General features: G+C 40.3%; 1 protein-coding gene across 1 annotated transcript; it reads right to left on the bottom strand.

The window, feature by feature from the left end:
* Positions 1-35,548: 35,548 nt before the first annotated feature.
* Positions 35,549-93,266, bottom strand: CNKSR3 (CNKSR family member 3). The gene is made up of 13 exons (XM_005518415.3): positions 93,113-93,266; positions 66,185-66,348; positions 58,961-59,163; positions 57,681-57,768; positions 55,111-55,152; positions 53,152-53,271; positions 51,362-51,421; positions 48,601-48,669; positions 47,795-47,941; positions 46,143-46,267; positions 43,514-43,722; positions 42,962-43,051; positions 35,549-41,483 (listed from the first exon to the last, which is right to left on the bottom strand). The coding sequence occupies exons 1-13, from the start codon at positions 93,162-93,164 to the stop codon at positions 41,185-41,187; spliced, it is 1,668 nt and encodes a 555-aa protein (XP_005518472.1). The 5' UTR covers positions 93,165-93,266; the 3' UTR covers positions 35,549-41,184.
* Positions 93,267-128,556: the final 35,290 nt, after the last annotated feature.

Genomic DNA, 128,556 nt, shown 5'->3' with positions numbered 1-128,556 from the left:
TGATACTTTGCCTCAGGGCAATGACAAATAGACACTAAGGTAATTTTCACAAAAGTTCATGGACCCATCCCATCCTGGATAAGGTTGCTCCACCCACCTTGGTCCCCATGACTTCATGTTTCCAATTGCAGATGAAACTACAGATTCACCATTGGCATCAGAAAGAGCAAGTCTATGAAAATATAGTCATAAGACATAATTGTCAGGGTATACCTTTAGCTTTGGCCACAATAGATAACTTTAACCTTTTAAATAAGCATTACACTTTGAAAAGACCAAGGGGCTCTTTCCACAGGCTTAGCAGCAAGAAACTGCATTTTTCATATCTAATACATTTATATTTTATAAAACGATTGGTTATAACATTGTTTTCAAATGCATTTGGAATTACTCAATCCCCTCATGTGAAAGCAATTTAAAAAGATGGCTTCTGACTCTGTTTGGGAGAGGGCCAGGAAAAACTGGAACAAAGTTCACTGCTCCTGTGTTGGAGACAGAAAGGGTCTGGAGACATCGCCCTGCTTGGATCATGGCCAGGTCCTGTCAGCCCAGCTGGGAAGCCCAAGGGCAGCAGGTTATATGTGCTGACAGCTCTGAGCAAGCAGTTGCAGGAGTCAGTGCTCTCTGCCTTCAGAAGGAGAGGGGCTGGAAAGAAAGAGGAGGTTCAACAAAAGGAAGACATGCTCCAGCTGCCTCTATGGCCTCAGACTAAAATGAGGAAGCAAAATGGCATGATTAGTGAAGTGCATCTGCCCCAAATTCCTTGTAGTGTTGAATTGACTCCTAGTGCTGCAATGCCTGAAGGCCAAGGAAGAGTTTGCAGAAACATTGAGTGCAGTGCTTCAATTCCTACTGCCTCCTAGCTGGCTTTTTGGTTTTGCTGTGGCAGGCAATGAAAGCAGGCAAAGTTAAGCTGGCTGCAAAAACGGATGAAGAGTTAGTGTGCTGAAGGGGTAAGGAAACACTCCAGGGATAAAGAAGCACTTCCCTGATGTGCTGCTCTCTTCCAAAGATGCACAGGTTTTTTGCTAGTCCAGAAGATGAAACACAGAAGGGAGGAAGGGGAAAACAAAAGTAAAAAGCCTATAGACCCTCCTGAGACGACAATCTAAGGTGTTTCTCTTGAAGCAAGTCCCTTGTGAAAAGATACAGATGAGGAGAGAGGACCATCATTCCCTCCTCTATTTTTTCAGATCAGTTGTTCAGCAAAGACAGTTTTGAGGGAGCACTGCAAGGTCCAGTGCATAAAGAGGTAACAAGGACATGATTCACCCCAGCACAGAGGTACAGAACTGCTGCTCTATTGTAAATTTGGATTATTACAGTGAGAAGAACCTGAGATATCCTCACTGGAAGGCAGTTCTGAATAACCTTTGCTGTCATAGCATTGCAGGAGGTTTGTGCATCCAATGGAAGGTAAAAATTGCAGGGGCATGCTTTCAACTCCTGCATTTGAGAACTACAGGCCAGCAAAAATTGTTACTGTTTGCACCCTCTGAAGCTTAGATGTAAGTCTTCTCTCTTCCACTAAGGGAACATTCATTGTATCAATAACACTATACAAAAGGCCAGCATTCACACTTCCAGGGAAATCTCAAGAGAACAGATTTTTAAAAAATAGAGTAGAATCATTATGTTAATGATTATGAGGATGAAATAGGTAAAAAATATCTGGGGGACTTGCTGCTTCTACTATCAAAGAATTCCACTCCACATTCTCAAGAAACTGAAGTCTCGAGAATCCTGTCTGGCTCTTCATTAAAAGACCAGGAGCAATGAAGAGTTTATCTTCCACCCACACATCAGAGCACAGCAAATACATGTGCTGCACTCAAACATCACCTCTGCAACAGGGCAATCCCAGTGGGGAGAGGCATAGCAAGGATAAACTGCCCTGGCAAGTTTCACCAGAGGAGGGTGGAACTCCTTCTGCTCACAATATCATCTGCTGAGCCATACAGATTTGCAAGTGGCCTCTTTTTTGCCGTGGCTGAAAGGCATATCCCCAGGAACAAGAGAATGGAAAAAACTGGACTGCTGACACTACAGCTTCTCCAGAGAAATTTAGCCAGAACCTATTCCTCAGTTCAACATCCATGTGTTAATATATAACATAGAATTTCCCCAAGGTCTAGGACAGGCAGGCCAGTGAGCTGGGCAGGCAACTGGGAGCCAAATGCTGTTCTCAGTGTGTCTGAGTTAGACCAGATATGGACTGTGGAGAGGCAGAAAAAATCATCTCTAGGATGAAAACTCAATGATGAGAAGGGACTCTTAGAAACATTTTGCCCTGAAATCCAGTTTAATTATCAAGTATCTTGCCTGCCTCTGGACTGTTTTGGCAGTAGATTTGTGTTTCTTTTAAACAGGTTGATTCTTGTCTTCAGTTGCTACCAGCCATATTTACTTTGACTTACATTTGCAATAAGCAAGAAAAAAAAGCCCCTTCACCACACAAGAAGATAACAGTAAGTGACATCTGCTACAATACAGACCCTCACCAGTGTGAAAAGGGGGTCTTGTCTAAGGTGGGTAGCATAACAAGCTGGTTGGCCCTGAGAGTTGCAATAAAATTTAAAAAAACCCCTATGACTGGTTGCAAATGATGTCTGCATGCAAATGATTCCTGCAGTATTTTCTTTAGCCTTCGGAGCCTGTAGGCATTTGGGATTTATTTACTGATTCTTGTTTCTTAAATACCATAGCCTTTGCCAGAACATCTGCACAAAGAAATAAATCATTAGAGATAACTATTTGCTGCTCCTGCAAATGAAGATCTGACTACATCAGGCACTTGCTTCTTGAATCTTACAGAAATTAACACTTTTCTGTACTCCTTTTCTGCAGTGTTTCCCTCACTGTAGTAAAATATGAAATTAAAGCAGTGAGCCTTTTTCTAAAGGAGAAACACATATGTTAAAATTATTTACATAGAAACAAAAACTGAACTTTTTCATTCACAGGAACAATTTCAAGGTTTTCCCAGATCATCTGGATTTCCTTTTATGCCATAAGCTGTGTTTTACCAAACTTTTGTACTTATATTCCACCATCCTATGGTTCTCACAACATTCTACAGAAAGTTAATTTGTGTGTCTTATTTCTCTTCTAAAGAGAGGCTTCCTCTCTTCTCTTTTTTTCTCCTAAAACGTTCCCAGCTCTTTATGTCCTTTTATATTTGAGAGTGTTTTTCAATATAGAGCACCTCCATTTTTTCATAATACTTACACATGTATTTTGAAGCTTTATAATAGAAAAACAAATAATCAAAATAAATTCTTGACTTCTCAGTCATAAAAAATAATAATCAAGACAATAAAAAATTATTATTATTACCTATTCGTATATCTCACAGTAATTGAAGCCTTAATAGTTATTCTTATTTCTGTGATCATTTTTAAATAAATTCTTTTAACTTGTTACTTCAGTTTTTCCCCTCATTGGCAACAGAACCCAATATGGTATTAAAATTAATAAATGAGAGGTAAATGCTTGAAGAAAAGCAACCCCACAGTTGGTATTTCCCATTGCAGCAGAGCAATTTATAATATATAATTTATACCAATAACAATATAATTTCTAAAGTTAAACATGTTGTGATTGAAAATGTTTATTTTTCAAATTATATTACAGTCCTTAAATTTAATTTTATAACTTATATACAATTAAGTACTAATATAATATTCATCCAAATTCATAAGAAGGTTGGCACAAGAAACCTATTTCACATAAATTGGACAGACTTTTGACCATCAGTCTGTGATGTATTGAGATCAATGAGGATGAAAAAAAATTCAAGCTATTCCAAACCACTTCAGAGGACTCACTTTCAACATGCTTGTGTTGTTTTTTTATTAAATGTCTGCCACTCCAGAGTTTAAGCCCCAGTTCTTAGCAGGAAAAGAAGATCAGACCACAGGGATAGGATGAAAGTATGCTGAAAATGTTGTATTCAAGGTAGCCAAGGCTAAAACTCTATAGAGTCAGGTCAGAAGGCTGAACAGCTGTTCAAACTGGATGTCAGTCAAATCTTCAGCACATTTCATAATGTGTTGCATGTGCAACCAGTATGATCCTACTTTGTCATGTCCAGAAAAGGGAAGCAGCAGCAGAGGAAAGCTATGGACTCCAACTGAGCACCCACTGTCCTTGCACATCCAGGCAGCAGTATAGAACCCAAACAGAATATCATCTGACATAGCATAAAGTTATATTATGGCCCAAAAGTAGGAGTGACATGTCTCCACATGCTGAGCAGCTGTCTCTGATGCTGTGCCAAGGTTACCACCAGGAGACAGACCAGAGCAGAACCACCACCTGAAAGTCCATCTGATCAGAAATCACTGAAGTGGAGAAAAAGCCCTATGGACTCAGCAATTAACCAGTACAAGACCAAGACTTTTCTGTGGGTTTAGGAACCCAAGACTAGAGTTAAATTGTTGTGATTCACTGTGTTTCTAGGGTTTTATTTTCACAATGCATCTTTGCATTTCATTTGCACTTCATTTGGAAATGAAGTGTATGCCAGGCACAGACAGCACATCCAGAACACAGAAAACTGCAGGAGGGTCTTCCTTACCCCTGCAATGGTGTGTACTCCATGGCAATTTAGAATACAGATTCAACCTTCATCTCAGCATTGCTTTAAGTGTGCTGGTAGCACTTGGGCAAAACCCACAAGACCACAGGCAGAGACACAATACAAAAACTACAACTGAAAAAAAAAAATCCAGTGCACTAAATTCCTAGTAAATAAATAAAAAATAGTGATACTTTCTGGTTCTCCATTGCAGCTCTCTTCCCTTCCCTCCCAAAATTCCCTATTGTGCTCTTATCTGTAGAGATGTTAAACAACCAATTTGGGAAATGCCGCATCTTACTAAATACAAACATCTTCACTCTGCTGCTTTCTGAGAAAATTTGACGATTTCACATCATCTCCTTTCTCCTTGCATTTTGTGAGATCCACACAAATCATTTAAAGACTCTATTAAGGAGCTGCAGAAAGCTCAGACAATAAGCAAATTACTGTGTATTAGCTGAGACACATTAACTACGAGAGAGCTTTAAAGCAAACTGAATTGCCTGGTAGTTGTTTTTGCTTTAGATTAAGAGAAAATAAACACAATTAATATGACTCAGCTGGTACAGCATTTTGATGGTGCTTGTACCCAGAAGCTGCTCCTAGAAGAACCTGGTAGACTTGGATGCACCAGAAAATAAGAGCATGAGCTCTCTTGAGACCTTGCAAGAGGGAACAAGGATAACAAAGCAGCTACACAATGTAACAATGCAGGGAAATATATAAAGTGATTCACAGCATCACCACACAAAATTTTTTTTGAAGAAACTCCTCTGAAATATTAGCAACAGGGATTGCAGTATGCTTGCTTCCATTACAATGGACCATGTGTACTGTAGGAACAGGGGAGAAAAGACAAGTGCTCTTGACAGGTTCAAGACAAGATACAGCAAGAGGATGTAGGCAGGAATCAGACACTCCAAGATAACAGCAGGACAATATTTTGGGTCTCAGTAAGCCTGAGGTCAGGCACTGTTGGAGGTTTGTGTTAGCACCAGGGCTTTGAAAAATAATGAGATAGAATACATTCTGATGCTTGTAAAACTAAGAGAGGGATCCCAGGGAGTGAGGGATCCCAGGGAGTGAGGGATCCCAGGGAGTTCAAAATGAGAGTTCAGGCTCAGTATGTTTATTGCTGCTCAGAAGTATAAATAAATAAGATAGATTAATCAAGGAATGAGAGTAGGAAAACTATCCTTGCAGTGAATTTCTGAACTGATGTGAGTTGATGAAATTACTTTTGTCAAGGCCAGACAATAGGAGATACCAGTAAAAGTGACATTAGATAGTGACACTTGGATAACAGTATATTTCTGTGTATGGAGAGTGAAGTAATTCGAAAGTTTATGTGAAATTTAACCAATAGCTTGGAAATAAGGATAAAGAACTAAAGACAGTGCTTAGACTGTGATAGCATTATCAGTATGATCTCATTGTCAGTAATGAGCAAGTATGACTTAGGAAAGGTAGAAGTTGATCATGCCGGCTGGATTCAACTAGAGGCTGAGCCATGACATACCAGAGAAACGGGCCACATTACATTTGGTTTAAAAAAAAAAAAAGAAGAGAAAATTCTGTGTTTAGGATTAAATCTGTCCTTCATAGGAAGATGTTTGTGAATAAAATCATTTGGGTAAAACGTGCAGAGGAATGGATCAGAGTACAGTACCATTTATTAGATCATAAATAGCATGTTGAGGTGTACCAGGACCTTCTGAAAGACATTTTGCACATGTTTTCAGAAAACAGATGGAGAACCATTGGCAGGTAGAATCACAGATGGAAGGTTTTAAGAAGAGATTTTCAGATGAAACTGAAGGTAAATGCCAGGATAAAATGAAGGCAGAGTGGACAGGATTTTGTTTTCTGATTGTAGTCAATAGAAGAAATAAGAACATGCTTGCTGAGAAAGAAAGACTAGAGGAGGTTTTGGAGAAAAGCAAGATAGAGAAGTCAAAGGAAGATGAACTCTGGCCTGATGAGGAAGCCATATCTGCAGAAGAAGCAGTTAAAGTAGTAGTCTTTAGTGAGTCAAGGCCATGTCATTATGTAGATTTTTTTTTTCTTCCCCCCTAGAAGCAACCCACAAGAGCTGTTTGGAGGGAAAGGACACAAGAATATGGGGACAACTGAAAGCATAAGCACAGAGAAAGCATGACTCAGCTAAGCCAGAGGCAGGGGATAGAGCTGGAGGAGGACAGACGCAGTCTATTCACAAGATTTATGCCAGAGATGCCCCATAGCAAAAGCAAAAGAAACAGACACTGGAGGACAGCCAGACTGTAACTTGATGATAGGAAAGAGAAGTGAGCAATTAAAGAGTAGAGGAGGCTGCAAAAGGGAAATATTTTTAGAAACACATGTCGCTAAGGCATAAACGCAGCACACACGCTTTGATGAGCTGTGTCTCTGCATATACTGCTTTCCAGAGAAATTCTTAAGAGAAAAAAACGTGGCTCTCCTTCGGGCAAGAAGGAACTGAGATGCAGAAAGGGGTAATAGAAATAGTTTCACATGCAACATTACCTCTGTGCCCATCTCCCTGTCTAGTGATTGTGCAACACTCAGATTTTATCAGCATTAAGTGAGGCATCAGGGAGGACACCTTCTCCAGACATGAAACCAGTACTAGTTACACTGGCCTGTAAACAGCACTCCTGAGTTAACAGGGGCTGAGTGGCTCCTTGAAGAGAGTTCTGTGCACAAAAGAGTGAAACTGTTCAGCATGTTATTTAGTGACAGCCCTTTCCTTGGTTACTGCTCCTACCACAGGATCCAACAGCAACTGAGAATCTCCTAGGATCTCCCCATGACAGCCTGGTGAGCAGCAGGCTGCAAATCCATGCCATTTAATCAAGCGAGTGCACAATACTGCTGTCTGCACAGTGCCCTGCAGCTGTGTTTTATCCACAGCAGACCTTGTCCCACTAACCCGCAACCAAGGCACTATTACTCTAGAGAGACCACGGGGGAGGGTGGAAGGGATGGATTTGTGGGGCAAGGGGGAACATCTGGAATCAACAAGAACAAAACAGAGCATCTTAAAAGATGAGGAAGCCTGTATTGGTTTGATGCCTTCCCTCATCACCTTGCAGGGCTGGTGGGGAGCCTGCCATGCTGAGCACCTACAAAGAAATACACTCAAAGAGGTGAGAAGCAAATGTTGTGTTTTGGCAGCTAGACAGCCCTGCAAGAAATCAGGTCTCTCAGGATGCATGGGGACAAGTAGCAAACAACTAGAACCCTAAATTCACTCAAACATTAGCAACCTGGCATTAATAGCTCTTGCCATTTATAAAGTGAAACAGAGCTTTCCACCACCCTATGATGGAAAAGGGGCAGCAGCGAGGCAGCCTGCTGGGCAAGCTGAAGGTGATGCAGCATTTGAAAGCAGACAGCTTCAGCATGCCTGACCCGAGGCACACAGCCTCCATGTGCCACAGGATTTACACCTGGTCACCCTGTGTGCAGCTCTGCCACCAGAGCCAACACCAAGAGAGGGGCACTGTGGGAATCTCCTTTCTTTGCATCTAGAAAGTTTCACCACAGGGGGAGGTACATTCCATAAGAAGTCACAAAACAATTTCTCTCTCCTTTTTGAATTGTCTCAATCCATTGAACATTGGCATCACTGGCATGATGGGAAAACCCTGCCAAACTGAACTGCAAGTCCTGCACAGGGATAATAGACCTTCCAAGAAACCCAATGAATACTACTGAAACCTACACTTCAAAAAGAACTTGTTGAAAGTAAGTAGGTAAGTAAATAATTAAACTAGATGCTAATCTCCACTTTCTCCAGAGGCACATTTTGTTGAGGAAAACTCGAATCCAGAGATAAAGACAGGGTTTTGGGTTTTCTGCTTTAGCACAAAGGACAGGAGATTCTAATTCCAGCTGTCCTTTTGTATGGGTAAGCCCATTCACACAGTATTTTAGCCATGTCTTTACTAATTCAATTTAATGTGTATGAGAGAAACATTAAAATTAATGGACTCAAAAATTCTTTTCACATTGAAAACAGAAATAATTCTGCTCAGTGCTGTCAACAGAGCACAATAAAATCTACTCCCATATTGTGCCCTAAATTCTCCTCACACAATGCACTATACTTGCATGTTTTTCTCCAGGAACCCAAAATCAATAAAGGAATTGCTTCAATTTCCATATTACACATTTGTCTTCAAAAATATCAGCTTTACATGAAACAGTCATGAATAGATTGTCACCGTGTCCCTTGATGGATCTTAAAACATAACTGAATTAAACTTGTCCAGAAGAGAATAATTCCATATACATGTTGTCCCTTGTCCCCACTGAATAAATTTTTTTTTCTAATTATTTCATTACTTTTTAGTGATCCTTTTGCATTTTTAACCAAAATGGAGAGGGGGAGGGGACAACATGAGATCTTTTACACAGGCCTTTAAAATCAGGTAGCTACTTGCCCCTGTGAACTTCCTTTATTGTACCAAGTAAACATTGTTCCTAATCAGCTGAAACTACGCTGTCTTTTAAAAAGAAAAAGAAAATGGATGTGACTAGACAGAAAAAACTAGCATTTGTCACTTAAGCAAAAAAAAATAAGCCACAGCCTTACCAGCAAGGAATTCTGATGAATAGCCACGCTTGTCCCGTCAGCTCCATCCACCTTGCAAAGCAGAGAGGAAACTCTTACAGAGATCAGTTGCAATGATGAAATTGCCCAAGAGGAAACTCATGTCTCCTTTACAAGCCGTGACTACACAAACCGCCAGTCAGGCATCAAAGCAAGTTCTAAAAGCCTTGCCTACCAGAAGTGTTAATGCTAGAACCCAGACATGTGGAAATGGGGTAGATGTGAATAAAATACTACAAATATTCCCAGATAGCTAGTTTTTAATATTTTTAGTTTGTTTCCCAAATGGAAGTTTGTTTTCAAATTGTGCTGTCATACATTCCTGAGCAGAGGCTTGTGGGAGGCAGAAGAAAGTATACAAGTCTCTGTGACAAAGGGCACTCTCCAAGCCCAGCACAGCCTCTCTTGCTAACACATTCCTCAGAGCACCTCTCCAGTCCCCGTCTCCTGAGGGCCCCAGCGTTCACTCCTGAACCCCAAGGTGTGGTAGAGCCTGAACCCAGCCACACCAAGGCCAGGGAGCCCTTGGGACAAAAGGAAAGACGGGACATGAAGCACTGTCTGTTTGGTTTTTCTGGGTCACCTGCAAGGTGTGTCCCAGGAAACCCCATCCAAGCAGGGATGACAACAAGATCTGCAGACAAGCACATGGATCTAATAGTTTCAAACCAACCATCTATAGTTACCACATTTCCTTTTCAACTAACAGACAGAGTGGAACATATATTAAAAATTTGAGGGAGATGCCTCTGTAAGTTACATATTCACTAGGTTTGTGGAAAAAAGGAAATGAAAATTCAGGATTTTCATTGTATTTTTGGGTACTTTTCTGCCTTATGTATTCAACAGTTTTAGCCAAAGGTATGTGGACTTCAAGCATGAATATATATCTAGCACAAATTTCCAAGTAATTTTTCATTGCTCTGTCTATTCTTGACTTATTTCACATATCACATTAGTCTATAAAGACAGAGAATGTACTCTTAAATTTTATCTTTCTTCAAAGCAATAGGTATTGCTAAAAATAAGTCAGGCCATCACATACTTTGAAATTATTTTTTCCTTTTTTACTCACTGGAATATTACAGACCAGTTTCCTCAAAGCAGGATGGAGGGATACTGCTGCTTAGGGATTCTCCTGCATTTTCTCAGATCTCTTTCTCTGTCACAGCAAAATTCCAGGGTCCAGAGTCAGGTAAAGGAGATATACAGAGATCTCCATGCTTTACTATTCATGACACTGAAATTACAGTGCCACCTGTAGGACATCCATAAAAAAAATTAATTTGGGCCTTGCTGGTGCCACAAACGTCAGTTATAATTATAGGGCTTTCTAGTAGTCTTGGCAGAAGTGTAGGAACATAAAAAACAGATGACTCATGTCAGTCTAAAGGGAGTTACTTGAAAGCTTTGTTCACATAGAGCAACATGCATCAGCACATCCAGAAGAGGATACTTTGCTACAAAGATGAATCTTTTGTGGAAGGAGGATGCGCCAGCACAATGCATTCACAGTCCATCCACTTCAGAGCTTGTGCCAGCGGAGGCAGGAGAGATCTGCCACATCCTCAACCACTTCCAGCCAAGAGACACATCACCCTTGAATCTAAGGAAAGTTTCCATTGTGGTTTGTTTGTTTGTTTTTAACTTTTCCACTCTCAATTTAGTTTTTAACTATGGACCATGTTAACCCAGTGCATCACATCTCATTGACCGGTGTTTACATTGCATTCATATGTTACTTTGCACCAGCATTGAAAAGCACTCATATATCCTCCAAAATATATTAATAAACTTATTTTATGTTGCTTTCCCTTTTCTTTTTTCCCTCTTTACCAAGAGAATAATTTTCCATTTTCTAACCCATAGCTAAGGCAATGTCTGTAAAGTCTTCTCTCCAATGTATCATTTCAAGACATAAGGTAAGAGTAAGTAGATGCATCGTTGTAGCTAAATTTCCATTAATAACATTTGAAGAGGACAGTACTCAACCAATTTACTTAATAGCTCTGTTGTTGCAAATGAACTTTAAAAGAGGAGGTGTACAACATATTCAAGGGCATGCTTAATGTTCAGCTGTGGTCAGAAAACAGAACAAAATAATTTGACAGATGAGGAAGGGAACAGTGAATAATGTGATGGATTTAGAAATGCTTTTGTTTGGATCAATGGCAGTTTTGTGTGGAATATTACATAACACAGCCATCACCAGCAAACAATAGAAGGAATCTGTAAGACTAAAGAGAAAAGAGTGAAAAGAATGGTCAAGAACTGTGAGGGGGAAAAAAAAAAGCTCTTGTAGGAAGATGGATTTTAATACAAACATGGATTTTAATACAAACAATGCTTTGTAGTGGGGCTTTACTGATAAGGGATTCAACATAAATAGTTTAGATGATGATTTATATAGGGAAAACACATCTCTTTCTCTGTCATGTAAAACAAAAAGGGAAGGAACAAACAATGGAAGCTGACAAAATTAAGAGAAGGAAGACGATTCAAGCACAGTGTTCAGAGCTTTGGTACAGAACTGAAAATATTACTCTGTGAAACAGGGCAAATAGTGATTCAATATGTGTAGAATTAAGTAATTTCCAGGAATATTAGGTCAAAACATTCATGGCAAATTTCAGAGCATAAAAACATTATTCTCTTAATTTTACTAGCTTCTTATGGCCACAGCAGTGGCAAAGAGTCAGAGACTGGCACTAATTTTGAGGTAGATACACAACACAGAAATAAAAATTGCAGTAGGGTAAGTGATGCAGAGAGTTAAAAGAAATTATTTACATAGTTGTGCAAATACAGGCTGTAGAAATCACTAGGTTTCCACACAGGTAGTTATGGAAGGCTGAAGTAGAAAAAGTACTTCTGAAGGGACTTCCTGCCAACATGGCTACAAGGACATGGGAAAACTTGCAGCGGGGAACCAAAAATATTTAGGAATTTCCAATTCCTGTTTCTCTGACAAGCTGCCTGTGAGGAAATAAAGGATCGTTGTAAGCAGAAAAATCGGAATCATATGTACCCAGGCACATATGGACACGAGGGCAGCTCACAGAGATGAGTGACACTTGGTGAAAGCAGGCAGGTCAAACTACTTTTCCATTGTTCTCCTACAGCAGATTTCATTGGAGTTGGGAATTGCACAGTAGAAAACACATCTGTCTGGTTAAAAATTCAAGACATACTATCTGTTTTTTTTTTCCTTGAGCTGAATAGCAGTTGTCACAGAAAAAATGAAAAAAATAAAAACCTCCCCCAATTTGCAGTTTATTTGCAATAAAATCCCATTACACACTGTATTTTTTTTATTCAAAATGCTCTCTGAGTGCTTGTTTCTCACCAGACAGTAGAGCAAGGTATCATCTGAACTTTCCTTTGCCTACTCAGATGTCTAAGTAACCAATGAACGTACCCAAAGGTATGGGAAAGCTGCTGAAACATATCACTTACCAACAAACTTATTGGTTGCATGACTACTGTCACAGGCTGTAGAGACCACAAGTGGGATGAGATGAGACTCTGTCAACCAATACGATTCATATTTGCCAAACGCACCTGCTGCAGGCAAACCAGGTGCTATCAGCACTTAACATTTTTGACTTCAAGATACTGACTAGCACAACCATAAAGTTTTCCTTCTAAGCAGCAAAGATGTTCCAGCTTCTTTTCTATTCTTTTCTATTTTAACTTGTTTCAGTTAATGAAGTGAATCTGAAGCAGAGAGCATTAACCAGCCATTGAATGCTCCAAGTGTTGAGAGAACAGTGGGGGTTTACACGCATCGCCTCAGTTTTGTATTTCTCTTTACTCCAGATCAAGTCACCCTTGTGGGAAAGTTATTGGCAAAATCAAAGGGGAGGAAATCAGCTGTATGCTTGCCTTTACCACTTGGCTAAATCCCAGTGTGAGATTCTGAAAATAAAGTGCCGAGAGACAACATGAGACTGAAAGCCTTTGAGCAGGGAATCAGTTCTCAGAGGCTCCAGGCCTGATTCTGGCACTGGCTTACCACTTGACTTTGAACCCACTTCTCCCACAGCTTTTACCTCCATGCTTTTAAAGCATTATTATTAACACAATAACTACCTACACTGGAGGAATTTTATGAAAATTCAGTAATCAATTCCTCTAAAGTGTTTGTAGCTCCCCAGATAAACTGCTTCACAGGCAGGAAGCATATGAGCTGACTTTGTAAGGACAGCACTATCAGAAAAGAAAAACATCTTTAAGTGGACAGAAAATTGCTTAAACATCTTGAAAACAAACAGTTGCCAAAGTTAAGCATTAGACACTGGTTTTATTGTGGCACTATACTAAACAAAGACTTCAGTATCTGTACAGAATCCTAAATCCCACTCTTTGCTTCAAAGTCGTTTCTTGCACAGCCTTATGCCACCGCTATCCTTTCATCTTTGATAAAAAGCCCTCAGCAGCTGTAGTCATGTTAGTGCTCCTGCTACTTGCTGTGGCTGTATATGCTTGAAGTGACTGCCAGAGAGCATGCAACACTGTAAATGTTGGTATGGATACTTTTATCACTAACCCAATGACAGAAACTGGGTATTCCAGATGCACTGGGAATGTGGTGGGTTTGCAAGCTGGCCAGCAGGCCATAGGGATGGAAGCACAGCCAGGAGATTGAGGGACATGATTATATCCCTCTGCTTGGTTTGAACCACATCTAAATGCTGTGTCCAGTTTGAGGCACACACCCCCGTACAGGAGAGATGGTGACACAATGAAACAAGCTCAGAGGGGACACCGAGATGGTTGGAGCTGAATGGTTGGTTCTGTGCGAAGCTGAGGGACCATAACACCTCCAGCTTGGAGCAGGGACAGCTTCAGGGGCCCTCTCACAGCAGCCCTCCACCACCTATGAGGTCATCAGCAAGACTATGGAGGTGGCTCTTAGTGGTGGCACACAGCAAAAGGCTGAGACACAAGAAGCAGAAGTTGAAACAGGAAAGGTACAGACAGAATAAAAAGAAAACCTCCTCCCCTATGAAGACAGTGGGACACAGTGGGTCACCCAGAGAAGTTGTGCAGGCTCTGTCCTTGGAAGTTTTCAAGCCCTGATAGGATAAAGCCCTGTGGGAGCTGGTGGTTTGAGCTCATAGCTGAGTCTGCTGGGAGCTGCAGGTTGGAGTGAGGCTGCCTGTCTGGGTGGTGCAGTGAGCCTGTCATTCCTTGTTAGCTCCAAACCTTCATCTGATCAGCAAATCACCCAAAAACCTCTAGAAAAAACACTAAAATGTCTGCCCAGAAGAAGATGGACACATATATTTTCAAAAAGCAGGATATGTATGAACACAAACACAAGTTTAGGACAATCTGAGACTTGTACATGTGTTAAAATCTCTGCTAAAATCCAGCCATAAAATATCACTATTAGGTATATGATAATGAACTAAGACTATGCAATTTCAAAAAATATGCTCCCTTAGAAGTTATCTTTTCTCACCATGGCAAACATCCTTCTTCTTCATTCATATACTTCAGCTGTTCTGCCAAGTCATCCAAAGTTTTTAAAGTGTATTTTCACACACACAAAAAAAAAAAGGAATAAGGCCTTTATCAAACTATTTGGTACTTAAAAAATTATTCAGGGAAAGAGGAGAATTGTTGGATGTAACACTTTACTTGAGAAGAAAAAAATTAAAAAGGAAAACTTATGAACAACATGCACAGTTTTTGCATTCTCGCTCAACTGTTTTGGTTCCAATTGCAAGGTCATTTAGCAAAAGCAAAAATTAAAAGGAAAAAAGGAAAAAAACTGATATTATTTCCTGAAAAAGAAAATATCTTAAAGTGCTTAAAAGTTTTCTAAAAACACCCCATATTATTTTCACATATCTTAAATCTATTTTTTCAAATAGCTCTAGGTTGTGCTCTAAGATTACTAAAGTTAGCCCACCTGCTTTCTTGTAAAGAACCCAAAAGAAGAATGTCCCATTCCAGTTGCAAGATAAATAGATAAAAAGCCAATGCAGCCATTGACTTATGTTGTTAAAGTCAACAATTCATCAGCAATTCATCAATAAACTTTAATTACTTCATATATAAGTCATTTGGAGTACGTTGGATTCAATTATACTATAGGGTCACACGAGTTACACTTAAATTCAAATACTGCCAGGATATAGTCATCTGAAATTCAGAATTTTCAAAAATTTATAACATGCAAAAGGTCAGGTTTTGAGACATTTTAAGAAAAGCCTGTCATACATTTTGGCTGTTCGGGGTTTTTTGCTGTTCGCACATCTATTTATCAAATAATGTTTTTTCAAATTATACTATCATTAGGCATATGCACATCATTAAAATTCATTTGGGTTAAATGAATTTGCCCAGACAAATTCTGTCCCTCATTTTCCCTGCGGGCATTCCCTCTGGGCTGAGCTGACTGCTGAACTCTCACACCTCTGCGGGACAAAAGAGGTCACACAGCAACGCCAGCACCTTCTCCAGGAAGAGCAACAACCTCAGCTGCTTTTGCTATTTCTCATCAGTATTTTCTGCTGAGGTTGCAAAGCATTCACAATTGCTGCTTCCTCTTTCTGTCTCTTCCTCCCCCACAGCATTTGTCCCAGGCCCAGCAACAAACTTAGCAGGTGAGGACAGTGAAGGCTGCTCTCCAGTCATCCTTTCTGCCCAGCTATCATTTTCACCCTTGCTCCACTCTCCCAGGTTATTTGCATTTTTCATGCTCAGCAGTCATAATAATAAGGCAAGAGAAGGGAATAAAAGCATTTTGAAATACATCTTAGTAAACGTTTGAGCCACTGTGGTCCAGTGGTTAAAATCGCCCTCTATTTTGAACAGGCTCCTATGTTAACACTTAAGCTCAAGGCTTAAAGAAATGCATTTGGGACTCGCTGATCCTTTTTTACCAAGCCATTTTTCTTTCAAGTTCCTTAACAGGGAATTTCACCTTGGTAAAAACTCAAGCTTTAAAAGCTCCAAATAGCATAAGGAAAACAGCTCAGTGTTAAGCCCATGGCATACGTGAGGAACGTAAAATTGTTAGGACTAGATTGCACCCTGACTAAACAAAACCATAAAAGCCTGAGAACTTGTGACCCATCTACCAAGACTTCTACATTGCTAATGACAGCAATTCTGTGCAAAGGTGCTGAAGCCTCCCATGCAGGCACGGCTGAGGATATCCCACCTGGTTCTCCTTCGTAGTAAGAGTGATTGCTTAACCAGCTCTCAGAAAGTCTTCCAAACAATCCTTGATTATGAAGACAATATTATCTACGATATTGTCAACTCTAATTGTCAAACTCTTCATCACAAGCAATTATTTATTTTCCTTTCATATCAGAACTGAGCAGTGTTCAGCAGCCCTGAAAGCACCTCGGCTAAATAGGGAGCACTTGGAGGAACTCAGGGTAAAAAGAGAGTTATTGACCTTTGGAAGAAGGGGTAGGCAACTCAGGAAGAATACAAGGCTGTTGTTAGGTCATGTAGAGAGAAAGGAGGAAGCTCAGCTAGAACTCAGTCTGGCCACTGCTGTGAAAGATAATAAAAAAGGGGTTTTAGAAAAACATGAACAACAAAAGGAGGGTCAAGGAAAACGTCCATCCTTCATTGTACGCAGGGGGGAACATTGTCAGCAAGGATAACGAAAGGCCTGAGGTACTTAATGCCTCTTTGCCTCAGCCTTTAACAGAAAGACCAGTTATCCTCAGGGCAACCAGGCCCCCAGGCTGTGGTAGACAGACACAGGGAACACAGATAAAAGCCTGCAATCCAGGAGGAAGTCGTTAATGACCAGCTGAGCCACACAGACACAAGTCTACAGGGCTGGAGAGGATTCACCCAAGGACACTGGCTGGTGGAAGGACTCGCCCAGCCACTCTCCAACATTCATCCTCAGTCCTGGTTAACCAGGGAGGTCCCAGATGACTAGATATCAGCAAATGTGTTGCTCATCTGCAAGAAGCATTTGAAGGAGGATCCAAGGAACTACAGGCTTGTCAGCCTGACCTTGGTGCAAAGGCAGGTCATGGGGCAGATAAACTTGAGTGAAAAAACATAGAAAGTACAAGACAACCAGGGGATCAGGCCCAGCCAGAAGGGGTTTAGGAAAGGCATGTTCTGCTTGAATAATCTGATCTCCTTTTATAACCAAGTGACCCATGTCTGCTGGAAAAGGGAAAGGCTCCAGATTTAGCCCACCTGGACTTAAGCCTTTGATACTGTCTCTCACAGAATTCTCCTGGAAGAACTGCCAGCCCATGGCTTGGACAAGTGCACTCTTCACTGGGTTAAAAACTGGCTGGATGGCTGGGTCCAGAGAGCCCAGTGGTGAATGGAGTTCATCCAGCTATAGGTCAGTCACGGGTGACATTTCTCTGGGCTCAGTGCTGGGGCCTGTCCTGTTTAATACCTTTATTGATAATCTGGATGAGGGGATCAAGTGCACCCTCAGTCAGTTCATAGGCGACACTCAGGCAGGAGTGTTCATCTGCTGGAGAGCAGGAAGGTCACCAGAGAGATCTGGACAGGCTGGATCAATGGTCTGAGGCCAGTGGTATGAGGTTCAACAAAGCCAAGTGCCAGGCTCTGCAACAACCCCAGGCAGTGCCACAGGCTTGGGGAAGAGCAGCTGGGAAGTGGCCTGGCAGAAAAGGACCTGGGGGTGCTGGTCAACAGCAGCTGAACATGAGCCAGCTGTGCCCAGGTGGCCAAGAAGGCCAATGGCATCCTGGCCTGGATCAGCAATAGTGTGGCCAGCAGGAGCAGGGCAGGGATTGTGCCCCTGAACTCAGCACTCAACACCTTGAGTGTGTCCAGTTCTAGCCCCTCACTACAGGAAGGACATTGAGGGGCCAGAGCACATCCAGAGGAGGGCAGTGAAGCTGGTAAAGGGTTTTGAGCACAAATCTTGAGAAGAGCAGCTAAGAGAGCTGGGGGTGTATAGCCTGGAGAAAGGGAGGCTCAGAGCAAACCTCTACAACTCCCTGAAGGGAGGCTATAGCCAGATGAGGATTGGTTTCCTCTCCCAGGGAATCAGCAACAGAACAAGAGGAAAATCCTCAAGCTGCACTGGGGATGTTCAGGTTCAACATTGGAAAGAATTATTTCAGTGAAAGGTTGGTTAAGCATTGGAATGGGCTGCCCACAGAGGTGGTGGTGTCACTACCACTGGAGATGTTCAAGAAACTACTGTACATGGCATTTAGTGCTGTGGTTGAGTTGACAAGGTGTTGTTTGGTCAAAGGTTAGATTCAACAATCTTGGAGGTCTTTTCCGACCTTAATAATTTTATTTGGTGAAAGTACCAAGGTTCAAGCCCTTGGCAATGAAGCAGATAAAGAGCCCTTCCACTGTCCTCCAGCCCTGTGGCCAACATGACTCAGTGACATCACCACACGTGTCCTTTGGCACTTCAAGAAGGGCTTGGAGCTCCCCAACCCCACTGCTACTCCTACGTGTTTGTTCCACCACTATAAACACTTCTGAAACCCAAAAAACTTGTTATGTGAGGCTTTGGGCACACAGCAGTGCAACAAGCTCTTCACACTCGTGTATTAAAAGTTCCAACAACTCCCGTTATAGAGGAATTCCCTGTCTGCCCAAAAAAAAAAAAAAATGGAGGGGAGCAAAGGTGTATGGTTACAGAAAGAGTGAAAAATAACAAGTGAGAAGGCAGGACAGAAGATGTGATTAGATAAGCCAGTGCTACAGATTCCCACTTTGCTACACATGTTTCTTCCAAGAGCCTACACCAGCTCTGGGCTGCAAAGTTCAAAGAACCTTTGAAACTCAGGAAAGCACCGTATCTCTTGAGGAGCCCTCCACAGATTCCCAGGCAGTCTCTGCTTACTAAGACACCCATCCACCTGGCCTTATAATTTCAGTTCTCTAAGAAACTACACATTTTCTCCAATGTCACCACTTAAAAGAAGTTCTCTTGCTGTACTACAGCCTGCTACAACATCTGTAACCACATCTATAACTTCCCTGGTGCTTCTCAGAGTCAGAAACTACCAAATGCCCTTTGGGTGTTCTCGCTTGTCTTAGTCCTTGGCACAGCAGCCCTCCACCCTCCCTGTGCCACCTCCCTGCCACCGCTGTGCTTTGTCTCCCATATCAACATTGCTCCCAAGGCTGACACAGAAACAGTACGTGCAAGCCACTTCCCAAAGCTGGAAACTACAGCAGGACTCTGCAAATGAGGTCACAGGTGGTGCACAAGGCTGTGAGGCCCCACGAAAGCCTTCACAGCACCAGCAGCATCTCCAGAATTAAAGCAATCTCCCTTTGGCATTGCAAGACAATGCAATATTGTTAGAGAGAAAGGTACATGTGCCAATTTCATCCTCACCTCCTTCTAGAGAGCTCAACCCAAGACTGCTACATAAAAAGAAGTATGGATAATCTGGGTGTCCCAAGGTGCAGAGAGGAAGTATTTGTGGCTTCAATAACAAGCTGAAGATATTTGATCTAGTGGATTATTGCATTTTCTTATTTACTTAATTATACACCAGACTTTGAGAGGAAATAAAAGTGGCATTTTTATTTAGTGTTCAAGCTTTCAATATAAAGGTAAAGTGGAAATCAACAAAACAAAGGAAAAGAGTCAAGAACAGAGATAATATCACTGAGGTCTCCATGAGGAATTCTGCCATTCCACAGTTTGGGCACATCCTGAAGAAAGATTTGCAGAGCTTCATTGTATGGAGAGCTTTATTTCTCAACAGCTTGTCCTTCCATAAACTTTTCTCTTTGGTTTTTGAACCCATTTATGCATTCACCAAAACGAAATCTATACTAACTCCCACAATTTAATTTTGCTGTGTGTGAAAAAGTAGTTATTTTTTCTTTAAATTCACTGCCAGTTTTGTTGGGATTTTTTGCTTGCTGAGTTTTTTTTTTTTTTTTTTGAGGTACTGGTTGTGTCTTTGTTTGCTTGTATTGTTTTAATAAATGGCGCATGCCAGTTTTCCTGTGGAAAAATGGACATTCACTGCCACTTTGTAACCACCTCTGTGGCAGTCATAACTGACAGACCTCTCACATTACCTCTCAATCCTCTTTTTCAAGCTGAGGAGCCCCAGTGCACTGAAACCAAAGTTCCCCTTTTCCACACCTTGTTTCCAGCCCTCACTTAGCTGTTAGCCCACAAAAGAGTTGTAGCTGCCTAGCTGTCATGGGCCTTTGGCTATAGCCCTGCCAAAAGGTGTCTGGAAATCCAAGTCTGCTGCAGTGATACACACAGAGGCAAGCAGTGCAATCACCTACCAACAATGAATCTATTGAGCAAAGTCTGCAGTGCCAAGGATCTGCCATGCAGACAAATAAATGAGTCCTGTCTCATGGACTCATTATCAGTGCACTCCTGGAGCACATCTGGTTAATTTTATTCAAAGGATTTTGTATCATCATCATTTTGCATGATGCAAGATCTGTCTGCCATGTGAACTACAGCAAGGGGATTATCTGGAGATTTGCTTCAGAAGTGCTCTCCTTATCTGAATTAACACACCTGCGTCAAAACATCCTATCAGCTGGATGCACCTTCAATTCAGGTTAGCTCATCAAGCCAAAGAATGCTGGATTTATGAAGAGCATCATCTTTACCCAAATAAAGCCCAAAACCAGTATGTGTCGATACATGTGAATCCACTTGTCTATTAATTTGCCTCTTCGTACTCCTTTAGTACTAATTCAACTAATAAATTACATGTCACAGTGTCTATTTTAGCAATTCCTTTTCCCAGCTGCTCAAGAATTCTCCATGAATACTGATGGGTGCTCATGATCTACAAGCTTATTTTACTTATTTGTTTTAAAATTAATTCTTGTAGTAGTACACTTTGGGATTGCTCCATACATTTCCTCCACCAAAAAAAAAAAAAAAAAGCTTTTCTCTAGAAACATCTACTACAAGCTCATATAATGCTATTTCTTAGTCTTATCTTTTCCTACTTCTTTTACAATTCAAACAGTATCAAAATCTTTCTCTGGTTTCTGTTTCTAATGATGTGAAAGAATTTTGCTATGACTTCCTCCCCAGTCCACTTCTTCTGACTTCAGCAATCAAACAAAAAAGACTAAATATCTACCAGAACTTATGGTCTTTTCCATTTTTATTCTATTGGATATGACTCACAATTTTTGAAAAAAACACCTTATTTCTAACAGACTGCTGTAATTTGCTTTTTGTGCATACCATTTTTGTCATGTTATTATTGGCATTTTTTAAGTCTTCCTTGACATGGATACATATTTACTCTCAGTTTCTACTAATTGCACAACTAAAGAGCCTTGATGCCATTTCAAACAGCTTGTCCTTTTAGCTGATTCTCTTATTTTTCTCTCAACACACACTGTCACATCATTTAGGTCCACTTTTTAAAGTTACTTTACTTGATTTCTTAACTACCAGATTGATACTGAATTTTAAGTTAATGTGTTTCTAACATTTGTTTAACTTAATAAAGATGAGATATACAATGCTTTCTTTGGCATTCCCCTTAACCTCTCCCGTATGGAATACAAATTTTATCCAGGGTGTTGGTTTTGTTTTGGTTTTTTTTGATAAGCAATTCCTAGTAAACAATCTTGATAACAGAAGAGTTTTTGTCCATCATCAAAAATAAAGTTCCCTACATATTAGGTGTTGTTGTCAGTTTTCTCAGGAATCCCGAGTTGGAAGACTAACAGTTATAATAAAAGCCACAATAACAGCTTCACCCCAGTGCCAAGGCAGGGATGAGGAAAGCTGCAGGAGGCAGCAGGACACTGCTGCCCCACACTCTGGTGCTGGTGATGCCTGGCAGGAGAGGACAGTGGTCAGGCTCTGCTGGGAAGCATCACCATGCCCCAGCCATATGCAGAACCATCTGCTCATCTCTCCTGCTAGGAAAACCTGCTTGTTTAACAAATATAAGGTTGCATGCACATATTAAGCATACATTTGTACAACAGTGAATTTGCAAAAGCCTTTCTTTCGCACCCCTTAGGCTGTCTGGGAGGAACAATCAGCTGTAGGTTTCTCTGCAGACTAACCCCACATTAAAAATCTGAACCAGCATGACCCAGCCTTCTTAGGCCATGGAGTGATTAACCATTAACTACTTGTTGGACCACAGCAGATTTCTATCAGCAGCACTTTTCCTGGTCCAGCCACTGCATTAAGGTTGGATGAAGCACTGGTTTAAAGAGCAGAATGTGACAGCTGGTGGAGTACCCTGCTCCAGCAGAGCTAAGCAAGAATCTAGGCTTGCCTACAAGACTCAGGATTCAGTGGGATGCTCCTTGGGACTTCTTATCCTCTGAAAGGAGATAATGAGGGTCTAAAAAGATATCTAGTTGCTGTGCATGACTCCAGGAATTCCACTTAACAAAAGCATGGTAGAAGTTGGTAATGTGGAACTGCATTAATTTGTGTAAACTGTTAGAGAGTACAGATTTACAAGATATTAAAAAAAAATCATTAGTTATAACCATTTTTAATCCCAAAAATAGTAGTCAAATTAAATATTTAATTTAATCCTTTTTCAATCCTGCCTTATCACATATTTCTCTTTTTTTGGAGGAACTCTAAGGGACCAAACATTGTCCATAGCTAAAAAGTTTTTAGGAACCAGGTGTGAAGATATTTTAGAAGAAATGCCACATATAAATCAGACTGTACCAAAATCTATAAGAGATAACAGGTTCATTTAAATGATTATACCCATGAGAGGGTCCCCCTCCCACAGGTGTCTGCTCAACCTCCTGCTGTAGAAGGTGACAGCAGTATGGGCATCTTGTCCCCAAAGACACGGTGCTCTGTACATACACAATGGACTGGGCAGTGGTAACACCACAAAACACAAATCCTAAGCTGCTCTTTACACAACTTTTCCATACCACAGCTCAAACCATCTCCTTCCCTCTTCTCTAGTAAGGAAAACTGTGCATTCTAATCCACAATAATTCAATATAGATTCAAATTCAAATAAGATTTAGACACTGACAATTTCTGTTACCACACAAAAAAACAAAAAGTGGAATCACTCCAAACAGATCAAAGTAGAGACTAAAAATCTTGAAAGAAAATTTAAAGTCATCCTGGACAGACCAATATCCAACTGTATTTTTTTTCTTAGGGATAATCTGCAGACTTAATTTTTTCAAGTTCTTCACTAAATACAGTTCAGCTGAATCCTTTGCAGGCACAGAAACCCCATCAAGCACAGGTCATTTCAAAGACTGAATAATGGGTGGTGACCACTGCCATGCATTACTGAGTTATCCACAGTAACAGAATAGTTAGGAGATTGACAGCAGGGAAGATAGTCCAGCTGCAGAAGAGCACTGGTTTACAGTTCAAGGCCTTTCCATTCCCCCATTTGCTTTGCTGCTCTGAGCAAGCTCAGTTTACCTCTGTCTCAGACCCACTAATCATCCAAGGAAAGCAATGGCTCTTCTCTCCTGCAGATGGAAGTGTTGTGAAGGGCAGATGTAAATCCACAAAACACTAGGGGAACTTCGCTCCCCAGATGTGGGGATTGCAGTCCCCAGCCAGCACCCAAAACAAGTACTTGTTATTAAATGCTGGCTGAGACCTATCCACCTCATTAACAGCAGCAATTAGCCTTTCAACACAGGAAATAAAAATATGCAAAGAGGCAAAATTGCTGACCAAACTGTCATGAGCTTAAGTTAATGAAGCTGATGGCAATGCCATAGCTACAATGACAAAGAAGTCAGCTCTCAGAACAAGAACAGGAGGTACTCTCCCACAGAAACAGCTCTGAGGCTACCAGTGCTCCATTCCCCACATAACAGCATTAGTGCCCATGCATTCTTGACAGTCATTTTTCTTAGGGTTATGGGCAACATCTGCTTATGATGTCTGACAGCAGAGCCTAAGGAAAAAAACTAAATTTTTTAAACCTACCCATCCTTCTCCTATAGAAAGCGTCCAGCTTCCAGGCACCTACAGAAGAAACTCCTCCTTTTTTTTTTTTTCTTTTTTTTTTTTTTTTTGGCAGGGAAGTCAGATGATAGAGCTGAACCTGTGTGTTCAATTCTAGCTTCATAACATTCAATCTCGAGAAAACTCTTCCTTTTACCCCACCATTTAAAAATTTCAGACATTGCTAGATAGTAAGGAAGTTTCCTCAACTTACATAATGCTTTGCCTTCTCTTCCTCTTCCCTTACATCCTCCAAGTGGATGAAGCAGAGGACCTGGGCAGAGCTCCACGAAGACTGCAGTAGGAAGAGCAGTGATTCTTGCTACCTTCTCACCAGTTGTGCTACAGACCTCCCAGGCATAAGCAGGAGATGAAGTGAGCACCAGACTTTCTCAACCATGTGGGGATGCTCCACGTCAGCCCTTTGCTTTCTTTCTTCAGATCTACTGGCACCCCCTTTTCTTACTCTTCAGTTCCAAGAATTGTTTTACCTGCCGAGCTCACTTCAGTTCCAGGAACATCTGGGGCTGAGAAGCGACCAATGGTTCAGAGCAGCTACTTTTCCCAAGCTTCCATCAGCCCAGCTGCAGCAGGATCCAAGTTGCAAGTGTGACAACTGAGAGGGGAGAGAAGCTCTGGGAGTTTGCTCTGGCACAGGCTAAGGCTGGGAGGACTGGAAGAGGACTGACGTAATGAGACCTATATAAGGCTTTGTGACAACTAGCAGTTGTCTCAGTCGTTTTACAAGTATCAGTTGTATTTACTCCAGCTGAAGTGTTGCTGTCTGCAATAGAAATTCAGCTTTCCTATGGCTGCTTCTCAATTCAACATTCATGAAACAGCCAACACCCTTGGTCAGGATCAAGGGCTCATCATGGCAGATACTAGCTAGATAAAGAAGATGACATCATCCCATACCAGACTTGGCAGAGATAAAGAGGGAATAAGATGATGACAAAGTACCTGGAAAGGGAAAAAACAAATCCAACCATGTTCCCTCTTGGCCTCTATCAAAATAATGATTATGTGTAAAGCCCTGATTGTATGCATATACGTAAATAAAAATCAAGACTCATACTCAGCACCGGGAAGTTGTTTAGCTAAAGTCTGCAAGCTCTTGCCTGTAATAATCTTTCTGCATTCTGACTGGAGCCAAGAAAAGGGTTCAGCAATTTTTCTTTTCTCTAACCTAATACTATTTGTAAATGTGTTTTTCTTCTCTCCTATCTTTCCTGTTGGTTTTATTTATGTAGACATGCCAGTGTGGTAAATTTCAGACCTATAATTTGTGGCTTCCTGACTTGGGGATGATTCTGAAGTAGTTCTTATGTGGCTGTTCCTCCAGCTGAATGTTTACACACACATACACTGTGCATAGCTTTTACTTATGTGCATGACCAAGGGTTCTGCATGCTTCACATAACTTTTCAGAGTCTACATGTGTTTCTGATCATGACAACACATTGAAAATATGTGCCTACAAAACACATTTTAAATGCATTTATACAACACAGTATGTGCTTACCCTTGAGGTGTTTTCTATATATAGAAAAGCTGAAGATTAGGCTTCCTGCTCTCATTCTTTCCCTTTAAGTTCTTCTCTTGCTATTTATTGTATCCATGTTTCCATTACCACTCAGCTATAGGTTATTTTTCATTGGCATAAAATCAATCAAACCTGAATTCTGATAACACACATGCACATGATAAAGCATGAGATATCCCCTAAGGAGATATCTGGACTTTCACATTTGAGTCAATTCAACAACAGTTGCAGTGTGGGAATCAGCTCAATGTCTGCTGAGACCACACCTCATAAGCTTCAAGGTATCAAAAAGTATAGTTACAAAATACTATCAGTGCTCATTGTCACCATATTGAACATATATGTGCTTTAAATCTCTTTTCTTAAAAAAAAAAATAAGTAAATCAATAAATTCAGTCTTGTTTTTAATGGTTTTAAACAGAATGGTTTTAAACAATGATTTAGCTCCAAAGTCCTTTTTTTCATTTGGCTGTTTTAGCTTGTGGATGAGTCCCAACAAGCCATTCTAAGTTTCCCTCCAGATACCAAACTTGGAGGCATTTATAAGAACTTTCACACCTGAATCTTGCAATACGCCACATGTAGTATAAAAACTCAGTCACCCTATCAGCCCCAAGTAGGAAACACAAAGAGCCATGGCTAGGTCTTGATTGGCCCACACTTCTGAAAGCATTCACTCTTCTAAGACTTTACAGTATGAGAGTTAAATATTTCTTTCTCCACCATGATCTTCCTTTTCCTAAGGCCGAGATGCAAGAAGGGGAGGCAGGCAGGCTGCAGCCTCCAGCCCTGGGAGCTGCACTCACAACTTGCCAGTCCCCAGTTAACAGCTCCGGCCACCTCTGGGGCAGCCTTCCCCCAGTCAGAAAATACATATGGCCACATACATATCACCACAGCCTGAAGACACTAACACTTTAAACTAGATAAGTTTAACAAAATCACTAGGTGTGTTCCAGAACCTTTGGATTAATCTTAAAAACTCAAGCACTCCTAAAAGTTAACAGGTCTACATAAATGTATTCACATGCTGATAAATGCCTGCAGGACCAAGACCTAAGTTAAGCAGATTCTACAAACCTCACTATTGTCTGTATTTACAGAATATGATCTATCTGACATATGTATGTTCCCTTTTGGTCATCATTATCTTGAATGGATTTTTTTATTTATGTGCATGACTAGACAGGCTGTGTTTTGTATGAATGCCAGCATTCATCCACAGAGAACAATAAAACATCTTTCTCCCACTGCAAAAGTTTGTCTGGGAGCAGAGACCCACAGAGCTCAGCCAAGCAGCCAAATGCCACAAAAAAATCCACATAGGAAATCATGTAAGCAAACGATTTCCAAAGTACTTGTACACCAGGCTGTGATACATAATCTGCTTCTTGCACTGTTATGGACAAGTCAATTTTTACCGTTCAGATTTTACCATTCAAATTTTACCATCTATTTGAGCAAAGAGAGGGCTGAGAGGACTAGAAAATCCAGCCAGGGTTAGTCACCACTGACAAGCCCGCAGCAACTCCACCAGCTGAGTAGTTCCTGTGGTGCTCTCCTACAGCAAAGTCACACAGATAAAAGCCTAATGGCTGCAGTCAGACAGCAAGTGCCAGCTGCTCACACAATGATATTTGAAAAAAATGGTTAAATAGTACAGCAGCAAAACATCGTCCAGAAATTCCAGATGAGGGCTAGCCTTCTGCACAGATCCATGGTACAGCTTTACCCTGGCAAGAAGGAGGCATCATTCCACCTCCTCCTCCTCCTCCATCCCTGTGAGCAGCGCCTGGAGCTGCTGCTGCCCTTTCCTGCGGTGGGAGATGTCCAGTGGAGAAGACAAACAATGGGAAGAGAAACAGCTCAGTCTGGATCTCTCTCATAGCATGTTGGTCCCAAACGCACTCTGGACTACATTACGTCTCACCCATTAACTTTCTCTTCCTAAAGAGAATGCTGGACCTGCTGATAGGATCATTGGGAAGAGTAAAGTACTGACAAGGAGCTGTTTTGGATAGCGAGGAAGCTGAAGGACATACGATGGCAAGTGTGAGAGAGAAAGGCTCAAGCATGTCCTGAAAGCACAAGTGTTCCCAACAGGTGTGCCTGTGCTGGTTCTGTGTATCCTAGAGCCAGTCAGGTATCCAAGAGGCAGAGACTGATACTAAAAATAAATAATTAACCTACAGTCTCAAGCCAAAAGCCATTGGGAATAATTTTGTTCCCCAAAACATTTACTATGCTTGGGCCTTCTTTAAAGCCTGGAATGGAATTTCAGACCACTGTATGACCCAAATCTTATCTAAATCCGTAATTTTCGGGAGAAAAAAATACAACAGGAATTTTAAGTCAAATTATCTTCTAATCAAATTAAGAACCACTTTATCTAGTTTCTTCCATTCTGTTAAACCCAGACTCTCTTATATTATAAATTAAATTCAGAATAATCCACTTTTTCTGTTCATTCTGATGATGGTTTTTCGGGAGAATAAATAGATATTTATCAGAAAGGGAATAGAAATAAACCTTTTTTTTTTAAGAAGGTTAAGTGGTGCCTGATAGTCTACAATCTGACAAGTTAAGCAAACAAGGAGAAGGGGAAACCCTACCTTGTAAATAAGGCAATTATAAATCTAGTTTTAACACTTTGGAATAAAGCCAAAATCTAAGTGTGAAGGACTAAGAGAAAAATCTGTTGTAAATTCCTTCAAGTGAAAGTCCCTATTTAAAAGGCAGAGAACATATTTTAGCAAAGTCATGAAGTCACATGAGTTGTTTGGGTTTTTTTCAAAGCACAAATCTAGATGAAATTTGACTTCTTTTTAAACAGGCAGAGATACACACAGCTGCACTTGTGAGTGTAACTCTTACACTAGAATGAGAATAGCAACGATTAAAAATAGGTTTTGCACTGAACTTTTGTAGGTACTTCAAATACCTACAGAGTAGGAACTGCAGCCTCAATGATTGTGAAAATGTCTGACATATTCTCAGTTGAAAGAAAAAAATAGAAATATACCTCTCATATAGGAATATAGTGAGAAATTACACATAAGCTGTTTCACTAAACTTTCACCTGAGCCTGGTTTTATCCTCTTTCTAGTTAAGGAGGCTGTGTGGGCAGGGAATATGACAACAGCAGACTCATGTTCCTTGACTATAGATTGTAAGTCTAAGCTCTTTGTCAGCTCTGTCTTTCCAAACCTTCCAAGTCATGCCATTCCATCTCCAATATTATGGTCGAGTAGTTTAAACAGAATTCAGTACATGGGTATTTACATTCACCCACAGGCATACACACACGTAAATACTTTTTATACTTCTATAAAGCTCAGGCAAATTCCACTGAAACTAGGAAACTAGACTGGAAAATCCACTTACATTACACCTTTGCATTTTAGTCATAAATTAAAAAGACTGTGGGTGTTGTGACTAACTGACAGAGAGTAAATTGAGCCACTGCGTGGTGTTTACCATCGGGTAAGCTGTTGCCTCTCCTGATTTTTAATTGGAGGTTAACTTTGGCACACTCCACTATAAACAAGGCCTGGCACTAAAAACAAAGAGACAAGGAATCGTTTCATGGATGTATTCCCATAGTTCATCAAATATTCATCACTTACATTGCCCAGATATATTGTCAAAGGTGATAAACACACACATATCAATAACAATAGTCTGATATTCTGCTCCATTCCTCATCACAGAGGTACCCACTCCTGATTCCAAGAAAAGGAACAGCACAGTGCACAACCATATCAAGAACATGAAAGGTCTGGCTCCAACTCACAGAAGCCCTCCTGAGCAAGTGTAGCTAAACAGTACCTGGATCCTGGCCCCAGTTTCTATTCACCTTACCTATAATTGCACACATGTACAAAAGTGACTCTGAAGGAGATATAGAATGACCCAGCAACACTTCACACACCTCCCACACAACACCAGAGGGCCTGGTGGCAAACACACCAGTCACTTGCTGTCACTCCTGATCAGTTATGATGCTGATCACACAAAAAGTTACTGCAAGAAAGGGTCCTGGCAGAAAAGTGATGGCAAATCCCAGAACAAAGCTACTGTAACACCACAGGAGTCTCAGACTGACCAGCTGGCAAGACTGCCACATTTCAGGCAGTACATACTTGAACATGCCCATCTTACTTGGAGCTGTACTGTGGCTCAAGCAGACATGAAGAGACACAAATATCTCATAAATTTATGAATAATTAAAAAAAACAGAGGTTGTTTTTGTTTTTCTTAGCTTATCAGGATGTTACGCTCTTGTATTGTTACACTGCAAAGTATATTATTCCCCCTCAAAAATTAAAACACAACACCCTTAATCACAGGTTGTTCCCACTAATAAATTACCTATTTAATATGTTTACATAGGCTCTTTTCCACAGTACAAGTCATGTTGAAATTGCCCTAATTAAAATATCTCCATTTATTTGCATGACTAATCAGTACTTATCTGTAACATGGCACTTTTTATCTTCAAAGCACTTCAACTGCACATAAATGGATTATCTGAAAACTTGCCCAAAAATGTATCTTGAAATCTGATGCAGAGACTCAGCCATTGTTTCCTAAAATAACTACTGGCTTTATGTGCACTCTGAATCGTAGTGAGGGCAATACTGACAGGTCTGCAGAAGCACGTGTGTTGCTTATGGAAAGAGTAAATATGCCACAGAAGAGATAAAGGCAGCAGACCAGAGAGTGTTCCTTGATGACATGAAAAAGCAGATGGCTCTGTCCTTTGAGTGGTAGTAAAGACAAAGTCTATCCCACTTCCCACCATGCATTTTGCTGAAAAGAGCTGTCGCACTCATGTGCAAATGAAGTCCCACATCCCTAAAATTGCTTGCAAGAGACTTGCCACCATTCTTTCACTTCCTCCTCTTTGGAACTTTCTACAGACTTGAATGTCAAAATATTCAGGACATCTGGTGCTGCTTTCTGGAAACTCTGGCCACTGACGATTTGCACTGCATGAGAAATAAATTTCTTGGTATCATGCCACCCATGTGTCTCCCATAAAGCTCATACCCCTGGGCCACCCACTGGCTGCAAGAAGATGAAGGTGGGTATTTTTTGCTTCACAGCTTGTTTTAACAAGGAACTTATATACAGAAACAAGCTACTTCCATAAGCACAAAGCTGCCTTACCTGTCTGCAAGTTATTTTCCTTTTTAAAAATTAAAAATTACATTAGAAATGGCGGGGATGTGTCTTTCAACTCAGGAAGTAGTATAAAAGAGAAGATTCTGTAGGTCTAGCATCTTGATTTTAAAAGGCCAAACTATATTTTAGAGCTATCCATATACCTTCTCTTGCCAGAATGTAGCACCATTCCAAATACTTTCCTTCAATTAAGAGGAAAACCCCCATAGTTCCTCAAAACAAAAAGTGGTGTTTTTGAAATGTTCTGCAAGTGCCTTAACTGAAGGAACGACAATGTTAGTTTTTGATGATGATTTTACTCTAGGTAAGTACAAAACTGCAAAATTACTGATTCTGAATGTTACTGCTCCCTGTCCCTCTTTCCTGTGTGGTGGCCTTGAAGTGCACCTTCTCACACATTCATTTGATTGCTTCAGGGTCCTCTAAACCTCCACATGTCACTATTATGGTTATGGTGAAGCGTGCATGGTGGCTTTTATCCAGAAGGGCCTGAAAGCACTTGATGAACTCTACCAGGATGCAATCACATACAGCCTATTCACATCTCTGCAAATTCATAAGGTTGTAGAAACATCAAGAGATCATTAAGTCCGTCCCTCCCAGCAGGATCAATTATACTCAGGCTAATTCTGACAGAGGCTGCCTAACCCGTTCTTTAAGACATCAAATAATGGAGGTTCCACAGCTCCCTTCAGCATCTTACACCACTGCTTAGCTCTCCTCGACATCAGGTTTCTCAACCAAATTCAACCTCTGTGCTGTAATTTAAGCTTATTGTCTCTTGTCCTATAAATTTCATACATAATTCTTTAATATTTGTTCTTGCGACACCAATGCAGTCATCTTTTCTTAAGACTATGCAACATAGCTTGATTTAATATTTTCTCAAAGGCCAATGTTTTCTAAGCAAGAGGGGCTGTTGCCCCTCTCTGAAACTACCTGCTGTGGTAAGTACTTCATGTTATTGCAGGCACTGACAGCCCTAAATTGACAGTCACCAAAAGGAATGGAAGTGCCCCCCTTGCACAGTAAATGAGAGGCTCTCTTGAAGAATCTGCTGAGAACCAGAGGCTCAGCCCCTTTTTTCCTGTTCTGTGTTGGTTAGAAATACAAGTAATTTGCCATCAATTCCCAGGCAGTTCATTAATCACACTGACAGTCATACAGTTTAGTTTAGTCTCAAAAGAAGATTTGAATGCCTGCTGGTTGCATCCCTCTTCAGCTTTGGGAAAAAAGAAAAAACCAAAGAAAAGTCAGACAAACAAGATCTGAGCAAAGCCTCTCTGTATTGATTTTTCCATTCTGCTGCTCTTTAGACCCTTTCAAATGTACTAATAAGTACAATAGAGAACAATTAAATCCCCAATCCAGCACACTCAGGAAGTTAAAACTACAAGACAAGGCTTGCTAAAAAAAAAATCTGACCATCTAAATAAGTAAAACAGAGAGTAATAAAGAGATAGATCACTAAAAAAGAAGAAAAAGACTTCTTCGCCAATGTCAATATAAACAAAATATCCACAAAAAAATAGATACATCCTAAATGTAAAAAACTAAGGATGCGGCTTCAGAGAGTACATGTGGGGTTTTCTGCAAGACTACTGCTCCCCCCAACCCTGTCACATGTCTGTCCCACTCCTGACCTGGGAGTTTTTTTCAGCACTAAACAGCCCTTCACTACCACTGAGCTTCAGCAGACAAACATGTAAATTGGGTGTTACCTTTACAACATGAGCAGCACATGAGAAATTGAGTTACCATTTTTTGGTGGGTGACTGAGGCAACGAATCTCGCAGTTTACCTCCTTACTTCAAGAGGGGAGCAGGAGACACAGAAGCTACCAAGGCTGAAGGACCCCCATCCCTAGCACATATCCCATGTCTCCCACCATGAAGAACTGCTAGAAATATAAAGAACAAATCATGCCTAAAATGCTCATAAAGCATTATTACTTTAAAATAAAAACTCTTTATAACCTAGTTGCAATATCTATTGCCTCTTCAATCCTCCTAATATAGCTTTAACTTACCACCAATTTAGAGAGATCTCAGGAAAACCATTAAGTTTGCACACATGAAGCAATAGCTTTTGCCCCCACCCCGGAGACTCCTTTCTGTCTTCCTTTTCCTCCCCCACCCAAGCCCTGAATACAGGAAGAGAGATCACCAGCTGCCTGCTGAAGAAAACAACTACCAAATAGTGTGCATCATTCAGATGGCTTGAGTGATTCAGCTTTTCCATGTGAACTTTAAGTGGCACAAATGGTGCTTTGTGCATTTCTGAATCAAACATGTATTTAATAGTCCAAGTACATAACACAATTTCTACTTGAAGAACAACTTTTCATCTTAAATACAGCAGTGTATCTGTTGTCTTACAATGGCTCCAGTTCTCAAACCAAACAATAATTACATCTACCTGTGTTTATGTATTCCAGCATCTTCAGCCTTTAAAAATGCATTTCATATTGTTCTCAAAAGGTGAACTGAGTAGGACAGTGAAAAGAGGATCTAGTGATGAGATTATAATTTTGAAAGCCACCTGATGTGATGTGCATTGGTTTTAGAGTGGGAGGGCTGGGAAGGAACAGAAAATCCAGGTGTAGCAAGCAGTCTGCTCTCCCAAAATACAACAGCAGCTTGATCATAAGCATCCCACAGTTATGTGCAACTCACTGTCAAGAAACTTGTAGGAGAATAGTATCAAAAGTTTCCAGACAGTAGGCTGAGATATGAAACCCCACACAAATGCAAAACACATACACGTTTACTTTGTGGTTTTTTTGTTTAGCACTGCTCAGATAAAGAATTAGTGCCTGGTTATACTTCTCTTGTTTCTTTGGCCTTAATTAATTTGTGCAAATGTTCATTTGAGTCTTCTCTTCATCAACAAGATCCTATTTTCATTTCACCCTTTCAATCATAAATCAAAAACAGCTCTAAGTAACCAATCAGATTTGACACAAAAAGTAGAAGGGACAGTCAGACCTAGTGCTGAGGACAGAACCTCTTGCCTGACAAGCCCTGTTTACTTAGCAGGAGAATTTCTTATTTATGCTCAAGTACAAAACCAGCACAAGCATGTCGAACACAACACTGCCTTCTGCAGGCATCCAAGTGTGACAATGCCAAAACTGCCTGAGGTGCTCAGCAAGGGCACCTTGAGCAAAGGGAGAAGGTGGCAACAAACTGAATAGACTAATCATCACTGGAAATCATTCAAGACCTAGAGAAAAACAACAGAAATGTTGCTTGGCCTGTGCTTTGAAAAATGGAAATGAGCCTCTGGGATCACATAGTGTGCCACCTTCCACTAGAGCAGCACCTGGAATTTTGTCTTAAGGGTGCAAACTAGGCAAGAGTGTTGGAAAGCAACCAGATGTTTTTGCAGCATCTCTTCTCCCACTAATGGCTTTTATACACTTTTTGTGATTTTATAACTGACTTCCACTTCATTATAAATGTAGGCATGTTACGCACATCCATCCCAAAAAGCTGTATCAAACTTGTCAGGGTGATGCAACTATCACCTTACAGCTCCTGCCCTGAGACAACACTGCCAAAGTCAGCCTCATCAGCCAAGATGTCTCTCTTCACAGCCAGATACATGAACAGTAAATGCTGTGTGAGACCAGGTTTCCAAAATCTTCTGCATTTTGAAAACACACCAAATACTGCATTGCAAACTAGATGAAAAAGCCACGTTTGCAGGAGTGATCTGTGGGAGACGTCATGAGCTTTGGTTACCATGCTTCATTCAGGTTTTTTGAACTTCAGACTTTTGGTGATGTTTGTTTTCACTCCCTGACATTTCTTGATAGGGAGAAAGAGAGCAGGAGTACTTCTCATCACAGCTTCCCATCACACATCCCCCCGCATTGGTCAACCACTGGGAAAATGAGTCATGATGCTGAAACCTGAGCCTCTTCCACATCCTTCTAAAAGCCTTATTTCCCACACAGACCCCATCCATTCCAAGCACAGCAGCCAGCCACGGTCAGCAGCAGGTCAAACACATTACTTGTGGCCAGATTCACCCATGTGTGAGCACCCCGGGGTCTCTGCCTCGCTGCCTCTCCCAAGCAGCCCCAGTTCGCTTGTCCCCTTTGCTTCAATAAAGGCCTCTCTGTGCAGCACTAGGTGAAACATGCCTGTGCCATGCCAGGTGCTCAAATGCTGCCAAACCTTTTTGGTTTTTAGATGACAGCTCACTCACATCACCTCTGCGCTAACACTGTGTGACACATCATCCCTCCACAATGTTCCCACACTTCCACAGGAAAACAAACTCTGCAAATCATGGATCTTGTCCCACTAGCCTTTTATTCGGAGGCCTGTCACTCGTATCTTGAGCATGAGGGAGGGAAGAGAGGGGCTGCTGCTTTAGCTGATGGGTTTCCCCTCACCTTCTTGTCCCTCCCACCCCACACAGTCACTGCACAGACAGCAGGGGAGGGCAGGCAGGGAAGGGCAGGAGGTCCACACCCATCTCTCCAATGTAACTTATGAATCCGGCATTACAAAACTCTGAAAGAGGAGAATAAACAGACATTTATTCCTATCCAGTGATAAGAAGCTGATGTCTCTGGACCTAAAGGACCAAGGACTACTTGGGGTGGTCTAAGCAACTTCAAAGAGTCTAAGCCAACAGCTTACTAAGCAGAGAGGAATTCACATACAAATCAAGAACTTGGAGATGCTGTCTTGTGGGCAGCACTATTTTTATTGGAAGGCACTGATCAAAACTGTCACGGACATCAAAACAAACTGATTATGCTATAAAGACTTTTTAGCTGTTTGTTTGAGAAATAAATTCTAACTTGGACTTGGAGAGTCCCTTAGCTTTAATGTAGGAAGGAAAAGGTCAAAGAGGAAGGACATAGGAAAAGGGAAATAATTAATTTAGGACATAATTTATTTTGGTCTCATCACACCCACTTATAGGAACTTATACCAACTTCCACCTAGAAACCAGTGGTCAAGAACTATGCCAGACAATATTAAGACTTCTGCATGTTCAATGGGACGTTCAGTGACATGGGAAAGAATTTCAGCTAAAACTGTGTTACACCTAAGAAAGCCCTTGGTCATGTTCTGTGGAGACACATTTAAACACCACAGTTGCTCTGCAAGAATCTACAATACCTGAATTACAGCCTGCACTTTCTACTGTCATGTAATAAAATCAAACAAATCACCCAAGGTGCAGCCACTCAAGTCTGGCTGATCCTTTGCCTGGATGAAAATCCTTAGTTTCATTATTATTCATTATCATTCACAAAGCTGTTACTAACAAGGTATAAAAAGAGTTTTTTTCTTTTGTTTTGCTAATGGAGTTTTGTTTGGTTGGGGTTCTTTTATGGTTTACAGATTAAAATTTTATGGCTCATTTGTGACTACTTGGCATTATGAACATTTTCACTGGAAATATGGGAGGAATTCATTAGAAACATTGGTACTGAAAACAGATAATGGGGGATGAAAGAGGAAAACATACATAAGTAGCACTGAGAAGCATGCAATTACTTGGGAAAAAAAAATTAAATACATGGTCAAAACATTAAACATCAGTTTAGACTATGGCATATTTTATGCCTCTCAGTAAATATTGCCCAGACAGAAAAGCCTCTAAGAAAAGATCACAAGGGTCTGAGGCTCATCACCTGCAAAGGCACTCCCAGAACACATCTAAACAAGTGGTGGCTGAGCACCATCAGCGAGCACAGCCCAGTGGTCCATCAGGATCTTGTCAGGTTTGCTCCACAGGTACATTTCAACAGCTCCTACTCTGGCCGCACTGAAAAAGGGCTACACTGACCAAGGAGGATGTGGGGTGTCAGAAACAACCAACCAACAAACCAAAAAAGCCCAAGCAAGTACCCCTCTCAGATGAAGATGGCACAGCAAATTGGACTTCTTGTCCTCCAATTCTTTGGCAGCTGTCTGGCATAGAGAACATTCACCCTCACCAGAGAACAAACAGAAACCACAATCATAAACTGACCCCAAGGATTCTCCCTACAACTTGGCACTCTCTGGCACTTATTTTATGCTTAATTATTCTGCCTCCATACCCTGTTAATCAATCATGTAATTTCCTAAGATATCTTTCCCCACTCCCAAAAAAATATATTAAGTAACTCCATAACCACTTAAGGGAGAAAGTCAGTGGCTTACATCATCCTGAATAACTGAGGTGGCCACACAGGGAGGTTTAAAAAGAAATGTTTACATCTATTCTATGTCATGCTAAAACAAACACATTTCTCCCGCTGGCAGGAACTGGAGGACACCCAAAGGTCTAGGGTTTTTTCCTCCACTGAGTATGTAATCCTCATTTTTTCTTCCAGTAGCAAAGTATGTGCAACAGACAACTCCTGCCTGTTTCTTATTTAGTATGTATAAAAAAATCCCAACTCTAAATGATGTTGGAACAGTAATACTGTTTTTAAATTTGACTTTCCACTTTCGGACAAAGTCCAGAATAACCCAAACTAACTAAGCTTTTAGACCACTGCACAAGGACCTGTGGAAATGACACAATCTTACCAGCAGTTGCTAATTATCACAAAGGAAGACAAAATTGATGGTTAGGGACTTGCATTGTGCAGGCAACAGGATAAAGAGAGGTTACTATTTTAAACTGAGACGGCAGCAGCACAGGCAGCAGAATTTGATGAAATTACACACTGACAGAAGCTCTTGACTGCTTTCGTCATACATCTTACAGCCCAAGTGTGGTGTGTGGAACTGTATATAACTGCTTTGAAAGACTGCCCTTGTTTCATATTATTCTAGCAAATATACTACAAATGTAGGGGTAAAAACAAATGTGCATGCTACAGTGGTGTGGGGTGTCTTCTTTGCAGAGTTACTGCCACACTACTGAAGCAGCATTCAACTCAACACAGACCCATACATTTACCTTAGCCTGATCCCTTTTTTCATTCTCCAAACAGAGGTTTCTTGGAGCGCTCTTTCCACATTTTAAGTGAATCACAGAATATGCTGAGTTAATCAGTGGCTTCTTCAAGAGCTCTTATCCACTATAAAAACCTTAAAGCATGCAAGGAGACAAAAGCATTCCTGTGACAGCCATAAAGAGCACATGCTCCATAACCACAGCATGTGCAAAGTAAAGCTCAGGCTACAGAGAAGAAAGAAGCCACAGCTGTACAGCAGGACAAAGGTTACTCCAAAGGACATACTTCTTTCCAATTGACCATGAGCATTTCTATCTCAACACTTTGAGATTGTGCACTAGGATGTATGGTGGAAATTGGGGAATGAATATTTTAGTGCAGAAAACACAAGCAGAAGCCAACATTCACACTCCTCCAAGATACCAATCCTGCTGGCAAAGGCATTTCTGAGAATGCATGTGCAGGAAAGCCTTTCTGCCTGGATCATGTGTAAAATATTCCAAAAACTGAATGATGAACGCAGGAAAGCTCCTAGGGAAGTAAAACCTGCAATAAAAAGGTTTGAGCTGAATTCATCAAGATCTAAGTTCAAGCCTGATGAGGGTTTAAATTGGTCTATTCAGGATGTGATTGTGGGAATAGAGCAGTTTGTGAAGACTACCTGGTGGCAGTGTAATAAAACAGGACGCAAGATTTGGACTAAAACATTCATGCAAGAAGAAAATTCTTTTTCCTCTCCAACTGCAAAGCTAGTTTTCACTATCTGTTTCCTGGTTTGGTTAAGTTTTGGATTTTTACTTTCTCTCCTTTCTGTTCAGTGAGCACCAAGAGTATGGAGCATGTTGTTTTCAAAAGAAGCCCTGCTTATGAGGACAGAAAAGTTATCGGCTCATTAGCACAAAATTATTGTAATACTCTCAGTACTGTGTCCACCTCTGTTGGTCATCCAGAATTCAAAGTGATTAATTTAATTGTCCATAATACTAGAGGAAACACATGGCTTGGAGAATTGCCCTGCACTCTGTCTCTACAAGCCATCAGTGTTCATTTTTATGTCTTATTTCCTCTCCCACATTACCATCCAAAATCGGACTTTTTTTTTTTGCAATAGTTATGTAAGAGAAAGCAAAGGTATTGGTTTTTACATATTCTACAGACTACAACAGAAGCCTGCTCAATATTTCAAAAGTGCATGAACCTCACAATACATATATGCATGAGTACTAAATATTATTTTCCATTTTTGTGGGGTTAATGATCTTTACTAATGAACTGCACTGTTTTGCCACCCTGACAGTGTATTGAGTATTGCGGAGTACTGCACCATGGCAGGGTATCTGGAAACACACATGGTACTCATTACAAAGGCAGCCTAGATAGTTTTTCATCTGATAGATACACGTACCTTCAACATTAAGAGATGAGCCAAGTTTTTGCATAATAGCAGAATTTTTTGCAGGTTAAGCCAGAAAGATATCAGCTGTGATTTACTCCTAGATCTGTGGGACTTTTTTTACCCCTAAGCTGTAGAGCATCCTCTATATTCATTATATACAATAAGAGGTTAAGTATGATGGTCTCCATTCATTTTTAAAGTACAGAAAACACGATACTGAAGATGAGCAGAATTTCCATTTTAAAAGCCTTGTTTAGACAACACCTTTAGAACAGTTCAGCCCTTTGGAGGCTGCACTATATTACACCACAGAGCCTTCAACACAGCAGTTTCAGCCCTTCTCTTGGAGGCAGGACCAAACTGTTGTTTGGGTTGAACTGCACAGCAGCAGTCCATGTCTCTTGTACAGACTGCCATCTCAGAGAGTGGAGGAGAGTGGCAGAAGACAGACATATCTGCTTTGATCAGAAAGGTCCAAACCAGCCTCTCCAGTCATTAGTGAGTCTCAGTCAAATTTAATTAATTGAGAAGTGAATGAAGTACCCTGTCAGTCTCTGCTGGGCTGTAGCACAACTTCATCAGATCGTTGCAGTAGAATAGTGACATCTTCACAGACAGAATTAGTGTGTTTTTTAACATCCTGTTATCACATGTGATTACTGCCCCTAAGTGCAAACTGGCATTTAACTTCCCTCTTTCCCCACCAATTACTTTGGTTTTTCAGCAAAACCAAAGGAGTAGAGGCTGTTGGCAATGTATCATCTACAAAAATAGTTAGTCTTACCATTAGAAGGTAATACAAAATCTTATTTTCTTTTCATTTGACTAAGCTGTGCCAAATACCTCAATACAGGAAGGTACAAACTCTATCCGTTTAAATGTAAAAATATATACAACTATATTTAACATTTAAATAACTTTAAACACAACTGTTTGCACACTAACAATCTTATGTACATTCCATCTTAAACAATACCTCTTTAATATCCTCCTCTTTCGTTAAGCAAGTTTTATTTTCCTCCCAAAATACCCAGTGCTATTTTAAAATTCTGAAGGGGTAAAAATTAGAGCTATATAGAAAATAGCAAGACGTCTTACAATTGTAGTGTATGATAGCACATATTTTTCATAAAAACAACACATCATTCAAAAACTGAACCACTGTAAAAGTTCTCATGAGTCCAACAGGACTGTCTTTAACAGGTTACTTTGGTTAACAGCAAGTCATTCTTAAACAATTAAGGAAAAACTATATATTCTTTCACCACCTCTTACAGATGCATTTCCTTGGCATGTTGTAGCAATCCATATACCTTTACAGATGAGCACTGCAGCTGTTCAGTGCTCCATATTTGTGCTGTGATTTCAATAAAATAGATTATATATATAAGGTTGGATTGGTTTATAATTAAATTAGTCCAACTTCCTAAAATCTCTGAATAAGAGAACTCTCTTCCTAAGACTTCATAGGAACTCTGGATATCAGAGAAAGAACGGTAACACTTCTTCCTCACAAGGCTGATCTCATGCAATACTTGAAATAGCATCATCAAGTGGCACGAAACTGCTGTTTCCCTCCTTATTTTTCCACTCAGGAGAGTGACAGCTTCTGTGAGCTCTGCATACTCTAACACCCTGCCAGTTGCACCAGCCTCTGAACATTCAGACAACTAAAGTGCCACGGGACTTCACAGTAACGCAATGCTTTCCTCTGAGTCATTAAGCATTTTCCAGGTCATGTGTGGCCTCTACCTCACTGAAATTTTACTCATTTCCACAGGAATAAATGCCTTCAGTTTTTGGCCAGGAAGAGGAACCTGATCTTTATCTTTCTTCCCTCCTTGCACTATGAAACCACCCCGATCCATCAAAAATGACACCAAAAGGCAAAAGGGTAAGATTCTCCAGGAAAAGACTAATGCATTAGTCACTGTGTATCAGTCCAGCTGCAAGGTAAAGCAGTCTGACCAACGAGCAAAGGCACTTGGGAACAGCGCTGTGGACAAGTCAATGAGTCAACAATTTCAGTCTCGTGATCCAATTGACCAGCAGCGAGGGCTCTGCCGAGGAGGATTTTGTGGATGATGTAACCGATGGTTTTTTAGCACCTTCCTCTTGAAATGGAATTGTTGCACTGTTGTGGAGGTCTGTATTCATAAAACACCTGCTGCCTCGAATATAATCTGTTCCCCTCACTAAGTGCTTGTCAGACACTGGCCTGGAGAGCGGGTGCTGCGTGGAAGGGCTTTCCTCAATGATTGGGGGTATCCTTTCATTACTGAAGTACCTGCAGAGGACATCTTCACCTGTACAAACAGCAGGAGGAAAACATTATTGCTGACTTCAAAACCCTCCATTGACATTTTCTATTTTTATAAAAGCATTCTGGTTACACTTCAAATACCTAGATGTGGGGTTTTGTTCATAAAAGACCTGGACATAAGCAGCTATCAATAGATCCACAGATTTTTGCATCTAATGTTTAAGTAACAGAAATAATGAAATAAATCCATACACAGAAGAGATACCATTTGACTGTTATATTCCAGATTCACACACACCAAAAATGCTAATACACTACCTTCATGCAAATCATTACCATAGGTGAGATGTAACAAACCTTCCTCTAATAATTTGTTATTCAAAATGCTGAAGAGACCAGAGTTGAATCCATGAACTTCTCAATATAACTCAGGAGTAACTTAAAAGCTACTAATATTACTCTGGCCAAGAGAAATTAATTTTACAAGTGAAGATGTAAGTACTTCCCTCACTGGTTTTGGCTAGTGATTCATGACATTCTCTGTTTTAACTCTTCCCTAGACACCTGACCAAATCATCTGCTGCTAAAGACATCCTACTGGACTAGGCAGGCCTTTGGTTCTGATCCAACACAGCTTAAATACAAGTCTGCAGTACTTAGGTATATTTCAAGCATTAAAAAAAGTCAACACAAAACCAAAGGTAAAAGCAAACAAAAAAACATACACACAAAAACCAGCCCTGCCACCTGGTGATCGCTCTGTAAGTATCCCTCCAGGTTGATGCCTCTCATTATCAAGTTCAACCTTTACATGAAAATAATAGAATTCGGCTTTCATTTTACCTAGAATTAGACATCAGCTTTCAGAACTGATTCCAAGAATAAACTAGTCATCCTTATTTCCCACTTTAACAGAACTCAAATAGTCTTTCAGATTCAAAAGAGAGTGGGAAGAGGACAGTGTGGGAAGTAAAAAAAAGCCATCCAACTGAACACAGAATGTTGTGAGCTTCTGTCTCTCCCCCACTCAGTGATGCCTGCAGAATATGTTCCCTTCTAACAGCAGTAGCAGTAATAAGCAGCTCCTAAAAGGCCCTACATTTTACGTTTTGTGAACAAACTTGCTTCTTCAACCTCCACAGTGAGCTAAACAAAGACTTAGCAAAAAAGTAGCTTTGTGATCAATTTTAAATGCAGTAGAAAGGGAAAGGGCCGTGTGCAAGAGCAAAATGCTGGACCTGTGCCATAAAGTCACAAATACAGATCTGCCCTAGTCATTCTAGCTTACTTTTAATGCTCACTACAAGTCTAAGGCAGAAGATTTGAGTCCCATCACTAAACAGCCTCAGAAATTTCAGTTACCATGTAGCATTTCCTGCTAAACCCAACAATGGTCACCTTGCATCAGTTCAACAATATGCAAATCATAATCCTCCATAATTCCTAATTTGAACACTTTCCTTAGTTCACCACCTCTCCTTTGGAGAGGAAGAGAGTGAAGGATAAAACCTAAAACCTTGCCTTTTCTCCCTGATCCTCGTGGCCTAGAGAAGGGCTCTGCAGCTCCTATCCAGCTTCCATCAGCAGGCATTGACAAAGGACGAGGTTTTCCTAGAGACAACATAGAATGTTATGAAAAATTACATAAAGTTAAGGAAACCAATTTTTAAATTTTTGCTTTTCCCAGTTAAACAAAGGGAGAGTTCAAATTGTAGTAAAAAGAATATTTGAAGATACTTCCACTGGTGATGTATAAGAAATCAGTGTGCTGAGATTAAACACCCACTCTCTTGCTCATTTAGAGAAGGAGTGGAGATAATGTTATAACCAAAACACACGTAGAGATGTCTTTCTGTAGCAGCAGACCCCAACTGAATTATATTTATTACAGAAATAACAGCATTTAAGAGAAATTATTTCAGATGTGGAATTTCAGATGTAGAATTTCACGCTCAGAATTTGTACAAATGACCTCAATATCAATCAAGTCTGAGAAGCAGTTTTTCAGGAGAGATCATTTGAGACTGATCAAAGCCCTTATCACAACACTGATAAAAAGAGGAATGAACTCACCATAGGACTGTGTTTTTTCTCTCATCTTGGCTGGTAGGATGTTTACTTCCACAGGATACCCAGGCAGCTGATCTGAATCAGCAATGGTAAACCTTCGCCTTCGGCTCTCCTGATCCAGAAAAGAATTGGGAGACTCGGCGCCCTTGGACCCAGGTAGTGGCTGGCTGCGTTTGTTGCCTCCTCCATACACAGAGCTCCCCTTTTCATCTCTGAAAGGACATGTCACTTAGTCAGTGGCTTGAAAGAGTTTAAAGCTACAGACATGAGTAGGTTTGAAAGATATTTCTAGCAGCAAGCCATGCTCGTGACAACTGGCATTGTGCTGCAAAACAAGCTGGAAAAAAAACCCCAAGTAAGTCAAGTGACAGAAGCCTTCATTATATTTAACTAGGAGAAAAGAAAGCTACCCCCCTCATGCTAATTCACTCTTAACAAGCCCATAATTTAACACACTGAGAAATGTAGAGGTTCCACTCCTGCAAAAGACTGATAAACGAGACCTTTCTGTCCTCAGGGCATCAAAGCCCCTGATTCACTGCCTGCCCAGTACGTAGTTGTGACTCGGAAGTGCTTCATAAATTTATCCATCTCTATCTGTGTAATGGTAACACCTATTACCTCCATCTGAGGGACTCTGCCTTTCAGTCATTGTAGGAGTCCAATAGCTGTCACTGAATATTTACCACCTTCTCTCTCACTCCTTGAGAGTTTCAGTAACAGATTCATAGTGTGTATGGGTGTGTATATATATATATACACACACACACATATATGATTTTGATTAAATTCTGCAAGAACTTTTGCAAGAGAAATACCCTTCAAGATAAGATTTGCCTGGGTTTTTTTCCACCTTCCTACATGTTACAGTCTTATTGCTTGAAGTAATTATTAGCCAAGTCGGGCATAAAAACATATAGCTGACTGTCTACACACACATACACATTCATAGCAGTCCCTGGACAGCACATCCCACTTGTCCAGCTCTCCAGCAACAACAATGCTAACAGCTCAGTGAATAGGAAGGAGCTATTTATGAAGATGCAGAGACCAAAATTGCACACAGGTGTTACAGCAGAAATGTATGTATGTACATGGAGAGCTCTCCTACACCACCACCATGTGGAGACTGTGCCATGGGGAAGGAAACCAAACACTGCTCTCTGACTCCCAGTGTGGAGCAGATGAGATCCCTACCAGGAAGGTAAGAAAACAGGATGATGGGGTGGGGAGGGAAGCAACTATCACAAAAATGCACCACAATTTCAAGAGAAAAGCAAAACATGCAGAGGTCTAAATAAATGGCCAAACAGAAGGCAAAAGAATTGTCCTTTCTCCACTTCCTGCCTGCCATAGCTTCTCACATTTGCTTTCTTTAAAACTCAAAGTCAAGATGCCTTTCTCTTTCATCATCCAAGTGACAAGTTTTACAGCTCATATTGCCATTTGCATCCTTTTCAACAGGGATTCAGGTCTAAAGGCATTTGAAGCTAAATATAATTTTGTGTCTCTTTAGGAAAGATAAACAAATTGAGCACATGGACATAATTCACCAACATGCTTGAAATGTAATAATTTGAAGAAAAAACTAAGGCATTCATCTGCTAAATCTGTATGCTTGTTATTATGCCAAAAGATTTAAATAATTGGGTTCTTTCATAAGACCTGAACATGTGTAACCATAAAAGCAAGGCAAGAGCACGTCAACGTGGGTCCAACTTCAGTAAAGAGACCCTACCTAAGCAAGCCCCACCTTCCAGTCCTGACCTGAAAACTGCAGTAATACCACCTCTGTCTCTGGATCAGCCCTTACATGGCAGGATGCAAGTGCTCTCCCACCCACAAGGCCTGCAGCAAAAGGTCACACTTTCTGTGTTGGGCTATCTACACGTAACCCAAAATGTCAGGGAAGGCCAGGAAGCACACCTGTCTTTCACATCTTGCCTGAAATCTCTTTTTTCCATCACATTCCCAGAGCAGCTGGCAGGGTTTTGGCATGAGTCAATATGGACTTGAGAACAAACAACAGCCAGCCTTACCATATACACCACTCCCCCTCCTGCTGTGTACACAGGTCTGCATTTTTACAGCTTACACCACAGGATAAAAAAATAAAAGTTGATGTATTGCCTCTCCCTTCCCTTTAGTGGGAACACATTTGTTTTAAACAATTTGCAAGTTTCAAGATTTAACGGGATAGGCATCATTTAACATGACATTCTTTTCTGTCCTAACTCCCACAACAGTTACTCAACTTGCTAAAAATGAAAAAAATCCAACAGTGAAAAATGTTAGGGACAAAAATTACTTCTTGCTGTGTGGAGCTGGATTTAAACCATGTCAGAAACATAACTCCACAACAAAATCAGAGATGGCATTGGTTTATGTTTTGGGAACAGCTCTGCTCTCTGTGGCACTAAATGATCTTCCAGCAGTAAAACCTGTTACAAACCTGGTAGTGTACACATTTACAGATAAGTAGAAGTAACCCAGCTCATTTAGGAAGCTAGAAGAAAGTTTGAGATCTGCAGCTTCCTCAAGCTAATCTGCACAGAGCTCTAATGGCAAGCCAGCTCAGACACAAGAGCAATGAAGGAGGTTTCTGTTCAGGGGTGCACGTTTGTTTGCATACCGAGGAGAGTACGGTACAGCTGGTGGAGGGGGTATGTACAGATCCAAAATGGCTGGCTTCTCTTTCTTCAGTGAGGTATCCACCGTGCCTTCTGGTGACTGAGCTGAAGCTGGTGGAGGGCTGGTCTGAAATGTTAAACAGTTATCAAACATCTGAACGTTCATTTATCATTCACAAAAAGGTAATTTAATAATCAACAGCATCATTTTCATCTCCTAGTGAACTACTATCTTTGTGATGTACAAACACTTTAAAAACTTAGAATCCACATTTTCCTCCACCCCCAGTCTTGGCTAGCTTTTCAGGGCCTCCCACAGAAGTCCTATCATGGGTAATGCATTGCTCAAGAATATTTTGCTCTTTCCAGTTCTATTTTTCCTGTAAATTCCACAGCCAAAAAAAGCAACTGAGACAAAACCACCTCTTCTATTTTTAGATGCATTAAAAGAATGCAATTTGTTAAGTACAGATACGATTAGCAAGCCTTGTGAAGCTGGCATATGCTACCTTTATTCCATACAATCCAACGCCTGGGGCATAGACAGGAATATAGTAAAGTTCACCACAGACTGGATCAATGGATGTAACTACGGCCAGGGAACCAAATTAAAAATAGATTTGGCATTGCTAATCTTTGCAGCTCACTTCTATATATTCTCAGCATCCTTCCAGGTTCCTGGCTGCCTAAAGGAGAGAAAAGGTGACAAAGACCCTTCTTCTCCAATCACTCCCTCCCCCAAGGAAATACTGCTGGGCACAGCCTATAAGCCAGCCCACCTCAGCTCCTCCCACTGGTAGTGCACGTCAGGCATGATGCCACAAAAACAGGACACACATAACAGGTAAAAGGAAGGAGAAACAAGTTGTCAACTATACATCTTCTACCCATTTTGAGAAAAATCTGCTTTCATGGAGACTTCTGATAGCCACCAGCACTTCACAAGTTTAAATTAACCCCACAGCCATAGGGAGACCTGTATCAGAACAGGAAGATGAGGGGGAACTCTCCCTGGCTTTATTAATTTCAGATAATTAGTTTAAATTCAGCTAGGTTGTCTGCAAGCATTAAGCCCTAAGTTTCCTAACACAACAAGCCATTCCTCAACATGGTTATTTAAGAATTACTAACATCACCTTCCTTGTCTGCCTTTTGCGTTTGCCCAACAACCAAATCTTATTTAAACTAGTAGTTTAAATAATTTCTTGAAAAAAACCCACTTTCTCACCCTTCACTGGACTAAAAAGAGGGCAAATATATGGAACAATCTTAAGTTATTTCAGCAAAAACGTATTACTGTGATAAATACAGAAAGCATTTATTTATTGCTCCATGCTGATGATGAATATCAGCAGTTTTGCCTCAGGTAAGTTCTCCCAGTGGCACACAGACTGATTAAATTATTCAGCACACCTAGTCCCTTTGTGTACCAAGAAGGCATTATCTGGTTGCAAGGAAAAAAAAAAAAAAAAGAAAAAGAGAAGAACATTTTCCCTTTTATCTAGGAACCATAGGAGGACAGCCATTTCACCTAACCTGCCTGAACCTATACTCAAACACGAGTACTTTGGGGCATTTCTGGGGTTTCTCTTTTTTCTAGCTTCAACCAAGGCATTCCCATCCCGAGGTCAGAGTGGAGCTGGCAGGCTCTCACCTGCACCAAGGGTGGTTTCCAGCGCAGGTTCTTCAGCGGAGCCGGAGTGAAATGAAAAGAGCCAGTAGGACGTTTCTTAAGCAGCAGCCTAACTCCAGCAGGATTCTCTCGCAGCTTGGCCACCAGATTTTTTAGTTGCCATCCAACCTGGAAGAGAATAAAGACATCTTTCATTCAGCATTTCTTTTCTGAAAGCAAACAAACAAGAAAAACCAAAATCCCCCAAGTCTGACTGTTTGTTTTGACATGAACCTAGAAGAGATAAGGGATTCAAAAAAGCTGTCTTAAGAATTAAAAAAAAAAATGGAAAGCTCTTTTTTTGAAAGGTTCTTTATTTTCTTTCCAAGTTCTCTGCTTCAGCTGTGAACTAAATACTGAGATATCGAGCAATGCTCTTTATACCTCAGTTCCAGTCCTAGAAGAATGCATGGATATACTCAAATTGACTAACACAGGGATTCACAGTGAGCCACTTTTGTCATGTTTCTTTCTCAAATTGAAAGGCATTGCTTAATGGGCAAAAACGTAATCATTACATCCAGGTTCCCAGATATTTGCAAATTATTGAGATGGGGGTGGGGGGGTTGTTTTTTAAAGCTCTTTATCTGGCATATAAACATGAAATACTGTATATTTATTTTATCAAAATATTGCAAAGAATAAAATTTGTCTTGAAAATAAGACGTTAAAAAGGGTCAGGCATTTCACCAGGAAAACACCAGAACTGCCTCCTGACTCCATCCATCCAGCCCCTGTGGTGCAGAGCAAGCATGAGGGAAGGTCTGTAATGCTGCCAGTTAACTCACCACAGTTTGCCGATTAACCTGGATCACTTCATCACCAGCGTGAATCTTCTGGGAGCGATCAGCAGGGGACTACAAAGATGAAAACAAGAGTCATGGGCTGCAGCAGGTCTCCCTCCCTCCCCTAACCACATCCACAACCTAAGTCAAAGGTTGCATCAGCAATGCTCTTCACTATATATCATTTTCACATCTGCTAATGACTTGAGAAATGCAAATTAATTAATCGAATTACTTATTTTTATACTGGGGGAACTAAAAGGGAAGAGAGAAGGCATAGCCTCCATCTGTTACAGGCCTAATTGTACTTAAGTCATGGGACAGTCTCCACTCTCCTTTTCCCTCCAGTTTGTACTATAGTTTGAGACAGTAATGGAAGAGGATTGACAAGGATTTGCATCCTACCACAACAACCATCTTAAACAGCTTTTAAATAAATGTGTATTTATTTTTAAAACTATATTAAGACTTTGAATGTACAGAACAAAGGACCAAAACCCCTCCAATCCACAAGACAGATCCTTTCCACTTTCCTTTTTTGTTTTCCAAAGTAAATAAAAGCTTCTGACTTTAATGTGAAACAGCTTGCCTGAATCACCAAAGTCAGCAGATAAAAATACTTGCATAGATAGGTATTTTTCAAATACCTATCTAATAATAATAATACACTTGAAAATTCAATTTCCTTGAAACAAAACCTAAACTCTGGGGAGCCGTTAGCAAGAAATGGATAAGTAAGTCAGTATTTAGATTTATCAACAGCTGGTGCAATGCACCAGCCTTTGCTGCAGTTATTTAAAACACTCTCACTGCTACAACACCCCAACTCCTACCAGCCTTGACAGCACACAGACACGCTACCTTGGTACATGCTGCACCCTGGTCACAGGACAGCAACTCCTCCCATTCCCCCCACCCCATGGGTAACCACCAGGCAGCAGGCCAGCTCTTCTTAGTGACTCCAGAACTAAGCACCGGGATTAAGGACTCCCTTCTCCACCTCATCACACCTTTAGACCTCAAGTAACTTTGTTATGAGAAAGAACTATAGAAATAAACAGTGCAACAAAGGAAGAAAGCATGGGGAATTTGTGGGAGGCTCCAGCTATCATGAGTAACCCCGTTTCTTCATTGTCGTCTTGCTTCCTCTGAGAGGAAATGCCTCTGTGGAAAGCTGCATACAGAGGAGTCAACCAAGATCATGAAAAAATGCTGGGACAGAGTCAAGTTTGTGAAAAACAAAGCTCATTTCAAGCTGTCCTTTGGGTGACCAACTGCTCATCTGAGGGAGGGTGGGGGACCCTTGCACAGAGAACTCCCGCAGCAAGTGACAAGTCACAGCACTGGGATCACATCGTGAGAACAGAGGAAAGAGCAAAGTTTAGCTCTAGGCAAACATGACATGCAAGGTCACATGTAGCATGGCACAACTTGGGAATCCTCGTGGCTGACTCACACCAAATGGACATCCCCAGTTCTTCCACTGGTCAGTACTGTCAATTCAGGGGTGCAGTTCCATTGCATTCCCATACACCAGCTCCTGGGGATAGCTATTAAAGTACCATTCCAAATCTAGCAAGAAAATTGAGCTAAGATCCAGCCTGGGTCCTCTAAATGGTACCACACTACCATAAGGTAATCAGTTGTTTGCAGATTTCTCACTTATCAAGTTCTGTTGCTCCAAAGGAAGGAGTTTCCCCAAAGGAAGAACCAGTGTTGATAACAAAAAACAGACACTTAGGTCAACACTCAAAGCTACAGAAGGAATACAGACACCAATTAAGACCTACATGCAGAAGCAGCTTGTCAGCAGTCAACATTGCATTCTTTTGCATTTATCAGATGTTAAAATTGCTGCACAACTGGACACAGTCTCTGTGGCAGATCCTACACAGAGTTATGTCAGGACAGTAGTATCAAAGCTATAGAAGTTTTCACTCTGCACTGCAAGCACAGATTTCTGCCCTTTCCTGACAGGTCCCTGGACCTGGCAGGGGAAAAATTAGAAACACTGGTTCTTTCCTATTCACAAAAAAGCATTGCTGGAAAAGCCAAGTTTCTCTGGTTTCTCTGCTCTTTTTTTTTTTTTTCCACTCATTCCTCCTGGACAGTAATAGCCTGTTTGAAAACACCACAGCGTCACCTGCCAGCCTCAGCTGCTGGCTAGAGGTCCACGCCTTCAAGGGCTGCCCAGAAGCCCTCAATAAACTCTGAGCTACAAAGAACTCAGTGTACAAATAAAACAAGGAACCACCTGCAGTAAAAATTAGTTGCCTCTCTTGCCAACTCCTTCCTTCCAGCTGACCACCCTTAAAGTCTTACTTGTTCATAGTCTTTTTACTCTGCAAGGTAATTTTGTCATGGGACAGCTCATTGATTTCATTACTCATTACTGAATTTAGCACACTACCACCTAAATGCTCCCATTAGGGGAGATTGCCTTTGCCAGTGGAAAGCAAATACATCCAAGACTTTGTTAAGCAAGATGCCATAAGAACTCAGAACAGCAGATACAGTAACCTATTAAAGCAATTACTTTAATGCCAAGCATTTGAACTAATTTGTGTACTTGCAGAAACTGGTTTCATCGGACTAACAGTAAAACATACAGGCACAAAATATTTACAAACTGTGGATAAACAAACTATGGATCACACAGTGCTTAAAGCAATAATGCCATGCAAGTCATGTCTAAAACAACAAAAAGTAGTAAGTCTAACTCAATCAAAGCTGCTGTCTGAGAATCTACATTTGCCTCACTTACGTTTTCTGTAGTTCCAGTAATTACATGCAATCCATCATAAGTTGATTTGATGTACATTCCCTAAACATTAGGAAAAAATGAAAAACAAGTTTAAAGGCAAATCAAACCACAACTTATCTGATTAAAACACCGTTGGCAACACACTCAAAACATTATTAAAACCAGTTAACAATTTGTATATTCTCCCTGGAAAAGTATGTAGTCTAATATTACAACACTCTAAACTTCTTCACAGATCACTTTTAGTGTATTTATTATAACATTTATGATGACTTAAAACACCTAGTGTATGGAATGAGACTTAGAAATGCTCTCTGATTGGTAATATCAAACACTGCTAGTTTTGCTGCCTTGTCAGTCCTTGGCCTTGAAAAGAGCTTTATTTCCTTACTACCCAGACTGCTCTAGAAAATTACAGGTTTTACTAGGTAGCCACCAGTTGTCTCCAAACAGAGCAGACACAGGTCTGACACACAGGTGGGCTACAAGTATTGCTGACATGTTCTTTTACAGTTTCTCTAGGTAAGTCAATACACAGACAGCCTCATAACCACAAGGCTTACATAAGCACTAAAAGTTCCAGCAGAGTATTTGTGGCTCTGTATTTTAATGCTGCGTGTGAACACAAGGACAAACTTGATGAAGTGGGTGTTGACTGTAAGACCACCAAATTAAAAATCATGAACAGGCTATTAACTAATAATTACAGATTTCCCACAGGAAGTGACCAGTACATTGATTTCATCATTTATGAACAAGTACATAACTACTTTTCCTTTCTGTATCTGTTGTTAGAAACACTCACACTGAGAAGTACTCAGGAGCTGAAAGCAGCTTAGCTGCCTGAAGTTACCACACTTGCTTTAAAAGTGGAAAAGTAGATGATCTTTTTGGCCCTTCCTCTCCAGCCAATTTTTCCCGTCAGTATCCAATGGGGTGCACCCACCTTTTTTCTTACTTCAGCCAAGCTAGACTGACTCTGCTTCAGTGTAGCTTGTGCATTAACAAAGAGGCTCCCATAATTTCAAGAATGCATGACTGATTCAGTCAAATCCACTGGTCTAGATAAAACTATACAGCACAGTAAGACTGTGCGGCTTTCTCTAAAAACATTAATTTCTCCTGCCTCCAGGGCTAGTGGTGAATACAAATACACCTAACTATTTAAATTCCCTCCAACTCATTCTAACACATCTGTTCCCTTGGCAGAAAAGCCACCAAGATTTCAAATTAAGTTCCTTATAACTAGCACTCATCTAAGCAGAATCCATTGAATGAACAGGAGTCAGTAATGACACATGGCCTCCAAACAGTTAAAATATTCTTGTTTTCCTGCTAACTGCAAACCTCCAAAATCTTCACATTCATCTCAATCTTGCTATAAACACACATAAAAAGGCATCTTTCAAAACACAAACATAATTTCTTCTTGTCTTCTCTCTCTCCCAGTCCCCCCTAGGAAAAAAGCGGTTGTGGTAACCTGAAAAAATACAGCTACTACCTTGCTTCACAAGCATTTATAAATTCTTCAGTATTCTGGTTAGCCCAGAAATCTTCAATAATTTAGAATCAGAAATTATATTTGGGATCAAGCCTTTTAATATGCACATCTGTCCCTGGCAGCCACTCCAACACATTGCCTGACAACTGACCTTTAGGGTTCCTTCTGGTGTCTCTTTCTTTTCCCCACAGGTTATCATTGGTTTTGAAATACCTTATTATAAATACACACTTGCACTGGCTCACAGGGATAGCTATAAAATACAGGACACTCCAGAATTGCTTCTTACCAGGCCCTCCCCAGGTTTAATGTTGGTTAAATGGACCTCCTCCAGACACGCACACTGGCTCATCAGGGGGTCTGTAGTTGATCGGATGGCTTTATCACAAATGCCATTTAAAGTCTTGGCCTGCAATGAGAACATACAAAAAAGAGTTAGGAAAATTCCCTCCTGACTTCCTCCTCTTCCAGTTTTCAAAAGATGTAAAGGAAATTAGTTCTAAAATCACTGAAATAAAAGAAACATTTGTACACATCTACTCTACAGCATGTTTACATCCTTACTGTAACACAGAAACAACCTGTTTCCATGAGTGCCACCCTACCATCACTAACCAATGCTGACAATCCTCTGTCTGAAAAAATAGACACAAAATATAGCAAAAAATTTTCTTTGGGGTTTGTTTGTTTTAACCAAAATTGAACTCATTAAAGTATGGAAACATTTTGATGATTCCTTGTGGAAACAATTGACAGTTTTTCATGTTCTGTATTTCTGCTATAAGAATACAACTGACCATGTGTCACAAAAAATGATGTGCTGGCCATTGACATATCTGCACAAAACCTTACAGCATAAGTTAGGACCATCCAGCACTTAAGTGCTTCTGCAGTACTTCTCCCCACTGTGCCTCTGAACTGACCTCCTCTGGAATGCTTACGCAGGCAAGGTTCATATTTCCTTTTGACCAAGACATAGCTGATCCTAAGCCAACATTATAACTAAAGCCTAATTCTGACCTTGGTGTGTATGTCAGTAAAGTTGAAAGCAGAATGGCTTTGCCTTGTACAACACGTAACTATCAGAAAGTCTAATTAAACATGAAAAAAAAAAAAGAAGAAAAAAGATGACAAAAAAATCTGAGCCCTCTCTACACTCACAAATTTCATTATGTCCCACTGTGTTTTCTGTCTTGACATCAGCTGTAGCAAGGCTGACACACAAAGTAGGTTACAAAATCCTAAAGGAGAGGGGAGAGAAGATAAGTACACAGTAAAGTAGTTAGGTAGTTAGGGAAACTGCAAAGTAAGTCACCTTCCACAAGGGGCTTGAATGCTTCAAAGCAGACACATGTAATTACAGAATGCGGGGGGAGCTATGTCATAGGAAGACATTGGTTTGGATTACAATGGTCTCTGGAAACAATAGCTCCAACGTCTTCTGTTTTGTTTTACGTCAGATTTATAGAGCAGCAATAAAATAAATCAAAACAATGCTTAAGTGTGAATGCGAGGAACTGCTCAAACAAGGGAATTCCAAACAACAATACCTACTTCCAGTGTGGGTGTGTGCAAATGGAAAAAGAAAGATGCAGAAAACTCCCTTTTACATGGTCTCTTTATTTATGAACAAAATTATTTTTAGTTATTGTGCTACTAAATTCCTAAGCATTTATGAGCTACCGGAAGGCCTTATCAAAGAGCACAGCCTGGTTCATGTCAAAAGCAGGAAGCGATGATTAACTGTTACAAAATATAAAAAGCATTCCATTACACTCTGCATTTGGTCACAAGGCTGCTTCAAACAGCCCTAGAAACTCAAGCTCAAGTACAGAGCCAGAGCTTCAGTTCTGTGGCAGGGCAGTTCTTTTACATGAAGAAGGATAGTAAGGCAGAGCGTCTGCTTATTAAGGCGCTAAATGCACTTCACAGGCATAACTGGTTTCTTTGGCCTGTGATCATTCTGCAGTGCTAGTCCTCCCTTGAAAATCTGAGGTTAAATTCTCTCAGAAATATAGCTGTGTAATGAATCTTTAAGGAATACTTGCTACCAACGCATACTATCCATCTGTTGCAATTTCAATGATTCCCTCTACAGTAAGGAATATTCACAAAACAAGTCATAGTAATGTTTACTTGCATGATATGCTTGTGCATTTGGGACTGAAAGCTGTTGTCAATACAGCCAGAAGCAAACGAAATGAATGTGAATGCGAACAGCTGAGTTTCAACAGAAACATAAACTTACCACAGTCTGGACTTTATCTTCCATGTCAGCCACAGTGCAATCCTAAAAATAAAACAAGAACAAAACCCCTAAATTAACCAATAAACATGGCAACAAATCATCTCTGAAAACTCTGCAAAACTTCCATTTTAACCTCAAACAGAAACAGAGTTATTCATGCTGCAGGGATTAGTCAGATTAGTTTCACTCAGTAGGGCTCAAAAGGACTGTTAAGCAACTATTTTCTGGCCCTGGTAGAAAGCAATAATAAACCTTGAAAACTAAGAGAATGTGGGATTCAATTACAGCAGCTGACTTTTCCAGAAGAGCAGAACCCGGCACAATTAAATCAGATTTTCAGAAGGCCAGACAGATGTGCTTGCCTTACACTGATAAACCCCAGCTCAGGTACTCCTCTGCCCCAGGCATCAAAATGGATCTAAAGCGTACTGTTAAAAATAGAAGGGAAAGTGATTTGTTTGTTTGGTTTTTTTTAAATATGCTATCAATGACATTCCTGAAGGGCAGAGGACTGGCACACAAGGCATTATTTACACAGCCCAGGTATAAAAGTCTTTGAACTGAAACAAACTCTTGTAAAAATCTACAGAAGTCATCACTGTTTTCTGCAAGAAGTGCTGAACTGGAGAATGGTATTATATTCTCAGACAAAAAGTTAAAACAGCACATAAATAATAAAACAAGGTTTACAATATCTACAAGGAGAAAACTCCCAAGCATTTTAACAAGCTTAAGAAGGAGTCATGTTGGAGAAGTTTTTGGAGGACTTTCCCCTGCTTTTCTCTGCTAAATACATCTGCACAAATCAATAGAAAATTCCATCTATCATCATGCAGCCAAAATGCTCAATATTGCAAAGTCCTTCTGCTCTCACTCTGTTCTGCTTATACTGCTTATTATTTCAGCCCTAAAGTTTGACATGGAACTTGAAGTGGAGTAAAATCCTGACCTTGAATCTATATAGCTATCATCAAAGGTAAACTAGAATCTTATTGCATTCTTGCCTTGCTTTATTATGATATGCTTTTATGCATCAGTTATGATTATGCAGAGCAGTATTGGTTCCATGAGAGCCACTCTGGCCTCTTCTTCACCATTAGAACCAACCACTTGTTTCTATAGCCTATCCCTTAATAAGAAATACTTTTGAAGTCTAAAAACCCTCCTAAAGATTTTTACTGCATCTCTTTTACACATCAGCGAACACCTTCAGACTATTCTAGCATATGTGCCCTGTCCCAGGGTAAAAACCGTGTTGGTTGGTTCTTCCCCCATTAATGCTCTTCTCTAAGCACCAAAACCATCTTTTATTATAGCTCATATCAAACTGGCAGAGAAGTAGTCTGACATTTTTTTTACAGGGTAGTATTCACAACTTCCATTCCCCTGCCATCAAAGGCTGATCTAACAGAAAGATTAGACACCATTTTTAGCAGTTTTATTAATACATTCAGCAATCTCCTATCTCAGTTCCTGTAGCACTCTTGGGTGAACACCAGCTGCTGCTAGAAACACGTTCTGTTCCACTGCAGAGTCTGCACATCTGTAGCTGTAAATCACTGAGCTCGTGCAATTGCACATGGTGCTCCCCAGCAAGAAGGGCATTGAGCAGCAGGCATGTGAACCCTGGGGTATCCAGACACCAGCCCTTCACAATGACACAACTGACACAATTAGGTGGCATCACAGCTTGACAGCTCAGGATGTTTCTGTCCTTTGACATCATCCCTTCAAGCATGGGGACAGAATCACCCATGTCACAGGGCATGGTCCTCCACAGAGCTCAAACATTATATGGGCACAGAATAATGGTCATGGCCAAGTCACTGAGGTGTGCACACAGTGCTTCACAGCCACAGCAGTGCCATGCTCTCAGAACAGGCTCAAAAACAGGCAGCATTATTCAGAGAGCAAAATTATGTCAACTGCCAAGATTAACACAGTTGTCCTTTTAGCTATTATGTGTACAAGCACTCATCATACAGCTGGTAAATTAAAGTTTTGAAAAATATTCTGGTCTTGCAGTAGTGGCAGATGCAGCCTGGTTAGTGGGATCTGTATTATAAAGGTGGCAGCTCCTTCCATTACATGCATTTCCCATTTGATGGCTAAAACATCCTGCATGGGACAACATTTATGGAGTCTGCAAACATAGGTATAAAAACCAATGGAGCCATATTTTTGTTTAGAGTTAGCACTGATAACTGTTTTTCAATGTGCTGCTTGGAATGTGAAAATCTTCAAATGCAGATCAACTATTTCAAAGACTAACCCTCTTTCCAGTAAAGCTCAAGAAAATAAGAGTAGACTTTAAGCTGTAGTCACTTAAGATACAGACAGCAATACCAAAATTGGTAATTAAATTGAAGGGCAGGGGGAACAACAGAAAAACCCCACAACTCAAACACAGGCAACTGAAATTCACTTTAATGGATGTTGAAAGTTAGAAGTAAGCTCTCATTCCCAGAACTGCCTTTCATTAGCACTCAGCACAAAGCAAGCACATTACTTCCCCAAACACCCCCTTTCCTTCCCTTTTGGAAAGCAGAGAGGAAAAGAAATCAGCTGACCTTTTGAACAGTAGTAGTGAGGTCCAAGCAGAGCTGAATGATTCTGTTCTTCATTGACGAAAAGTCAGCAATACCTGTAAATGGGGTCCTACAACAAGAGAAAATTCCCCTTAGATTGGAGGGACATCCTTCTCCCATCCTACCTTACCAGTAAGGAAGAGCATATGAGAGTAAGTGCTGCAACTCTGACATTGACACAGGTGTGAGGATAGTTTTACAATGTAAATATTCCTGACTCCACTCTTGCAACAAAAGTGGGAATTTTCTAGCCCTGTCCTTGTGTTTACCAGTGAGTAGATCTCCAACTTCCTGATTGGAGAAGGAAAAAACAATTCTCCAAAAGAAGAAAAATAGATTTTCACATTTTACACACAGAGGTACAGTGAGACTTAGAGAAGAATCATTACAGGTCACCTTTAGGGCCTGTAGAGACCTACCTCTGACCTTTCAGACAGCTGCAAAGGCTAGGAGAGGAGTTGAGAAATCAGCATAACAGGCTTGGAAAAGGACAAGCCAGCAATTTTGATGACTGTGAGTTACAGAAAAAAAATCAGGGTGAGCTGCCAGCAACCGAGAGGAGTGGACCAGGTGAGAGGCACAAAATGTTAGCATCACTGCCTGGACACAGATCACCTCCTTGCATGAGAGGAGGATAAAGGATAAAAGTGCTCCTTGATGCTGGTCCCTGTGCAGTTATTCTCCTAACTTTCCTTCTCAGGAAAGACAGCAAGGGTTTTGAGAATTTTTGTTCATCTGTTATCATGGACTGCACCTGTGCCAGCACCTGACCTACTGCAGCTGTAACAAAATAACTCTGGCTCTTTTTGGACACAAAAACAACTAAATAAGACCAAAAAAAAAAAAGAGAAAATGAAACAGCAGAATGATAATCTCTCCCACTGCTCAGTTTTCAAATCACACAGCTAATGTCATGATTTCAGCAGAACATTAAAAAATCTTTCAGGAAGGGACCTGCCAATGACAAGTAATTTAGAAGCTGGGAAAACAGTTTGTATGAGAAACTGATCTAAAAGGGAACACCCATACTTTAATAAATACCAGTTCAAGTGAAATATTAACAGTTTTATTGGTTTTAGCAAGAGCAGAAGTGCAAGAATAGATACCCTAGGTTAAATTTTTCCACTAGAGGTCTTCTAGCAACACCAAAAAAAAGGAGTCAGTGACATCAAGATCTTTTCACCCAAGCATCTAGGAAAGGCCCCACAAAGAGAAGCAATTCATTTGAGCAGCAAATTAAAATATAACCATTTTATTCTTACCTGTCCAACCAGGCAAGCAAGGCTTTAGCAGCACCAATAAGCTCTACAACAGAAGTAAGGAATTCATTGGGGGGCTTGCGAGAGGTATTTCCATCATAATTTGAACTTTTCCTACGGCTGCTGATGTAGTTTTGCAGATTGTTGGATGACCCTCGCAGCTTGAGAACCAGATTCTTCATATTGTCTGTTTCAAGGCCATAGTTCTGCAAGGAACATTATTAAGCTTGATAAATATCCTTGTTGAGTTCTCCTATTTATTATAAAACAAGTTAAAAGCTCACATGGGATGAAAAGTCTTGACAATTTGCACAACTTTCTCATGGTTTTTGGCAAAAATGCCTTCAAGTATTTGTTCTACTCTATAGCCAGTAAAGAATACTTTTTTGGGTGCCAAACCTCAGTTTCTGTCATTAATGAGATTTAAGGACACTTTTTAATGAGAATAAGGTCCTAATGTCCTAATAGATATAATTTACTTGTAAATAACTGGATTGTGTTGTTTGTGTTAAAGAAGAGCAAGCATTTTGTTTTTCTTAAAACATATTCTATCCTGTGGTAAATAAACACTGAAGTAACATTTCATTCACAACTCAAGAGAAGTTAAATCTGGTAAGAGATGAAAACATCAACAGGAAGCAAATGCAATTTTGCAATCAAAAGTTTGAGTAAATATTTAGATCACCAGTTTTCAGTAACTGCACTCCTTGGCTACAATAGTGCAATTATTTGCAAGTTTGAGAACAGTGGTACATCACAACACATCATGCATGGTGATTAAACTAATTTTTAGACATCATATTTTTCATTCATTTACAAAGCCTAAAAATAAGAAAAGTCTTGTTTATAACTTCAGCTTTATAAATTCAAATTCATACTTTTTTTGAGGAAAAAAAAACAAACCCCAAAACAAGAAAAAAAATCACTCCCACCAAAACAAAACAAACACACAAAAATACAAGAGAGTCCTGCCCTTTACTATTCTTTTGCTGTTACAGATTCCTGCAAGTAACCTTCAGGTTCCATAGTTCAGTCTGATATACTCCCTACTCTTTCTGCCTTCCTACTCGAAAACCTAAACCAATTAAGGCAAATTTTAATTCCGTTTGATTCCTAGTTTCCAGGAGTTCCTAATACCTCCACTCAGGATCACCATTCAGGCTGAAGGGAAGCTTCAGAGGTCTCAGACCAACCTCCTGCTCAGAACAGGCTCAGCTGTAAGCTCAGAGCAACTTATTCAGAATTTTATTTTGTCAGATCTTGAAAAACTCCCAAGACAGAGTGCACAACCTCTCTGGACAGCATGATCCACCTGGTCTGACTGTCCTCAGAGTAAGAAAATGTTTCCTTATATCCAGCCTGAACCTCTTGTTTCAAGTTCTGCCAGTCACAGCCCAACTCTCATCCTGACAGCTGCTCCCCACCATGATGGGTGCTGGGGATCTGCTGTTGGGCCTCCCTGGAGCCGTCTCTTTCCCAGGCTGAAGAAGTCCCAATCCCTCAGCCTCTCCTCAATGGCAAGTACTCCAGCCCTGACCAAGCTGAGAGCCCTTCACTGAGCTTGCTCTGGTCTCCCTGTACCTTTGCTGTACTTAGGGGACATATTTACACTAAGGAGTGACAACTGAAGGGTGCTAAACACCTCCACCTCCCACTCCTATTAATGCAGACCAGGATGCTGCCAGGGCACAGTGCTGGCTTGTAGCGCCATTCCCTCCAGGGTGAAGTATCTGTAAAACAGGCTGGAATATTTCAGATTAAGTCATTTACAAAATGTAAGAATCCTTGACCCGAAGAAACACAGGCCTCCAGTGTATGGAGAGGTTTCAGCTACACAGCTACCTTTAAAATACTACTACCTCCTATGGCTAAGATCCCAGTGGGTTTAAGTTACACAAGTGCCTCCGTCCTCCACCTCAAGGCTCTTGGCAAGGAAATACCCTTAAAGTGCAGCCAGGAGTAGGGGTTGAAAGGATATGTCCAGTTTTAAAAAATGCCACTGTTGCAACAGCAAAGGATATCCTTATATTTTCCAGGATCCCAGAAAGGGAAAGATCTGGATTACTAAACAACTTTAAAGTACTTGAACACTGTGATGTGTGAACTTACCACCTTTTAATTCTAAGAAAAACAACAAAAAACCACACACACAAAAAAAAAAAAAACCAAACCAGCATCTCAAGAGCATTATTTGGATGTATTTCTTACAGTTAGTTTTGTTGGTCCATTTTTGAGGGAATGACCACAAAAAAGTAGCCACATATCAGAAATCCTCCCCTTAAAGAGGGGAGCTAGAGGACACTGATACCCTGCTTTCATAAAGGGACAGAAAACAGAAAATATTTTTTTCTGTGGAGAGGTATAACCACTTAATCACTCTGATCAGAACTTGAGAGTTTTCAAGTAATTAAGTATCTCCAGATTTTTCTTTTTATGATTCAGATGCAGAAGCTCTGCCAATCACCTGTGGGTACTTAAGATTAGAGGTGGCACCAGCCACCTCACCATTTAGGAGGACACGTGTTGATATACCAGGTAAGATTTTGGGCTTGACCTTGAAACATTCACATACCCCTTATCATACCTCTTTCACCTTATTTATACCATGGGTGAGTCTGGTGTGACTCTTCCAGTTCAGGTATTTTTTAAATAATTCTGTCAAGTAGTTCTCAGTTTTCAGGGTGACTTCAATACAGGTGCTGCCTCTAGGGATTCAGGGGCTCCAGCTCATAACCACAACTGGTGTCCCCAACAGAGAGCACATCAAGAGCACATCACAGACAAGCTCTAAGTCACTGCTCTGAGCTCTCCTACAGGCTCTACAGAGTGCACCTCCACTTCTAAACCAGCAGTTTATGCTCCAGGAAAGGTCCTGACCAAGCACCACACCTATCCAGCACAACACAGGGTATGCAGCTCTTGAGTACCAGGACACCAAATTGGACAACTGTGGATCAGCCTGAGTGGATGAACTACCCCAGAAATAGGAGTCATCAGTCCAAGCCCCCCCTGCTCCACCAGTCCCCTTACTGTCTGCTCTATTACACAGAAAGCATTTTGCCCCTTCACCCGATATAGCAATGCTTCTATCCAAGCTGAAACTCTCTTCACCAGCTCTCACATCACCAACTATTCTACCTCCTTCAGTTGCAACGTCCACTCTGTTGGGAGGGTTGGCCTGGGGACCTAAACAATACAAATGAATCTAATCCTCTTGGTTTAGCTCCCTGAAGTAGCTCACTTCAGGGTCAGGTGAGTACAAGCACAAAGGGTCACTAATCAGAGGACAGGAGGGGGTGGAGACAGCAGCTCACTTGGATTAATTTAACTTGTCATAGAACTGTAGCCCCAGCTCAGGACAGATAGGAATGTTGATACTGTGGCAGCACACCAAACAACCTTCACAGTGACACACAGCTGAAGTGCAAAGCTTAGCAGGCTTTTCTGGAAATATTTCCACAGGACTAAGGCTACAAGAGTTAACAAGTTATTATTTTAGCAACCAAAAGGTTTTAGATGTTGCTCATGAACCAAAGAAAAGGTTACATTTTACTATCACTCCCAATTTTAAACATCAAAGTTGTTTTAATCTAAACACAGGCTGAAGCAGCCAGCGGTCAAGAGCACCCTATGTCAAACATTCCCAGGCTATTACTCATTAACCTGGGAAGCCACATGCAGGCCTGGAGGAGAGGCAGCACCCACACGTGCAGGAGAAAGCACATGAGCTCGCTCCTGCTAAACTCCATCACAATTAATGAGAAAAAGTAATCTGACCAAATAATGGCTCAAGGTCAGGCAGCCAACATAACAAAAAAAAACCAACCAAACAAACAAAAATTTTAAGAACCATAGCTAGCTCAAGTCAAAAGAGCAGAGCAGTTGTGTCAGAGCTGAACTGGGCTACTGCCCAGGGACACGGACACTCCTCTTTCACAGCCATGTTCACATGCTGCAATGTGATGACTTGGACATCCTGGCTGTTTGAACTGAAAATCTGCTCTGGAGAAAAAAAAACAAATAAAACCAGTTCAAATGCTTGCACAAATGCTGGTCCAACTCACTGCAGGCCTATACAAACATTTGAATTAACACAAGGTATGGTCACAGTCACCCATTCTTGCTCTTTTCCTTGTAAAAAAATATATTCTAAAAATACCTCTGGAATAGCAAATTTCCTAATAAACAACACAAAATTTGAAGCCACTAAAAAACCTAAAATCTTATACAGTAGTGTACAGATATCTTTTGACAATGATTAGGACCTAAAGGGTAAGTCTTCACGTATGCATTGTTCTTTTCATGTTATGATGCTATATTTTGTTACACTGTAAATATGCTGGCAGAACATTACCACCAGAAAAATTATCAAATGCACACCTATGTCTTTTTTCGGCTTATGGATTTTTTTCAGGGTGTGGGGTGTTTTTTTAATTGTATATAATTAGTGTCTCTTTATTCTAAACCTCAAGAAAAATCCACTGCTTTTTTGCTTCCAAAGTCTCCCATCATACAGTGTGGGCAAAGATTCAGAAATCATATCCAAAGAACACATTGAAAGTGAAAATATTTGCATAGTTTCTTGCTTGCATTGTTTGATATTGATTAAGCCCTCAAAAGCTTGTTTTTTGTCCCTACTTTTGTGGTTTGAAAAGCAAAGTTATGTATGTCTGTTCCCCCCTCTCAAATACTTTCATCAACAAAGAAACGATCTTTCTTCCACCCCTTCCTCCCTCCCCACAACAAGCAGTACTTTCAACAAAAAAGCTGAAATACTCAAGTTGATGATTTTCTTCCCATCTTCAGGGGGAATTCAGGTCCTTTGATATATCCTCTAAACTCCTCAAATAAGTCCTGAACACCTGTTCAGAAAACTCTGATATACCAGCTCAAGAGCAACAGAAATGTGCTCATCCCAGTCTACACTCCCCTGCTTGACTCTTCAAGATGCTGCATATGCAGCCTCTGCTCTGAGGACATGAGGACTGCTTCATCACCAAAGCAGCAGAGAAAGATGTATTAATTTATTTTTCACACCAGAAATTTCCAGACATATTTTTAGCTCGTTGCTGCCAAATAGTACTTAACCCCTAGAAAAAGCAAATTGAACAATCAGGTGCATTTGGTGTCCTTTCTCAAGGCAAGAACTACGTTCACACTCAATATATTAAGTGGCTGATCTGAGGCCAGAACAAAGGTCTGTATGATGAATTCTTCAAAAGAGATACTGCAGGAGAAAGATGTTCCAAAGAGAGCTTCCTCACTGTCTTTAGAGCCAAATTGTTCCTGTGGTGTGAGGGAACCAAAGCACTGATCTGAAGGAAACTCAGCTGGGAAACTGCCAAGGCAAAACTAGATAAAAAGGGAAATTCTTGGGAAGCCCAGGACTGGGAAACCACCAAAACCCCCTCTTCAGCCTTTCTCCGCCAAGAATGACAACCTTTCAAAGAGAGACATCAGGTTGGCTCAGCCAATGACACATTTCCACAGTATGTACTGACAGCTTAGTGGGTGTGGCAGTGAGCTCAAAAAAGGGGAACAAAAAAAAAAAAAAATATAGTTCCTTTGCTTAAAAGGCCCCAAAAGTTGGAGAAGTGTCAGCAACAAAACAACTACTAAATGGTCCCACTTTCAAAGAACTAATGCAGGTGGAATCAGGAAACCTCTCTCCTGCACAAAAAGAAGAAACAACAAAAAAATAATTAGCTGTCACTAGCATTTAGTACCTGCTTGGAAACAAAATCAGTGGTGATTCGATGCAGTTTCAAAAACTCAAGGGAACAGGTATCAAGAAGGTGGCAAAGGGCATACTGAAAACACAGGAATTCTCCCTTCACTTCTTAAAAAGGGAACAAGCACATTTCAGCTGTAATATGCAGTATCTGTCTAATGCATTAACTTGACCTGCATTTCACAAAGGATTTCCAGAAATGGGTCTGAGGTCAAAACTTTTGTCTGCAAAGGAAATGAGAAGGAAATTGTAGGAGATAAAAGACAGCTTTACATTCTGGCAGTTGTCCAGCTTTGTTCACTTTATTCTAATATTTTTAAGAGAATAAAAAAGTGCCTTTGGGGATTGCCACATAGATTACTTCAGTCAGGACCATATACACAATATACTACATTTACTAAACTCACCAGTCCCCTGCACTTGCCCAACAAGCTCCTTCCCGCACCATGAACTGCTTCTCAGTCTACTTACATTCTTCTATTTGGTTTTCAAGTTAATGTTAAAAAATTTTGGTAAATCAAATCCCTAAAGGAAATAAAATGTCTTTCAAGTATAAGAGTAATTCTTTGAGAAACATTTTAGATTGTTTAAAGAGATTTCATTAAATGTTTATTTCAGTACAATTTGCTCCAAAAGTTGTGGAGTAGGAACACCCCCTGCAGCACCTCTCTGAAGCAAATGAAGGACATACCATACAGGCAATAAAGACTCCATTTTAAGAAGCATACACTCGCTGCTGCAAGCCTTGCCTAATGTAGGGAAGCCAGGCCAGCGCTGGCCAAGGAATCATCAGGCAGGCTTTCCCACCCTCCTCCCTGATGTAATTATATATACCTCTGGTGCCCATTACACTGCACTACATCGAACAGGCCTTCAAGACTGTGACCAAACTATGGACTTTAAATAAAGCCTCCGCTAGAGTAAAACAATCCAAAATATATTTATTCTTTTCGGAGTATTTTTGTTTTCAAAGTATCTGCAGTTACATATCAGGAGCAGGACAAAGGAACAGCTTAAGCTCTGAATCCAATGAAGAGTTCAGCTAGACTGTAACTGAGGTGGCTAAACACCCCTCATCTGAAGAATTAGTTTTTCTTCACTTCCTAGGTTTGCTACAGAATTACCCTAAACCCATTTCAACTAATGTGAAGAACTTCTAGCACCTGTCATTTCAACAGTGTGCCTTCTGTCTTCTGAGACAAACTTCTCACTAACAGGAGCCACAAGATCTAACAATGCCACACAGACAACTTCTTCCTTTGGAAGTGCAACCAAATGAACTGAAGTTGCCTCTTATCAGGAAAAAGCTAGAGAGCCATTAATAGAATATTTGCAAGAATTAAACAAATTCTTACTTTTTTGTTTTATCATGATATGTAACAGAAAGCAAAAACAAAGAGACAAAGGCATTCCAGTTTTATCAATCTTGCTTTGGTTATTCACCCAAAAAAGCCCTTTAAGAAATTCTTTGCCTATCTGTTCACAATTTAACTAACCAGTGCACACAGGAGATCCACAGCCTCTAGAACCAGTTCCTGGTGTCCAATCCGTGAGACACCCAAGTCTTCGAGGTCCTGGTGAGAAATCTGTAACAGCTGTTCACCATTTATCTTCTCCCGTTCAAATTTATGGACATACTGCTGCAGGCAATCATCCAGGCCTACCAAAACACAAAAGAGACAAGGGAACATCAGATACAAACAAACCCCCAAAAAAGAGAAAGGAAAAAAAAAAAAAAAGACATTGCAAAAGGCAGAAATTTTACATTCATATAATATACAATGCAAAATTATGAAGGAAACTTGCAGTGTGACTGAGGTTGTACCATGGGAGTATAGAAACAGAGCATGTAAGTTATAGGGATCTTTGGGTCACTCAAGTCAATGCACAACCTGCCTGCTCCTTGTGGATCAAGCTGAGCCAGTAAAACCGTGTCTTTGTTATCTGCACAGGCAAAGTGACCAAGGGACATACACATCAGGGTGACCCAAACCCTGAGGGGCATCCATAGTGACAACAGTAAAATAACATCCCTCAAAAAAAAAAAAAATAAAAGAAAAATTAATAAATAAATAAATAAAAATAAATAAAAAAATCATCCAAGGCAACAACCAAGATCTTGTCCAAAGCCTGTTAAACAAGCAAAGAAACAAAAGCCTAAAATGATGAGAAGGAAAATGAACAAAAAAAAATAAAACACAAAGGCAAAGCAATCAAAAGGATGTTTGGCTTAAGTCTCATTATTACCTTGATTTATAAGAGCCTGCAGCTTCCTGAAGCAGCCATTGCTTCCCCTTTCTAAGGATCAACATACAGCAGTAAGATATCTATTCATTTTTCTATCTAGAAGTATTTTTAAAACAGTTTGGACTATTTTGTCCCAGCAGTTATCACCCAAATCCTTACTTTAAATTGTGATTCTATGATCCTGTTCTCTTACAGTAGGTTTTCCCAAATGATTACAGAAAGCGTTTCTGGTTTTCATCTTATTTTACTCTAAGCTTCATGTGTTAATCCTGTTTTCTTATGTATTCTCCTTATTTCCTCTGTTGTTAAAGAGTCTGCAAGCAGCAATAATCTAGGGATGAAATTTGGATGGATGTGTTATTTTTAAAACGTTTCAGAGTTCTTGTAGCTCTGTTCCCCTTCAATATTTTGGCTAGAGCAAAAGGAACAGACCCAATTAGATCTGTTTCGCAGACCACACTCATTGAAAACTGTTGACATGAGCAAAAATTCAGGTAACACATTTGACATCTTCTTTGTATCATCCACAACACCTACATTGTTTCACCATTCGTTTTTAAAAAGAGGTTGAACCCTTACTTGAATAAAGGATGTTTATGCACAATGCTGGTTCAAAAGGAAACCATTGAGATGGACAGGATATTGAACGCAGCAGATGAGAAACACAAACAGCATCCTGAACTACAGAGAAATGAGAGCCAAAAGACCAGCACTCAGTTCCACTCCTGGAACTGCAGCAGCAGCCTGGAAAACAAGCACTCCCAGTGCACTCTACCACCAAGAAAACACTTCACACAAATCACAAAGGGGGTTTGAGGAGTCACATGAAACATATTCACGTCCCAACAGCGGCAGGAGCAGCCGCTGCTTCCTCGCAGTGCCTGCTGACAGCAGATGTGCAGAGGATGGGCTCCCAAAGGCACACTAAGCACACACCACTTGCCTTTCCAAGTTAATGAGGACAGACACCCCTTTACACGACTCAGGCAAGCTTAATTATTAGAGTAAACCAACATCTGACTGAACAAGCTTGACTCCTCCCCATGCAGAGCTACCAGAGCACACAGCTTGATTTTTAAGTGTAATTATGAATGGGAAAACCCGCGTGCAAAGACTAGCAGAGACTCCCAGGGCTACAGTTGTTCAGGGTACACTCTTGTTTCTTCCCATATGTCTTGGCAAAGCCACATACATTTTGGAAATTGAGCCCACTGTTCTCTTTCCCACAGGCAACAAATTCCCCCTTAGACTATACAAACTCTTTTCCCAGGGAAAATAATAAAAAAAATAACTGGCCTTCATTGTTTAACAATTTATTTTTTCAAACGAATTCACAACCAAGGCTGACATACAGTGCACATACTTGGCATTCCCAATTTTTACTGCTGCCTCGCAGATCACTGTTTCCCATAATTTGCTCTTGTAAGCCCATAGTTTCCATTACAAACTACACAAACACCTAAAATAAAACACTTTATTCAGCATGCAGTTAAGGTTTTATTTTTTAAGTTTTTTCATGCAGTTTGTTTTTTGTCTACTATCCTTTCTAGAACTTCATTTTATGCTAAACCGCGGAAACTCAAATGTATATATCCTCCCTGAAAAAATAAAACCGTGGCTTTCAGTCTGCCTGTGCTTTTTTTAAACTCATGCTTGCCCATTTTTGAAGGTCTACTTAAACTTGAAGGACTACTTAAAAAACAAAAATTATCAAGAGCCCTTAAAAACAGTACTTTTAGATTCTCAGTGTAGGACTACATTTTAAAAAATATTAAAAAACTGCATAAATGTTGACTCAAAATAGCCAACAGTGGCACAGCTGCTCAGCTAGATATGTATTTAAGATTAAAAGAACAAAACTATGCAAAGCAGGAAGTGAAGACAGACCCATAAACTCATGTATTGGTAGACAGTTTAAGACTTACCAACTTTAGGAACATTGTAATTAATTTTATTAAGAAACCTAGGGGGAAATATTAGACATTTTAATTGAGATTGCAACACATTTTATAGCCTATAGTTAATTTTCCATTATGTGAATGAAACGTTTAATCATATGCAAATCAAAAAAGACCACGTGCAAAACACACTTCCAAGAGGGAAGGGAGCAGGGAGGAAAAAAAAGGACTGCTAACCCAATTCAATAAATTTTAATAATATTTAAGCAAAGTTCTAAAATCAGCATTCAAATGTCACTAGTAGTCTAAATTAATTGCTCATTTTTCCTTTCTTCCAAACATCTATATTCTTTCCATGTATTTTCTCCACGAACTTCAGAGCTTTATGGAGACTTGGTATTGCCAATTGCAATATCTGGATATTGCTGAAGAACTTAGATGAACTAAAAACTATAAAAAACAAGGCAACGTTACTTAGATAATTTCTTACACTACTCAGAAAAATACTTTTTCATTTTCAACAGTGCATGTTCAAGCAAGAAAGCATTTTTCTGTATTTCTGAAAAAATAAAAGACTGACATTGAAAAAAGGTATCTATATTATCTTCTTTATCCACTGAAGAGCCTTTCTCAAACCTCATCTATTAAATTTAGGCTCAAAGTGTGTTTAAAAAGCATTTGTCTCAATCATATGCATGAAAACTTTACATTATTTCTTGCACGCACAACAAAAAATATGCACAAAAGAATGTCCTTTCTATTTATGTACTTGCTAGAGAATGAGAAAAGGTAGAAATAAAAATAGCAATTGCAGAATTTTATTCAAGTTTTAGAACACTAGTAGCAGAGACTTTTTGGGGGGAGGGAGAGTGAGAGAGACAGACTAATTCAGTTAGTGTTACGTTGTGTTGGGAAAACCTTTCTGATGAACGGCAGTAATTTGAGTAATTTGAACAAAACTCACTCCCAAATTTTGGCAGGTGTAGAGATGTGCAATAGATCCTAAGAACTGTCTAGACTTCTCTGTCTAAAATAACCACCACAAAAAGCACCCCTGAAGACATTCAATACCTTGCATTCATGCAAAAACATCAGGACACAGCTTACACCTAAGGATTTGCACTGATACCAATCTCAGTCTGTTTCCACAATTAAGAAAGATTTTGTGTAAGAATTGAGGGGAAGAAAGAAACAACTTTGAGGGAGCTAAGGGTGAGGCTTGAGTCCAAGCCATAACTATTGGTTTTCTATTCAGAGAGAATTAACATTTCTATGGTTGAAGAGATGTCAGCCATGGAGCAGTGGCATACCTGACTCCCCAAAAACTAGAGGTGTGTTTTGTGAGCAGAGTCATTAAGCAGTTTCATGCTTTTTGCTCAATTTCTGCGTTGGACACCACCAATTAATTTACCTACCATAACCTACCTACCATAATCAATTACAGGCACAGCTGACTCACCACCTCTTTTTTCCTCCCTCACTCTCTTTTCTTGTGGTACCACAGTCAACACAGAGTCTATACATTCCAACATAGCAGGGCAGAAGGGGTGGAGGGCAAGGAAGAGGAAACAGATAGGACAAGAGACTGAGGAAGGCACAGGGAGGGGAAGCTGTAATGTGATGGGGATTACTTTCGTATATTCAAGAACATGAACAGATTCTCAGGACAGCTCATAAAGTGCCAAAAGTTGACACCGGGAAGCACAAGCCACTTGTAGAGAGGAAGAACTCACAAGTACAAAACATTTTCCTTCACCTAGCAGGAACATGGGGTCATTGCTCACTGCCTCGAGGAAACAAAACGTTATTATGATCACGTTCTCTCCTCTGTTGGGTGACTCTTAACAAGCAGGCAGCACCTGGCATTGCAGGGCAGAACTGAGGTTCAACTACAACCTTCATCCCATTAAGGGGCTCCTTGGGACCCTGGATAACCAGTTAGGATAGGACTGCCAAGGTCATTTTTTGCCTCATCACATTAAAACTGACCTTCCTACCTAAAAAAGGTCATTCTGGTCTCCTCTTCAGGGTGTATATAGTTGACACCTTTAGTATCCAAAGATTCCCTGCGCACATCAATTTCATCCCTCCCAAGCCCTGAAAGATAATCAGTTCTGTGAGAATCTTTGGCATACCCCACAGTACCCTTACACTGTCATTTACGTTCCACATCATTTCATAACAGTTACTATGACAGCTTCCTCCCATCATTTCCTCTATTTCCAGGACTGGGAGAAATTAATCAAAGATAAAGCAGGAGGGAATCAAGGCAGCAAATGAACATTAGGAAGAGAAAATAACTACTTCATAAGCAAATGAACCAGCACCTGAGAAGGCAAATGAAAATAAGGAAAAAAGGTCTGCAAGGCAGCTAAAAGCTGAAGCAGCTCAGTAGGACAGATGAAAAGGTGAAAAGAAAGAAGAAAAGTTGAAGGAGAAGAAAATAAATATGCAGTTTTCTTTAATATAGAACACAGTGGGAAGGTTTTGCACAGTAAAATCACAGATGCCATTCTCCTCCTGCAATATTACAAACAGAAACAGGGATGACTTTAACAGAGGAATTCAAGGTTCTTTAAAAGGATGATAAAAAATTAAATCTAGAGCAGTCAGTAAAAATTTATTTCACTAGTAACTTGAGCCTAGGTAATAACTGACTTGCTAGGATGCACATGCCTGATTGTTAGCTATCATCAATGTTTTCATATTAATCTTTCCAAAAACTTCTGAAACAAAGGTTTAGTTATCAATTAGTGAGCCACTTCTAGGGGCTAGAAAAGAGCTCAAAGGTCTTATTTTTCCAAGAAAATGCCTTCAAGAGATCTCTGTATTATTGTCTAGTACAAATGTGAAAAAACTTCCTCATTCTATTTTTCACCTTCATGTAATTTCACAATTAGTCAAAACACTGTCACCATCTGAAGTATCAATCACTTAAAAAACAAAACAGTACAGAATCAAAGAGCAAGAGCTGCTTTTTATCACCATGGAAAAATGTCTCCTGCCTAAGCAGATTGTTTATAAAGTAAGCTCTCCTCACGTAGTCAATTGTAAGCATCTCTTCCATGGTTTTGTCTGAGCACCTGCATCCTGATGAAGATGGCACACCGTGCTGCCTCACCAGGCAGTGGGCACAGTTTTGCTGAGGACAGGCATTGCCAAGAGCAGCCAGAACACTACAGAAGTTTATTGTCAGCCTCCCCATCACACAGGGATGGTACCAGACCAATCGCTGGGCTCTGCTGCCAGCCGGGATGCAAAGGGCAGCTCTCTCATTAAGGTCACAGCAGGACAGAGGGAAATGGTGAGGCCTTCAACCTCGATAATGAGTGCTTTACTGTTCCCTCTGTAATCCCCCCTGACTGACAGTAGCACAGAAAGGCTTTTGCAACATGTTTCTATTTCCATTATTTTCAACTAATATATTTAGCCTGGAAAAACGGGCTCCATACTCATGCATTCACATTACCTCAAAATAAACCCATTCATTCCATTTAAATCCACCCATAAATCCCTTAGCTTTTTTTTTTTTTTAAACACAAAACTGAAAGCTTTGCCTTGTAATATAAGAACTTGTGGGTAAATTTGGGTTATAAGCCATCCTGACCAGAAAGGAAACAGAGACTACACTATGTTTAACCTTTAGTTGCTCAGTATAGATACAACCTCAGACTGACAGCCCTTGTGTTACATTACACTTTTTATCAGTCCTCCCTACAAAGCCACTGATTGCAACCATTCCGGCAGTGCCTATCACCTGGGTCCAGACGGTAAATCTGAGGACAACTCTAAGCTTTAGCACTTCACTTCATGAAGTATGTTCAGGAAGAGTCAAAATACCTTGCTGAATCCTTCCAATACTCCAGAAGTTTTATAAGGCCAGACTTCTCACTAAAAAAGCCAGAAAAATTTACCCAAATTTTCCTCAAAAATATTTTCAGAAAACTAAGCAGACATGGAATACCTTTTACAGAAGAAAATACTTTGGGGAGAAGGACATGATAAAGGCCTGCAAAGCCAGAAAGAACACTGACCACTCATCATCTCTTCCAAAACAAGAATTAGAAAGTGAAGCAAGCATGTAACAGGTCCAAAACAAGTAAAAAAGGAGTGATTCTTCACACAGCAGTATCAAATGAATGTTCAACATCCATACACAGGTTCAGGGAAAGGTGAAGAGGTTCATGAAAGAAAGTACCACATAAGTCCAGTCTGACCCTGACAGATTCAAACAGAGATGGTTTAAGGCTTGAGGAAACCTACAAGAAGAAATAAAATGTGTCATCTTTCCTCTTACATTGGTTAATTTACCCCTTTTTGGCAAACATTCTGGACAGGACATGTAGCTAGGCAGCACAGAACACATGACTATCACAGCTGTGCCATACACAACACTAAAACGTAGGTGGCAGCTTCCCTTTTAATTAGTTTTAGATCATAGAATAGTTTGGGTTGGAAGGGACCTTAAAGATCATCTATTTCCACATCCCTCCCTCTGCCCCACCAGTATGGGCAGAGACACCTTCCACTAGACCAGGTGGCTCGAAGTCCCATCCAACCTAGCACTGAACATTTCCAGGGATGGGGCACCCACAACTTCTCTGGGCATCTCGTTCCATTCTTGCTCCAGGGCCCCACCATTCTCACAGTAAGGGTGAGCTCCTATTCTAAAACTTAAGAAAACTGTCTCTCTTCACTCGTGAGAGCTGCTCTTGGTTTTAATATTTTCTTGTGACACAAGATTTTCCCAAGAAGGCAAAACTCTATATAGAGTAATTGAAGTTGGGGAGGTAGAGGGGAAAAAGAAAAAGCTATACACTAATATTGAATTGTGATATCAAGTTAAGCCGAAGATAGAACTAAAGCTTTTAAAGACCAGTTTAAAAAAAAAAAAAAATACAGCTAAAAAATTACCTTAGTAATTAGTAAAGGAAATAGACCGCAGTGAATCACATGAATCTCACAGCTGCTCTCATGGGTTTAGTGATCCAGCTTGAGATACTAACATCAAATGGAAAATTGCTAGAGTGAATCGATTTATAAATTGTACCTTTGGTTGACAATGAGTGAACTTGCATCAGAACTCCAGAAAGAGATCTGACATGGAGAAATGGTAGTGTACAATGAACAGTGATAAAGGCAATTCTGTAGTAGTTGAGAAGTTAATGATATTTAATTCCAAAATTTCAACTAAAACTCAAAGTAGAGTTGGCTTTTCTTTCTGTTTAATAGCTTCTTTTCAGATAATTCATGAAAAAAAATTGGAGTGGGGAAAAACTTATTTCTAGCCTTTTCCATAGGGGCGTTCTTCTTATGGCATAGCTTTAAGACTTCAAATTAAAGGCAAAATCAAAATGTAACACTGCAGAAAAGTGAGTTGTGATGGCATGTCACATATCTAAAAGAAAAGGAAGAGAGAAAACATAACTGCGAGAGAGCATAACATCATAGGTTTAACCAAAAAGGTCTTTTTATAAAAGAGATACAAGCATGACGACAGTAGGTCTAACACACTTCACTACACTGAAAAATAGATCACTGTGCTAGAACCAGAGAGAAGGAAACAAAAGTAGGCTACGCCAGGAACAACAAAAAAAAAAAAATTAAAAAAAAAGCTGCTTTATTACCTTTCCATCAATTTGAAGGTGGGTATCAGAACACACATGCAGTCACGCTTTTCACCAGCAGAACTGGACTGGGTATCTGTGCAAAGCTGTGCGGCCCTAGGCCACAACCCTATGTGGCTTTGGTGCCATCACACTGGTATCACCCACCTCCCTAGGAGACTGACTCATCTGTGAATATTCAGCCTTCACGTATTTGGCTTCAAGGGGTGAAATTCTGACTAACCTGGCAGAGAGAGGGAAGAGATGAGACACCCTCGTGTTCAGGGGTTACCACTCAGCCCCAGGCAGCCAGACTCCACCATGCTACCCCAAATACTCATCCTGGGAAAAAAATGGGTTTCCAAGAAAGAACAGGAACCACAAACAAGGATCCATACTCAATCACCCAGCAGCATGGCATCTCACTGCCAGCATTTCAGCTGTAAGTCATTACCAATCCCAGCCACCACCAGGAACTCATGACCAGAGAAAAGATGAAGGATGAAAAAAGAACTGATACAAAAAAAAAAAACCAAACTAACTGATACACTATTTTTTCCTGCTGACCTTGATGTATGTTTGGTATGCATCAGGGGTTAAGTTCCATATGATGCAGTAGAGTTTTGCACAGAGCAACACTCATGCTTTGGTTTTAAGAATCAACTGCATCACTCACTGACCAGCTACATTTTGCAAAATCAATCTTCCCATGCCTTAACAGATTTTGTTTGGCACATTACATGAATGAGATGGAAGCAGAACACATCCATATGTTCTGTGCAGACAGATCTGGCACTCTTAGTTTCAACAGAACTTGCAATGAAAGCCAACACTCAGCAAATGCATGCAAACACATCATTAAAATAGAGAACACACCTGCTTTAGGTAGACAAGCCCAAATAGCTTCCTAGCTAATGCCACAGGATGTCTTCAGGGACACTTCTGACAACATCCTCCCCCACTTCACAGTAAAAACAATATCCTACTTGTGGCAGGGTGCAACTTGTATTCATCTGCTGGGTGCACCAAAAGCAAGGCAATATGAGCCAAATACTAAGGCAGTATGTTGTAGCTGTAATGAGGCCCTTTTATTTAGGCAACATTTGCTGCTCCAGGATCACTTAACTACTATAAACTCCAAACTGGAACAAGAAAACATCTTTTTCTCCCAGTATACTAATACATGCAAAGGTGTGCCTATTTGTCTGTTGGTTGCATTCAAAACAGTGGTAGTTAAATGGGTTTAGAATGGCTCTCAACTGACACACAAGCACTGCAGCCAGCATGTCCCAGATCTTGTTATTCTTTCTCACCCTAATTCTTTACCACTACGTCTAGCAATCAACTTGTACCTCCCCCCGCAAAAGTTATTTTAAACCCACAGATTGGCATAACATATTGTAGTAGACTACTGCAATGGCAGAAAAAAACGCACATTTTAACAAAAAATAAGGGGGTTTTAAACAAAAAAAGATTGCTCTTGAACTAACTCATACAAACTTTTGATAGTCATCATGCCCAGTGAACCAAACCTTGTGTTTGTCACAACCTAATAAAATCATTTTGCTGGTGAAGACATGCTTGACAGTGTCAGCAAATACAAAGCTTTTAGCACAGTAGAAGGATAATCACTCGGTGTGACTTTACTGGTGCATATATTATGTGCAGCAAGAAAGACAACCAAATACCTGCACTGCAAGAGATGCAACAGGACTTAAAATATTGCCAGCTTCTTACTACACCCTAAAGAATTCTCTTCTCTAGTGGTTTGCAACTGATGTAGTGACTAAACAAAAGATGTTGCTAAAACAGGGCATCAGCAGGAGTGATTTACTTTGTTACACCAGCATACAGCAGCTTCATTAATTTCACTCAGTGCGTGAGTGTAGACCTGTTCTACATACTTCACAAAATATTAGTATGTCCTGTGGACTGCTAGTGACACATCACATCATCCTCATGTACTGTGCCAAAACTCTGACAATGAAACTTTCACCAAAGTTTCAATGTGGGGAATCTGTTCCATCCTGGGTCTAGAAAACCACACTCCTCTTGGATAACCACACATTGTTTCCCAACAACTCAAAAAGCCACTAAGTCTTTCTCCAGCAGAAAAAAAAAAAGAGCAAGTGGTAAAATCAAAAGCAAAAAGTGGAGAAAAACAGATTATTCCAGTATTAATTTTTCTCAGCCCACTAAGGTATTTTTTTTCCACACTAAGTACACTTTAAGACATGCTGGCCTACACATTTTAAATTGTACTCAAGCAGGAGTCTGCAACTTCTGTAGTTGCGGTAGATCTGTTCACCTAAAAACTGTTTTGCTTCATTCATGCAAATAACAGCTTTGCCCAGACACAGAGTTTTGGCAAGAATGAGATCACAGTGGTATCTGGCCATTGAAAGCTGCAGTCAAGAAAAATCTACAAACAAGGCCTTTGTCCCTCCCTCCATACAGTGCTTGGCTTTACAGGGAATCAATCCCCTTCACCACGTGTTCCCTGCTGTACAGAGCACACGGGATGACTGCTGCAGAAACAAAGCACCCATGGGCATAGTGCAGCATTTGTCCCCTTCTACAACTAGATGGCAACAGGAACTGGGGTGGGAGAACAATTGCTATTCCAGCTTGAGGCTGGTCCAGCACCATGACTTCCTCTCTTAGTAAGCAGGCCTCTTGCAGGAGGACAACTGGATCCCAGATAGCACAAAGAGATGTACAGCTGGTTCCTGCCAACTCACTTTGACCAAAAACTGAGGTAGAGCTCCCCAACACCACCAGAGAGACTTGTCCCAGCCACATAACATCAATTTCTTGCAAGCAGAAGGCAAGCCACAAGGATGCCTGTGCCTCAACCACTGCAATAGGACTTTAGAAGCTCAGCAGCAGCTTCAGACAGTATAATGAGCTGCAAATTGGAAAAACACGTAAGAGGACACAACCCACTCTGCCATCTCTGCTGAGGAGTTACTGTAGATCACAAGGGCAGAAAGATGCAGGGGGTGGGGACAGACAGCTATGACCAGGAGAGCTCCTCTGAGACCTGACTCATGCATTGTGAGACCCCCACATACTCCTCACTAGACTGGCTGCAGACCCCATTTAGAGACTTGTATTTCCTCACACCCATTAATAGCTCCAAAGAGAAACCCAAAAGAAATCTTACTGCTGCTACTAACAGATGCAGATGTTTTCACTAAATCAATGCAACCACAAAGGAAATACATTTCTCAGAATTTTCCAGCTCACACAACTATGCTGAATTTGTTGTGTGGTTTCTCTTTAATACCACTGTTCTAACACACACATTTTACAGGAGAATTTTTACACAAAACAAGTCTTCAAAACACTACCATTTTGCTTACAGAAGTATAATAGCACTGGGCATAAAATAGTTCCAATGCTAGCTATGGAGTCATTCACAAGATTACAAGAACCAGATTTTTTTTTTGTTTAAGGGAAACAATTTAATTTTGTTTTATTGTTCAAGTGGACTACATATTGCAGCTTAATCCATAGCAGGAATAGGAAATTGTTTCAGTCTCCAGGGGCAAAAACTCTAGAAGCTGTGGAAATTATGGAATTTGGACTCAGTCAGTAGTTCATGACGTATGGCTGAAGACCACCTCTTTAGTCTCATTCTTCCCACTCTCTGTCTCGCTCCTCTCTCCAAGACCCCTGGTCCCCCCTCTTTTTTCTCACCTTTGAATCACAGAACAGGTAAAGCTGGAAAGCACCATGGTGGGGTGTCCTGATTCAACCTCCCTGCACCTGCACCATACTACCTGCCCCTTGCCAGAAAACCTTCCAGGTCCATAGCAGAAGTGAAGAAAACTACAGGTGATGAGGGGATCTCACCATGTGCTCTGGCTGTATCTGAGCATATTCTGGGAGGCATGCCAGGGCACCAGAGAAACACTGCAAATAGCAGGCTGGACCAACATTCCCTGTCCCTGGCACACTAGTGTACCACCTGGCAGCAAATGACACCATGCAAGGCACAGGCTTAGGCATAGCTTTGGGGAATTATAGGTGCCATACAGAGGGAAACCTGTTGTAGGACTTCATATGGCAGCACGGATTTAAAGAATATAAGGCACTTTAATAATCCATAGGACATTGGACAAAAGACACTGAACGCCACAAAAAAGAGGACAGTGAGGAATACAGTATGGTATAGGACATAGGGTTGCACTGCTTGAAAAAACAAACCATTTGAAAAAAAAATTAACTCCTTACAAAAGGGTATGTCCTTTGGCAGGTTTCACTCCAACCCTCACATCTCCTTAATCTAGTTTTCCAAGCAGCAGACATGAAATTAAACTTAAAAAAAGGCAGCTTCCTAGCATTGCACTTTTCCAGTTTACCTAACTTCACTATTACTATAAAGTAACTCACAATCTAATTCAAACCATTTTCACAAGAGCAGACATAGGAGTGCTCGTGGACAATTTAATGAGCCTTCTCCCTTACAGCATCTTGGAATTTCAATTGTAATGTGAATGCGTTCACAGTACCAGGCAGTTTACATCAGAACCACCACAAGATGAAAGTTCAAGATGTCAAAAATTCAAAGGTGTCTGAAAGAGGAAGTGTTTCTGCATCACAGAGAGGTAACCTCACTTGAACAGTCACCTGTATTTCCACCTATATTTTCTTTCACCTACTGACACTTCAAAGCAGTGCTTCTTCAGCTCATTATTTTCATGCATTTAACTATTCTCTTTGTCTACATGGCATCACTGAATTCTTATGAATAATAAATTTTTCCTCATACTGAATTTTTTCTATGCCACTATACAGTTGGGTGGGGTTTTTGGTTTTTTTGTATGATTTTGTGTGAGTTTTTTGTTTTTTCTAATTTTAAGAACAATGTTACGTTTAGAGCTTGTTTTAGCAAAATATCATTTTCTCTGTAGATTAATTTTTTTTTATTAGGGATGGCTTTTATACAAAACTAATTAATCATTAATCAAGTTTTAAAAAAAAAAAACAAAACTATCATTCCCATGGCTTGTGTCAGTTAACACAAACTCAGCAGCTGAAAGAACATGAACTGGTAGATAAAGGAAACCCTTCCAAGAGACACAAACTGGCAGATACCTCCTAAAACCCTCAAGCCATTCATGGAGAAAATGTGCTACCCCAGTGGCTGATCCACCTTGTAAGCACCATATTTCTTCTGCATCCTAGGAACAACTATTCTCTATTTCAGTTTTGCCAAACTTCACATCAGATCCTTTACAGCTGTATAGTAGGGGGAAGGATTTTCTAAACTGGATTTTAAATATGGCTGGATGGATGGGATAACATTTATGAAAGCGGTACATAACTACTTAACAGCCTCTCTTCCAAGAGATTAAGTGGACAATCTCCCCTTAAAGCTTTGAGTTCTGAATTTGCAAAACAGATACATGAAAAGATGAAAATCCCATAAATGGTCTGTATTTGTAATATCTGACGCCATTTAGTCATTTGGGAGCACCCTACCTCTGTGTGTGCATGTATGTGGAAGATTGCATGCAATCTTTCACAATAAGGCCCTGATGCTGAATCTGTAACATTACTTTAAACACCAAAAATAACCTACCATCCTCCTGCATTAAACAGGTGGAAAACAGGCTAGAAACATACAGATGCAAACAATCCTAAAAAAATGGTTGCAGTAATTTTTATACCTGTTTTTTTTTAACATGATATACTCCCCTCCCCAATATACATTTTTAGGGTCACCTAGACATTTCTTGTTTTTCCTTCTATTTGCTGCTCCACTTACATAGCATTAAGTTTAAAGAAACACATCAAGCATCCTCTTAATGCTCAGATTTTTTGGCAAATCAGTACCAAGAATATAAGTAATGAGAAGAAATAAACGCAAGGTTTCGTGTGAAACTGAGTGTCTTGTACAGCTCTGTGACTAACATTATTCTTGAAGAATGGGGTAGAAAGAAGAATTGGGTTATATTTCAAGAGAATTTTAAAATTTTCAATGCTTTTCTGGTCCCTGAAATACAGATTTGGAAGAAGCCAGGACACTTGTTCCTAACGTTTACATTGTTTTATATAAATGTCATCTGATAGCTAAAAAGACTGTTTGAAACAGGAAGGTACAAAAACTTAGAAGCAGATGTTTGCCCATTAAGAAAAAAATATTACATCCAATCTAGAAATATCTACAGTTTTATTTAAATGCAGTTATTTGTTTGTTTTGACCAACTTCAAGTTGTCTGAGCAGCCTCTCTCCTGGATGCACACTGTATCTCACATATTACAGAGCCTTATTTCCAAGCTACCTCAAGAGATCAAATAACCTCAAGTCCTCAGATGGGGCTTCTGCAAATCAATCTGCCACATGGACAGTACCGTGTAGCAATCTCCAGTCAGTGATTGACGTTTCTAGCTTCCTAATCATAAGAAATTGCTCATTGAACCCGAAGTACTTGGAAAAATAAATTCAGAAGTAATAATTCAGTGCAGTACTTTGCAAGGGAAGACAGAACCTGCAGCCAGTTGAACCTCTTTAACCCCTGAGAGTGCCTCTATTTGTTAACTTTATGGAAATGGACTTTTAAGATGGTGATTTATGGAAGCTTGTTTGATCACTCTTTATTCTTCTCTTACAGGCACTGTAGTGACCTTATTTACACCTGAGTTAATCATTAGGTCCTTACACGAGGTGGGGAATGGTGAGGGAAGGGAAGGGGGACCTGAGGCAGAAAGAGGAGGGTTTATTTTCTAAATTAAAGGCATTACTGATATTTAGAAGTTACTGAAACAGCAAAGAAAGTGTCTCACACATTAATCTGTTTATGCTGACTTGGCTTCACATTCCCAAACTGAGACCACTACTGAGAGTGACACCTTCCCCAAACTCTCTCTACTAAAACTTCCAAGAAACTCACCAACTCCAGCAGTGCTCTCTGCACCAGTAACAGGGCCCCATAAGAAGAAAACTGTGAACAACTTATTTGCGAGCTGTCATCACAGAAGCCACCAAGCACTCCTGTCTTCTGCTTACCATTAGCTGGAAAAGAATGAGGGCTCTCTATACAAAGGCTAAGACAATTAAATTTAAAAAAAAAAAACAAAAAAAACCAAAACCACAAAAAAACAGCTTGCTGCCTTTTGTCACATCTATAAGCATCTTCTTTAAAATGGGAGAAAAAGTCCAAGTATCTCTGAAAACTATTGTAAAACAGCCAGGAGACAAGTAAGTTATATCAAGTAAGTGACAACTTACTGAAGTAAGACCAACAGAATATCATCTAGGAAAGATCACATTAAAAGGAAAATGCAAGCAATAAAGGTAAGTACGGCCAAAAGAATAAAGCTGATGAGAAATTACTACTCAAAGTTTTCATTGTAGACATTTACCACAAAGCAACCATTTAACAGACCTTTAGACAGCCACACTGCTTCAACAGCAGCAAGCACAAAGAATTTTTTTCCATTATTTTCCTCTTAATGTTTATTTCAAATTGACAGAAATAGCACTATCTGAAAAGCAAGCAATCCACAGGAGAACATTACAGGCAAACAAGGAAGTCTTCTTATCCCAAAGTTACTCTCTCTAGATATCCCAACCCACTCATATGAAAGACATTTATTTTACTCCAATATTTTCAATTCTAAGAGATATAAAACTGTCATCAACCTCTTGGTCTGCAGACACTAAACTTCAACTGCTGTTACTCGTCTGATGCACACACATTAATTCTGCTGAAAAGATGCTGGAATGAGAGACACAGAAAAAAGCATGTATTTACTTGCAAGCCAGAGCTAACAGCAACTCCTCCACCTCTGTTCCTAGATGGTAAACTGCTCAGGTCTGGAGAGCTTATGGATAGAGGGGACAGGCTAGACCCCTACCCACCTCCATACCAAAACACCTAGCAAGGGAAGCCTTTAGAGATAACTGCACAGTAAAGGTTCCTGGCAAAGCAAAACTCAACTTGAAAAACAACCCATCCCACCTGGAGGCAAAAATCAACCTTCAGTCCATTTTATCTGGAACTGGGCATCCAGCAGCCCATACATACATCTCATCACCAAGTCTCTGCCCATCTGGTTTATTGTTGCAAAGAACTTCACAGCAGCACAAAGAATTACACTTACAAAGGAATAAAATGAAAGTAAGTACCAGCACAGAATTCAATCATATGCAATATTAATATTAATTACAGTATTTACACAATTACTGCAGGTAACACAGAAGCAATGTCCCCTTCAAAGCATGCCTCCTCCTAAAGTGACTGCTTCCATGCCTTGTCAGCTGTAGTAGGTTATAGCCCTTGCGTGAGGTAAGTCAACATCTTTGCAGCAAGAGTAAATTTTACACTCATTATTGATCTTTGCTGGCCCTAAAAATAAATACTACCCTTCAACAGGTCAAGCACAAAGTTATTTTATTTTCCAGAAACAGCAACAGTACACTCCACATGATTTATTTGTGTGTATAGCACATGAACCTTGTGCGCATGATAACTTTATGGGCTTAATACGAAGGAACAACCCCTCCTGCCCTACAGCCACCACACAATTAAGAGCTTGCCTTTTAAAAGTTACAAGGTTTTTGTGGCTGAAGGAGTAGTTCATTAGTCACAAGAGCTCCTTTTCTTGAACTCTGGCAATTAACACTCTGTTGCCTGTTCTCACAGTGCAAACAAAAAGAAACATTGCAAAACTGCCTGCCTCCTGTCTCCCAAGAAGAAATGGGGTGATCCCTTTCATCTGGTTGGGCGCTTCTCGCAGCACCATGTGGAACTGTTTTGGCTGATTGAAGCAAGGTCCATTACTCACATCTGCCTCTCCTTTGTGTGTGCACCCTTGCAAACACTGTGATTACTGTTCCACCCATGAGCAAGTCAGGGAGCAGCCTGTTGCAAGGCAATAGCTGATGCAGGTGCCAGATAGCCAAGTTTTCGGATGACAACCTCCTACTCAGTTACGAAACATGGATGCCTAGCACCTTACGGTCTGACAGTCACCGGGGAGGAATAAGTACATGACAAGCTGAATGACATTAACAAGCTGAATGACATGACATTAACAGAAAGATGCTGATGGTGCATGCATCTTTCTATCATGGACACATCCCCAGGAGCCACTACTGGATTCTCCTAGGAGATGCTGTCACTACTTGGATGCATAAATTACTCCATTTTAAAAAGCCCTACAACATATCCATCAGGAATTCTATCTTCATAAAAGTTACTCATTGCATTATTTTACCCAGGCCTCAGAGTGCCTTCCATGAAGCAGGACGTACTGTCTTGAGACACTCAAATACAACAGGCATTTTAAAGCACATCACAATTGGGTCAGAAAACAAGGTTAATCAACTGAGCAATCAGACACCAAATTTTTGAGCTTCTCCATAATTTTATAATCACTTTAAACATCCAAAGCAATTTCTTGAAAAAATTAGCTGCCTGACCCATTTTCATTAGTTTATATCTTTCAGCCCTAGTTATGATGCTACTTCCTAAAATAGCAGAGACCTCAGAGTTCAAGTGCAACACCCCAGCCATAACAAAGCCAGAGTTATCTTAAGATCATCGGTGGCAAAGCTGTCTTTTCAGACAGAGGGCTCTGTCTGAATCACAGACAAGTCCAAAATACCATTAAACTGACCAGGAGACCTACGACCTTCCTAGAAAAGAAGTAGAACAGGAGAGGACAGGGGAGAGTCCTACAAGTACCTCAGCCAGTCCATCTCATTTTTTGTGATGAGACATCCTCATTTTTCTTGATGATGAAGAGGCAAATGAAGAGGCATGAGTGATGAAAGATGGTCTCTTTCTCACAGCTAAATTAGGTTTGGTTTGGTGTGGGGTTTGTTTGTTTGTTTTGCTAAAATCTATTACAGAGTACATTTTTTTCTGGTGCAACTTCCAGTGCATAATTCCTGGGCGTAGGAAGCATCCCAACGGTAGGCCCATGCATACATGGCTAACAAAACTGCTAGGGGGATAATGAGTAGAATGAAAATAGTTTAAATCTTAACAGAATATTAGTTTTCAGAAGTTAACACGCTTTTGAGAACACCCAATGACAAGGAACAATAATAAAAAACAAAATATAATTCAGTAAAGCCACAAAAGGTAATTAAGTTTCCAATGCTCTCTTAACCCTTGGAAAATTGAGGATGATACTGGACAATAAAATTTACATACATTATGCTCAATTATACATGTGTTAGAAACCACAAAGTCCATTCAGTATTCTGCAGCAACCAAGCCATGTTAATTTGAGCAAACCTGCAAGCATGCATACAACCTGACAATCCTGGAAATTATCATTTCCATGAAAGGCAGCTCAACAAAAATCTCCAGACATAGCACACACTATTGGGAGCTGGAATTCCTCTCCAAATACATCACCTTGTGAAGACAGTAATAATCTTACTAAAATAAGAACTGGCACATATTGTTGCTACTGGTACCATGGCCACATCCAATGGGATTGTCCAATTGTATTGTTTGAAGAGATAATTTTATACACCAAAGATGCTAACTAGTTTGCAATTTATACACCATGCTGTGGTCTAAAAAGACAAATTATGAGGAGGTAAAATTAAAACCAGCAAGATATAAAAATGTTATTGGCAGGTTTGATTTCCAAGACTTTGTTTCAACCACATATTGATTTAGGTATTCAATGTTATCATCTGAAATAGTGCGAAGTAGGTATAGGTAAGAGAAAAGATGAACTGTTTTGAAATACAACAACTACAATGCTTTTATGTTGACACAAAGTCCAAATACCACAAGAAATACTCCAAATTTTGATGAAAAAGACTACCAACATACAGAATTTATAGCATATTTATCTTTTGTCTCCTCTTTCTTCCAAAGTTTCCATTACAACTTGTGTTAGGAATGTCAACAATTACTAACTAATTTTTGCCATAATATTTTTATAATTCTGTTTATTGAAATGCACAGAATACAAACAGAATCCAGCACCTTGCAAAGGATGCAAGTGAAGCAGTCAATACATATCTTGACTAGAACCAGACAGGGAGGGATGACAAAAAAAAAGTTTCATGTCAGAGCAGGTATCTGTCTAGGTTCCCACTAGGTTCCCACTTTTGCTCTGCAATACTCCTGGGCACATCTCCATCCACTACACATGTTTTTCAGGCCACATTCTTCAGGCATGTCTGAACTTGTTCTTAGAACCCTCTACTTAGGGCAAGTCCTATTAAGGGGGGGGGCAGGAGAGGGGAAATAAGTCTTGATCCCTTTTTGCACCCTTCTCCTTCCCTACCTGCATAGTTAAGCACACACCTCAGCAGTGCAGCGCTAAAATACCTGCTCAGGTACAGCTTTCTGCCTCCTGCAAAACTCTGAGTCCTTCTCTTGTGGCTTGAAAAGCACCTGTACCAGAGAAAGTCTCTTTTATTTAATGACAAAATGGGCTTATTGCAGAGCTTTTAATCAAGCATTCACCCAGCCAACTTCATTTTGCTAAAACACGACTGCAAGATAAATAAACACAATGATAAAAGGATGGCAACCTTAGCAACATTCATTTTGCACACCCAAGACAGAGACATCAGGATGATTAGCCCAGGAGCGTGTACCAACACTTGCTTAGCAGAAGCCTTAGCCCTTGATGAGCACCAATTAAGTTCTTACCTTTGATCAAGGAGCAAGATAAGATCACATTTATGCCACAAAGCTTTGATTGCAACAGCACACCATACACTTTGCTTACCTACACTTAACTACTTAGTGTAAGAAACAGTCCAAAAAAATATTTTGTCATTACAGTGACAAAGAACATTCATCATTCAAAAGGGTGCATAGAGAAGTACATAGAAGAAACTACTTTAATACAGCAGAGATGCAGTACTGTAACAGAGTTCAGCCAGGTGCTAAAGGTATGGCTGTAGACCAGAGTTACAGAGGTTAGTGATCTGATCTCACCAAATCAAACACAGATGCCTGGTTTTGTGAATCATGTGTGATGTTTGATGAAAATTGGCTACATTTCATAATACCATAAATATCTATTTTAATAGGTAATGAATGTTTAAAGCCAGCAAAATAGATCAGGCTGATTCAGTGCACCTCCTGCAGATCCTCCAAGCTGTGAAATGTTACTGCTTGTACTCTGAATAGATGGAGGCAGGCATATGGAAACCCACAGGCAATTTCCTCATGCAAAGGAAGCGTGGCCCAGGGACCTGAATGATAGACTCAGACTCCAAAGTTATTCCACTCTGGTAATGAGAGCCCAAATGACACAAGGACTCTGTACCACGCCTAACATCAGTCAGAGACCCACAGTCAAACAGCATTTTTATTTTAATCTCCTATCTCTTAGTGCAGCCCTGTGAACAAACATGCTAAAATCTTGAGTTACTCTACCACCCAAGCAGCTGAGGCCTGAAGAAGCCCCATTAATGTGAGAGGTTGCTATAACGACCCCAGTTCAATTAACTCCTGTCCACCCTTCCTTTCCTCTCCTCTAATGTGCCTTGCCATCGTTATTACCTCACGACCTCCTCCTTTTGACAGGACTTACTTGGGGTGTATGGAGGACAGAGCAAGGAGAAGCATTGCAGACACACCATTCCTCTAGGAAGGCAAGACTTGACTGTGTGATACCATTAGGCAAAGACAAGGTGCAAATTTAGAACAACATAATCACTTCTATGGAAAATATCCAGTGGAAATCAACATCTTCCACATAATTCACAGAGGCACTGTTTAGACTTATTAATATGCCTTCTGTGAAGCATCAGTGAAAATCTTATCCTAAGATGATAGGGCAAAGCAAAAACTGAGCAGTCTTGCCACCTCTTCTGCAATTCCAACTGTGACCAGTCATCATCTGTTAGACATGTCTGGAAGAAGCTCCATGACCTAAACCAGGCAATTTGGAAATTTTTATTTAAGAGACAAAAAGGAACAAACAAACACCACCCAAACACCCCCACATACTAGTGAGTACTTGATAGCAGGCTGTATTCACACATCACTCATAACTACAATTCATCCTGTAGCGCACGTTGAGAAACAGCTTTTGGTTGGGGTCTTTTACTAAAGGAAACAAATCAACATGGCAAATTTCAGCATACATTTTTATCCACAAGTGCCCTGTACTTTGTCTTCCTGTAGGTCTTGCAATGTGCTAATGAGTATAAAAACAAGGAGAGGCATGATTCTCCTTCAAGAAGTTTTGCATGCTGAAAACACAGGGTTCCAGGAAAGAAGTGCAAGGAAGGAACACATAACAAGAGTTCTGAAAACCTGGAGCCCAAGCAATATTTCATCAAAAACGAGGCTTTTCCAATAGAAGTCTCCAAAAACAGATACAAACTACTTCCTCACCCTCAAGTTTTAAAGAAAGGAGAAAAGCAGCCTGCATAGTGGCCAATCTTTGCATCTTTAACTAGGCAGTTTCACTACATTCTATAAAGTTACAATCAACTTTCCACTAATGCCTATTGTGATTTTAGCTTTTAAAATGTTGCTTTTCCAGACATTATGCTGACAGCATTCAACTTTCAGACTTTCTGATGTTTGGTTATAGTAGTTTGAATAGCAATTTAATAGCAAATAAACAGAGCTGACTGTGAATATGAAAGGATCAAGGGTAAAAAAAATCACAACCCACACGCAGCTCAAGAAAGTGCAACACAGCAAAAACCATGAAAACGTGATCTAAACACATGAACACAGAGGGCAACTTTGATTTATGTTTTCATACGTATTCACTCATCTTAGCAAGAACACATGAATATAACATTAAGACTGCAGCAGTAAAAACTTGTTGTGCAAGTTTTTACTTTGTTTCAGCCCACAAATAAATATAAATAGATGTATTTAGTATATTCCACCTTTTGGTAGTAAAACATTATGGGGCAAGCTTGGATGTGCAAACAGTGGCTATTCAATACCATTCTCTGATCTAATTAACAAATACTCATACAGAATGTTTTTAGATAACCAAGAAAATGTTAGGAAAGAGGAAAGAGATTCTTCTGTATCCCAGGCATGGGCAGCTCTCCCTCCTATTCCTCACTGAAAGCAAAATTCTCCTGTCTTACAAAATAACCAGGGGTTTCTTTGTGTTAGATTTTCCCAAATAACTCGAACACAACGGCGTTCACTTGAGAGTGCCTAAAACGAAAAACTAAAAAATAACTCCAGTGCTAAGCATCACTCATAATTTGTTCTAAAATCCAGCTCTGGTTTGCAGCTCCCAGCACACACAGTTAACATGACTGACCTTGTTGAAATCTCCCTAGGTAAGCAAGATAGCTCTAAAAAAAGAACACCAGGCTCTCACAATTAATTGCTAACTATTAATAAACCAGCATATTTCTCCCTCTTCCTTTCTCTTCAGACATACCTATAAATGTAGTTGACCAACAGTTTTACCAGGAATGGAAATCTGAGCATTTCATGATGCATGCAGGAATAAGTAATGTCCATGAACTACTGAGAAAGGGAATAACTGAACCTGGAGTGCAATAATGAGCCCAAAGCAGATGCATCATCCCCAGCCAGCTGAGTCTACAGCTCCAGTGACAAAAGCCAGACTGTAATGGAGCCTCACAACAACTGAGGCTTCTAACCACAAGCACGTCAAACTGTCTGTACCATGTAAAATTGTGCTTGAAGTCACAACTCACACAAGTGTGTGAAGCCTGGGGAAAGGGGGAAGAGACAGATCAGGCTACAGCAAACAAAGAGGAGGCACAGCGATGTTCTCTAAGACAGCAGTGACATTTCTCACACAGGAGCTCTATGCCAAACGCTGCTTCCCTCTTCCTCACATCTTTCAAGGAATGACCTTAGCTGAGGGGTTTCCAGTAGCCAGGAAAGAGACTCTTGAATTATTTCTGAGACCAGAAAAAATTTCACCACACCATCAATTGCCATTATGTCAGTCAAATTAAGTCACTTTTATACAGTGTGCTGCAACTTCTATGGCCACTCACCTTCCCTGCAACAAGCTGGGCAATACCTCTTGAGGAGCTCTCAAGAAATTCAGGCACAAGAGAGTGCTGTGATATACAGGTGACGACTCTGAGCTCCCAAGCATCATACACTGCACAAAAGCAAGACCACAGGTCAACTACAACACTATCCAGATGTTAGTCTGTACCACAACAAGGATCAACTCAAAACAACACAGAGAAACAAACTCCAAACATATCTTTTCAGCAGTTAGGAAGTAGTGCAGACAATACTGTTCCAAAGAGCATAAATTCCATGCCAGCCCAGGCACAAGTAAATCAACACAGCATCCTAGGCAAATATATACCTTTTCGTGGCTGAAATTGGCCCCTAAATATTATCTAAATTCATTGTGCTGTACAAGAAACCTTGAACTACACCATCACTTCTTCCAGACAGAAATCAAGGTGGTGCTTATAGAAAAAAAAATCAGATCATTTTCAAATATTGATGCTGTAGCTAAAAAGTTATCACATCTTTGGTAAAAGCTTGAGAAATGCCTCACATACACAAAAAATCAATAAATTAGAAATAAAAGCACAAGTCTTCCTTCGCAGCTTCAGTTTAAGTAGACCAGCTCTTATTAGCTGCGTAGCTCGCTATTGGCAGTACAGCACCCTGTGCCAGAAAAAACACCCTTGTTCACAAAAAATAGCAGCATTCTAGTCTGAATTAGCAAGAGCGGACAAGCAACTGTGTTTTGTATCAGCTGTTGTTGGTAACAATGAACAGAGCACTTTTTATTTAAAACCTGACTAAAAATATCTAAAAATATTTACGTTCAGCTTACTACTTCTTGATTGGCTCTATTTTAAATTCTAAATAAATACTTCTTAGATATTTACTAAGGACTGAATGACTCAAGATCTCAGAGCAAAACCCTTCAGAACAAGAGCTACCTTGTTAAAAAAAGTTATTCAAAAACAAAAGGTAAGCTGACCAAAAGCAAATAAGCAGTGGTCATACAGCCCACTTTGGGATTTTGCTTTTAGGGCTTTGTTTCACAGAAAAGGGTAAGTTCCTATGATTCTTCTTAGTCTGTAAAAGTTATTAAAAAAAATTTAATTTATCAAAGTTTTGTTGAAGGGGGGAGAGAAGGGGAAATGTTCCTGGACAAATATTCTCAGTTTCACATTGAACATCGAAATGGACTGAATCAGTTATTTCACCACCACTTATTTCCACCATTCTCTAAGTTTTGCCAAGATATTTTTTATCATTGTATGACAACTAAGAATCATTATCTGTAAAACCAATCTCCCCACTGAGAGCTGGCATCTCCCAGCAGTTTTTTACGTCATGCTCCTAAAATACATCTCCATGGCACCACAGCACTAACTACTGGCAGCAGATATCACCAGCCAAATCATTATTCCCAGAGTTCAACCAGTTCAGTTAAGATCATGGCATCACTTCTCACAGAAGGCACGTGCAAGAAAACAAAGAGTATAAGCTCCCCTCCAATCACTTGTTTCATAGAACTAACCTTGAGAATTAAACGTAATATTCATAGGGTAAAATTAAATTGGCCTTGGTCAAACACAAAACCCAGTGGTTGTGAACTACACAGTAAATAACTATTTCAGATTGAAAATAAACTGTGAAACATTGTGCTAATAAGGCTGTTAGCTAGCTATTAAAGCGTCTATTTTCATGTGCAGAGATGAAAGTATAACCATAAAGAAAAATTTTCCACATCTCATTTCTTTATTACAGTCTTGTCATGCAGGGAGTGACATAAAATGACTCTGTGTGCTAAACAAGCCCAACGCTTACCTAGAAACAGAAAAACAACAGCACAAACAAAAGTCACCAACAGTCTTTAATTTATTCCTTTACATTTCAAAGTACACGTGTTTGCATTAGTCAGAAGATCCACCTCCCAACTACAACCAGCCCTCAAATTATTCTGCATAACACTAATTGAAGGTCCAGCTGAAGAGTTACCTGTTCAAAGAACCTGCAAGTAAAATAAATTATGCAAGAAAGGAAGCCAAGCATGCTTAAGAATAATAAAGGCTTTTAAAATGATTAGCAGGTTTACTTTTTAATCTGGCAAGGTAACAAACTTTCAGCACCCAAGAGAAAAAACACAATGAGGGAAAAGCTTTATATAAATATTCCACATGCCAAAGCAAAAGGCTTATTTCATTGGAACAATGCACTCCTGTTTAAACCAATACCAAGAATAAAAAAAGATCTTTCTGGGGAAGTTATTTATATGTTAACGCATAACTTCACAGCACGTTTGTGTGGAATCCTCTCCTCACAAAGGCCGCTTGGACAGTCCCTCACTGGCACCGGCCCCTTCAGGCACATGTTCGGGCTCAGGAGGGCTGGGAGTATCCATATCCATCCCTCGCTGTCCGAAAACACGAGTCTGCCTTCCAAATTTGCCCGGGTTTTGAGTGGCGCCGCTGCCAAGCGCTGAGCAGAGCCAGGCCCGCAGCCCCAGCAGCACCACGGCGCTGAGACACGGCAGTAATGGCTGCTGGCAGCGAGCGCCGCTTCGCACCCGGGCAAACTTCCACCTCTCAGAACATTCCCAACTTCTCATCAACTTAAACTACAGCTAAGCCTGTGAAAATACTTTATGTAACCAAAGCGGATCACACTAAAACGTAATGCTGCAAGGAAAAAAAGAGACGTACGCTCCAGAAGTCATAAATCCCTCACCTAACTCGCGGCTCCACTTCACTTTTGAGTCATTCCCGGTAGAGCGGGAACCGCGACAGCAACACCCCGGTGGGCATCCGGAAAGCACTCGCAGGGTCCAAGCGGGGTATAACAACACGAGGTTGAACCTGCCCCCAGAGGAAGCCCCGCTAACGCTGCCGAAATGCCCGCGGCAGGAGCGGGGCGCCCGCAGCCATCCCGGCCCCGGAGCCCCCGGCCCGCTGGGGCTTGCACACCGCGGTCCCGCCGAGCCTTCCGCTGCTAGGTTTGAGAACAAACCTCGATGCAGAGGAGGATGTTTTTGCTGGCGGGAGAGGGAGACACAAACAGACCCCCGAGAGATGAGGGGTGGGAGGGAGGGATGGACGGACAGACTGGCGAACGAAGGGGCCGCTATCCACCTCTCCGAGCGGGAGCCCAGCGCTTCAGCCCCATCACCGCTGAACAGGATAAAGAGTTCCTGCTTAGCTGAGCTAGTTTAAGAACTCCTTGCTTAACTTACAAAGTTACTGAAGTTTATTCGAACTGTGAATGGCTTTCACTTGAGAAGCTGAAAGTTAACTTTCGCGGGACTTTTCCAACCTGAACGACTCTGTGATTCCAGAATCCTACCTGCCTGAAGGAGCTTCCTCTCCATGCGAGCAGGGCGAACGCAGGGAGAAGGGGACTGAGCCATGGGGAGAGACCCCACTGCAGATATATATACTCACAGATGTATAGATATACCCTAAAGTCAGCCAGTCTCGCTGCAAAACTTTCTCTTTCCCAGTCTCAGAAGAAGAATAAAACCAAAACAACACGGAAAATCCCGCAAGGGGAAGCAAGCACGGAGGAGCGCCGGCAGGAGGGCGCGGGAACCCGCCAGCTCCCGAGCACCACGCCGGGGTTCGGCCGGGGCTGGCAAGGGCCGCGCTCCCCGCCCCGCCGGGCAGAGGAGCCGCGGCGGCAGCGGGGCACCCCCAGCGCGCCGCCGGAGAGTTCCCCCCGCCGCCCAGACGCCAGGCCCGGCTCCCTCTTACCCTTAGTCCAGTCCACCACTTGCTTCGGGCTCCACCTGGTCACCGGCTCCATGGCGGGTCCGAGCCCGCCGGCAGCAGCCCCCGCGACAGACCGCAGCTCCTCCGGCCGCGGGCTCGCCCCCTCTCACGCTCCCATCCCGGCAGCGCCGCTCCAGGCCGCCCCCTCCCCGGCCCGGCTCCTCCCGCCGGCCACGGCCGGGCCCGCCCCGCTGGCGCTCCGCCCCCAGGTGCCGGGTCCCGCCCGGGCCGGCCTCGTGCTTGGGATAGTGCCGCTGAAAAAGTTCCTGGGCTTCCCGCTCCGACAGGTCCGGAGACACGGAGATTCGGGAGTCGCCCGGCATCCTTCCCTGGGAGCGGCGGGCGGGCCGTGGGGTGGAGCGGCGGCCCCCGCTTTGGTGGTGGCTCAGTGTGAGTCACAGCCTTGGGGCAATTTCAGCAGTAACTGCAGAGTGCCTTGAACCACGCTTGTCCCTGCATTGGCATTTGGGCTTTTTGTTTCTGAATCCCTCGCTTAAGAGCGTCCTTTGGGTGTGGAGGCTCTTTCACCAGAAGAGTTTACTTTTATTTTGCTGCCTTCTCTTGGGAGCTGCATTAAGCCATCAGCTACACCTCTGACTGGCTTTCCTCACGGGAAATGTGTTGCTTGTGTCCTGGCCGCCTCCCGAAGCCCATGTAAGCCTCTACTGAGTGTCAGTCTCCTCTCAGAGGTTAAAGGGCTGATCTCCAGAACTGTGTGCCCAGCATACCCGCCTCTGCCATTCCCTAGCACTGAGCACATAACTCGGCCTTGCAAACACTTTTCCATGCAGCAAGGAAATACGAAGAAAACAGGAGTTCTATGACAATACTATCTGGTTCAGCAGCAAATTCCAGCCCGAAGCCCTCTTGTAAAATGCTCAAATGTCCCACTGCTCCTCTTCCTCAGTGAGGAAGAAACAGTAAACTCTGCTGTGACAGTAAGACTGTGAAATTTTAACTTGGCAATATTAGAGAGTGGGTAAGCAGCTGGGATTTGAGGCTGTCCAGTATCCCACTGTTTTCATCATCTCCCATCTCGACCCATCTGTTATCCCCAGTCATGCCGTTGACATATGAGCTCTTCGGGACAGGGGTTGTCAGTTCCAGCTGTGCAGTGCCCAGCTTTCCCATCGCCGCACAAACAGCTGCCCTCTGGCACGCACTGCTGCAGACCCCTGTTGGAATCAGGAAGAGTTTTAGTTCTAGCTTGGAGAACCAGTAGTTTTAAAAAAAAAAAAAGGGGGGGGGGGGGGCGGGCTGTATGTATACCTGAAAAGTATAATTAGTTTTTTGTTGTTACATGGTGGTTGAAGGTATATTTTTAGCTCTTTATTACAAGGTTAGCTCGTTCTAGCTGATTTCTGTATTTGCTTTCTGGTTTGTGAAATGTAACGGCTGCCAGTTAACCTCTCTGCTTATCTGAAAGGTTAAAATGCAGCTCCTCACAGCTTTAATATTGGTGCAACAACCAAAAGTTTCCCGATTCCCTATTGAATGCTTAAATATTGAATGCTTAAAAAACAACAAAACAGCAGCTCTCCCCCCTCACAGAGGCCTGAGTAAACAGATGGACCTTGCTATGTGCCCTGCTAATGATTTCACATGGGTTAGTGTAACAGCGCTTGTTTTAACTACACAGATGCTTCCCTAGGTTACAGGCAGGATAGCAAATGTCTCTCACCCTTGGTGTTTGCAACACTCATCTGCTGTCATCCTTCTCTGTCACAGGTCTTGGGCCAGTTCCTCTGCCTGATTTGGGTCAGATGAGCACCATATTTTGTGAGGAAGGCATGCGGAGATAGTCACTTGCTAGCAGATTGCCAATCCACCAAATCCATTATTAATACTTAGTATTTTCTGTCATTTTCAAAGTGACAAATCTATTAATTTATTTTTGAAGCAGGACAACATTGCAGTGACTCTTTGTTCTTTTACTACATGATGTCCTCAAACCTCAACTGTTTTACAGCTTGCTCTGGACAAATGAAATGGGACTGACAAGGGAAGGCAGTGTGTCTCCTGTTTCTCAAAAGGATCCTAGCCACATTGCTTACCTGTGCTACTCTTTTCAAACCTAGATTGCAGCTGCCTTTGAATTGATCTTTCTCATGATTGCATCACCTTAATCTGATCTTTGTTTGAGATGAGATTAACTAGTAGTCCACTGCCATGATGCAATTAGAAGTTCTGTCTACAGAATAAGGTATTTTTGTTAAAAAAGAATACTCATTGCCAAAAGAAATAATAACTTTAAAAAAAAACAAACTCTGTTTGATTTCTAGCAATGCCAGATTAAAAAATGACACTTATCCTTTGAATGTCTACAGATGACCTGTAGGTTAGTTTATGAGTTTTTAGCCAGTACCAACTATTAGGAAAGCTGTCCATTCCTCTTCTCTGCTTGCAGCCTTGCATGGAATTCATCGCTCTGCCAAGGACCCAGCTACCAGCTGTCCAGAAGTGCACGGTTTTTCTTTTATTGCCATTTTCCAGTGGTAAAAGTGATTTGATTTGCAAAGATGATTCAGACAAATTGTTTGCTGATTCCATGTTTTGTTTGTTTTCTTCCTTTTTATTTCCTCTTGCAGGCCAGGTTTTCAAAGGCCTCTCAGGCCAGTTTGCCTGACAGCACAGAGCTCAGTTTGGACCATGATCTTGATTTCACAGATTTAGGCACAGCAATATGCACCCTCCAATCACCCCAGAGGAAGGACTAAAGAGTCTTTTGTCTAACCCCACAGCCACATCCTGCCAAGATGGCAGAAGAAACTACATACACGGTGTTTGTCACCTTCAGGTTTCTCTCCTGGCAGCTGATCAGCAAGAGGAGGGCAGATGACTCTCTATAACAGAAAGCCTATGGGAATAAATTATCCTTTTAAGAAGAAAAAAAAAATAGTGTATTTGAATAATTGAAAAAGCTTAGCATCATTCCATCAGCTATATTGGCTGTACTCTGTCTTAACAGTGCATTTATCATTTTTTTTCTAAGCACAGTCTGGTTGACCCTGCCTCTTAGTTTTCCATACCAAATCTGTGAGCTACCAGGTTACCTGCCTGGACCCGATTTTTTTTTTGACCTATAGATGGTCACATGCTTGACAAAGTAAGCAAAGTGGACAACAAGGATGGCATTCAAGTTTTTAACTAGAACAAGGGTGAGAGAACTGATTCAGAGAGAACACACAAAAATTCCTTGAACAGTTGAGAATTAAGTGAGTTTGGGCCAGGTTATCTCTTCACATCACATCGCTGCTTTTGTCCCCTGGCTGCTGCATCACCGTCTGTCTGCTGCCAGACTTACTGCCACCCACCAGAGCAACCCCTCACGCCCCTTGGATTTGTGCGGATTTGCACAGAGAGAAGCTTCTTCCTCTAAGAGAGGTAACTGCTGCTGCTCATCTCTAGGGGGATGAATAAACTGCTTAGCCAAAAGGCACATACCAAGTTCAAAAAGTGGGTTTTGTTCAGGGCCACAAAAAGTTAATTTTCTCACTGGATTAGGTTTTTTTTTTAGGGCGTCAGCATATTGCAGTTTGTATTTTTGAGTGAAAGGGATGTTTATTTTTGGCAAAGCACTGTCTAAGAAAGTTTTACATTATGTTACATTTTAATTACATTATTCATGAAAGGCTCAAGATTTATTTATTTCATATTCATAGCTGAAAGCTGTGAAAATTGACAAATTTAAAGTATGCAGAACAAAAGCCAGTATACGCTCTATTGACAATCCACAGGTGAGCAATTAAGTGCTCATCCCTGACCTTTTGTTAGTCATAATGCTTCAGAGACCACCTTAACTACTGTCACTAAAAAAAAAAAAAAATAATTAGGATCTACCTTTTCAAGCATTACTTTAATCACGCACACAGGCCACAGGAGTCAGTAGTAGTAACTGGTACTAAGAACTTCTTAGTTCTTTTCTTATTAAAGTATTAAAGTTCTTTTGGAAATTGCAACAGGTTACTTAACTGAGTCAGAGTGAGTCAAGTGCAGAACTGGGTTTGGTTCAATGAGCATGTAATTAAAAAAACTCATACTAGTGGGAAACTGTTGTTGCACAATAATCAACATCCTATTTCTCACTTTGATACCAGTATTGTTAATGATGGATCTCTTCTGTACTCTCAGTGTGGGAGATCTTGGTGTAGTCTGATGGGAGAAATAGGTCTGCCTAGTGGTGTTTTGAATACAAGGTTATGCCTGGTTTATCAGTAACCAAAGTTAGGTTAGAAAGGCCTACATATATGACTGTATTTATAATGGATCTATCAGATTTGTTATTTTTTCCCCATAATAAACTTCCTGCTTATTAACTAAGGATAGGAGTCCTGTATTTGTACATCTTGTTATCTTCCATTCAGCATTAAGACTACTACCAAGCTCCTAGCTGGGTGAAAGTTGCCACTTCCTGCTGCTATAGGTATATATATATATGTCTGCATATAAATATATGTGTGTGTATATGTACACTGATGACTCTGCATGAAACTGATGTAGGTGGTAAGGAGAAAGGTCTTCTGAAGTTTTTCCTCAGAGCAAAATCCTATAAACTTTAACAAGTATAAGTTTTTTTTTTTTTCCCTTCATGAATGCAGATATGGGACCTGAACTGCCATGTACTGACCTTTTTAATTCCCTAGGTTTTAGGGAAATGGTGGTTTGATTAAGCAGTTCTCAAATACCTGCATAGAAATAATTTCTTCCGCTTTACCTTGTCCTAAGGCAACATGTTTAAGAGGAGGGTCACAAACCTGTTGTGTAAAATATAAATGTATTTAAAATCTATTTCATAATTATTGGAAATTAGGTTAAAAACTTATTTCAGTCTACCTTAGGTCCCTTTACTTGGTTATGAAACTATCTGACTCTAAGGTAAACAAAGCACAAAAGTGATTTGTGGAAAATTAAAAAACTAACCAACATCAACATATAAAGTGAAACTTAAAGTCAAATGACAGCATTTTTGTATAGAGAAATAGAAAAAATATTTTATCTGGTCTTCATTTCCCTGCCCAAAAGGCACACAAGAGGAAAGATTTGTCTTGAACATACTTTGTCAGTGAGTTTGATCGGCTGTGAAAGATTTACATTTCCAAATGGAAAACAAACAACTTCTGGGAGTTTAACACTAGCAAGGAGACATTTATGCTGCAAGAGCAGGGAAACCACTTTGCAAAATTACCAGGAGCAGTGTCTGGCCCACCAGCTGTGGATGTTTGTCCAGCAGTCATTTATCACAGGCACACAGGAGCAGAGTGGGACCCACTCCTGCCTGATCCTGCTGGTGGAGGAGTGAGATGGGGTGCAGTGCAGCTGAAGCAGCTGTGGCTCCTGTGAACTCCAGCCGAGCTCCTGGCTCAGGAGCAGAGGAGGGGGCTGAGGTACCATTCGGCTCCCTTCAAGCACCATGCTGCTTTGGGCTGAGGAAGTGTGAGGAATGAGGGTGCAATGGGCAGCTGGTGCAGGAGGAAAAGGGTGGTGGAGCAGATGGGATGTCCCCACCACCCCCGAAGCCACATGCAGGTGGTAGAAACCTCCTGCTGCTAAAGGGATATCTGTGGGTCAAGGCAGAGAAGACCATCTCTCATATATCAATGGTACTGTCTGCACAGCCTGGGCTGTATTTGCCTGGAAACTTGCTCAAAGTAAGGTTTGAGAGAGACAAATTTATGTGAGGAAGACCAGAGTTATTCCTACATGGACCATGTAGGAATATTGTGTATTTGTATTTGAAGACCTTGATTCAAGAAGTCTGTGCCTAAATCACACTAGCTCTTCCTTCCCTTTTTACTTAAGTCTTTAGATGTCAGAAAATAACAGCCAAAGGGATTTAAGGCCAGGCTGGCTAAATGTGCACTTGCAACAGTAGAACCAGGAGCTAGAAACATTTCTTTTAAAAAGCTATGTGACCTTGACAAGAAATTTTTTTGCTTGCTTTCGCAGTCTTCTTGCTCCTCCTTTATAAAGGAAGTTAGTTATACAAGTATTTTAATTCACCCCTTTTTCTAAAGAGCCTAAATTCATCTGCAGAGTCTGAAATGTAAGAAAGGTATGTTAACTCTACTGGCTACAGCTTTCATTGCAAATGGAACTTATTTTTTTGGGAGGCAAAAAGAGTAATAGGAGTTCAAACAAATCATTTGAATATCTGTTTAGCTTTACAAATAATACCTAAAATCAGAGAAGAAGGTTGCTTTATAATTTTTTTTTTCACTAATAATCATATATTTAAAGCTTTTAAGTAGAATTGGCAGCAGTATCACAACTGTTATTGTAGAAATTCACCTAATCGGGAATGAAAAATCCCCAGTAGCTTAAGCAACAGTTTCTCTAGAAATCTAGAAAGCCAACTACTATTGTAGCATCTTCTATAGAATTCTCAAATCTTCAGATCTTCAAACATGCTGCAAACATTAATGATCAGTCTCTCAAAATAACTGTGGTCTTGTGGTTAAGACAGCTTGATACGGTTTCAATAGAAAGAAGTTCAAAGCCTTGCTCTGTCACAGCCCAGCTCATACAAGACTAAGACTGATCCTGAAATGCTTTATGATTAGGGAAGAGAGTAATTCTGTTAAATTCAGTGAGAAAAATGTGCCTAAATGTTTTCATATTAAGGGGATTTAAGGATGTCTTTGGGCTCAAAGTCCAAAGAACCACCCTGCAGCTGCTAATAACCTCACCTCCGACTGTCCATTGGAGCACCTGAGGAGATTCCCAAAATAATTCCATGTACTCCCTTGCAAAGGCGGGATCTGTGGCTGAGGGCATGCTCTAACAAATAGAGCAGGGCTAGGGGGAAGAGCAATAATATCATAAAACACGATTTTTGAAACACTGCCACAGCTGTCTTGTCACACATCTGCCCAGGCCCTTGGTCTAGGCTTGGCTCTACAGAGTAATGACTATTTTCAGACCAAGGACTCTTCTGGGTTCAGATGCTAGCTTTCACTTCTCTGTGGCACGTGGAGATCCTGAAATAATAGGCATATTCAGAGTAGGTCTGATCAAACCTGTTGGGTGAAAACATTGGGGCTTCACCCACCACCTGGGTGAGCCGCAGGCTGTGGGGAGTCTCAGTTCAGCTCCCCTCTCTGCCCCACAGGATTTCAATTTGCTTCCCAGGGCTGTGTACAGGTATAGGTTTCACTCCCTAGTCCAGCCCTAGCAATATTTCTTAACAGACTGGCTCAGCTAGTTCTTCCAAAGCCTTTTAGATTTTGTGGTTTATACCCTTTATGTGGCCAGCTTTCCTCACGTGTTGTCTGTGCAATCTGAGGAGAAAGCACACACACCCCTGTGGCCCTCGCCCTGAAAGCAAGTGCTGTTGGTACTGGCAAAGTACCGCTAGTATAAAACACAGCTTGAAAATGAAATGATAAATCACACTCAGCAATTTGCTTGGAAAATTGCAGCTTTTTTATCATCATTGCTGAGAAGTGTACACCTGTTATTCCTTTCTTCAATGGGCAACATTGACATATTTCCTGTACATTCATCACAAGCTTTTTCCTTTAATAAACCACTATATTATGCATGATACTTCCTTAGATTGTATGTTACTGTTGCTTCTGTAAAGAGTTGACTCATTGGTTGTGTTGAGCCTGGGTTGCAAATTGAAGCCCCAGGGAAGAGAAGCTCTGAGGAATGGAGAGGAAAAAGTGGTCATTTAATCCCCTGAAAATATGGCTTTGCAGAGACCAAAGACTAGGTCTGTCCTTTGAATTAATGACTGCTCTGAGAGCAATAAAAGTCACAAACAAATGTTGCTACCACAAGTGTTGGAAGACCTTGTAAATCATATGAGAAAGGTTAAAACAATTATCTGAAGTACAATAGTCCTTTTTGAAACATACTGATCTTCAAAAACACGTTTACAGCCTCCCTTCTGGACGATAATTTTCATAGCAGAAGTCTGGCAAAAAAGCTTTAGAAACTGCATTCAGTAAGTATTCTGTCTCTATTGCACAGATAATTATGTTTCCTTTCCCCCCACTTTCAGGACCTTTTTCTCAACATTTGATAATTTAATTAGAAAGTGTAGCAACAGGCAAGAATTTTATCAGACTGGAATAACAAGTTTCTGCAAAAATCATGCTTCTGGTAAGAGAGCGCTTTGGTCACCTCTTCCTCAGTAACAGCATCCTAAACATGAAGCAGGAAAATTTGAGAAAGGTAAAAAAAAAAAAAAAAAAAATCCCAGGGCATATAAAACTTGAATGTAAGAAACAAAACAAAACAAAAAAACAGGGTCATGTAAACAGCTCCAAAACAGCATATTCAGTGAACAGAAATTAGGCCAATACATCAAATATACACTGTTGTTGATGCCTGAGGCCACAAAATTATTTGGAGTCTTTGGCTTTCTGTGTGTACAGGATGACGGCAGAAACCAGACAATGGGCTGATGTTTGTTCTTCAAACCCAACCACCAGATGAGTGGAGTTGTTGTTTTTAAATATTTAGAGTTTTGTTGGAAGGCTGGCATCTCTCACATGCTCCTTGAAAGAGAAGCAGCAGTACCAAGATCTGGTGGGAGTTCAAAATCCTTATTTGACGCTCAATTATCCATCCCCACCACACAGACAGAGATGTATTTGCAACACACTTGTTTGGGGCCTACTGTTTTTTAATTGTGATTTTGGTTTACTTTATGAAACTATCTATTTTTCATAGTCATGGGAACATGTAGAAACAAAAACTCTACCTGAGCAAAGCACAGAAGAGTGTCGTGTACTGCGCACATTAGCAGCAGTGGCCTTTGGTGCATGCTTATGTCAAAACTGTTTTTCACTAAACAGCCTGGCCAAAGCACAGCAATTCTGCTATGTACAGACAATTATTTGTAAAAACCTCTGCTTTTGTTTTCCCCAAATGATGTATCTTTACAAGAAAGCAGGAGGGAATTGGCCCAGCCACTGGGAGATGCTTGTTTTAATACCAAATCCCATGTGAGCATCTGAGCATCAGTATTCAAAAGAGATACAAGAGGAAGACAGATCTCACTTATGGTCAGCCTTTCTTCATGGCTTCCCTTCCTTTATGAAATCAAGAGGAGAGATCACCAGAATGTAAATGTGCTCTGTTGGGAAGGGATTGGAATGAATTCTTCCTACACTGGTTTATATGTGAAGTTCCTGTCTACCACTGGCAAGATTTATTCACTTAAGACTTTCCAGCGTTCTTGACATACTTGTCTTTTAATTTACAACTTGATTTGGGACATTTTCTGATGGCTTCGAGGGAGGACGAAAGAGATTTTGATAAAAATTTGTGCAAGAAGCAAGAGAAACCGTGTCTCTGTAAGCTCTTATATTGTTTATTTTGCACTCCATGGTTGAAAACAGAAAAAGTGGGCAGAAATCCCAAAGGTGAAGACCTTCAGGTCCCATGGGACCAAATCAGATGCAATTTTAACCATGACCAAAAAAGATGCTACAAGAATGAAGGACCAGAAGTGGAAAAGGCATATTTCCATGCGGGATTCCTGTCAGCTTTCTAGGGTAGATTCCAGCTGTGAAAGCCTCAGGAGCAGCTTCTCCACTCACTGACCCTCTTTGTGGTCAGGATTTGCCCTATAAAGGCCTAATTGACACTAACATGAATGGATTCTTAATTCACTGCCTAGAGCAGGTTCACATGAATCCTGCCTCCTTTGGATCCCTCGCAATTTCCTCTGCACTGTTTCAAAACGTGAACCGCTTCTCAAAAAGGCAAACGTGGATACTGCACGTGAAAGCAATCAACAGAAACCTTTCTCCATGAAAACGTAGGGAAGAGCTAGGCAGCCCTGTGCACCCTTTGTCTGTGTTCTGAAAGGAGCCAAATTCAATGGAAAAATAAAATACATATCCCAAAGGCTTCGTGACTCCCTTTTCATTCAGTGGTACTGCATTGAAAAATTCTTCTATATAGCAATACTTTACTATCTTTTGACAAAATTCGTGACCAATTGCTCTGGTTTTATTGCACTATTATATGTTTGGTATCTCAATCTGTAGTTAAGGCTGCTGAATGTTTTTGAACAAATAGAAATGGACTACTTGCCTGGTGAGGCTTGAATCTTTTTGTACCTCTGTGTGAAATCATCTACTAATAGACAGTTTCACAGTACTGTATATTTGACTGCTTATGACTATGCTTCTGTTTACTGTCAGTTAAATCATGGATTTTTCCCACTGGTTTTCTTGTTTTGAAGACCTATGCTATTAAGAAAAAGAGAAAGAAAAAGGGAAAAAAAAAAAAAAAAAAAAAGGAAACAAGAAAATTAAGTGTGATCCAGACACAAATATGCCAATTTTTCCTGAAGCTGCTGATTCAACAAGGTCTTTCAGAATTTGCAAATTTGGGGGCATGACAGATGGAACTATTTTTGAAACAGTACCACTAGTCATATGTTTAAAACTGCACTTGTGTTTAAGTGCTTTGTGGAACCAAACCTTAATTCTGTGGGTTAAACTGAGATGACTCATTTAAGGGAAAATATCATATTATGTGAAAAAATATTACCATTTCCTGGTAAGTCATCAAAGAGCTGCTTTTGTTAAAATTCCAAAGATGAGTTTCTCTTAGTTGATTCTACTGTTGTAAGTCAAGAAGCTCAAACCTCAGTAATATCATATGAGATGTAAGGAGATGCAACCCCACAAGCAGAAATAAAAAAGGCTAAAGTAAATAAGTGTTGTCTTAATAACTTATGTAAAATCTCTGTAATGTGAAACACGGTTGATTAGTGAATTTAGCTAACTTAAGTGAACAAACAATTCTGAAAATGTAGGTCCATGGCTTTAAATTAAAAGACCAAGCAGAAAGTACTGATGACTGATAATTTACCCTTAAGTCCATGATTTCTGTAAGCACAGTGTAGCGTTGGGTGTTAAGTGCTAAACATCCTGAAACCTTCATCAGCACTTTCTCCATCAGCAGGCAAATTTTCCAGTCTGCCTTTAGATGATCTCTTATGCTGCTCCTAACTACAAGTTCCTCCTCTATGTGTTGTCCTCACTGCTGCTTCAATGTGAAGGTAAAGTCTTCAACCATGAAGCAGCTGGCACAATTAGTGTGAACAATTCTTAACACTGCATTTGAGAAAGTTTACATAATTTATAAGGCTCAAGTGGACATTTTACTCTTAGTATTTAGTTTTCTATACAGAATATTTCAGAAACATAAGCAGGTAAGGCATTCTCAGCTCTCTGTCAGTCCATATGCTTTTTCCATAAATGCCACTTAAAACAGGTAGCTCTTCCAAACACTGTAGCTGCAGGAACAAAATGTTCAGGGGAACAACATCAACAATAACAGTAAAAACCAAACAGACACAAACAAACCAAAACCAAACAAAAAGCTCCCTGTTTAAGTAATACTGTCTTCCTCTGCTGAGTAAAAAAAGTCTCTAATGACTGCAGTTTGGGACTATTTTTCACAAATCTCTCTTTAAAAAAAACCTAAAAGTACTGGAACGTATTTGTGGAATTTGTGGGATTTTATGTTTGATTTAACCTTTCTTTTAATGGAAGCAGAGCAATAGTATTTTCTTTCTTTTTTTTTCTACCATCTTTCCTGGCATTTTTTTTTAACTTTTAAAATTGTATTTCAGAAGATTTGCTTAAATGTGAAGGCATGAAGTCTTTAATATATTTAGAACTTTGAATTATTCTTGTTGACATCTTTAACTGTTCGGTCCAATAGCAATAAGATGAAATCTGCTGAAACTCAGATAAATTTCAACCTGGATATATACAACAACATTAAATTTTCCCATAGTCCACTAAAACATCCAGTGTTCATGTGCTTATACAGGCAGCTTTGAGATATCACATGTGTGGTTTATGGCAATTTCTGTGCAAACTCTCTGGGGTGTACAGACCCTCATTAAAATCCTGAGCAATCACTATTTCTAAAGATCAGTGGTCTTATTTGAATATTTTTAAACAAACTAAGCCACTAATCTCAGACATCCTATGTTGGTCTTATTTTTTTCCAAAAACTAATGAAACTCAGTCAAAGTTGTAATTAGTGATTGTGACATTTGCTGTCACAATTTGTGGCAATGTATTCATCATTTTTTCAATCCTTAAGTAAGGATATTTCATAGTTGCCTCTGTTGATACAAAAGAATGTTTTGTATGGAAAAATAGTGAGTGATCTCTCACTGATTTCAATATAAATAAATTAGATTAAGCACTTCGAACTTCGATAGGTAGTTATGGTAAAATAACCAAGTTATAAATTTAGCTAAATGGAGCCTCTGAATATTTTGGGAATTTTTAGCTACCACTGGTTCCCCATTTAACTTCCCAGTCTACTGAAAACTGGCCAATAGCTGATATTAAGAGCTTCCAAATCCATTGACATTTTGGGTTCACTTTGCAGGTAATGGATTACTTTTGTGGTTTTAACTGTGCTACAGAATTTGCTTAAAACAGGAGGGTGCAATAATTACCTCAGTCTTCTTGGTGGCTTCGGCAGTGATGTGGCAGATCTTCTTTAAGGACTTTTACAAGTGATAGCATCTCTATCCAGACAGTTCTTGTGCAGTCCTAGTATGTTCAACTTATTCAAAGGACTATAATGGATTGATCTGTTTTTAATTGTCTAATATCCGGCTATTTACACACTTCAGAGGAGGAAAAAGAAAGAACTTGAGGCAGCAAATGTTTCAATGAATCGATTAGAGCAGGCAATATATATTCAATCTGTCTCAGCTCTGAGAAGTTGAATGAATTTGTATTAATTTTTAAAGTATTTTCTCTGTGCATATTAATAATCTATTAAACTTGATTTATTTCTCCAATATGACTCTCAATTCCTTAAGCACTTTACTTTTGAAGCTCTCAGCTTGAAAAGATTTTAACAGTGTAACAACTCCATATTTTTGTGGGCTGGTCTTGGGTTTATTCCATGGAGCTGTGTGCCAGTGGTGCACTCGGGCTGATACAGACGATAGCCTGAGGTTCACCTGTGCCTCAAGGAGTTTGTCTTCTTGAGGAAGACCAAGATAACCCCAAACTGCAAGAACCTGCCTGGCATTGAAGTGGAGAAGTCAGGTTTTCCTGAGTGTGGAGGTGTGCAAAGAAGGCAGGATTGTTCAGTTTAGGTTAGTAGTACACTGTAGCTGGTACTGACCTTGCAACATTCATGTGTTTTGGAGAAGGAAGAGAAGGCTCAAGGGGTCAGCAATCATGGCAGGAGGGTGTTCGGGCTGCCAGGGACACCAGGATAGAGGAATGGAGAAACTCTAGGGAAAAGAGCTTCCAAGCCATACATATCAAATAGTAAAAAAGCAAAGCACGCAAATAAAACCAGAACTACTGCAGAGTAAACTAATAATACCTAGCAGGACAACTGGGCAGCCTGCAATGCCTGCTTTTTGGTAACTTAAACTTTTGTGTCTCCCAATAGCCACCTGTTCTCATCCAGATCCCAAGGAAAGAGGTAATGTAAATATTAGTGTCTAGAAAGACCTCACTCATGCATATCAGTCATGCATACAAGGAGTGAGCAAGACAGCCATTTGGATTACTGTCCTGGGGTGACTTTATGATACTGGTATCCCCAATCGTCTGGTTTATGTTATATATTAAGTTCTGCACCTTTAAGACTGGCTTTGGGAGCAAGAGAGGGGGAAGAAGAAGCGCGCAGTTTGTGTTAAGGAAAAACATCACTCCCACACATCCCGCTCCTGGACTGTGGTGTCTGCAGCATGGACAGACAGCGGGACAGAGCTTCTCTCTGGCTTTTAGTTAGTTCTAGCTAGCTGAGGCAGAGGAGTTCCCTGGACCTTTGTTTGTTTTTTCCCAATTTTCTTGGATCTGTGCAAGCCTGCTCTGGACTGAACACCCAGCCAAACTCCGGGAGCTCACGCCTGTGGCCCACCGGGGCCTGGGCCTCGGCACTTTCCAGCGCCGGAGGGACTGATAAGAACCTGAGCGAGCCGAGCTACACCACATGAAAAGGACTTTTTTTCCTCCTAGATTCGCCATCCCATCGAACAGCAAGAGGTTTTATTATTTAATATTACTCAATTTCTGTTAAATAAACAGCTTTTTCCACTTCTCTCTAAGGAAATTTTTCTTTTCCCAGACCAGTTAGTGGGGAGGGGCATTTCCCTGGGGAAATCCCCATTTAGAGTTTTCCTTCCTAATTTGCCCTAAACTAAGACAAATACATTCCATAATTCTGAAAATGTGTGAAAAAAATATTTCTGCAGAGAAAGAAAGGAAATCAGAGAAATCAAAAGGAGAATGTGCTTTTTGGCCAAGCAGATAATAGAAATAAAGTGGTTTTTATGATCTTTGGCCACTTCTCTATATTCATTTTTTCTCAAAGGTCATTTTCTTACCCTGGGCTCAGCAATCCTGCGAAATATAATTATCTTTGCCAGTTGATGTAAGACAGAATGTAGTCCAAGTTTAAATAGAAAGATAATGGCTTTTATCCATTTTTTTCTCTAAATGTTTCAGCAATGTTGACATAGATCAAAAATCTGTGCTGCCAAATGAACACAAGGAATTCCTTGTGCTAGTGGAAACTGAGAGAAAATTCTTATACAAGAAGTTGAGATGGACATCTGTATCACATGCATATTAGCATAGAAGAAAGAAGACTCATATATACCTTAATGTCACAAGTATTTTAATAAAGTGAAAAGAGAACCCCTTAGTTTGTTTTATCATTATATTACAGACATGAGGATCATCTGCTGAAACCAATCCTTTTATCAGAGCATCAACTTTATTTTTATTACTAGAAGAACTTTACTGCAAAAGGTATTTTGAGGTCTCACTGACATTAGCAAAGGTCTCGTTTCTAAAGGAAAGGAATGTTACAATTATGACACTATGAGACAAAGGTAAGCAGAAGGAATATGTTCGTTTCACTGAATTACATCATGATACTGTATTTTGACTTGTTTGTCCTTGCATAGACTTTCATTCAAGGAGCTCAAGGAAGTTCAGAAATGACTAAGTGATCTCAGAGAATACAGAAAGTGATAAACATTGACTGATTTGTGCACAGGAATTCAAAAATCAATAGCAAAGAAAGGCCCAGAGCCCACATTTTCTGACTGCAGCAACAGTCATGCTACTGATTCATGAGCACACTGAGATTATACCTGGCTTGAACCTCGAGGTTCATTTTGAGAATCTGAGCACTGCTCAGGTGCTCAAAGTAGAGAAAATAGCTTAGCTCATTTCTGAATCATGATCTAACTTTGTTTGCTAGGAAACTTGGTGAACCTTGCACTGCAATGGACTTCTGCACCCATTCAGTCAGCAAATAAAAAAGCTCAGTCTCTGCCCTCATCCAAACACAATCATGACTACAAGAGACCAAAGAAGACAAATCACCTCTATTTCATGAGAGTGGCCACCATCTGCTGATGGCTATAGGTGGAATGGTTTAAATTAGGACTTTGAAATTCACCTCAGTCCTAGCTGAAGCCTTGTTCATCTGTCCACACCGGGACAGCCCAGGCTCAAGCACTCAGGCTGCACAGCAACTCAGCAGCACATTAGATGAGCTCCAGCAGAAAGGTGCAGTGGACATCTGGTGTGGGGGACACAGAAGGGGGAACAGATTCATTCAGTGCAAGACATTGGGCAGAGCCTCATGTGAAGACTGGACATGTGGAAACTAGTCATAGCGTGAGTCTCGGAAGTGCCTGACAAGAGGTTTCATACAGTTAAAAAAAAATTAAAAAATCAATAAATTATGGGCTAAATAGTGTGCTAGATATCTAGCATATATAACTATCTTTTTTTAAACTTCAGTGTAAACTGTTCAGTTTTGTTCTGATTTTCTGAAAATAACATTTGAACAGTGATGTATGCCACACAGTTCATGTAAATCAAAGAGATTAGCTGGTAGTGGGAGCTGTGAAGGGCAGTTTCTTATGTCCCTGTACTGACATGTGATCTATTTCCACTGTAACCAAGTGCAATGTTTGATCAGAATGTTTCTGAATTTCTACCATCTGTATCCCAGGTGGCATTTTCCAGTGGCTGATATTACAGTTGAGCTCATTGATAGAAACTTCCCTCAATAGGGGCACAAATTTTCCTATTCTCTACCAAATAATTTTACACCTTGATGTATTGTATATACACCTTGATAATTTTACAACTTGAAGAAGTTTCTAACACAGAGTTGTATTTTCAAAAGTACTTAGTTCTCTTTGTCTATATTTTATTTTTAACTGTCTGCCAAAAAAATCAATAGGTTTTTGGTTGTTTTTTCTTGGGCTTGTTTTTCAGCAACATGTGGAGTAAATTGAAGCAACTCTCTAATGCTATGACCTTACAATATTACACTATAATGCTAATAAAATACAATTTAAAAAAATCTTCACGTTCTCTTAAGCACTGCCTGTTTACAAGAACAAGCTAATTCTGTGAAGACAAAGCAGAATTAACCATAGGATTAACCATTTTCTTTCACAGAAGACCTTTTTATCTTCTGTGAAGACAAATATGTTTTCTATGTCATAGAAGACATATTTTAAAGCTTACTCAGTTACATGGATAATTTTGCACCCATTTCCACCAACAAATAATTGAAAAATATCACCAGACAATTTGCTCCAGATCTGTAAGCACTGGGGAACTAGATTTCAAGGGGAAAAAGAGATCATGAAAGTATTATAGATTTCACTGAGCCAAGTCTGTTTCCATTCTGTTGTCAGATTGTGAAGTTGAGCAGAAAGTAAAGGGTCCCCTTATTTAATAATTATTTAAGTCCTAATTAGTTTCAGAAATCTAGGGAAGGGAGTAAACTAAAATCTTAGATAGAGATGAATTTATGTAGATATTTTTCTACATTTACTGGCAAATAGGAATAAGTATTGCAGGAAAAGATTAATTTTTGTGATGTGGACCTACTCCCAAAGCACTTTCAAAGCACTCAGAAAAGTACCCTTTCATATCTGCAACTATCACAGCTCCAGAAATGTATTGCTGCTACTGTTCCTGTGCTTGCAAACAGTGATGACAATACGTCTTATTATGCTTTGAGAAGATTTTCTTATCTTTTATTATGCTTTGAGAAGTTACTATGCTGTGAAAGACCCACCTGCATCCTATAAAAAGAAAGTCAGGACCTACCCCAACAAACTATATAGAATCAAGACAAAGGAGCAGAAAACATCAAAGTTCCATTTATGAACTAACCTGAAGGCAGCAATAAAAGTATGTACTGATCTACTTTGGAGTCTGCTGTGTTCATACAAAAGGCACATTGACCAGGCTGGCATAAGAAACTGGATGAGTAGCTCTCTCTTCACAACAGCTGGAAAGGAAAGTCAAGCTGACATGGTGGCTTAATGAATTAAAATTATAGCCCATTAGACCCTGGTGATACAGCTAGGTCAACACTATTTTTGCTGTCATGCCAAATCATGCCCACAGAACTTCTTTTTCTGGGAAGGAAGAAATATTTGCATTCATTTATTTTTCACTGAGAGGCAAAAGTTCCCATGAAAACCATGAATGACTTGCTGACTGAGTTTAGCAGCAAGAATGCCTAACAGTGAAGGCAAATGTGTTGCACAAATTTGTTTATTCCTCCAGGTCCATCCTGATTCCATTTTGCACTATTCCCTGAGGTGGACAAAGCTCTAAATTTTGAAAGTAAAATTAGGGTCAGAGCAGTTTGCCATCATTTCTATATGGATCCAAGTTTCACAGTGTGGAAATTCCAGCTGGTTGGAAAACAAGCTAGAAATACTGTGAGAACAGATTATTTTTCTGACTGTTGGGTGTGTTTGTTTTATCTCCCTGGGGAGAATGTGGGTTCCCTAAGCCACACTCTGCATTTAGATTCTTTACCAGGAAACCCTAGAGAGGAAATTCTAAATTATAGCTGTCTACTAACTGTATTTGGCAGCTGAGTCTTGGAAACTTTCAGTGTCTGGTGCTCACCCAGCTGAAGCCAACAGCATTGCTACAAAGGACTGAAGGGATTTCCCACCAGAGGTCCATGAAGATGCTACTAGTATGAGTTATGATGGAGAATTCCCATCCTAAGCATTCTCCTGTGCTTTAACAAACAGGAAAAACCCCACCTAGTTCAATCCAGGAAAAACAAGCACCATGGCATCAAGACAGGCTTGTGTATACCTGACCAGGCCAGGTGTAGATATGAAAGGCTTTAGACAGATACTATTCTTTTCCTCACTGTTTTGTTTTTTTTTTTTTTAGATAGATTCTTTCCCTCACTGACTTTTTTTTATCCTTTCTTCATCTTCCCCACTAAATACAATAAAGTTTGGCAATATTTTAGCTCAACACCTTCCCTTCAGAAGTTCTAGAGAAATGAACATCATTTTTTTTCTGTTTTTAAAGGGACTTTGCATAAATCAAACACAAAACTCCAACTAATACAGAAATGTTTTGACAGATCTCACTTTCAGCTTGTTCAAAGAAAAGACTCAATGTTCACTGGCTACCTCAACAAACTACTGCCCTGTAGTCTATTTTGTCATTTGATTTGATATATGATAATCCACATTTTAGGTGGTGTACTTACCCTCTCATCTTCATAAAATATGTATAACAAAGGGCCCTGCCTGTTCTTTTGAATTGTGTCATTTTTAGAACTTCTTACAAGTAAACAGGAACATGACCTACTGCATCTTCTGGAAAATACTGAGAGGTAATTACATGTATTAATCTAATCGTCATAAGCATCAACTATTTTAAAGATAAGCCAAGCTTAGTCACAGCTGGAGATGAGAGATGAAAGGTAGAAGTTGGGGTAAGAAAGACTTCAGGACATAAATTGGCTTCACCTAAGCTCATTTCTCTCCCTTGTGGAAGCTGAAGGTTGCCACTGGGAGTAGGCCTGTCACTCTGGGCATCTTAGATGTTCTTCTAAAACATCTGGATGCCTGCAGCATGGCCTGCTGCAGCTGAACATCCTGCAGATCCACAGGAGCTCTCCTGCAGTTCACCACAGTTCATGCACCCTGAGATGTAGGCTGAGGTTTTACCTAAGAGCTGATGCCATGTGATCATCTGCATTTCTTCTTGTGGGAAAGAAAGGTCTATTTGTGGCAGAACTCTCATTTATTTGAGCACAGATGAAAAGCTGCATGAAGCTAAATGGTGTTTAGGAACATTATTATAATATGAAAATCAATCACTGAAAACACACAGGAGTCAACTTTTACTTACACTAGTTTGAAGTTAGTGAATAGATCAAAGCAGTTGAAACAAGAATAATGACTTGCAAAGTCTAATGATAGAGAATAAGAACCTGTACAAAAACAAATAAAACACCTGCCTGAACTTGAGGGTGGCAAGGGAATTACCCACAATGAAACGTATTTCCTGAAATATGTTTACATTAAAATTGCTTGGGGGTTGGGAGCACAAAGTAATTAGCTGTAAAATAACTAGACGGGTGAGGTCCGAAGATGTGTTTGTCTAGTCAGCGGTTTGAGGCCATTGCAATGGAAGTAGAGAAAGGGCACTGCAGGTAAAAAAAAAAAAAGCAAGAGGGAGCAAAGGACATATTTTCTTATTTTCCAGAGTCAATAATAATACCCCATAAGGCTACAGTGCTTAAATTATTGGAGCTGATCAAGGACCACTGCAATACCTTCATAAAGTGTATTTCCCATAAAGCTATCAGTTTCCAGAAGAGGATTATATTTAAATGTAATTTTCTGAGGAAAATATTATTTTGTATTGTTGACTTGAGATGTTTAATTTTAAGTTAGCTAAACTGACTTTCTTTCCTATGGCAGATAGCCTCCTATGAGCTCTAGACTAAGCACCTCACTGTGTTAGGGCTGCACTGGACATCGTGGTTTTACATCTCCAGTGATGCAAAGCAGCCATCACCTGACTGTGTGGTATGGGGCATCACAGGATTCACTCAAACAGAGTCTGTAATGAGAGATATAACTTAAACAGAAGGCTTGTCTCTTCAAAATGGAATGAATGAATCCAACTACCATGAGGTGAACACAAGGTTCAGCTGCACCAGACAGTGTTGGATGTGTACCACACTGAGTATTTATGATCTGGAGTGTTACACAAATTGTGATCACAGCACCTGCAACACTCAGAAAAAAAGGCATGTAAATAAATAAATGAATAAATAAACCTTATATTATTTACTAAATAATATACCTGTGCTCTTACATTAAAGTATATGTTTGACAAAACATCACAGGATGACGACAAATCCTTTGTTGACCATGCTGTCAGCATTTATCACAGCAACTGTCCAGGAAACAGGACCCTTTCCCCATATTTTTGTCCATTTCTATATGTCTTCTTGGAAACACAGTGACTCTGGGTGCAAGTCTAAGGGAAAATCGGTTACCTATTTTTTCTGAAGACTCAACATCAATGCTGTGGTTTAGCTAGAAGGAATGAAACTTAGCAAAGTCTTGCTTCAGGAAATGAGCATATGCTTAAATCCCACTGACTTAAACTTAAAGCCTTCATGCTACACTTGAAGGGAAACCTTTCCTGAGCAGAGGTTTGATGTTTTACCCAGCTTGCAGTGATCACTGGGGCTATGGGCTGTGTGGAGTCCCTGCAGGTGACTGTAGGCTGTGAGTTTAACACCCTTTCACCATAATGGAGCTCTTCTTAGAAGCTGATCGCCTTCATCACAATTCATGGTTATTTGCCCCCATTATCATAATGCCAAGTGTAGGCAAAGTGTACAGATAAAGAAAAGTGGCAAAAGCCCTGGCCCGTGCCACCATCTGCCCACCCCACTGACTGATATAATAAATTCCTGGAATTTTTCCAGGAATGCTGACATAAGGAATGCTAAATTAAATAAGTATTTCTGGCTGTGCTCACTGGAAGTCAGAAAATTTGGACCCCAATGGTAAAAAAGAGGAAACAAGTTAGCATCCCAGGGACTTTCCACTAAGAACATTCTGCTGCAGCACCTGGAATTGAAACCTGGGGAGTAAGCCTAAAACCATCCTGGGAAATATCATGGGCAGGCCCCAGTCGTATGAAAAGAGAAGAGCCCTGAGCCTCCAAGACTCAATCCAAAAATTTTGGAATACTTTTCTGGAGGAAATCAGTTAGATGCTCATTCATTCAGTAGTTTCTGTCAGCAAGAGCACATGGGAATTAAGGATGTGTGAATTTGTGATGGACAAGGTCAACCACGTCTCCTGTACACCTCTGGCGTAGTGTCTGTCCACAGACAGAGCAGACACCAAGTCCATCTCGACCTGCAAGGACAAGAGCTCTGTCAAAGGGGAGGCAGGATCTGTCACTCCAATGTGACAATGGGAGCAGCCCCCTACAGCAGGTAGCATTACACCCTCCAGTGTAATGTCCTGCAGTGCCAGCTTTGGCTCCTTCAAGGGGGGAAAGGTGTGAATGATCTTGTGCATTGCTTTTCATTCCAAGAAGGCTTTCCACAGGCAGTGACAGGGATCATTCAGAGCCCACAAAAGCACAAGCAATCCCTATTTCTGCATCACTTGCTTCTTTTGACAGCCAAGCTGCCAAACATCAATAGATTCCCCAGAATAATTTTTCTATCCATCTTTCACTCAGCTGGTTTACACCACTGTAAGTAAAAGGACAATCTGACCTCCCATTTCTATTCTGCGTATGGCAATCAGCATCTACTGTATTTGATATACAATACAGAAAACATATTTGACAGATAAAGGGTTCAGCTATCAGCTTTAATTTTGTACTAAGAAGAGGGACTTTTAATTGTTACCAGGAATGTGTGTCAAAGGGGAAGGAACCAAAAATAGTACTGGATGCAAAAAAAAAAAAAAAAAAAAGAAAAAGAAAAGCAGCTCCATAGCTGCTGCTATTCTAGCAACACGTGTATGTCTGTTAATCTTGAGGATTTGCCAACAGTAAGGGCACATGTTTTAACTTGCTATAAAATGAATGTGCCTATGGGCCAGATTTTTATCTTAGTTATAACTATGTAAAGCAGAAATAAACTTCTTTGAAGCTGTTAGACTTATTTTGGATTTACAGTATTCTGAGATCAAAATCAGAACTGCATTTTAAATTGAGATGAGCAGAACAATGAAAGAGGTATAAGATTCAAATGGCAGTGAATACAACAAGATCTCTAGCATAAAGCTCAATTTTTCTGTGCACAGTGTAATGAAGCAGGGGAGCACTGCTTGCTAGATGGTTCATGTTAGTATGTAATGTAGTTAGTATATAAATTATTGTATGCAGATGTACACTCTCACACGCTATTTCTTTGGCTTGGATTTTGGTGTGTTTCTTTGTTCTGGAAAGCAAGTAGTAAAACAAAATATAAAACTGAATAAAATGCATCAAAGTGCACACATACTAAATAAACTTGGAGGCATAATGATTATTTTTTAATCTATTTTCCTTATTATGTGCCTCCTAGAATACAGAAGACAAATGCATGTCTTTCACTTCTTATGAAAAAAAAAAATCCAAAGTCTTTCTATTCGAAGCAGAACCAAAGAAATATGTCAAATTCTGGTATATGTAAAGGAATGCTTTCAGCCAGCATTTTAGAACATCATAGTACCTACATGGTGTATGTCTTCTCCTGTTTACCATAAGAAAAGAAAATGAATTAATAATAGGAAAATGCTGGAAAATGCTGTGAAGCATCCCATGTTGTACATTGACTTTGTTAAACTTGTGAGACAAATACAGGCACTAAGACAAACATATGGGCAAGGAACACAATTAATGGCGGATGAAATTAATTCTAAAGTTCTTTTATGTAGTAATAATATATTTATGTTCCTACTGGCACACAAACAAAAACTCTCTCTTAAAAACATACATCTTTGACAGAAATTGCCACTTCTGGTTGTTTTGCTTTTATAGAGAGAATAAGCTGAGATGATGAATACTTCTAGTTTATTTAATGGGATCTGAATACATGCAGTCCTCCAAAGTCAGGCTTACTCTGCTAAGGAAGCACGGACTCAGAAAAGCACCTTTACCTCTGAAAAATGTACCTGACTAACAGATGGGTAACTTTTCACTCAGCTTTCCAAACAAGAAGCCTGGCATACAGAAGTAACAACAATGATCAAATGCAGTGATGTCCCATACCTATTTAATATGAAGGATCATTTTCTGTGAATTTGCAGTATGAATTTGGGTAGTTTAAAAAAAATCTATTGAGGATATACAAAACCACCCCAGCAACAGGGTGGCTTGTTTTTCACTCAAACAGCTGCTGTACCCTTATGTTCTGCCAGGAAACTGCTTTTGGTGGGGACACTAACTGGTTTGGAGAAACCCAACCACAAAATGTGTATTGTTTTGAAAAGTTCGTATTTCTGCTGTTCACATGCAAGTAGCCACGGCACACACTGTTCACTAGGAAACATCTGTCTGTGGGTTTTCACAGTTGCAAGCATTTTAGAGCATAATAATGGCTCTGAGAGTTGATAACATTGACACAGTTATATGCAGGCAGGTTTTAGTCACATGGAAGTGACTAAATAGAAGTCACATGGAAAATTCATGTCACATATGAAATGTCAACATGCTGATCTACAGGAAGACAGGGAAGAACATCCAGCCCCGTAACTGCTTTGTGTTTAAAGGCCAGAATGGTACTTCTGTGCAGCAGAGAGTCTCCATCTCTATTTGGAAGACATATCTGTTGTCATTCACAGAACAAGGCTCGGTTGCTCCATCCCAATTTTGCCTTTATAAGTCTTAGGGATTTTCAGTAGTCTCCATAAGAAATATAAAAGCATAGCTGATTTAGCCAAAATAATTTGATGATGCCTGGTTATTTGTGCAAAGAGGACTGGTTGATCTGTGTACAGTAGGAATGGTAGAGATGCACAAAAACAACTGCACAGGACAAGCACCAACACAGGTGGAGGAGGGACTGTATCCCTCTGGAGCCATCTGATAGAGGAGTGTCTGTGTAGCGTGGGAATGTAATATTTCCTGCAATGGCCTACTTCAGAGTACTTACAACTGTGTCTGTAGTAATAACTACCACAGTATGAGCAGCAAAACGGTGATAGACAACTGCGACAGTCAAAAAACCCAAGACATTGAGCTGCCATGAATGTATCTCTCTCACAGTCTAAGCATAATCTTGATCATTTGAAAAAGCTCTTAATCTCAGAAACAAACTGTCAAAGTGCAAGAATCTTGTTAAAGTATATCAGTGTTGACACTCAAAGGGTGTGAGCAGCAATTCCTCAACACCCGGAACAACCCCTCTGGCAAATCAATCATTGCCAAGTTATTTACCTTCTGCCACCTCTTTCCCAAGTAAAACACAGCAGGACAACTGTGAGAACCGCAGGAAGGTGACAGAGCAGGTTGTGGGATACATATGGTTTGCAAAAGTAATGTCTTCCCTGCCGACAGGTGATACTTACAGTAGCTGCTAAATACTGAATATCTGCCTCCGTGCTTTGTGGATGTTGTCACATCACACCATGCAGGGGCACACGGAAGCTGTAGAGTTACATTAAAGTCTTAAGAAATGGACTAAGCTGGTGCAGCAACATACCTGAAATCTCATCAGCTGGAGATACTGGAATTCTTTCACTATCACATCAGAGTGCTTGCAGGCAAATGAAACACCGCGGGTAAGTGTTGTGTATCTAGAACGTTGCAATCTCCCAGTCATGCAACATTGCCATAGAAGAGGACTTCTGCTACAGGCACACTGCCTCTCTATGCATAGCCAGAAGTTTCCACAATTAGGTTTCATTGCCCTTTCTCTCCTGCCTGCTGAGAAATTTCCTAATATACCAGTTATTCTTGAACAACACATACTTGATAACAACAAAATACATACCAGGTAGATGCAATATTTAGACATTTCCACCTATAATATTCTTCTTAATAAACTCAAAACAAAATATAAAGTATTTTTGAAATAAAAATAAAGGTACAACTTAATTTTTTGCTCTTAACTATAAATATATGGGAATGCAATAACCTGTTGAACAAAAGAAAGTAAAAATAAATTAGAAATAAATTGAATTATGCTTTTATAAATTTTCCTAGCCTTGTTCACTGTAATCTTACTTGGTGTCTACTATCCGCTGTGATATTACTCCAAGCCTAAAAAAAAATCCTCCTGTCCTTTTGCTGGGATTTAGTGTTTAGAAATAAATGTTCTTAATTCTTAAGGATTTGTAGAACAAGCTGTCATTTTAATCCATCGTGATGCAACTTGCCTAGTATCTGAAGAAACTTTACCCATTTCTTTCTAGGCAAAGTAAACATGATGATTGTTACATGGGAATAGAACCACTGCTCACTTCTGCTGCAAAAAATTTCAGGTGTGGGTGAACCAACCATGCCTTGCTATCTTTTCCTATATACAGGAAAAAAGGACCGTGCCAGCCCAAGCAAGTTTGTCAGTAGCCTGGAAACAGACTTGTTTTTAGTATTTCCAGCAATTGTAAGGATCAAGCAATAGCTAGGCTAGTGTACCCTTGTACAGCTAAGCACTGGCTTTCACCAGATCAGCACAGAACACAGAAATAGAAGCCCAGTGTCTCAGTGTCCCCACTTACACAAGGGCACTGCACAAGACACATCACCCATTGTATCGGCCGTGGCTTGTCTGAAGCAGCTCTCATACAATTCCTGCTGAAAATCATGTTATCCATGTCACCACACAGATCAAAACCGATTTTTGTACTATTCATCTTTACATTAATATGCTTTGTTCATGAAATTAAATGGATTGGGGATCTGCCATGCCTTATGTATTCTTAGCTTTGGGAGCTGGATGCTGTTCTCATCTCTGTCACTTTGAGCAACTCACATAGTCTTTGTCCCAGTTCATGCAAGACATGAAATGGTGATAACAACAATTACCTGTCTGACAAGAAAGTTGTGAAACACTTACATTAATGTTTGTAAGCAGGCTTTAGAATTTCATATAGAAGATTTTCAGACAGGCCTTTTCCAGGTCAATATTTTTATAGCACTGAAGTTCTCCTTTGCAGAACCTGTCTCATTAGAGGGGAAGAAAACAGCAGCCACATGTTTGCAGTCACATTGGAGGGGTAAGAGAGGATGATCCACACAGTAAGGTTTATGCCCTTACTCTTCCAAATTATGAGGTTATAACATTGTTTCCTGCCTCATTCACTGATGGGAGAGCCTGCCTTTGGAAGCAGATAATAAGAAACAACTAATTCCTCCCTTAGTTCCACGTGTGGGAACGGCTGGGTGTCCTCTCTTTCTGTGGTGATAACTGTTTAACCCAAGGACTCAGGAAGAGCCCAGGAAAATTTAGGTTAACAAAGTAACAATTGCCTGTGAGAAGCACTGGCTGAACTACGCATCTCTTCACAGAGGAAGGAGAGAGGCACTGGTTATTCCCAGTACAAATCTCTCTGTTGGTACTTGAGTTAATTTCATGACAAAGGTTTTCTGTGTTGAGAAGGTCACACGTTCTTCACGCGCTTGAACTGCAGCCAAGCCAAGTCTTTGGGCTCAGTGACTGCAGAGGACTATAACCCTTTCAGAGCAATGAGACACTTCCAGATAAAAACGGCCGGCAGCTTAGCTTGGGAGTGCCACGCTTGAGTCCAAGGTCTGCACACTCTGCAGTTTGCTATCCTGCTCCCTGGGTTCTCCTGCAGGAAATAGGCAAGAAAAAAAAAAAAAAAAAGATGCATTCACAGCCTGGAAGTTGAGGTCTATTTCCTGAGCCCTACCCAAAAATCATCTTCTGAATGTAAATAATATGATGTGTCTGTTTCTGTAGTAATTTTTTCTTTTCTTTTCTTTTAACCCTGCAAGTGTAACAGGACAATTAGAAGGACAAGCTTAGAAAGTGCTATTATGGGCTTGTTTTGAAATGCATTTTCTTTCTCTCTCTCTCTCTCTCTCTCTCTCTCTCTCTCTCTCTTTAAAGGGGATTTGTAGACCATAGTGTCTATCAATGATACTGAGCCAGTGGAAAAAGCCAGGAACTGAGATTTGTGTGATCACAGTTTCCCTCATCGGACTGCCAACCATGAGGTGTACTTGACTCAGCAGTGCCCTTCAGCTCCTTTTGTTTTTGTCTGATTTGTCAAGCTTGTTAGAGATATTGGAAATATGAACACTGCTGGACACAATAGGGTCTTCATCAGCATCTTCAGCAAATACTGTATTATGAATAGTAACCCTTTTGAAAGCCATTCCCATACCACCTAAAGAAACAGACAGAAGACTCTCTGTTGGACGTGAGGACGTATCACTTCAGTTAGGATGATCTGAGTGCATATGCTTTCCCTTTGTGGATGCCCAGCAAGGGAAAAAAAGAGAGTTATTAGATAGCTGGAGGTTGGGAATAAATGAAAATCTATTTGTTCCTTATAGAAATATACTATCAAGCACAGCACCCCTGAATCCTGTCTTCCATCCTCTGACACTCAATGTGGTATCTAGAGCCCCATGGGGCACTGCCATCAGATGGGAAGTAAATTAGACTTTCCCACAGCTGACCAGCTATTATAAAAATGTGAAGAGGCCAAAAAAGAGTGTTCATTTTCTGACCCTCTTAGTTGCATTATTTAAGAAAATCAGAATGAATAAAACTGACTAGATTCTCAAAGGTGAAAAAACAATAAACCAGCAAATTTATTTCACTCAGTTCCTTTTTTATCTGTCAGTGAAATGATGGGATGATACTAGTTCCTATAACTAACATGACTAGTTGTGCAAGTGCAGGCTTTACAGACTGCAAATAGAAACAGAGAACCTGCAACAGCTGAGATAAAAACGAGTCACAGGATGAATCAGATCGGTGGCTGTGGGAATGGATTTCAGGGCTTTTATAAAGCTATGTGACCTGGCAGGAGCCCAGGGAAGAATAAGATAAAGAAGATTTGATTGAGGAAGACACCAATGACACGTCTGGTATTATATAAGAAAATGGGAGAGGCTGGAAATAGATTTTTAGAGTCATCATCACAAAGGTAGCAGTTAAATCTATGGGAATAACTCAAGTGATCTTACTTATTCATTTATCTACCCACACACGTACACACCCTTGCTGACTTCTTAATTGACATTGTGGCCAGAGAAGGAACACTGGATTCAAATAGAGGCTATTTGTATTTTATTTCTGATCCAGATGTACCCAAGAGGTGCCAGGAATCTTGTGAGAAAGGCTCCTTTCAGAAAGAAATTGAGCTGTATTTCAGGCCGTGTGAATTATGGTCCTCTGAATCCTCCAGTCATTCGAAAAATACTTTTTTTGCTTACTAAGGCATCATGGTGACTTAGCATGATAATGTGCTACGCTATCAGATAGAGAATTTTTTATTAATCCTGTGCTGTGATAATTTTAAATACCAACAAGTAATGATTCCAAGAAGAGAAAACTGCCAAATCATTTTTTTCCATTTAAATTTGTATTTTTCCGAGACTTTTTACAGCTTACTCTTTCCATTAAAATTTAACTTCCCCACAACTCAGAAACACATCAGCTTCCACACCTTTTGTCACTAATAACTGTGGAGAGGCAGGAGGTGCCATGTCTGGCTGTACACTGTCTCTGTGTAGCCAGCCGCTGCCCCCATCACTGTTGGCCAATGGACACCCTTACACTCCAGGCATTTCCTCACCAGGGAAACCCCTCTCAGTCATATTCCACTCTCCAAACACTGGCTTTCCTTAAGTGTGTGGAAGTTTCATGTCTCTGAGGTCTTTATACCTTTTTTCAAAGCGGCTGAAATAGCCCAAAAGCTTTAGAAGGCCACTGAGGAATACAGCCAAAAAAAAAAAAAAAAAAAAAGACAATAGTTGTATTGAATTTAGAAGCACTGAGTTTAAATGTTCCACCCATTTCATGCCCTTGGCTTAAAAATGATATTAACCTGTATTTTTTAAGGAAAACAAAATTTTGTTATATCACTTTTTTATTGATATGTAGATCATGCTCGTCAGGTATCCCAGGGAGCTTCCATTTAACAATGCCTATGCCATGCCTACAGGACACATAACCAAGCAAGAGCTGCTCTTTGATTTCAGTGTTAGTTTAGCTGATGTAGTCTATTTTTTCCCTATGAGGTGGGTATGCATTATTAGATTAAAAAACTGGGCTGTGCTGCAGTAGGTGCAGTCTCTGGTCCTCCCTGCCTAATATTTACATTTGTCAATCTCTTGTGGGATCTGTGTGATCTGCTTTAGATGAAGTCAAGTCCTCTTCTGCCCTGCTAATGCCAGCTGCGTAGTGATGTGTGTGAGCAAGGGAGCACTCATTCCCTGTTCATCACTGGCAACTGATTTGGGATACAGAAGGGTCAGCACAAGCAGTCCATTACCTCAAGGATTGATACAAGTAACTGAATAAAATTCCAGTTTCATACATTCTCAAGCACTCTAAAATATTTCCCTACTTAGGACTAGAGGAAAATTGGGAGCATCATTATTGCCTAAGGAATGGCTCTTGGGCTACAAATAATGGAGATGGCTGCCTAGGTGCATTGGGCTGCAAATACACTGAGTTTTCATTTCTCTTGGACATTTCTGGTAGCTTGTGCTGGGTTACCTTGTTTGTTCCCTTCCTACATAACAAAGGTAACGCTAGCCTGACACCAGTGTGTTTCACAAGAGGAGGTGTCCAGGACTATGGCAGCTCCCATGGGGACAGCCAGGCAGGACCCAGCAGCCAGGACCCATCCCATTTACCCAGCCAGGAGCAAGCATCCACAGGCACCAGAGCAGCTCCAGCCACAGCCCCAGGCGTTGGACCCCTCACTGGGGACAAGGATGGGCTGAGACTGGTTGGGACAGCAGGTTCTGTAAGCAACTTGGTAGAATTCAACTAGAATATTGGTAACTATCCCAAACAGCTTCATGTATGAACTCTTTTCCATATTATTATTCTGGGTATTTCACCTTGCAAAAAGTGGATGAAGATGCACAGAAATTAATTTCTCTGCTTTTACAAGTTCACCGTATTTGTCCGTTTAAAAATGCGGTCTCCTGTAGCATCCACTGCATGAAATCCCAGCTTCTCAGCACTTTCCTAAGAGGTTTCTCCTCAAGAAGTTTTTTATGCTTGGTTAATTGAACCCCTTACTGTAATTACAATACCCAGTTTGTTGCCATTATTTTCTAGAGAAGATTCCTCCATATTTTCTCATCTTGGTGAAATAGGGGACCTAATTACAAACAATCTTTGCCAAATTTTTCAGCTGGACATTTTGACCCACAATATCAACTACTTATTTGCATACATTTTAAGAGATCAGATGTGAAGGGAGTTACCTATAGGACAAAAGCCTAAAATATTTCTGCCTTACTAAACCCTGCTGTTGAGTAGAGAAACAGAAAAACAACATTACTTCATTAACAGGGTCAACATAGCCTGTGTCAATATATTCTGATCCAAAGATACTGTCCTTATTATTAAGTGTCCTGCAGCTGCTTTCATTAAAAATCTCAATATTTATGCTCTGGGAGGTGCCAAAGTGAAGTGTTGCTTAAGAATAGCAATGTAAACAATATCTAACCTCCCTTCAGCAGGAACTACTCACACACCTGTCCTTTTTGGAAGAGTTTCAGTTTGATATTTTTATTTCCCTTTGTTTCTCAACTCTGTAGGTTAAGGGCTGGAGTTTTTTGTGTTTTGGTTGGGGTTTTTATTCTTTTTGATACATGTGCCAGCTACACCTTTCCTCTAATTCTTACTTGATCTGAGGGTGGGCATATCTAGACACAGGCGTGTTCAGTGGCCTCAGGGCATAATGAATATTTTGCATGCTCTACCTACTTCCACTTTGTTAGCTGCTGTTATCTTAGGCATAACTATTACCTCAGACTTGGCAAGCATTAGGTATGTGACATGGCATATATTTTCCCACAATGTCCTGCTCTTCCTCACAGAACTTAGTGCCTCACTCAACCATGGGAAACACTTCTTTGTGCACCAGCACATTGACAACAGGAGTGAGTATCATAAAATTGGCAATACCCAATGCCTGGAGTCTCCAAGTTCCACTATAGCACATGTAAGTCTGACTCACTGCATTTTTCATTGTCCCTCTAGGATTTGCAGGTGTCCATATATGCTCCTCAATACATCTTTGCAAATAAAGGTACAGGACAAATTGTGGTGTGAGGCTGGTGTTCCATTCCAACATCCTTTGGCTGACACTTGTCTCCATGGTAAACCAAGGAGTCACAAATTACAATAGATTTTATTTTTAAAAAAGGCTTTCAGAAACCAAGTTTCTCCTGACAGCACAGTTCTATCATCAGCACAGACTCCTTCCCTCTGGGGGACAGCTTGGAGCCACTCAGCAGCTGAGAGCTCTCTGAGTCCTCTCAGGCCTTTGGCGTTCCTCACCATCACTTGACATAGTTCAACTGCAGGCAGGGACAGGGACAGTGCTAGTGCACTAATAATAATAACAATAATACACTTAAGGATTTCGTAAAACTTGTGACATGTCTTTTGTAACATATTTTCAAGCTCCCATAAAGCCAGCAACGCATAAGCATGCTCTGTCCCTAGAAACAAAACATTTACAGAACAAACAGTACTGTAGCACATGGCTAAATCCCACAAATGTCACATCTGGTAACAGAAATAATGGGGCATATCAGTTCCCTGGAAATGGAAATATTTCCTCTGTGTTGTGAGGGATGCCTGAAGAGTAGGGAAACCCATGTGCCCTAGAGATGGAGCTGTAGGAAGGCCATTTCATTAGAGCTTCCCAGACACAGCCCAGCCACTCTCCCTGCCCTGCAAATGTTTCCCTACATTTCAGTTAGTTAACTAATCTTATGGTAAGGGATTTCTGCAGTTAATATTCAGTAATCTCATTAATCAAAATTTAAGAACACTACAAGATCAGAAATAAGTTTTATATATTGCGAAGTTTGTAGTATGTCCCAAATTCTTCCCTTACAAGTCAGGATCCTCACATAAGTGAGTGACATAATCATGGCTTTGGAGATTTGCCACACAAGAGATGCATAGGCCAGGCACTAAATGAAGATGCAAAATCTCACTCTTTTCTAACCAGGCTGGATCAATACCTAAAATGCTCTAAATTCCATCACTGAAAAATGATGTATTGAGGCCTAACCAGACTTAGATCATTACAACATGGATATACTTCCAACATATAATTCTGTTACTTAACAGGCATAAAAGAAGAATTGTTTGCAGTGGTGAGCTGCCTGTCTACACAACATATTAGCAATGTTTTAAGTCAAGCACTAGAAATCATCTGAACTTGGTCTGTTACTGCATCCAGTGCTAACAGTACTGGTACAGTAGAGGAATTTTCCAGTGAGGGGTGGGAGAGGAAGGGGGAAGCTATTGCTGGCATAATCTTACACTTGCAGTGAATGCAATTTGCTAGAAAAATATTTCTCATAACCCTTCTGAGACAATGAACAGCAGCTCATATATGCCAGTTCTGACAAACCTTTACTGAAAGATGAATAAAACTAACCAGTTTATGCAACTCTGTCACATAAAATAACTAGTCTCTAAAAATCGATCTTCTGATTAGAGTGTACCTTAAAAATAATAATGAAAAATTAAAATTGGTTTACCTCTGAAGTGATAAGGAAAAAAATACTCCCTTTAAATTATATTCCTGCAAAACAGATTTCACTGTATTTTTTCCAGTAGACAGAAAAGAAGTAAATAAATAAGCAAACAAACAAATCAAAAACTGAAATGTCACTGAGATGTTGTCCCAGTGGTATCTGATAGAAAGAAACTTTGAAGCTGGGAAAGAGAAAAATTTCATAAGAAACATTTGCTAAGTTTAACTGCTAGGTCTACTATTGCAGAGATGACATTTTGCTTATGTTCTGTTTCAGAAATATTATTTAAAGCAATTGACAAAGAAGTTTCCTGTCATAAGAAGGGAAGGAAACCTTTTTAAAGCTGTTACTGCCTGCCATATAAATTAATATTTAGTGATTAAGCATAGCATTTAGCTATCAGCCATAACCATAAAAAATTTAATCCACTGCAGGCTGCAAAGGACATTTGTAAAGATCAGGAAAGTGGCATCATCCTCCAATTTCCAATAATGGTTTTAGACCATCAATAAATTCTGAAAGAAAAATTCTGTACCGCGCTGATTTGGTGCTGCACATCACAGCAAAGTGAGAAATATTTAGTATGTAAATAATATCTAATGTATACATATATACAGACACATGAACGTACAAGCATGGACAAAAACTGAGCAACTCTCATCACTAAAAACTATGAAGAATATTTGAGAAGAGCTTGATTCGCTACTGCATGTCTCCCGTTTTGCTCCCCATGATGCCCATGCTAGAGAGGAATTTGACAGAAGTCTAGACATCTCTATAGATGTCCAAAGTGCTTAAATCCCAACAGCTTTGCCTCAGGTTTGGAGATAATGTTTAGAAAATCAGGAAGCCCAAATTATTCAGAAATAGGGAAGAAGAAAATGGAGATCAGGACATCTCATGCAGAAATGCATTTCTTATTTCACTTTTAGGTGTTTTTAAAATGTAGCAAGTCTATGAACTTACCTGGATCTGACCTACATGCTGAGAACGATTCATGCTGTTCGCTGACCTGCGCAGGGGAGCTGTCCTGACATGAAACTTTGCACATCACAAGATACTGAGGAAGGGCATCTTCTTTCTCTGTCAAAAAGATAAGCTAATTTTGATAATTTGTACCTAAAATGTTAGTTAAGGAATTAAAAACATCTGCTTCGCTTATTTTTCTTCTTTTTGAGGGTCCTTGAAGAATCAGTCTTTGTTGATCACCATATAGAGTAACTTTCAATTCTGTGTTTAATTCCTAGAAAAGGTATTTCTTATAAAGTCTAATATAAATAATGGTTTTATTTGTTATTTCTGTTATTATTTTCTTCTTTTTAGAAAAGTCAGCATGAAAATAAAGTCCATACCTAAAAATCATAGTGTTCCAAGTCAAGCACTTTCCATGCCAAATTTCAGGTAAGAATTATTTTCTTCTCAGACAAATGACATCACTTCATAAAACCCAGCAGATTCCTGAACAACAGCAAAAACAGTATTATTAGAAGGTAATTTCTTTAGAACTAGAGGGCAATCAGGAGCTAATATTCAACAGTGTTCCCTTAGGGTACAAACTTTAGTTACATTTTAGTAGGAGAGCAAGCTGTAAAAAATAGATTAAAACATTGCTTTCCAAAACCTACAAACTTCAGTTCCAAGAGGCTAAATACTTAAAGCCTTGCTTCAGAAACTCAAGCTGAAATTAACCCGTGATCCTGCAATACGCTCCATTGCCCCATGACCAAACCCTGCTCTGAGGTTCAAACCAGGCACAGTAAAGCTGGTATAGAGCAATAATTGTCTACAAGTCAATATATGCAATCTCTTTCACAGCCAAAAATTATTATTACATAATTATTTTTTTAATTCTTAAACTTATCTATTCTTGGAGTGTTGCTATGTCCCCGGTGGTTTTAATTGCCACAGGGGCTCTAGGAGAGTCTGAGCATCCCCTATTACCTCAATAAATACTTTTAAAGGACCAGGGGTGAAAGTATGACCAAAAATAAAATCATTATTCAAGCATTCCTCTTTTCACAACTTGAGGAAAGCAGTGCTGTGAATGTCACAAATACCAACCTTTGTTTTAATAGTGAGCATAAAGAATCATACTCTCTCTATATAACTATGTCAGGAGCACTAAAATGCCTGAGACACTCAAATAAAGGATTTCATACACTCAGTGCCAAAACTGAATAATGACAAAAAAAAAAAAAAAAAAAACCAAAAATGAAAAGGAAATAAATAAACTGCATTTTTTAAACTACTGGAATATAAAAAGAATATTTATTTTTGTAGTCTGACATTAATGCTTGAAAACTTTAAGTGTAAGCAATGAAAATATGCCAAGAGCAATAAAAAGAATGAAAAGGCAAATGCTTAAAAAAAAAGAATCATGTTTTGCCTTTTAATAAATGAAGTAAGGTTTTTAATATGGGTGAAGCATTCCCTCCACAAATTTATGAGCCAAATATCCAAGGAAACTATGTAAGAGAAGGAAGAAGAAAACAGAAATGAACAAAACAGTTCCTTAATGACTTATTATTTCATTAACATGCATCAATCATTTGTAAAACATTAAATTTTTCTTGGGACCTCAAATGTGGTATCACCAGTAAGTTGCTATATGTTTAAAGTGTTTCTTTCTCAGTGACCAGAAAGATCTTTCTGTATTTTTTATCTCTTTATTTCATTCTTCATAAATCATATTTGATTATTATACTGAATAAACAGAGCAGAAAGCACAAGACTTACGGTTTTCTTTTATAAATTCAGAAATCTTTCTAAGGGTTGGTCCTACAGGTGTCTGTCCCAAAGCTTTACAAGACTAGGTAAGCATTGCAAGAGGAACTTAAGGAAGCTTTTTTTTTTTTTTTTTCCCAGCTCAGGCCTGTTTATTTTGAGCCACAGCTTCTGACCTGCTTGCTT

Source organism: Pseudopodoces humilis, chromosome 3 (genome assembly GCF_049639895.1).
Source record: "Pseudopodoces humilis isolate 2021_Gansu_Grassland_sample_001 chromosome 3, ASM4963989v1, whole genome shotgun sequence".
In the NCBI taxonomy this organism is placed as follows: domain Eukaryota; kingdom Metazoa; phylum Chordata; class Aves; order Passeriformes; family Paridae; genus Pseudopodoces; species Pseudopodoces humilis.
This window is presented reverse-complemented; position numbering and strand designations above follow the sequence as displayed.

What these genes read in the sequence shown, in the direction of transcription:
- CNKSR3 (XM_005518415.3), bottom strand. Translation starts at nt 93,164, where the DNA reads ATGGAGCCGGTGACCAGGTGGAGCCCGAAGCAAGTGGTGGACTGGACT. An exon ending in AGTGGTGGACTGGACTAAGG is followed by an intron (nt 66,349 to 93,112) that starts GTAAGAGGGAGC and finishes GTGTTTTGGTAG; the next exon opens with GCCTGGATGATTGCCTGCAG. An exon ending in TTACTGGAACTACAGAAAAC is followed by an intron (nt 48,670 to 51,361) that starts GTAAGTGAGGCA and finishes TCATCTTTGTAG; the next exon opens with TCCCCTGCTGATCGCTCCCA.